At 40.0% G+C, this 139,501-nt stretch overlaps 3 protein-coding genes and 1 long non-coding RNA gene across 5 annotated transcripts; 3 read left to right on the forward strand and 1 right to left on the reverse strand.

Moving 5' to 3' along the window:
* The first annotated feature begins 269 nt into the window (after positions 1-269).
* HSD17B12 (hydroxysteroid 17-beta dehydrogenase 12) lies at positions 270-70,631 on the forward strand. The gene is made up of 12 exons (XM_087921390.1): positions 270-727; positions 27,636-27,682; positions 47,796-47,871; positions 56,437-56,547; positions 60,120-60,184; positions 62,514-62,558; positions 64,526-64,560; positions 66,215-66,296; positions 68,602-68,667; positions 69,321-69,470; positions 69,593-69,710; positions 69,946-70,631. The coding sequence occupies exons 1-11, from the start codon at positions 559-561 to the stop codon at positions 69,698-69,700; spliced, it is 954 nt and encodes a 317-aa protein (XP_087777516.1). The 5' UTR covers positions 270-558; the 3' UTR covers positions 69,701-69,710; positions 69,946-70,631.
* Positions 70,632-85,760: 15,129 nt separating this feature from the next.
* On the forward strand, positions 85,761-107,690 carry ALKBH3 (alkB homolog 3, alpha-ketoglutarate dependent dioxygenase). 2 transcript variants are annotated; one of them, XM_026707387.2, is made up of 10 exons: positions 85,761-85,886; positions 86,785-86,904; positions 88,786-88,901; positions 89,236-89,270; positions 89,733-89,780; positions 91,325-91,428; positions 92,274-92,362; positions 95,547-95,756; positions 104,249-104,347; positions 105,342-107,690. In XM_026707387.2, the coding sequence occupies exons 2-10, from the start codon at positions 86,826-86,828 to the stop codon at positions 105,432-105,434; spliced, it is 873 nt and encodes a 290-aa protein (XP_026563172.2). In that variant the 5' UTR covers positions 85,761-85,886; positions 86,785-86,825; the 3' UTR covers positions 105,435-107,690. The 2 variants fall into 2 exon arrangements, with proteins under 2 accessions (XP_026563172.2, XP_026563163.2); XM_026707378.2 differs by lacking the exon at positions 85,761-85,886 and adding an exon at positions 85,934-85,989.
* Positions 107,361-108,978, reverse strand: LOC148128170 (uncharacterized). Its single transcript, XR_015740945.1, has 2 exons — positions 108,262-108,978; positions 107,361-107,827 (listed from the first exon to the last, which is right to left on the reverse strand). It is a non-coding gene; the product is annotated as an uncharacterized LOC148128170 (long non-coding RNA).
* Positions 108,979-126,670: 17,692 nt separating this feature from the next.
* Positions 126,671-128,422, forward strand: C1H11orf96 (chromosome 1 C11orf96 homolog). The gene has a single exon (XM_026707399.2). The coding sequence runs from the start codon at positions 127,362-127,364 to the stop codon at positions 127,743-127,745; it is 384 nt and encodes a 127-aa protein (XP_026563184.1). The 5' UTR covers positions 126,671-127,361; the 3' UTR covers positions 127,746-128,422.
* The last annotated feature ends 11,079 nt before the right edge of the window (positions 128,423-139,501 follow it).

Below are 139,501 nucleotides of genomic sequence, written 5' to 3' on the forward strand. Positions count from 1 at the left end.
AAGTGAGCTGCCTATATAAATATATTGCATTTCTGGTTGCATATAGCTTGTTTTTCTGCTTGTTTGTGGGACCGAAAGAGGACAAATTTAAAAACTGCAAGAAAGAAAAGCCCGTCCCCTCGCTAGTCCCAATATTTAACTCCACACAACGAATTCTCTTTCGTAACTGCCAGTTCATCCCAATTATACTCTCTAATCGCAACGAGGCTCCACAAAAATGACATCACCCTCCGCCAATAGGAGCTAGAGAAAGCAAGCTCTGCCGGAAGACGCATTCGCTACATGGGCGCTCGAAGCGACTTATAGACCATTGTGCTCGTCTGTCCGAGAATTTATCTCAACTACGTTTTTTATTTTATTTTAAGACAGTACCGCGAGATCAAGAGCCATGTGTTCCACGATAGCTATCCAATCGTAATCCTACATTGCATTAATTAGCCAATAGCTGCTCTTTGGGGCGGAGCTGTTTTGTAGGCAGGTCCGACCCAAGCTTGGAAGGCTCAATATTGCCGGGCCATCATCACTGTAGTAGTTATCGGCGCAGCTTTGGGGAACGGCATGGAGGCCTTTTCTTACTTTTTATTCCCTGACGGTTTTTACTATTGGATCGGAGTGTTCGTAGTCGGCTACCTCGGTTACAGTGGGCTTTCTAGCTTGATTGGTGCCGTCCGAGTGTGGTTGCTGGACAACTCGGCGATACTGGAGCCGTACCTGAACACTTGGGCAGGTGAGTTCATTTATTCTTTCCTCGACGCTTCCCGACCGGTTTCTGGCATGGGCTGCTGTGGTGTGCCTTTTCATTATGCAAAGCTGCCCCGCAGATCATCTGGCGCCTTTTCATTTCTCTGATTTTTTTAAAATTCCTTTTTATTAATTGTCGTTTTTTGATCTCGAGCCCACTTTCTCTTTGCAATTACACCTAAGTTACACCTTTTCTAGCTCGGGGCCTTTGTCTGCTGCACTTGTGTAATACTTGGGAGTTCCCAATTTACAGCCAACACTTCTTGAGTTTGCCCTTTTGACGTAAATCGGGAATGGTGCACATTCAAGGACTTGGTTGTACATTAGGTCTTCCATGTGTTCCTTTCGATTGCTTACTTTTATACACGAGGAGAAAATAGGCTTTTTCTTTTTCCCTCTTCTTTTTTAGAGTAGTTTCTGCTTTTGGCACTAATATAAGTTATAGATGGGACTATCGATGTAGTGATAAAAACAATCTTACAATTCTTTATTTCAGTATTGATGGAAAGAAATCGAAATCCTGTAATCTTTTGAACAGCACATCAAAGGGCTATGAGGCTGATCACTTTTCCTTTAATTTCTTTGCTAGAAGGGCTACTTATTAAGCTTATATTTGCAGTATTTCTTACGTTTGCATATAAATTCAATAAATAAATAAATAAATTTCAATGGCAGTGTGGCATTCTAAGAGCAAAATCCTTCCTGTTTCTACAGGTCTTAAGTCTGGGAAGGTCAAAGCTCTCACACTTTAGTGTAACTGGCATGTATTCAAAATGATACATTTAATTTAAAAAATAGGTAATAGAAACAAAAAGAAATGCTGAATGTTCCATTATCATGGACCAGGTACAAACTGCATTGTTAACATTTGTACTTTCCCACAGTTGACTTTTTCTTTAAAGGAAATGGCCTTGGTTTCAGTTATTCATAGTTATGAATTAATGTGCAACTCATATTTACAAAATTAAAATTATTTAATTAAAAATTAAAATTTTTACATGACATACATTTTATCTTTAAAGAAATTTTGCTTTAAGCATATGTCATGTCATTTGCACAAGTCGAATTTGTTAAACTCTTGCAAAGTTTAATTTTTTTTTAACAGTGATAAGAATTGTGTATATTACAGGAAAACATGACTGTATTTTTAAGAGTCTGAAAGAATACTATTATGTTAATGACAAAAAAGGAGAAACATATTTAGTTGCTACTCTGTTATCTATCTACATCATTCAGCATACTCCTCCCCACTTTTTCCTTCTCCACTGGTTTTTACTCTATAATTCTGTGTTAATTCTTACTGAATATATCAGAAGTCTCGACCAGTTAAATCCAAAGTGGTAATCAGATCCAGAATTTACTTCCAAGGATTAGTCTAAATTACCTTCAGTAACACTCCCTTGCAATAGTTCCCTGATATATGATATTGAGAAGCATACTGCTTTTCAGCCATAATGATTAGATCTAAGTAGTTATTTTTGTAAGTCTTTTCCTACTCTCCCTTTTAAGCTTCTAATATGCATGTTAATTGCCCTTTTCTGTATTTTTCTAGCTTTGGTATATCTCTTTGTGGAGATAATTTACAAGAATTTTAGGCAGTATTTCAATTAAGGTTGTATATTAAACTTGCATTTCAGTTATATGATATTTTGTTTTACCTTCAGTTGATTTTATCAAATGATTTTTACCTATTTAACTTCTTTGTTTTGATATTTTTATTCAAAATGGTAGATTATATCTAGTTTTTGTGAGATGATTTTCTTGATATGTGCATTTTAAATTTAAATCTTTTATCTTCTGTGTTAATAATTTTTAAAGATCTTTGTAAGGTATCATGAAGTCCAGGGTGGCTTCAACAAAATGAGTATCATTTATTCCTTATCCTTCCTCTAACTAGATCAATATAACTATTAATTTTCTTCCTCTCACAAATTTTATAGTATTCACTTTTCTCTTTGTCCATCACTAACTTCTCTATATCTGAACCTTAGCATTCTTCTTTCAGTGTTCAGTTCTCTTTTTCCATTTCCTTTTGCACTTTGTCTTCTTCCTCTGTCATAGCAATACACACTCTGTAGGAACTACTTGCACCATTTTATATCAACTATCCATTATAATAGATCTGTGGAACATTATAAAGATACATTGTAGAAAACAAAACAGATAACTGAGTTTTCTCTATAGTGACCCATTATTTCCATTAATGTACAGTATCCTTTTTCCCCAGTGAAGCTTGTGTATGTCTGGGCCTCTTTGCTAAGTTCTGCTTAGAAGTTACGCAGTACAGAACCAAAGTGAATGAATGTAAACTTCCACAGAAGTTTATCACTTTGGTTATAGATTCAAGAGACACTTTGGCTTCCAGTTAAGGGAATTTGAAGTTGGCAGACTATGTAGTTTTTCAAAGAATACTAATTCTGCTTAGTGCCTTAAGTTGTGTATCTGCTAGCTGAGCATTACAGAGTGAAATCAATCACATATCTGAATTAATTTCTGCTGGCTGGTAAATTAAAATATACTCAGGCTGCTTTTTTTAGGCATCTCACAGCACTTTTGATACAAGTTCCCCAATGATGAAATTTCCCCCTTGGACAGCTCAGAGTATTTCTGTCCCTGTGTCTGAATGAGAAACAACAGGTTGCAGCTTAAATCCTGATAGGGTTTGGGTTTCTCAGATCCAGATTTCAGGGCATTGGAGCATTTCTGGTTTTGCTTTTGGTTAAGGTGATTATGCAAACCAGGGATTCTTTTGCACTCACAGCTCTTTCTTGAAGAATAGTGAGTAGTATAGTGGGTGGGTGGGGGCAGGGTGAGTTTGAATAATATTTGGTGACTGAGTTGTACTCGTTCCTAAATTGGATGCTCATTTCATGCCTTAACCATTTCCCAATTAGACTATTGCAACATGTTGCAAAATCTTCCAGAATCTAGCTGCAAAGACACAACTCATCACATCCATGTAACACCACTTTGCCATGAGTTGCACTGGCTTGCAGTAGGGTTCTGTATGCAATTCAAAGTACTGATTGTCACTTTTAAAACCTGCATGATAAAGGTTATTTGTTGGGCTATCTCCTAAGGATACCTGACTGCCACATAGGCTGTCATATAGAGGGCATGTTTCAGGCTTTCTCTTTTAAATCTTGACACCTTTTTAAATCTAGGAAGCATGTTCTTTTGGTGACTCCCCTGTTTTCTAGAGCAGAGGTCCCCAACCTTTTGGACCTCAGGGACCACCAAATTCATAATTTTAAGTCCTGTGGACCACCAATATGAATTTTTTTAAAAAAAGATACATTTATAAAATAACGATGAGAACTTCCATTTCATGTTAATGAAATGCACCTATTTAATATAACAAAATTATAAATGCTTATCTATAACAAAAATTGTAAACTTCTCCATAGCTTTGCCACGCATTGTAGTTAAGTTAGCCCCCTTCAAACTCAACTCTTGAGGAGTGCTCAGTAAAGTAGCACAGGAAACTTCTCCGTAGCGTTGCCATACATTGTAGCTAAATCAGCCCCCTTCAAACTCACCTCTCGAGGAATGCTCACTAAAGCAGCATGGGAAACTTCAGCCGGGCTCCTCAAGAGGTGAGAGTGACTCTGGCTACTTCTCTCCAGCATCTGGGAAGCAGTCGGAGTCAGTCTCGTCTCTTGAGGAGCCCAACCGAAGTTTCCCATGCCACTTTAGTGAACTCTCCTCAAGAGGCGAGCCAAGAGGCAGGCCCTAAAGGCAGCTGAGCCTCCCCCCAAGCAACTATTGGGCTGAGCATGGTGAGTCCAAGGTGGATTTCCCTCCCCTGCTATTGGTCTTCCAGTTCCAGCTTGCATGGCTCGCACTGCTCTACACAAGATAAGGTTTGTGCTTGGCCCAAGTGTGGGGGCCAGCAGGTGGGTGGAGTGATGTGTGCAGTGCAGCCTCTTGTTCATGCTCAGGCCAGATTAATTGTTTCCATGGGCCATAGTTGGCCCAGGGACTGTAGTTTGAAGATTCCCGATTTTTTAGTGCAATGTAAGAAATGTGAAAAAGGCAAAAAAAATTCTTGCGGACCATCAAAATTGGTCCACGGCCCAACGGTTGGGGACCTCTGTTCTAGAGCAGTCCCCCCAAATTTGGTTGCCTTTAGGAAAACTGTTAAGACCTAGCTTCTCTCAACCCCCTTCCCCCAGGTGTTTGAGGCCAGTTGATTAATCCCTTTTGTTCTGCACACTGCATCAAGAGTCCAGCAATGGGTTAGACTCTTCCTTATGATGTTGTTGAGCTGAGTCTGCCACACTATAAAAAGCCAGCTTCTGGTGCTATCCTCAGCTTTTTGACTCAGCTTCCTTGAAGTTGAGCTAGTGTTTCTGGAGTCTCAAAGCTAGTCTTAGCATCAGAGTTCTTGTGAAAGGCAGAAAAATCAGCAAAATCAACAGCGCAGCTCCAGGGACCTGGTAGAGCTGCACCTCCATGGAGAGCAGAGATTCGCTCTCCGGTTTTCATTGTGATGAAGCTTCAGCGTCAAAATCGTGAGTCCAGGCTGGGAGAGCTTGGGTGAGCCTCCCACGCAGTTTTGTGAAGCGTGAAGCTCTAAATCCTGAGGTGGGGACCATGTTCTCCTTTAACAGCGCACAGGCCCCGATTCTTATCTGTGGCTCACAGCTGTTGGTCAGGCCTCTGATACAGTGCCTGGCGGTGAGGCTCTTAGAAGACACAGGCCAGGGCCAGGCTGTATCTTTCGTCTGATTCTCTCAGCTGGTGGCTTGGGCTTCAAAGTCAGTGCCTGGCAGTGGTCCACAGAAGACACAGGCCAGACCCTGAGAGCCTTGCTGGGCTCCATAGACCGTCCCTGACAGGGATTTTCTATCGGCCCCCAGCATGTGGCAGTCAGCCATTTTAGGATCGGGCTATTACCTAGCACCAATTTCTTGGCTCTCTCAATATCGATCCAGATCCCTTAGGTCCACACCTAGGACAAAACAACTTGTGAGGACCTGTCAGCACCTCTTTTCCTAGAACTTTGGAAGATAAGTGGGGCCCAAGCTGGAACATTGAGCCTGGAGATAACCCAGGGCTCGGAATTCTCTAGAAGGATTCTAAAGAGTGTCCATTCTATCAACAAAGAGGCAGCAGCAAGAATTAGAGCCAAGGCCTTGGCTCCTAAGAAGACCTCAAAGTCAGAATTAAGAGCAGAAAGAAATGGCATGCTGCTTTAGAAAAACAATTTCCAAAAAAATCTAGAGCAGTTGAGAGGCCAGGCCCTTGCTCAGTCAGGGATTTGCAAGCCTGCCCAGAGCCCATCCTAGACCTGGAGGGGTAGATAGCAGTCCCACCAATTACTTGCAGGCCTGGTCTCCTGTGAGACTGGTTGAGGCCTCCTCCCCGTTAGATCTGCAATGGTTTGGGCCTAGTTTTAGACAAGCTGACTGGGGCCCAGATTCTTTGCATCCATGGGTTTTTTTGGCTCAGGGTGGACACAGGCATAGGGCGGAGACTACTTTATACACTGATTCTGGTCTTTGCCCAATTGCGCCCCCCGCCCCCCCCCGGGCAAGACAATAGGCCTGAAGGCCTCTAGGATATGGTCTCAATGAGTGTTAGGCAGGGCATTGCAGACAGATTCCAATTTCTCCACCCTGCTGGTGAGGGCCATGGTTGCTCCCAGCCTTCTGTCAGGTTTCCCTTTGCACAGCAGGGATATGCTAGACCATAGGAGCAGAGGTTCCCTGTTTTCTCATCCTGAAGGAGGAGATTATGGGGTCTGGAGGTTTTTATTTTACTCTGCGCATAGCAGATCCTCCATTTCTGAGGAAGAGGATGGGAAGCTCAGGAAATCCAAGCTTTTGGAGAGGAAGGTTTTAGGTCTGAACAACCCACCTTTGTGACAGAATTCAGGCCATCTTTGTTTAAGCCCCTCCTTTATAAGACTTCAGTTAGGCCCAACTGGGGCCTGATGAGGTAGCATCCGAGGCGCAGGTAGAGTCTTCTGTCCAAGGTGACTCTTATTCATCAAACCTATTGCCCAGACCAAGGTGCTCCCATCTCCGGAGCTACTTCTGGACTTACTAAAGGACCAACGTGCCTCTCCTGCATCAGGGCTACGCCCCTCATTCCAAGACAGAGGTTCTACAATGTGGGCCTTTCCTTGGCCAATGCCTTGTTAGCACCCCCAATTGATTCACCTGTGGTACCCAACGTTTTCCACCTGTGGAGCTCCAGTTGAACCAGAGGATGTCCTCAAACTGAGGACAGGAGATCTGAGCAGATTCTCAAATGCACCCACCAAGCTGCAGCCTGGGTGGTGTGGGCCTCCACTGCAGCCTCCATTTTTTACGAGGCTCTCATGGTGGCTCCACCAGTTACAAGTCCACTGGCTGAGCAACGATTACAGGTCGCACTAGGACTTAGATAAAATTATTGCGGCAGTGGAATTTACTGCCAATGCCACATAAATTCAGCTAGATTTGCCTTAAGAGCAATGACACCCTCAGTGGCAGCAAGATGCCTCCTCTGGCTGCACAATTGGCAGACAGCCTCCCATCGCAAGGGAAAGCTGGGATCTGCTCCATGTTCAGGAGACAACCGGTTTGGGGCGGCCCTGGAACCTTACCTGGGACAACCGGAAGATCCTATCCTCCTCAAACAAGCAGTCAGACTTCCTCTAGGTGCCATATTCAGGATCTCTACCATTTAGATCTGAAACCAGATTGTGCTTCCCCAGGATCCAGAGATCTTTCCCTCCTTGTCAGGAGTAGCAACCTGATCAAGCAGGTAGACAACAGCAGTTCTCTGGTAAGTGGCCCTTTTGCGGGGGGAAGGTTTGGTCCTACACTAAAGGTCTGCTTCCCCTCCCCTTCCATCGGAGGTTGCCTGGCCTCCTTTGCAACCAGACGGGAGTAATCAACATTGGACACCTGGGTGTTCAGGTCTGGGAGAGTGGGTCTCCAACTCAAGTTTCTCTCCCCTGCAAGGTTTTTGTTTCCTGTCCAATTTTTCGGGACAGATCCAGAACGGCCCTTATGGCAACAGCCATCCAACACCTGGTGGACATAAGAGCCATACAACTGGTTCCAGAGGATCAGCGGGGATGGGGGTCTTAGCCCTGCCCCTTTATGTTCCCAAGGGCCTAGGTGTGGGGTGGGGGTGGAGAGCAATTCTCGACCGCAAGTCTCGAACACTCCTACAGGTGTTTCAAGATGCCGTCTCTGCATTCTGTCCTGCAGTGCGGTTGGGAGGGCGATCCTCTCATCCATAGACCTCATGGAGGCATACCTCCACATCCCAATCTGGCCCCCTCTCCGTCAGTTCCTGCTCTTCCATTACAACGGCAGGCATTATCAGTACCAGACCCTCCCATTTGGTCCCTCGTCAGCTCCAGGGTTTTTACCAAGCTCTTGGCAGCTTGAGGAGCATCCCGTTCAGCTACCGGTGTGGATCCAGTGCTACCTGGACAACATTCTGATCCAATCAACGTCTGTCCAGACAGCCGACTGCGACCTGGAGCTCATGATGCAGCTCTTGCAGGCGTAGGGGTTCTCCATAGAACTGCCAGAAGTCATCCTCTATGACGATTTGTCTTCTAAACCTCGGGGCGATTATCTACTCTACTCGCTGAGAGGTTGTTCTTTCCCCGGAACGACAGGAGAGTCTCAACGAGTGGATAAACTGGGTTCAACAGCTTCACACTGTTTCTCTGTCTCCTGTCACAGCTGCTCAGGAATATTATCTCCAGCATCAACATAGTGCCGTAGGCATGCCTACATGCCCACACCCTTCAATGGTTCCTCCTATTTTAATGGGCAAGAACGAGTCGGCTGTCAGAGTTCAGATCCCTTCAGAGGTCCTTCGGTCCTTTCGGTGATGACAAGCCCATGCCATCACAAAGAGCCATCGCTTCATGGAGCCAGACAGAATAAGGGTCTCAACAGATGCCAGCCTTTACGGCGGGGGGGGGGATTGTTCAGGGTTGCTGGCCCCAGGCAGACAGGTTCCATCCTATAAATCTTCTAGAACTCAAGGCTATCATCTTGTCCTTGAGGTGCTCCCTGAGTTTTTTAATTTCTTAAATTCCCCAAGGTGTTCAGACAAGTGCTATTGTCTTTGTTGTTATCAATCCATCCTATTTCACTATTTAAGATAAAAGAAACCTTGAACAATTTAACTAGAAGCAGACCTGTAGACTTGTAGTGATTTTATAAAAGTGTGAAATACAAATGTGATGCATGTGTAATGTAAATTATGAAATGCATTTGCTGGTTATCCAGCAATTCCTCTAAATACCATAGTTTTTTAAAAAATAAAGAAACAAAAAGAATTTACCAATGTAATAAAAATAATACTATATGCTTAGTGGCAAACTATTTTGTCTTGAATGTAATTATGCCTGTAAACATGTATGCTTGATTTAGCAACCTAGTGCACAAGGGCATTTGCTCATGATATTCACATATGGCATCAATGACATTTCTCAATATTTTTTTTAATTGTGAAATTTGTGCTGAAATATAATATTTGGACAGATTTAAAAGTAAGTTTTTTTCAGTGTACCTCTACAAAAACATAATAGCATTCTGCATCTGAAAAGGTGTTAACCCTGTTACAGAAAAATGCTTTTAGAGTATATTGCTACCTCTGCTGGCTAATTTGTGAATGACTTTACAATTTCTATTTAACCAGAAGTAGTGTTCCTTGGAAACTGTTGCCTTCTGTGTAGATTTTCAACCAAACAGTAAAAAATTGGTATGTTTGTAACTTTTCTCTAATTAGGAATTGCTCTGAACAATTTTTTTAAAGTGTTAATTTGTAGCTTCCCACGTAGTCCCAGTTGCCAACTTGATTTAATATTTATTATTTTTGAAATAGTCCTTTTTTTGACAGATAATTACTCCATATGGAAGAAAATGCAAGACAGTTATTTGCTTTGCAGATAAGATCTCATGTTTGCATTGGTGATGTAGACATATGAGCAAAATTTTCCTGATTGAGACTTTTAAGATGCTTATCTTAAAGAAGAAATGTTTGTATAGAATAGAATAGAATAGAATAGAATAGAATAGAATAGAATAGAATAGAATAGAATAGCTTTATTGTCATTGCATACAATGAAATTTGAAAGCTACTCTAGCACAGTGTCCCAAACACCACATCACACACCACAGAGTATTTAAAAATTAAAATAATTAAAATAATAATTAAAAACCTAGTCTAAAACTTATCTAAAACATATAGTTAGATAGTTTAAAAATGCCACTATATACATAGGGCTAAATCATATATGCATTGTTTGATTCAAGACAATTATTGCCTTGTAAAAGAAACTGTTTCTCAGTCTGTTAGTCCTCATTTTAAGACACCTATAACGCCTTCCTGATGGTAACAGTTCAAAATATGAATGTCCAGGATGAGAGTGGTCTGTGGAGATTTTTAGTGCTCTAGAGAGGAGTTTGGTCTTCGCAATCTCTTCCAAAGAAGAAAGAGAACAACCAATGATTTTTTGTGCTGTGTTTTTAACTCTCTGGAGCATCTTCTTATTCACTACAGAGCATCCAGCATACCACATGGTTACACAGTATGCCAAAATGCTCTCAATGGTAGAACGTTAAAAAGTAACCAGCAACTTCTCATCCAGACCACTCTTTTTCAGCAGCCTCAGAAAGTGCAGGTGCTGTTGGGTCTTCTTTGCAATGGCCATAGTGTGGACTGACCAAGTAAGGTTGTCAGAAATATGAGATCCTAGAAATTTAAAACTATGAACTCTTTCCACACAATCTCCATTGATATATAGTGGGAGAGGCTCTGCTTTGCATCTTCTGAAGTCTATAATCAATTCTTTGGTCTTTTGTTTTTTGTTTAAAGTGCTTTCTGCTTTGCATTTTGGCTTAACACACTTGGGATATCAAGTTTAAATTGCACTTCAGTTATAGAACTTGCTTTTGACTGTTTTTCAGCTTAATCAGAAAAATTGTTGGTAAGATATGTGTTATTAATTTATTCTAGCAATGATTACAGACTCTTAACTGTCAAAGCAATCAGCAAGCCCCACAGATGTAGAATTCATTCTCCCATGAGCTGCTCAGAGCATCCAGTAGTGGGAGGTGCTTCAGTCTCTGCTTATCTAGGCTGGGCTTAATTTGCGGAATGCTCCTCCTCCACAGGACTCCTCCCCAGCGTTCCCCAGTTTTGGCTCAGCCTTGTGAGAGATAGGCAGTGCTTCTCGTTAGTCCTTGACCAAAACAGGAGAATTCTCTAAGATTTGCAGCTAGTCAATTGTTCTTTTCTTAATGATGCTGCCCTTGCCATCTGGCCATTGGGGATCGCATTACCAGGAAGCGCTCCTAAGCGTAGGGAGGCTTCGATTTCATTTCGCCCCCTCAACCGCTAGCCCTACCCTTGCCATTACAATCGCCGAGCCACTTTATCATTCAAACAGCACTTTCTCGTCAAACAAGATGGCGGCGCCCAGCAAACCAGCGGCCCGGTAGGAAATGTTCCATGGACCGGTACCGGTCCGCAGCCCGGTGGTTGGGGACCCCTGTTCTAAGGCATCAGAAAAGGATGCCAATAGGCACCACAAGGCTCTGGCAAAACAAATAGATAAGTGCACATGGGAGGCACACAGGACCTCTCAAGCCTTTTCACCATACAGTCCAGAGCCATCCTCTTTCCTCCCTCCTACTCCCCTAGATCTCTCCCCCTAGATCTCTCCCTCTCATCAAGGCGCAGCATGGCTCCCAAATCAACAGGCCCAGTCAGCGCAATCACCAACCATGCGAAGAATACCTGAAGCGACGTTCACACCAATGGCTGCCGGTCTTTGACAGGAACAATCTCTTCCAGAGGATGTGCCAGAGCGAATGAAGACCTGGATGGAGATGGCTATCCATCAGGGAATCGCAGCAGGCCTGCAACATGCGGTTCTGACCAGGGATCATCCCACACCTGCTGAGTATGATTCGCAATCAGTCAGGTACAGTGTCAAGGGGGTGTGCTCCTACAGGAGCCGCAGGAGGAGGAGGAGGAGGCGGAAGAGGTGGAACACATTGAACACATGGACCAGAGTGAATCAGAATCAATGCATGAGACTGACCCGGCCATGTCAGATATAGACCCCTTAGAAAGGGGGATGTCTGAGGATGAGAGCCTTGTTCTTGACCAACCTGTATTTACAGGCTTGTTCCAGCCACAACTTTTCAAATCTCTATTGTTCAAGGCCAAAAATACTGCACGACTGGACAAGCTGACCCCTTTTGCCACTCCAATTCCTTCAGATGAGGGACCAGATGATCTCATTTTCATCCAACCTGTAGTTGAGGCAGACATGATTCCAGTCCCTCATATGTTTGCAGACCTGGTACAAAAACAGTGGGCCTCTGCAGCAGTGTATCTGGCCCCCACTGGTTACGACAGGAAATTCTTTAATTTGGCCCCAGATTTCTTAAAATTGTTGAATACTCCTGAGGTAGATGAACCCATTGTGGGATTAGCATCCTCGTCCTCCATTCCCAGTGGAGGCATTAAAGCCAGAGGACAAACGGGCCGAGCTAGCCCTACACAGGGCCCATCCGTCTGATGCATGGGCCATCAGAGCAGCCACGGCCACCTCCTTCTTTACCCGTTCTTCTCTCAGATGGCTCCGCCTCTTATGGGAGCATGTCCCCAATTCCAACACTAGAGCATACCAAGACATTGCAAAGCTTATAGCAGCCGCTGAATTCTCAGCTGACGCAACCTTTCATGCAGTTAAGTTTTTAGCCAGAGCCATCACTTCACATGTCACAGCGCGATGTTTGCTCTGGTTAAAGAACTGGAAAGCGGATATTAAACATAAATGCAAGCTCGCTTCATCTTCTCTAGCAGGAGACAGACTGTTTGGCCCTTCCCTCGATCCGCTGCTCACTGAGACTCGAAATAAAAAGAAAATTTTACCCTCCCTTTTTCGGAGGTAACCCTCAGAAACCCTCAGTCCTTTCGGAGGGTATCCTTTCGGCCCTTTTATCAGGGACCGTTCTCAACCAGATACCAGAGATCCCCATCTTTCCGATCAGGGCAACAGCCAGAGAGGTCAGACTTTGGGGATAGGAACAGAAGGGGTGGCCAACCCAGAAATCCTTCCGAGTCGGAAATAGATTTTTCTGGTGTCCAAGATAACCCCATGGACCCGCCTCCCATTGGTGGCCGCCTTAAATTATTCACAGACCAATGGGACTCCTCAACGTCTGATTCCTGGGTCAGAGACACGATCAGATTCGGCTTCACACTGGAGTTTCAATCCGCTCCCCCAGACTTCTTTATGTCGTGTCTTCTTTCCAGAGATCCAGTTAAACGAGATCTTATGGAAACAGTATTCAGCATCTACTGGACATATGAGCCATCCAACCAGTAGTGACAGACCAACGAGGGTGAGGTTTCTATTCAGATCTTTTCGTTGTTCCTGAAAGTTCACGGGAGTGGAGAGCAATCTTGGATTTGAAATGCCTTAATCAATTTTTAGTATATCGCAAATTTAAAATGCACACCCTACAATCTATTTTACATGGTATACAAAAAGGTGATGTCCATACATCTATAGATCTGACAGAGGCGTACTTACATATTCCAATTCAGCCTTCCCACTATAAATTTTTAAGATTCTGTTATAATAATCTCCATTTTGAATATGTGGCTCTTCCCTTCAGACTAGCCTCTGCCCCCAGGACCTTCACAAAGGTTCTCGCAGCCCTCACTGCTCATCTCCGGGGTGTCCCCATACGACTGTAGTGTTACCTCGATATCTTAATTCTGTCATCTTTTCTTCATCAATCAGTCATAGATACTCAGACCACATTACACTCCCTACAACTACATGGGTTCTCAATCAATTGGGAAAAGAGTCATTTAACACCTTCGACTCGATTAATCCATCTGGGGGCAGTCATAGATACAGTGGAAGGCAAAGTTTTCCTGTCACCAGATAGACAAAACAGCATTCAGCAATTAGTTAAGGAGGTCAGGGTTCATAGGAGAGTGTCCCTAGCTGATTTATCAAAATTGTTAGGCAAAATGATCTCTTGTATATCTATTATTCCTTGGGCCTGGCTCCACACTAGATCCCTCCAGTGGTTCCTGCTCCCGTACTAGCAATCCGGCCGAAGCAACTCCAAATACAAGGTCAAAGTTCCATAACAGGTCCTCATATCTCTCCTCTGGTGGACCAGACCAGCCATATACAAAGGTTGTCTATTCAAAGAGCCCCACAGACTTACCATCACCACTGATGCCAGCATGATTGGATGGGGAGCTCGCTTTCAATCGCTCACAGCCCAAGGCTGCTGGTCCTCCATAGAACGATCGTGCAGCATAAACTGGCTGGAGCTTCGAGCAGTACATCTGGCTCTCCGCAACTTCCTTCCACAGGTACGCAACCAACACACATTAATATTGACTGACAACGTAACCACGAAAGCTCACATAAACGGGGGAACTCAGTCGAAACACCTCATGCGAGAAGCGGAGCGTTTGTGTTGTTGGGCAGAGAGCAACTTGATTTCCATCAGAGCAGAACACATTTCATGACTGTCGAATACACAGGCAGATTGGCTAAGCAGGGCCACGATCGATCCATTGGAGTGGCGCCTCCATCCGACCCTCTTTCAAGAGGTGGTCAGGACATTTGGGCAGCCAGTAGTAGATCTGTTCGCTTCCCCCCTCAACCCTCAGCTCCCAGATTTCTTTCTAGATCCCCTTCGCAAGGAGTGGAGAATTTCAATGCTCTCTGTTGCTGTTGGCCCCTGGGGCTTCTGTTTGCATTCCCGCCACTTCCACTGATCCCAAGGTCATCCAGAAGCTGCTCGACGAGAGGGTGGAACTGCTTCTGGTAGCTCCCTACTGGCCCAGATAGTTGTGGTTTGCAGACCTCCGCAGTCTATCTGTATCACCACCATGGAGAATTCTGCGAGACAGGGTCTTGTTAACCCAAGGACCCCTTCAACATCCGGACCCTCACTGGTTGCACCTGATCGTCTGGAGGTTGAGCAGAGTCATCTGAAGAGCGAAACGTTTTCCAACAGAGTTATTGCCACCATGCAAGCTGCCAGACACCCCTCAACAACTCGCATCTACAATGCCACGTGGTCCAGTTTCTACAAATGGTGTACCAAGTCTCAAATTGACCCCATTTCTCCATCTGTGGTGCAGATCCTAGAGTTCTTACAAGAGGGGCTTGACAAGGGATTATCACCTAATACGTTGAAAAGACAAGTGGTGGCCTTGGTGTCAGTCATCACTTATGAAGGTCTCCTGTCCCTTTCCCATCATCCACGCATACAGTGTTTCCTTCGAGGAGCCACAAGCTTACGCCCACCAACGGTTCACCGTTATCCCACTTGGGACCTTAACAAGGTCCTTCTTGCACTCACTAAGTGCCCTTTCAAGCCTTTGCAATCGTCAAGTCTGCAATTTCTGACGTATAAAGTAGTTTTTCTTGTAGCGATCACTTCTGCTCATCATATTTCAGAACTGGCAGCCTTGTCGATCAGACCAAATCTTTGCTCTTCCATTCCCAAAGTTAATTGAGCCTTTCATAGGGCACAAGAACTAATACTTCCTAATTTTTGTCCTAGGCCATCCCAAGGGCTGGAACGACAATGGCATCGGCTGGACATGAGGCGAGCGTTACGAATATATATTCACCGCACAGCCTCTTTTAGAAAAACAGAGGCTTTATTTGTGTCACTTGAGCCCAACAATCAGAGATGCAAGCTCTCATCCTCCACAATAGGCCGTTGGCTATGGGCAGCAATAGCGAAAACGTATCAGACTCAAGCATTTCAGCTGCCCAGGGGCATAACAGCTCATTCAACAAGGAGCGCCGCAACATCAGCAGCATGGGCCATGCAGGCACCAATCACTGACATCTGTCGTGCCGCAACCTGGACCTCTCCATTGCCTTTCATTAGGCATTATAAAATAGATGTGTTTGCATCAGCCAAGGCCTCTTTTGGCAGAAGAGTTCTGCAACGGGTCCACAGGGACCAGGAGGGGATCCCAAGACAGACGGAATCCCTCCTGTAGGATAGGTCAAGCTTTGGTATGTCCCACTACTGGATGCTCTGAGCAGCTCGTGGGAGAAAGGGCTTTGGTGCTTACCTGACATGCCCATTCTCCTTGAGCTGCGAAGAGCATCCAGCCCCTCCCTCTTCCGTCTGGTGGGATGCTGTTTCAGCCAATGAATTTTTACAGTATTAAGGGCAAGGGTGTTTGTTTCTCTCATCTTCGCAAAACTGGGGAACTCTGGGGAGGAGTCCCGTGGAGGAGGAGGAGCGTTCCGCAAATTAAGCCCAGCCTGGAAAAGCAGAAACTGAAGCACCTCCCACTACTGGATGCTCTGAGCAGCTCAAGGAGAATGGGCGTGTCAGGTAAGCACCAACACCTTTTTTGTGTCTGGACAGCTGAGTTTTAAGGAATGTCCCACGTAATCTCAAAATAACATACTGTTTACCTAAATATGTTTGTATTGTCATATGTGTCTAAGGTTTTTCATGATTTTTCTGTTTACTCCTTTTCTACGTTTGTACTTAGATTTCTTAATGAAACAAGATTTTATTGCATTCAGTTATGAATGCACAGAAACATAGCATAAGGACAGAAATTTTCACCTCATCCAAGCTCTACTAAATGGAGTTCTGTTAAATGTTTATTGCATGAAGAATTACTAAATGCATATACTCAATATGTCTGAGAGATGAGACTGTCATGTCTTGTACTGCCTTTCTGGTGATATGTTTAAGAAGCAAAAGCTGAAATAATTCTGTATAGTATTCGTTGTTTAATGACCTTTTGTTCGGTGACCATTCAAAGTTGTGGTGGCACTGAATGAACAGACTTATGACTGATTTCCCAAATTACAGCTATTGCAGCACCCTTGCTGTCATCTAATCAAAATTCAGGCCTACCTGCACCTAACTATACTTCAAGTCCTCCACCCATCTTTCTCCCCCTCATCTATGCCAATTGCTTCCCTGAACTCCATGGCCTCTGCCACTCCAGCTGATCTTTGCCATCGTTTTGCTCTTGCTGCTGGTCCTTCGCAAGGCAGCTGCTGGTGGCGTGGGTCTTTTTTCCACAGTTTGCACACAGGGGTTTCCTTGTTTCCAGGGGAAGTTGGCTTGGCATGGTCAGCTACTACATCGTAAAAGGACCAGGCTGAGCATTTGTTTGGGTAGCAGTGGGAGCAAGCAGGGAGCAAAGGTCAGCTTTGGGAGCAGAGTGCAAGGCAGCAGGGGCTTCAGATGCAGGGTGGTGAGGATGAGTGCAACTGGGAATGTGCTGGGGCAGCTGCAGCTTCTCCTGGGGTGGCTGCAGGTTTGTACCATGCTATTGGGCTGGGCTAAGGCTTCATACCCACATCATGTGGCTGGGCTGGGTCAGCTGAGGCTTCAGGTGACTGCAGCTTTGCACTGCAGGGTGGCTCAAGAGCTTTTTTGCTGTCCTAAAACTGCAGTATTCCAAGAAGCCCCTTGTGGCAAGCAGCCGTGGAGCTGTGCAGTTCTGAGACTGCTTGTTGCCTTGCCAGGTAGAGTGCAGGGGAGCCAAAAGGGCAGAGATGGGAGAGAGTAGCCAGTTGGGATGAGTTGAAGCGGACGGTAGTCCTTTTGAAGAATCATGGCTCAGGGCTGGGAGGGACAGAATATTTGGGTTGGGGTAGCTCCTTGGCTAACAGCTAGTGGGATTTACTTAATGACAGCAGTGGGGAATGCCGAGATTGCTGTCACTAAAAATAAGGCAATGCGATGTCCCACTTTTCGACCCGGCATTTAACGTCAGAAATTCTGCTGAGATTTTTATATCGCACTGTGTAGTGGTATATAAGTCTGCAGTGCTATTGCTATTTTGCATATTGGTTCTGAGATCACACCTACCAGTTCCTTGTGACCCCTGGGATGTAAAAACCATTTGGTCCTGGTGATTTGAACTCAGCTAGAATGCATAGGTGTCCTGTTGCCAATTTCTTGCCTATTTTGTCCTGCATTCCTATTCTTCCTCCCACACTGCTGCTTTTGGTTGGCTAGACTTATTTTTTTTCCTTTTGCATAAACACAAAGGCAAAGAAGGTATTATTAAGCAGTTCTGCTTCCATCCAGCTGCCTGTCACCTCCTCACCATCTTCACCCAGTAGTGGACTGATCATTTCCTTGACTTTTTCATGTTTCTTGCATATTGAAAGTCACTTTTTTTGGTTTTATTTTTATTTTATTTCTCTTGCAAAATATAAACTAAACACATGCCTAATGTATTGTATATTCTTTCAAATTCTGGCAAATAACAGTATATAACCACCTTTTTTCCCGTCACCTTCACTGTTGAAGTATGGGACAAGCGAAATGGCAAGAAATTACATTGGTATTCTGGTAGTGTAGCCAAGCCAGACAGGTCTGCAGCACACTAGTCTATTTTTAGACTGTTGCTTGCCATTTTTATCCAGTGAAAATACTCATCAGTGTCTAGGTGACAAGCTATCAGTTTCTATAAATGTGTCAGAGACCCTTCCCACCCACCCCCATCTTTCTAGTTTACTTTGAAATGCTCAGCTCAAGGCAGAGGGCAGGTTACTTTAGATTTCAGTTCATGCAGTAAACTCCCCAATTCATAGTTCTCTAACGTCATGCATTTCATTCATCGTTTTCTATTCACGGCTGCTTACGTCTCTCTCTTATTGTCTATTATGGTTGAATTGTTCTACTGCTCAAACACTGAAGGCATAGGAGGGGCAAATTAATCAATTCAGATGCCTCTGCTAGAATTCGGAATTCAATTTCTTTCCAAACATACATCAACATTTCCATGAAATACGCTGAAGTTTAATCTGTGTCAATAACTGTAACTAATGTGTTTTTCTCTCTCCCCCCCCTGCCCCCAAAAGCATATTTGAATGATAGGTACTGATAAAACATCAGTATTTGCAACTTATTAGGTTGAAAGTTTGCTCTATATGTGAGACTAGATTTACTATTTCTGCTTGGGATGATATTTCAAGGTAGCCCTGAGCCATGGTTTCTTACTGATCATAGTAGTGATAAATTAACTTGAATACAGCATCTAGTGAAATAATCCTCAGCTATTGCTTTGATGTTTCTGAATATAAAATATAAGCTATTATAATCAAATAATGGAATTAATGGAATTAATTAAAGCAGGGTTGTCAAACTGGATTTCGTCAGGGAGCAGATCAGCATTGTAGTTCTCTGCAGGCTGGTGGGGGGTGAGACGGGACAGATGCCTTCTGCAGCACTTTACCGAGGCCTCTGCGTGGTCCATTTTTGGCCACCAGAGTGCTGGAGAAGGATGGGGAGGCCAAAAACGGAATGCGGGGGCGGCGTACACAATCTGTTTTGGGCGGCAAGGCACCGCAGGCTGGTCCTTTCACATAAAATTAAGAGTAAACTGTTCTTAATGCAAAATTAATGTTTCCAATGAACAAAAATATTAATTTTGCAATTGTTCAAATAGTTTTAATCAAATACTATGGACATCTGCCTTCTTACATAAACATGTATAAAATGCCATTGTTTTCATATGGAGTTTTGTACATTTTGTTTTGGAATATTCAGTACTTTTAATTTACAAATCTTCACAATTTTACAGCATTCAGGTTACTGTTATGTAATACTTGCTGACATTCAGTATAGAGTCCATTTGGTTTATCTTTTTTGCATTCCACGTAAAACTAAAGTTTGATAAAAACTTTTTTTTTTTATACTATCCATTTCTGACTTGGGCTTGAGCCTAATTTGTCAAAATATGTGTTTTAAGAAGCAACAGCAACATTAACAGCCCTGGAATTTATTTCACTTTTTCATTTCTGCTTTTTTAGTACCATCTTCAGTTCTTCCAGTTTGAAGCAAGTGGTCCATATCTCGAAAAATACATTTTATATCTAATTAAAAAAAAGTAAAAATAATATGCATACTGAGAATATATAGGATATCTAGGATAAGTGTTGTATTTTCCCCCATTGCCTGTCTGAAGCCACTTAAACACTCATTTTTCTCCTTCCTTTTAAACACAATCCTCATATTTACTTCAAAAGAAGCCACAGTCCAAAGTGATTTGAGACACACATGACTGAACCTGAGCAGCGCAATCCTAAATTTACTAATTTCCACACAGCTCAGTGAAGCTCTCAGGGATGCCATTTTGATTATTAACTAGACTTCATGGCATGTGCCTGCAATATAGAAAGTAAACGCAAAGGGAAGGACTCATGATCCTGCAGAGTTAGAAATGGATGTCAAGAGTTTTGGATGTTAGGCAAGGACTTGATGTTATGGATGAGCTTATGATGAAGGAAGAAAACTGGCCACCTGCGTGGAGCAGCACTAGCAAACACTGGTGACTTAACAGCAAGTGAGGGAATCAGCAGTTCTGAGCTCTTTGGATAGCAGAAGGTGTCTGGAATAGGCTTGAGCAGTGGTGGGCAGTCTGGAAGTCTTAGTCTTTATCACTGGTCATAGTGGTTTGGGCTGGTGAAATCTTAAGGGACTTCAGAATACAGTTTGAAAATTTAGTGATTTCATGGTTTACTGTAACTGGTAACCTGAGAATGAAATGAAGACTTCAAAACAGGGATAGGGAACTTCTGACCAACTAGATGTGAATCTAAAATTCCCAGCATTTATAATTCAATAAATATCTGGGTGCTTGTTTCCCTTTTCTTCATACGCTGATTGCATTCATTCCATTTTTCCTATTGCACTGTGTTGCACTGGTTGTCTCTATTTCACTAAGTTCTATAAAGCCTAATATATATAAGTATGTGTTTTTAAAAGGTAATCCACTTTCTACCTCAGTTTGTTGATTTGTAGCATTAGCACTGAAATACCAATAGAAGGTGTTACACATCAAATGACTCTGCCATATATTTTCACATTAATACCGTGGGCACATGTTTGAGCTTAAACCATTTTTTTAAACAGTGGCCTAAGAACACCTTGACAAAGTGCCTGTTTTGCTACTTTTATTAAAAAAGAAATTGGTTTAGTTTTAAAAAAAAGTTACCATGAGCTGTAAAATGGTTTACTTGACAGTTAGCCAATAACAAGATAATAAGAGATTAGCTCAATTATAGCAAATAAGTGCAAGTGATGCAGATTATATACTCAAAACAGTGAGAAAGTTTTGGCAGCAATACTATCTGAGTCATTGTTATACAAGCCAACCAGTGATCTTACATACTCTGAACTCCCTGGTGATGGATCCATCGATTTTGCAATGCCAGTAGTTAGGGTTAAAATGATTAAGAAGCTACGTCTCTTAGGAGCTGGAAAAGCAAAATAAAAGATATATACACTGCTCAAAAAAATAAAGGGAACACTTAAACAACACAATGTAACTCCAAGTCAATCACACTTCTGTGAAATCAATCTGTCCACTTAGGTAGCAACACTGATTGACAATCAATTTCACATGCTGTTTGTGCAAATGGAATAGACAAGAGGTGGAAAGCATAGGCAGTTAGCAAGACATCCCCAATAAAGGAGTGGTTCTGCAGGTGGTGACCACAGACCACTTCTCAGTTCCTATGCTTTCTGGCTGATGGTTTGGTCACTTCTGAATGCTGGCAGTGCTTTCATTCTAGTGGTAGCATGAGACGGAATCTACAACCCACACAAGTGGCTCAGTGCAGCTCATCCAGGATGGCACATCAATGCAAGCTGTAGCAAGAAGGTTTGCTGTGTCTGTCAGCGTAGTGTCCAGAGCATGGAGGCACTACCAGGAGACAGGCCAGTACATCAGGAGACGTGGAGGAGGCCGTAGGAGGGCAACAACCCAGCATCAGGGCCGCTACCTCTGTCTTTGTACAAGGAGTGACAGGAGGAGCACTGCCAGAGCCCTGTAAAATGACCTCCAGTGGGCCACAAATGTGCATGTGGCTGCTCAAATGGTCAGAAACAGACTCCATGAGGATGGTATGAGGGCCCGACGTCCACAGGTGGAAGTTGTGCTTACAGCCCAACATCATGCAGGACGTTTGGCATTTGCCAGAGAACACCAAGATTGACAAATTTACCACTGGTGCCCTGCACTCTTCACAGATGAAAACAGGTTCACACAGAGCACATGTGACAGACGTGACAGGGTCTGGAGACACCGTGGAGAACATTCTGCTGCCTGCAGCATCCTTCAGCATGACTGGTTTGGCAGTGGGTCAGTAATGGTGTGGGGTGGCATTTCTTTAGGGGGCCGCACAGCCCTCCACGTGCTTGCCAGAGGTAGCCTGACTGCCATTACGTACCGAGATGAGATCCTCAGACTCCTTGTGAGACCATATGCTGGTGCAGTTGGCCCTGGGTTCCTCCCAATGCACGACAATGCTAGATCTTGTGTGGCTGGAGTGTGTCAGCAGTTCCTGCAAGATGAAGGCATTGATGTTATGGACTGGCCCTCCCGTTCCCCAGACCTGAATCCAATTGAGCACACTTGGGACATCATGTCTCGCTTCATCCACCAACGCCATGTTACACCACAGACTGTCCAGGAGTTAGGGGATGCTTTAGTCCAGGTGTGGGAGGAGATCCCTCAGGAGACCATCCACCACCTCATCAGGAGCATTCCCAGGCATTGTAGGGAGGTCATACAGGCACGTGGAGGCCACACACACACTACTGAGCCTCATTTTGACTTGTTTTAAGGACATTACATCAAAGTTGGATCAGCCTGTAGTGTTTTTTTCCACTTTAATTTTGAGTGTAACTCCAAATCCAGACCTCCATGGGTTGCTAAATTTGATTTCCATTGATAATTTTTGTGTGATTTTGTTGTCAGCACATTCAACTATGTAATGAACAAAGTATTTTATAAGAATATTTCATTCATTCAGATCTAGGATGTCTTATTTTTGTGTTCCCTTTATTTTTTGAGCAGTGTATTTTGTCTCCAGAAATAGATCTCCAGAGAAAGGAAGTGAAGTATTTTGTCCCTTGTATGCTACACTATGCCTATATTAAGGATAAGGTCACATGTTCATAAAGAAAACTTTGAAGAACAAGGATATTATCAGCATATATATTTATATATTTATAAATAACTTTGCTTCATAGATATTTATTTCCTCTCTTTCATAGAGATCATTTAGACCAAAAAAAAAAAAGAGTAGCTCCTTGACTATATATTGCCCCATCAGAAGCTCACAGAATGCACGCAGCTTGTTTATCATTTTTTTTGCTGCAAAAATGTAAGGAGTGTAAGTCACCTAAGAGCTGTTTGGGTTGGAAGAATATAAACCAGGATAGACATTTTAATACTGTGTCTTTAAGAGCATGCTAAAAACTGCAATTGGGTGTAGTTCTGTAAATGGCCATAAGATGGAACCAAAAACCTGGGTTTTTAGTTTCAGAAGTCTCAGTGAAGTGAGTGAGTCTCTGTTTCCTTCTACTGGAAAGATTTTTGCCGTTCCTCCATTTTTCCCTATTGACTGTTATTGGATTTGATGTAAGTCTGTTACTGAACTTTTTTGATACTGGACTTTTATATTGGAATTATCCCTGGACTGACTGCTTTAACTGTACTTGACTTGGACTGTGTGTGGACTTTGCTTAAACATTTATTGAAAGTAAAAACGTACATTAACTGTACAGTGTATCTGTGTGCTGTGTGTGTATTATTCAAACACTTCTCTCACTACGTCTCCCTGTATGCACTCATTCTCCTAACGGGGAATTACCTCAATAAAAAATGGTCATTGGCAATAAAGAGATGTACAATAGAAAATGAACTTAGTGTCAATTGTTCAGGTTCAAAGGGAAGAGCATTATACATGCATTTTGCTTTCTTGGAAATAGGATATTATAATACCAGAATATAGGTTATAGGATGAGCGAACAGATTTTTAATTGCAGTGGTCCTGTAATAGTAATTATGACCACAATTGAGCTCAAAATTTCCATTGCTCAACAAGATAATTGTTAAATTAGTTTTGCCCCATTTTACGACCTTGCCACAACTGTTAAGTGAATTACTGCAGTTGTTGAGTTAGTAATATGGTCAAGTGAATCTGACATTTTTGCTTGTTAGAAGGTTGCAAAAGGTGATCACATGACTCCAGAACACTGCACCTGTCATAAATATATGCCAGTTGTCAAGTGCTTGATTTTGGGTCATGTGACCATGGGGTGACAGTGCAACAACATGAAAAATGGTAGTAAGTTACCTTTTTCAGTGCTGTTGTAACTTTGAACAGTCATTAAATGAGTGGTTATAAGTCAAGGACTGCATGAATATTATTATAGCAAGGAAATGTGGTGTATTTAGTATTTTTTTCAAGTATCCTGCAGGCATATTTTCATATCAAATGAATGCAGCCATTGCATTATAATTATGAAATCAATACAAAAAAACAGTCCAAACTAAAGGATATATCTATTAAAACATTAAAATTGCACCATGCATATTTGGAAAAATGAAAAGATGTCCAGGCATGAAACGATAATCTCACATTACTGGAGAGAGATCTATAACTTGGATATTGTCATCAAGAAAGCCCTAACTTTAGTAGTGGAGGTAAGTTAAGTCATCCTTTCATGTGGACATTTGTCCTCATCCTATAAAATAAAAATTAAATAAGCAACTAATTTAATTTGGCCTGAAAACATATTGAAAAATACTACAAAGCAGAAGTAACAATTAGCAGTTCTGAAGCTCATGGCATGTATAGTTATGAACATGGAACAGGTCTATTTAAAATTGCTTTTAAAATTTCCAATTAAATTAACCAACTAATCTTCAGTCGTCCCCAACCCTCTAGTACAGGAGTGTCAAAACTGGTGGCCCATGGGCCAGATCATCATATGAAGACTACACCCACCCTAGCTCTGCAAAGGCAAAAAAAGTCACAATACATCACGATACGTCACATGACACCATTGAGTTTGTTGTCTGTGCTCTAGAAAGTCTGGAGATCTGGTGTTTTTAGTTTTGGTTCCAAGGTGTTTGAGAGTCTTAAGCTTATTTCATCCAAAACCTGCATCAGTATAGCTTCAAGTGGGAGTGAGAAGTCAGGGTTAGGGTTATGCTATGACAAATATTCCCTTATATAGGCATTATTTCAGTTGCACTTTCCTTAGTCTAGCTTCCTAAACTTTACATGCTTGTGTTCTTTTAATATAAAATCCATGATGTCATGATTCTTTTGCACAAATTTTATGATGTCGTGATATCTTTGCATAATTTATGTGTGGGAAGCATAATGAACAAAAAGATAAGGTGCAAAGTCTTGAAGGTTTTCTGTTATACACTGAATGAAAAAGACATTTAAAAATTCACATTTGTGTCATTTTTGTAACAGATTTTTTTTTCGCGGGAGGGGGGCTTCTCTGGATGTAGTGTATTGGTACTGACATTAGCTTGCAGGGTCTGCACAATTGCCTTCTTTGTTCTTACTAAAATATGAGTTAGCATATGTTAGACAGCATTAGCTTTCACTTCTAGGGATTTCAGTAGTTCTAAATTTGGCACTGCTAAGCTGATGCTCTGTTGCTTGAATCAATCGGGGCTGTTATTTTTAGCAAGAAAGAATTGAAATAGCAATTTGCTTTCCCTGTAATGGATCCCAAGAGGAATATTGATACAAGCTCTCTGTCATTGCATATATTTCCCCTCCCCAAAAACATCTAGACAAAAGACAGCTGTCAAAGCTTACTGCAGCATTAATATTTAATCAATCAAGTGTTCGTGAATTAAGTGTTCAAGGGGCAAAAAGGCATGAGCTGAACCAGTTTCAAGTAACTAAGCAGTTTGTATAATGCAGGTAGAGGGCAAACTTCCAAGTGTTCCTAATAATGTGCCTTTTGATTTTGATATATTATTAATAAAAATAAATTCAGTAGGCTAAAACCACACATAATATTTTAACCATCTCAAGTTAATTTTTCAAAATTCATTTATGACTGCAGAGAATTTTGGGGTCATATGCGTCAAGTGCCAGCATTAAGTTATGTAAAGGCATTTTCCTTCCTTTCAAGTGAAGGACTTCAGTTTAACTTGAATGCTGATTTGTGGAGGAAATATTGGGATATTTGTTGTTATTATTACTCTGGTTTGTCGCCCCGTCAACCAGATGTTTAGATTGGATTTGGCATTTTTTTTATCCACATATTGAATCCTTCCTAAGGCAGATGTTGTTTGATGGTATTAAAAACATTGCAGGCTGTAAGCTGTTCTGGGTAAAGCTGCCTTTACTAATGGTGATTTTGTCAATGCTGATGGTGTTCATGCTCCAGATGTTTTGGGATTGTACCCAAGGTGCCTATCACTGTTAGTACGATCTTTGTTTCTTCTGCTACAGTTGTTCTTTTTGCAGGTCTTTGTAGTTTGTGATTTTCTCCAGTTCTTTCTCTTCTACCTTATTTTCCGGACTATAGACCGCATCGGAATATAAGCCGCACCCACTAAATTTTAAAAGAAAAAATATTTTTACATATATTAGCTTCACCAGACTATAAGCCGCAGATATATATGTTGTGAAATGAAGATATTTACAAAGAAAGAGAAGAATGCTCTTCGCATGCGGCCAGACGTCTCCAATGTCTCACCATTGATTCATTAACACTAAGCTTACGTGCAGCAGCTTTATTTCCTTCCTGGATAGACAGATCAATTGCTTTCAACTTAAAAGCTGCATCATATGCTTTTCTTCGTGTACTTTCCATGATGAGGGTGTGAAAAATATTTTGCGTTCGTGCGTGTCGTGCTGCTTGCATCAAGCATGCCAAAAACTACTGGTAGCGTCTTCTTCTTTGCATTGACCTCTTGCATCTGTCATGTTTTTGCGCCCCCTGATGGCAGTTAGCGAAGAAAAATCTATAGATAAGCCGCATTGTTGTACAAGCCACACGGTTCAAAGCGTGGGACAAAAAGTAGTGGCTTATATGAAAATATGGTACTTCGTTGTCTCTAACTATTGCCACATCTGCTATCCATTCTTTATTGTCTTTCCTAGCAACAATTCTTAGGTCTAGGAGTTTATGAGTTGGGTGTTTGTGTGTTTGAATTTTAAAGTCCCAGACATATCTGGCCTTCATTGCCATTACTCTGTTTCATTGTTCAACAGTGATAGTCCTGTTTAAGGTTCCGAGGTTTTAAAACATATATTGGAGCCAAACTATCACCAAAGCTGGTTCTGTTTTGGTTTGTCTCATGGTCCAAGGCAAGTCAGATTGCTTTTTCTATTGTGAAATAATGGTGACTGGTAATTTGTGTTAAGGATATAAGGAACTTGTTATTTCATGTTACTTTGTAATGAAATCATTTGCATCTGGATATTGCTGATTAATTCACAGTAGTCTCAAATTCTAATTTTTAGGGACATGATAAAATAATGCAGATATTACAGGTAATATCTGAAGTTTATTTGCAACCATAATTGGAACCAAAACTGCCAATGCTAAGCAATGTGGTCATTAAGTTAATGACACCTGGTTTTACCATCATTTTGCTGTGATTGTTAAGTGAATTGCTGCAGTCATTGAACAAGCCATGCAGGCACTGAGCAACTTTGACTTGCCACATTGACTTTGCTTGTGAGAAGCCACCTGGGAAGGTTGCAAATGACAGTCACATGATACCAGGATGCTGTAATTATCATAAATAAATGCCAGTTTCCAAGTACCCAAATTTTGCGCACAGGGATGCTGCAATGGTCATAAGTGCAAGGACTGATCGTAAGTCACTCTTTTCAGTGCTGTCATAACTTCAGCACGGATGTTAAACAAATGGTTGTAAGTTGAGGACTTACAATCCTTCAGTTGGGGTGGAAATTAAAGAGTCTCTTTAAAGGGCCCTTTGTAATGAGAATGTTAATATCCAGTGGTTATGATATTCTGTACTTTGGAAATCTTAATTCACTCATAATTTTATTTTCTCTGCCCTTTATTTTATAGTTGTCACAGGAGCTACAGATGGAATTGGAAAGGCTTATGCAGAAGCGGTAAGTTTTAAACTTGTATACCTCAGCCCTACCCCAAATAGTGATTCTATGTATTCTTTTAGTAGTGATCTGTTTTGGAATTGTTTCCCTTTATGAAAGTAATTCAAGAATAAATGTTTTCTTCATATATGTTAAGGAAACACAAAATACATTTAAAAGTTAGAAGTAAATTCATTTTGGATTAGAATGGGAAAGATGAATTCCACTGTGCAAAAGAGAGGAGGCTGTGATTATGGTTATCCTCTGATAGTGTCATTAACGTTAGATTTTGCTGCTGGAAAATGTGTCCATTGTATTTTTCCCTAGAATGATTGGTTCTCCACTGAGCCGAAGGAGAATCCAGGTTGGGTTGGCTCATGGACCTCTTTGCAGTGGCTGAGGCAGTTGCAGGGCAGAATTCCACCTGAGGACCTTAGGGTGCATCACGATCTAAATAAGATAATAGCTGCAGCACAATTGACAGCAAATGCCATGCTCACTGCAGCCAAATTTTCATCCAGGACCATTGCCTTTTCTGTAATAGCACGTAGGCTTCTTTGGCTACGAAATTGGCAAATGAACTCCAGGAACAAATGGAAGCTGGCATCAGCCCCCTTTAAGGGGAAGAGGCTTTGGGGGGGGTCTCTGAATCCCTTTTTAATAGAGACCAGAGACAACAAGCGAAAGATCCTCCCTTCTCAGGGGAGGCCTTTTGATTACTGCCCTTTGCCCTATTCCAGGAGGCCTTCCTTTAGACGGGGAGGCTGGGGCGAGTGTTTCCCATCAAAATAGGCCCTTCTTCCAGAGTTGATCTTCTCAGGCCGATAGAGCAGCCTTTGCTGCCAGAGGCCGTCAGAGGGCAAGAGGTCCTTCTGGGGATCCTGTAAGCCATTTAGACACAACAAGTGATGCCAGAGACATCTATCCCATAGGGGACTGTCTGGGTCTCTTCTGGCAGAAGTGTGAAGAGACCATGATGCACGCTTGGATCCTGGCAACTATACCATCAGGGCTCTCTCTGGAATTTCTTTCCTCTCCCACAAGGGTCTTTATGTGCTCCAAGGCCCCGACAAAGAGGGCACTCAGGGAATTGGCGATCCAGCATTTGCTGGATATCCATGCCATGCAGCCAGTTCCAGTGAACCAGAGGGGATGGGGGTTTTATGCAATTTTGTTTGTCATCCCAAAGGCCTCGGGGTGGTGGTGGCAGCGGGTAATTCTCAACTTGAAAGGACTCAACAGGCATCTGATATACTGAAGATTCAAGATGCACTCCCTTCACTCAATCCTTGAGGGAATTTGGGAGGGAGACTTTTTGGCTTCGGTAGACCTGATGGAGGCTTACCTCCATGTGCCCATCCATCCAGACAATTGCCAGTTCCTGAGGTTTTGCTATTTTCAATACAAAGCTCTTCTGTTCAGCCTGGCATCAGCCCTGCGGACATTTACCAAGCTCCCGGCGGCTGTAGTGTCATACCTCAGGTGCATACCCATAAGGATCCAGGTTATCTGGACAATATCCTGATAGAATCCTCTTCCTGACCCTAGGTGGATTTGATAACAAGAATCAGGATACTTTGGGAGCACGGGTTCTCAATAAACCTGGACAAATGCCATCTGGTCCTGTCAACTTGTCTTGCATTTGGGGCAGTCATAGACATGCTGGCGGGACAGGTCTTCCTCTCCCAAGAGCGTCGGGACAGCATAAAAACTGCGAGAACTCATATCCTGTCTTCCAGAGAAGCACCCATCATCTTGCTGTCTCAACTTCTGGGCAAGATGATCTCCTGCATCGGCATTGCTCCCTGGGCCTGATTCCATGTTCGGACTCTGAAGTGATTCTGTTCCACTATCAGAGGTGGGCAGGGGCAACTCAGTGATGAGGGTCCGAGTGCCACTGGTGGTTCTCCACTCATTCCATTGGCAATCCTGGGCCATGGATCAGGGGTGCTTGTACAGGGAGCCACAGAGAATTTCCATCACCACCGATGCCAGTCTGTATGGTTGAGGGGCTTACCTAGGAACCCAGATTACCCAAGGGCAGTGGTCACAGGAGGAGCTCGCCTACAACATAAACTGGCTCTAAAGCTCAGGGTTGCCGCAACTGCATCCCAGTCTGTTCCAGGAGATGTCGGAATGGTTTGGCCGACCGGTTCTGGCCCTCTTTGCCTCTCCAGAGAACTTGCAACTCCCGAGGTTTTTTGCACAGTTTCCAGCACCGGGGGCGGAAGGGGTCAGCAGTCTCCAGTGCAGGTGGCCCTAGGGGCTATTGTATGTCTTGCTCCCCCCTTCCCTTGATCCCAGGGACAATCAGAAAGGTACTGGTGGAGAGGTTGGAGGTTTTATTGATAGCCCCTTACTGGCCTAGGCAACCTTGGTTCACCGATCTGGTAGGCCTGTCGGTCGTCAGGTCTTGGAGAATTCCCCCGGACAGAGTCTCCCTCAGCCAGGGTCTAATCGAACATCTGGAGCAGAATGGTTCCGGTTGACCATCTGGCGCTTGAGCGGGGGCTCCTGAAATGGGAGAAGTTTTCCAAAAAGATTATTCAGACAATCCAAGAGGCCAGACAATCTTCCATGACCAGAATATACGATGCCACGTGGAAGATTTTCTGCGGCTGGTATGCCAGCTACCAATTGGAGCCCACTTCGGTGTCAGTGGCAGATGTGTTGGAGTTTCTGCAAGATGGTTTGGACAGAGGTTTCTCCCCCAATACCTTAAAGAGACAGGTGGCCCCTTTGGCCTGGGTGCTTTCATTCGAGGACTCAAACACTCTTGCCCAACACCCAGGTTGAGAGCCTTCCTTCGGGGAGCCACGAATTTGAAGCCGCCATTGGTTCACTGTAACCCCACCTGGGACTTGCCGAAGGTCTTGCAGGCACTGACTTCTTCTCTATTTGAACCTTTGCATGAAGCCAGTCTGCATCTACTCACATGCAAGGTGTCATTCCTAGTGGCCATTACATCAGCCAGGCGTATTTCAGAATTGGCGGCTTTATCAGTTAGAAAGGACCTTTGTGTTTTTCATACGGACAGGGTGGTTCTGTGGTTGGACCCTACCTTGCTGCCTAAGGTGAACTCCTTATCCCATTGTTCACAGGAGTTGATTTTGCCTGACTTTTGCCCAGAGCCTAAACATGCTCTGGAGAGGAAATGGCACACCTTGGACATCAGGAGGGCCCTCCCCATTGAGTCCCTGTTTGTCTCTTTTCAGCCGTCAGCCTTGTGCCACCTTCAACCGTGGGTCGCTGGCTCAGAGATTGTATTGCTAAAGCCTATGAGTTACAGGCTCTTCCTGTGCCCAGGAGAATCACCGCACACTCTACCAGAAGTGTGGCGACTACTGCAGCCTGGGCAACGCAGGCATTGGTTCTAGACATTTGCCGAGCTGCAACGTGGTTGTCTGTGACCCCATTCATCAGACATTATTGGATTGACTTTTGCCTCTGTGAAGGCGGCCTTTGGCAGGCGAGTCTTGCTGGGTGTACATGTAGAGGCAGGGACCTCAGACCAGACCAATTCCCACCTGTAGAACAGCCAACAGCCAGCTTTGGTATGTCCCAGCCTGGATTTTCCCTTTGGCTCAGTGGAGAAGGGGCGTTGGTCCTACCTGATACGCCTCTTCTCAAGGAGTCAAAGGGAGAATCCAGTCCCATCCTGAAGTCTGTCTAGTCAGAGTCAGGAGAGGGATTTTCATTGAGAGGACTATCTTTCAAAGGATGATGGACAGCGGAATTCAGTTCGACTTCATTCAGAACTGGGGGCTGTTATTGGGGAGGGGTTATCCTCAATTTTTCGACTTGGTCTATAGAGCTATGAGGCTTGAGACAACTCAGCCTGGATTCTCCCTTTGAGTCTATCAGGTAGAACCAACACCCCTTATACTCATAATCAAGTTTATTATTTCATACTGTAGAAGTGAAAGTTTCTTTTAAAATTCCCTTCATGTATATTAGAGGTGAGTTACTGTAAGTTATTGTAATACACAGTTATTTATGCATTAATTTCAAGCTCAGACATTTCTAGAGCAATTGAAGCATTCTGATTTGAATATGAGAGAATTCATATTGAAAATATTTTACATGTCCCTATTGTATATGACGATATGTGTACATGTTGATATATCCACGTAATGTGTGAAAAGAAAACTCTTGGAATGCAAGCTATGTGTAAGTAGTCCCTTGATTGTAGAAATAGTCAGTACCAGTCATTCTTATGTATTCTATTTGTTTTGTATGTTACATTGTGTTCTGTGTGCATGTGCAAAAAAGCCAGCTGTCATTTTTGCATTCCTTGTATAAATTTAGGTTACATAAGTCAGGTGTTGTATGAACAGACTGGCAGTACAAAGAAATTTGTACTCATGAATATACATGTAAGATATTGGTGCTGTGTTCTGTATTGCCTTTGGCCCACCCCAAATGTCGACAGAATTGAAATATTTTCAATTAATTTATTAATATCTGGAATCTGCTTTGCATATAAATTTTAACAATGGTATTCTTGCTTATTGTATTCACACCTGATCAATATAATTTTTCTTGTAATTGATTGTGTGCCATTTTAGTACAAACTGTTAACAGTCACATAGATTTCTCCATGACAATCTCTTTTTAACTTGGTATCTTGATCTGGACCAGGCACGTGTGCACACATGCAGAAATTTGGCTGTAAGACTTCACTTTAAATGCAGTGGTGTGCGGCTGCTGGTTCGGACTTGCTCGCCTGTACCAGTAGTTACAACCACTGGCTGGGCCCACCTACCGGCACTGGCGTTATCCTGTCCTATATATCTGGCTCGCTCGCCCCATATCATTGATGTGCATTTTAGTCAAGTACTGTTATTACTATACCCTTACAAACCATAAAAGCAACACTTTCTTATTTATTTTTCATTTTTGAGTAGTAAACAATGTGATCTTCTGAATGAAATGTGCAATCTGGATCCATCATAATTCATTGATGCCTTAGATATCAATTTGTAGTTCTTTCATCTTTCACTGTATTGAACTTATATTCCTGCTTCTTATTTTCCATGTTCCTGATATAATTCTGTCTTTGCAACCATCGATTTTCTTTTCCTCTGTGGCAACATCAGCAACTAAATATCCCAAAGACTTAAATCTAGCTATGTCATAAACAATATTAGCACTCAAAGGATTTTCAGCATCTCTTCAGTAGCTTTTTGAATGCCATCTGACCTGTGAGGCTCATTATGTCCTCAGTCATTTGATATTTTCCATCCATGTGGTTTTCTTGGTAAAAATTCAGGAGTGGTTTATGATTGCCTTCTCCCGCGCAGTATAAAATGATGTCTTTGCCATTATCACTAAAGTGAGTGTGGAGACTGATGCTTTATATATAGCTGCTGTCCAGTATAAATGTCTGCTTGCTTTATCTGAGCAGCTGGGACGACCTCCACGCCTTAGGTGACCCTGTTGGGAATCTATACTCTTGGCGTACCCTCCTGATGTTCTCCACTCATCCTTCCCAGAACAGTCTCTCTCCCCCGCCAAATTTGGCAGTAAAGATATATTATAAGAGTGTTATAGGTCAGTTACCTTCTGAGTTACAATGGGACACCAGAGTTTTTACTTATAATCTTTTTTTTATGAATTTTATATTCCATAACATGACAGTTTTGAAATTAATTACCAGTGTATGTCTTAAAGAAAGTTTTGTGTTTATACCATATTAGCATAATATTGCTGCCAAGATGTGCTAATCAGACCACATTTAGACACTGATACTTGAATGGTAATTCAGTTTTAATAATACTAACTTATTTTATACCTGTAACTAAGCTTATTATAGAATAAAGAGAGTAAATTCTCATTGGGGAAGTGAAGTTTTCCATATTTGCAAGATAAAAATATCCAGTTATGCCAATTCCTATACTGCTTATATCTTCTTTTTCACCTGATAATGCATCAGTTCCAGTGGCCTTTAGACATTTCTGCCATACATTGATTTGAAAGGGAAAATTCCAACCAAAAGGAAAGCAAGAAATATGGCACTACCAAACTCCAGTTATTGGATTTTTCTTGGTGCCAAATGTTCAATTTGTTAGTGTTTTGGGGACAAACCCCCAAAAAACAGAATGTGCAGCAGCAGTCAAGCCAGGCAGCCAAATGAGAGAGGAAGGGCCCTAGGGTTTACACACATTGATGACAAACACTGTTTGTAGTTTAAATAGTTGTTTAATCCAATTCGAGTTTAAACATTGTCAATTAGTCCATATGTCATTCACAAATATATCCATTCAGTAACTTAGTCCATGTACTAGTCAGTTCTATATCCTTATCTGCTTGTAAAGATATCTTCTCCTCTGATACCTTTCCTTTTGAAGACAACGCTGAGTATTCACAGGATATCAGCACATCAATGAAGTAGTCCTTTCGTTCAGGTATTCAAACAGTTGTAGCAAATAGTAGCAAACAAACAGTAGCAAGCAGAAATCAAGCAGAGATCAAGCAGAGATCAAGCAGAGAGATTACGTTTCTCTTACTGCCTTTTATTGCCGTTTGTAACCGCACCCTTAATTAGTTAATTACAAGCAGTTTGGTGCTTAAAGCTACAAGTTACAAACACCCAAACCTTGGTTTATATATTTATTCACCCAAACTTAGTTGGTGTATCATTGTTATACCCAACATTCTCCCCTTTTGGGTGATATAAATATATAATACCCTTACAATCTAAAACCATACTTTACACAACTCTCTTGGTGCTTAATGGCACCTTGGGCTTTAGTAAAGTTATCAGCTATATTGTCCTCCGACATACAGTACTCCAGCTGTATCAGATTACTTTTTACAGATTGTCTAACGTTTAAGTACCTTAAATCTGTATGCTTGCTCCTAGTTTGTACTGCAATATTTGTGGCCATTTGAATTGCTGCCTGATTATCTTCATGTACAATTATAGGATAATTTACAGTTAATCCCATGTCACTCATCATCTGCTTATACATGATTAATTCAGTACATAATAACGACAAACAGGAGAATTCTGCTTCCATAGTGGACAAACTTATATGCTGTTGTCTTATTGACTTCCAACCTATTAAAGTTTTACCCAGCATTATGGCTGTTCCCGAAGTCGACTTTCTTGTGTCTCTTTCTGATGCAAAACTAGCATCTGCATAAGCACTTAGTATTAGATTACCTTTTGGTTCTAAATACAGTGCATGGTGTAATGTTCCTTTAAGATATCTCAAAATTCTCTTTAATGCTTTCCAATGACATTGTAGTGGATCATTATTATGTCGTGCCAGTTGGTTAACACCATAAGCTATATCTGGCCTTGACCAATTGCTAATGTATGATAAGCTACCAATCAAAGATTGATATATTACCTTATCAAACTTGGGACTTTGAGCATCCATTTTGCAAATATCCTGACTCATTGGAGTCTTTGCAGTCTTACAAAGTTCCATCTTATAATCTATTAGCAATTTAGATATCTTATCCTCCTGAGATATCTTAAAACCTTTCTGTGTTTTCAGTATATTCAAACCTAGATATTTCTTTATCTCCCTAATTGCTTGATTTTTATTTTCTTAGCTAATGATGCTATTATTTTATTGGCTTCATCATTAGTTTCTGTAATCAAAGCAATATCATCTGTAAATAATAGTAATAATGATATTTTCCCATTTGTCTCCCTTTTAAATAGACATGGATCGGCTAAACCAGCTTTAAACCCTATATTGTTTAGTTCCTTTACAATATACTGGTTCCATTCATAGCCTGATTGTTTAAGACCATAGAGGCTCTTTTTTAACAACCAATAATCATTATTATTTTCACCTTTAAATCCAATAGGTTTTTCATGTATACAGTATGTCTTAGTGGAGCGTGCAAGTAAGCAGTTTCTACATCTAGATGGTTGACTATATATTTCTTACTTGCTGCCCACACTAAAGCTGCCCTTAATGTTGCTGCTTTAAGGCTAGGTGCAAATACCTCGTCATAGTCATTGGCATTTTGTCTAAAGCCTTGGGCTACTAATCGTGCCTTATAGATTATATTACCATCTTTTTCAGTTTTTAACTTAAAAATCCATTTGCAGCCAATGGGTTTTATATCAACAGGTAATCTCGCATTTTCATATACTTTCATATCCTTTAAGGATTTCAATTCCCTATTCATTGCTGCATACCAACTTTCCTTATCTTTAGTAGGATACATTTTTATTTCATCTACAGTATATGGAACTTTATTAATCTGGCACACTGTGTTAGCCTGGTATCTATCAGGCGGTCTAGATATTCGTGTAGTTCTTCTGGGAATTACAGGGCTTGTATGAGGACTTTTTGAATTACTACCTGTTCATGTTCCTCAGCTTGCTCAGCTATTGGTACTATTTCTTCCTTTATGGGCTCTATCTCTGCCTGTATTTCTCTCTTTACTTTATTCTTAAAGTTACAGGGATAATTAATGGGATTTCTATAGGATTCAATAATTACTTCTTTATTGTTATCCTGTTCTAACTTATCCCATCCTACGTGCTCTAGAAATTGGGCATTGGCACTGCATAACACCTTAGATGTGCCTTTCTCCCAAAATCTATATGCCCTATGGTTTGCTTGGTAACCAACGAAGAATAATTGTTTAGCTCTGTGTTGCCCTTTACGCCTGAGTTGTGTAGGGATATGCACCCATGCTGGTGCACCAAATGTGTGCAGGTAACTCAGATCAGGCTTCCTGCCATGCCACATGGTGAATGGTATTTCACCAGTAGTTGTGTTAACAACGTTGTTCAATATGTTATTAGCACACATTGTGGCCTCCCCCACAAAGAATCAGGTAATCCAGAATCAGTTAACATTGTTCTAACCATTGCCTGTAGTGTTTGGCCTCTTCTCTCAATAAATGCGTTGTGTTGTGGTCTGTATGGTGCAGATTTCTTGTGCTCTATTCCAGCTACCTTTAATCTATTCTGGAATTTGCTGTTAACAAATTCCGTACCATTATCTGTCACTAGGGTTATCAATTGCCGTTTAGTCTTTCTTTCTGCAAATTTTAACCAGTCGAAGAAATGTTGATATGTTTCAGTTTTGCTTTTCATTAGGTAGCAAAACCCATATCTAGAATAATGGTCCATAATGCTCAGTATATATCGAGCACCCCCATACTGGGTTTCTTTGGACCTATAATGTCTGCAAATACTACTTCTAAAGGTTCTTTAGTTTTGAAACCATTTAGCCTATTTGCAGGCAATATTTTACTCTTATCTTCACAGCAGACATTACAACGCAAATATTTATCACACGGTTTTAACCTTATTCCATCAGATAACTCTACTGTACGTTTTAGCATTTTAAAATTTACATGCCCCAAACGCCTATGCAATAAATGGATACATTCATTATGAGGCTTTATATTGTTAAATACAGTCTGTGCCTCCCCTTTCTTACTATCATGTAATACATACAATGTTCCATTTAAAGCTGCAGTTACCTTTTTGTTATCTTTTTCAATTATGCAATTATTATCCTTAAATGTAATTACATAACCTAGTTTGTCTAATACCCTTACAGAAAGCAAGTTCACCTTTAACTGTGGTACATACAACATTTTTATATCCTGGTTTAAGCATGGACAGTATGCAATACCTTCTCCCTTGGCCTTGAGGTTCCAGCCATTAGCAAGTGATATATGTTGAGAGCTTGTAGACATTTTTATAAATTTTGTCTTATCTCTCATGATGCAGTGGGATGCACCACTGTCCACCACCCACAAATCATTCTTCACATCACAGTTGCTAAACATGGCTAGTTCAAAAGATTTCTTTGGCTTTTTTACATTCTGGCTTTTTTCTTTTCTGCAGAATCTTGCCAAATGTCCTCTGCCTCCACAATTAAAACACCTTTTAATTGTGTATGCCGTCGAAGATAAATTCTCTTCTTCCGGGTGCTTTAATTTACTTAGTTGGTTTCTTTCAAGCTTTGAAGATAATTTCTCTTCTTTATTAGGTTTATCTTCTCTCAGCTGGTCACGTTCACACCTTCTTCTGGCTTCTTCTAATAGCCTGCCGGTAATCTCGGTTAATGATAAACTATCTTTTGGCAATACTTCTAAAGCAGTCACATAATCATCATAACTTTGATCTAATGAAGACAGTATGATGTATACTTGTTGCAACTCATTAAATATAAGCTCTTTTTCTTGTAATTCCTGAAAAATGCTCTTCATACAATTTAAATGAGTTAAACATGTCTCCATTCTTCTGAAGATGTGTTCGAAATAGTTTGCGTGTAAGATATATATGAGCTCCTACACTGTCCCGAACATATATCTTCCTGAGGTTCTCCCAGCAGTTCGCAGCGTTTTCCTCTCCACGGATATGGATAAGTTGCTGGTCAGAGAGAGACAGTCCTATGATGCATAAAGCCTGCTCATTCTTTCGTTTATAGTCTTGTATCTTTTTGTCATCCTCCTCAACATCAGGATCTAAGTTAGTCACATCTGGTGGGTTTGTTATTATGTCCCACAAACCTTCTCTTCGTAGAAGTAAACTACATTTCATTGACCATGAAACATAGTTTGTTCCATCTAGTCTGGATATCATGGACAGATTAGGCAAATTTACTTGTGCCATTGTTCTTCAGGTAAACAACTATTTAAAAAATCAATGAAAAACAGTTTGTTTTTACAGTAATGTGCAACTCACACCAACTCTCACTGCTATATCATGGTTAGTTAGACTGTGCTCACTGGGCCCATAACCAATGTTAGTGTTTTGGGGACAAACCCCCAAAAAACAGAATGTGCAGCAGCAGTCAAGCCAGGCAGCCAAATGAGAGAGGAAGGGCCCTAGGGTTTACACACACTGATGACAAACACTGTTTGTAGTTTAAATAGTTGTTTAATCCAATTCGAGTTTAAACATTGTCAATTAGTCCATATGTCATTCACAAATATATCCATTCAGTAACTTAGTCCATGTACTAGTCAGTTCTATATCCTTATCTGCTTGTAAAGATATCTTCTCCTCTGATACCTTTCCTTTTGAAGACAACGCTGAGTATTCACAGGATATCAGCACATCAATGAAGTAGTCCTTTCGTTCAGGTATTCAAACAGTTGTAGCAAATAGTAGCAAACAAACAGTAGCAAGCAGAAATCAAGCAGAGATCAAGCAGAGATCAAGCAGAGAGATTACGTTTCTCTTACTGCCTTTTATTGCCGTTTGTAACCGCACCCTTAATTAGTTAATTACAAGCAGTTTGGTGCTTAAAGCTACAAGTTACAAACACCCAAACCTTGGTTTATATATTTATTCACCCAAACTTAGTTGGTGTATCATTGTTATACCCAACACAATTTATCTTCTCAATTAAGCTAATTGTTTGGAGAAGGTAAGGGTCTGAAATCAGAATATTCCATACCATGGGTGGCCCATAGCTTCTCTATTGCCCTTTATAAAAAAGTAATTGCTGTATCTATCATGATTCCAACAGCTATCCTATCCTGGCAAACAACTGAATCAAGACTTGATTTACCACTTTGCGTTAATCCAGATTAACCTCCATCCATTTATCAATTTAATCTAAAAGGTTGCCTAAGTCCAAATGACTTAGTATTAATATTCTACAGGGTGTGTAGAATATTAAAATCAATAGAACCAAAAAAATGGGTAGGGAGAGACAGTGTGTGTTGTGGAAGAAAATGTTCTGCTAACATACAATTGTGAAAAGTGCTTCCCACCCACCCTCAATGCAAGACCTGAGGAAAGTTGGGCTTTCGTTTTTTTTAAAAAAAATAGGGTAATGGCATAGTCCACAATTCATATTGCTTTCTCAAGAGTGATTGAAGTTGACAGGCCCCTGGATGTCTACTGCCACTCTATGGACTGGCAAGCTGCAAAGCAGAGGTGGTATTCAGCAGGTTCTGACTAGTTCTCCCATGAGCTGTTCAGAGCATCTAGTAGTGGGAGGTGCTTCAGTGTCTGCATGTCTACTCTGGGCTTAATTTCTGGAACGCTCCTCCTCCTCCATGGGACTCCTCCCCAGCCTTCCCCAGTTTTGGCTCAGCCAGATAGACAGTGCTTGTGATTCTTCCTTGGCCAAAACAGGAAAATTCGTTTTTACTAGCAGGTTTGAAAATTTACCAGTTTGTCTTTAGGACTTTTTAGCCTACTAATCGCATTACGATCTCTTGATGTTGGCTCTTTAACATCAGGCAGTTGGAGATCACTTGCATTATAGGGAAGCGCTGATTCGTGCCCCGAAGCAGAGGGAGGCTTTGGCGTTGCTCCACGCCTCCTACCCGCAACCACTCTACCCCTACCATTCCGATAGATAGCCGCAGAGTTTATTACATCTGAACAGCGGTGTGAGCTTTTTTGCTCACAACAGAGTCGTATCGCTTTCCTTCCCACCCTCTGGTGGAAGATTTAAACGTTTAGTTCCTTCCACCCTTCCCTGCCATTTAGCCTTATAGGAGAAGCCCTCGGAGGCTACTCCTCCACACGGCGGGAGTTTGCTCTGGGGAGCACGCCAAAAGGTTAACAGCCGGAGACCTTTTTTTTTTTTTTTTACAAAGACCTCGTGGCCACGCTGGCTGTATTTCATTTCGTGCTGTGTGAGGTACTTTCTTTCCCAAGCAGAGGTTTCTCTTTAGGTACACTTGGGATCATAAAACCCTCGTCTTGTTTTTACTACATTCAAGGCTATTTGTACATTTAAATTGTTGGCTTAACCTTCACAGCCCAATCAACCCAGCGGCACAACAGCGAGCACCTAGGCCTGTGTCCTCCTGTGCAGGGAAGTTGTTGAAGGCCTCTACCTTCATCAACTTGGGCCTTTAGGTGTTCTCAATTTGGCTGTTTGGATTTTTCAATAATTTTAGCCTTGTGGTATTTATTTGATATCCATATCCATATATAATAATAATAATAATAATAATAATAATAATAATAATAATAATAATAATAATAATAATAATAATAATAATAATAATACAATAATCTATTCAGTATAATATCAATAAAATTCATTTTTATTTATCTATTCATTTAATATCAATAAAATATTATTACTGAGATACGACTCATTATAGCTAGGTATTAGAGAGAAAAGGGGAATAAAACATCAGGGCAACTGGTCTGTTCTTAGATCAGGCCCCTGGGCGTGCCAACCGCCTTCACAGTATTGCATTGAATAACGAGCATACTGTAATTCCTTCAATCAAAATGGCAGGCGGTAGTAGCTCTCAGACCTCAACCTTGAAGGTCAAAGCCAAATCTCAGCACAAACCTAAGCAGACTAAAGGGAATTCTAAAGCTTCAGAAAAGGATGCCAACAGGCACCATAAAGCATGAGAAAAACAGATAAGTGCACATGGGGGGTGCACAGGGCCTCACAGGACTTTCCACCCCCCAGTCCAGGTCCGTCTACCTCTTCCCCCCCTCTTCCCCCCCTAGATCTCTCCCTCTCAGCCAGGGGCAGCTTGGCTCCCCAGAGCCAACACGCCCAGTTACCTGGAACACTGACTACGCGAAGGGCTCCTGAAGCTACATTCGCTCCAACGGCTGCTGGTCTTCAACAGGATGACATTCTTCCAGAGGAAGTTCCAGAGAGGATGAAGGCCTGGATGGAGCTGGCAATCCGCCAGGGAATCGCAGCAGGTCTTCAACACGCAGTTCTGACCAGGGAACATCCTGTAACCACTGATTATGATTCCCAATTGCTGAGATCATTGACCAGGTCGGAGCCACACTATACCCAGGTACATTTACAAGGGGAATCGCCCCCCAAGGGCTGAAGGAGGAGGAAGAGGAGGAGGAGGAGGAGGAAGAAGAAGTGGATCAAATTGATCAAATGGAGCAGATTGAATCAGGATCAATACATGACAGTGAGCCCCTGTCGGAAGCGGACCCCTTAGAAAGGGGGATGTCTGAGGATGAGGGCCTGTATTTATAGGCTTATTCTGCCCACAGCTTTTCAGATCTCTCTTGTTTAAGGGAAAAAACATTGCGCGCCTGAACAAGTCGACCCCTTCTACCACTCCAACTCCTTCAGGAGAGGGACCAGAAGATCTAATTTTCAACCAACCAGTAGTTGAGGCAGATGTGATCCCAGTTCCTCACATGTTTTCAGACCTAGTACAGAAACAGTGGGCATCTGCAGCAGCGTACCTGGCCCCCACTGGATATGACAGGAAATATTTCAATTTGGCCTCTGATTTCTCAAAATTTTGAATACTCCCGAGGTAGACGAACCTATAGTGGGATTAGCGTCTTCCTCCATTCCCAGTGAAGCGCTGGAGGTATTAAAGCCGGAAGAAAAACGGGCCGAGCTAGCCCTACGGGCCCATCAGTCTGATGCGTGGGCCATAGAGCAGCCACGGCCACCTCCTTCTTTACCCATTCTTCTCTCAGATGGCTCCGCCTCTTATGGGAGCATGTCCCTAATTCCAACATTAGAGTGCACCAAGATATTGCTAAACTTTAGCAGCCGCTGAATTCTCATCTGATGCAACTTATCATGAGGTCAAGTTTTCAGCCAGGGCCCTTACTTCACATGTCACAGCGCGACGATGCTTACTATGGTTAAAACATTGGCAAGAGGACATTAAGCACAAATGCAAGCTGGCTTCATCTCCTACTGTGGGAGACAGACTGTTTGGCCCTTCCCTTGACCTGCTACTAATTGAAACCTGAAACAAAAAGAAAATTGTATCTTCCCTTTTTCGGAAGTCAGATTCTAGAAACCCTCAGTCCTTTCAGAGGGGATCCTTTTGGCCCTTTTATCAGGGACCATTCTCACCCAGATACCAGAGACCCCCATCATTCAGACCAGGGCAGCAGCCAGACAGGTCCGACTTCAGGGAGAGGAGCAGAAGGGGTGGCCAATCCAAGAGGTCCTTTCGAGGAGCAGAAAACAGGTCTTTCCGGAGTCCAAGATAACTCCCTAGACCCGACTCCCATTGTCGGACGCCTTAAATTATTTGCGGACCAATGAGACTCCTCAACGTCTGATTCCTGGGTCAGAGACACGATCAGATTTGGCCTTGTGCTGGAGTTTCAGTCTACTCCCCCAGATGTTTTCATGTCATGCCCTCTCTCCAGAGATCCGGTTAAACGTAATCTTACGGAAACAGCTATCCAACATCTACTGGATATACAAGCCATCCAACCAGAAGCAACCAACCAACGAGGGTGGGGTTTCTATTCACAGCTTTTTGTTGTTACCAAAAGTTTGGGGGGGTGGAGAGCAATATTAGATCTGAAATGTCTCAACCGTTTCTTAGTATATCTCAAGTTTAAAATGCACACCCTGCAGTCTATGTTACTTGGCATCAGAAAAGGTGACGTCCTTACGTCTATAGATCTGACGGAGGTGTATTTACATATTGCTTTTCGGCCTTCCCACTATAAATTTTTGAGATTCTGTTATAATAACCACCATTTTGAATATGTGGCCCTTCCTTTCGGACTAGCTTCTGGCCCCAGGACCTTCACAAAGGTTCTTGCAGCTCTAGCTGCTCATCTCTATGATATCCTTGTACGACTCCAGTGTTACCTTGATGACATCTTAATTTTGTCATCTTCCAATCATCAAGCAGTCAGAAATACTCAGAACACATTACAATCCCTACAACAACATGGGTTCTCAATAAATTGGAAAAAAAATCATTTAACACCATCGACTCAATCCATCTGAAGGCAGTCATAGATACAGTGGAAGGCAAAGTTTTCCTGTCACCAGATAGACAAAACAGCATTCAGCAATTAGTTCAGGAGATCAGGGGTCTTAAGAAGGTGTCCCTAGCTGAACTATCAAAATTGTTAGGCAAGATGATCTCATGTATATCTATCATCCCTTGGGCCCGGCTCCGTACTAGATCCCTCCAGTGGTTCCTGCTCCCGTACCAGCGCTCTGGCCGAAGCAACTCCAAATACAAGGTCAAGGTACCATCACAGGTCCTCATATCTCTCCTCTGATGGACCAGACCAGTCATCAACAGAGGTTGCCTCTTCAAAGAGCCACACAGACTTACCATCACCACCGATGCCAGCCTGTTTGGATGGGGAGCTCACTTTCAATCGCTCACAGCCCAAGGCCACTGGTCCACCATAGAACAGTCATGCAGCATAAACTGGCTGGAGCTTCAAGCAGTACACCTAGCTTTCCGCAGCTTCCTTCCACAGGTACGCAACCAACATGTACTAATATTGACCAACAACGTAACAGCCAAAGCTCACATAAACAAACAGGGGCACACAGTCGAAACACCTCATTCAGGAAGTGGAGCGCTTGTGTCGTTGGGCGGAGAGCAACTGACTTGCCATCAGAGCAGAACACATTTGGGGCCTGTCGAATACACTGGCAGACTGGCTAAGCAGGGCCACGATCGATCATTTAGAATGGCACCTCCATCCGACCCTGTTTCAAGAGGTGGTCAGGAGACTCGGGCAGCCGGTGGCAGACTTGTTCGCTTCCCCCCTCAACTCTCAGCTCCCCAGATTCATTTCCATGAATCAGAGTGGAGAACTTCAACGCACTCCGCTGCCGTTGGCCCCAGGGTCTTCTGTACGCATTCCCACCACTTCCTCTGATCCCCAAGGTCATCCAGAAGCTGCTGAACGAGAGGGCGGAGCTTCTGCTAATAGCTCCTTACTGGCCCAGATGGCCGTGGTTTGCAGACCTCCACAGTCTATCCTTATCAACACCATGGAGAATTCTTCCGGACAGGGTTTTGCTAACCCAGGGACCCTTTCAACATCCAGACCCTCAATGGTTGCACCTGACCTCTGGAGGTTGAGTGGAGATGTCTGAAGAGCTAAAAGTTTTCCAACAGTTATCACCACCATCCAAGCTGCCAGATGCCCCTCAACAACCCGCATTTACAATGCCACGTGGTCCAGTTTCTGCAAATGGTGTACTAAGTCTCAAACTGATCCCATCTATCCATCAGTGGCTCAAATCCTACAGCTTCTACAAGAGGGGCTTGACAAGGGATTATCACCTAATACGTTGAAAAGGCAGGTGGCAGCCTTGGCATCGGTTGTCACTTGTGAGGGTCTACTGTCTCTTTCTCATCACCCACGCATATGGAGTTTCCTTCGAGGAGCCATAAATTTACACCCGCCAACAGTTCACCGTTATCCCACTTGGGACCTTAACAAGGTCCTCATTGCACTCACTAAGTACCCTTTCAAACTTTTGAAAACGTCAAGTCTCCAATTTCTGACGTATAAAGTAGTTTTCCTTGTAGCGATCACTTCCGCTCATCGTATTTCGGAACTGGCAGCTTTGTCGATCAGAAAAGACCTTTGTGTCTTCCATTCTGACCGAGTGGTCCTTTGTCCTGATCCTACGTTCATACCCAAAATTAATTTGGCTTTTCACAGGGCACAAGAGCTGATACTTCCAAACTTTTGTCCCAGGCCATCTCAAAGGTTGGAACTACAATGGCATCGGATTGATGTGAGGCGAGCATTGCAAATATATATTAACCGCACAGCGACTTTCAGAAAAACGGAAGCTTTATTTGTATCGTTTCAGCCAAACATTCAGGGATGCAAGGTCTCATCTTCCACAATAGGCCATTGGCTACGGGCTGCAATAGCGAAAACGTATCAGATTCAGTCACTACAGATCCCCAGGGGCATAACAGCTCATTCAACAAGGCGTGCCGCAACATTGGCAGCATGGGCCACACAGGCACCAATAATTGAAATTTGTCGAGCCGCAACCTGGGTCTCTCCATTGTCCTTCATTAGGCATTATAAAATAGATGTGTTTGCATCCGCTGAGGCCTCCTTTGGCAGAAGAGTTCTGCAATGGGTCCACAGGGACCATGGGGGGATTCAAAGCCAGATGGAGTCCCTCCCATAGGACAGGCCAAGCTTTGGTATGTCCCACTACTGGATGCTCTGAACAGCTCATGGGAGAAGGGCGTTGGTACTTACCTGACACGCACGTTCTCTTTGAGCTGTGAAGAGCATCCAGCCCCACGTTTTTTTCCATCTGGTGGGGTCCCATTTCGGCCAACGAATCATCAGCGTTGAGGGCGAGGGTGTTTATTCTCTTGTCTTCTCCAAAATTGGGAAACGCTGGGGATGAGTCCTGTGGAGGAGGAGGAGCGTTCCAGAAATTAAGCCCAGCCTAGACGTGCAGAGACTGAAGCACCTCCCACTACTGGATGCTCTTCACAGCTCAAAGAGAACGGGCGTATCAGGTAAGTACCAACGCCCTTTCTGGAGAGCCGGTAGTGGAAATTTTGAGTAGTTCGAAGAACCAGCAAATACCACCTCTGACTGGAGATTTCACAGTATCCTTCCCCTGCCACGCCCACCAAGCCATGCCTACAGAACCAGTAGTAGAAAAATTTGAATCCCACCACTGCTGCAAAGTTGCTTTTACTTCATCCTTGCTGTTTTCCATTCTCTGATAAACATTAGAGGGTTTCATTCATTTTATCACATCCCAGAAATATCAAATCCAATTAAAAAATGTTTATTCTCTGTCTGCCCACTCCATGTGTCTATTTGAGTGTGGTTATGAAACTTAAGCATAGCTAACTCTCTCTAGGGTTTGCGCCCTTCCAATATCCTTATAGACATATTTGTGACATAACAGTTTTCTTTTAATGGATCTGAACTTTGCTGAGGCATTGAAAGTTATGTTTAGATTTTGTATCAAGCCTGAATAAAAGGTTAAGATGAAACTCCATTTTCTAGATTGTATGTAGAAGAACCCTAGCTTTGTTTTAGTTGTACTCAGTGTAAAAAGAAATTAAAAATATTGGTGTTTTCTACTGAAACTTTTACCTAGTTGTATAAAAAAAAATAGCAATTTTCCAAAACAGAAATTCCTGTTTCATTTACCTAAACATCTTTCAGTTTTTTTAAATAGGAAAATTCATTTCAATAAAGTGTTGTTTCTGGTTTCTCTCCCGTTTATCTTTGGTTTGCTCATTTAAAAAAAAAACTTTTTATTCATTTTTTTTCTTAACATAAAATGCAAATGGGGAAAAATGAAGGGGGTTACAGTGAAGGGAAGGCAAAGAAGTCAAAAAGCAGTGGCTTCCAATTTTTTTGATGCAGTAAATTGTACCACAAGATAATAACCTCAGCTTTTTACTTATATAAAGACAGTAAATACTAGTTAATCTGTAATAACATCATATCTAATCATCAAAACAACAAATCAAAATTTATCTCCCAAAAGTCCAGAAGTGGTTTCCAAGTGGAAACAGAACTAGCTACATTGGTTTCCCTAATTAATGTGGTTAACTTGGAGATCTTTGCCAATTCCGTCATTTTTTCAATTCATTCTTCCATTATGGAACCTAATGGTTTTTTTTCCCATTTTTGAGCGTATAAAATTCTTGCTGCAATCAGCGTATATAATAAAGTTCCAATCCCCCCCATTCTTTATCCAATAATCTTAAAAGAAAAAGTTCTGGTTTCCATTGTATATACTTACTGGTTTCCAATCCATTGTATATATGTAACTATGTATATTGTATATACATAGTTGTACATACACTTACATTCAGATATTTGGGTGGGATGCGTGAGCCTGTTGGTTGGCCAAGTGAATATGTATTCAAAAAAATCTAGAGATTTCATTTACAAGTGTAAAACTTCATTAGATCAAAATCGATCAGTAATCATTCATCTTAGCTAAATTAGGTGTGTTCACTTGGACACTACAGGTAGTTTTCAAGTTACGATTGTAATTGAACTCTGCAATTACAGTCATAAGTCATAATGGACGAGCAGGTCACCACATAACTGGACCTTGGTTTATAATCTTTTTTGTGACACACATTAAGCATCATAGCAGCCATGAAGCAAAGCCATTGCTTGCTGTGCGGTATTTTTTGTCATAAATGCGAGCCAGTTACCAATTGCCTAAAATATGATCATAAGCTCCTTTTTGTGTTGTCATAATTTTAAATGGTTGCTTAGCAATCAATTATAAATCAAAAGACTATCTGTATATAAATGCCTTTTTTTCTATTTGAGACACTTATTTGGAATTAAGTGGGTTCAAGTTTCCTTCTGGCAGAATCTTTGGATTCAAACCCACAATTGCAATTCTTAATAATGATTCTGAGCTTGTACAGAATTGGAATTAATCTGTTTACATTTTTTTTTAAATTTTCTCAGTTAGCAAAAAAAGGAATGAAAGTGGTTCTTATCAGCAGATCTCAAGAAAAACTGGATAAGACTGCCAGTGAAATAGGTGAGTATAATTCTTGTTTTTCTTGATCAATTAAAAAAAAATCTTCTGAATTGAATTTGACTCCTAGTGATTTCAAGAGGATGTTCATATAGTTTTTCTAAAAACAGATGTATTTTGCTATTGCTTTATTCCAACATTCCTTTGTTTTAGACACTGTGGAATTTTCTGGGTCTTCTTTCCCAGTACTAATCATGCATGACCATATTTAGTTTTTATGAAATCAATTCTTCATCACCAGAACGTGGAGCTGTCAAGAAAGAGCTCCTCCACTTCTTTTGGCTAGAAGGCAGGAGTTAGTCATTTACCAGTCACTGGCAGGAAGGGTGGGGCAAGAGAGCAAAGATACAGTCTAGGTTAGGTAAGTCTTTTGCTGTAGCTTCCTTCCTGCTGGTCACATCACAGAAGTTCCCCCTCCGCTCCTGATGGTGATGACTAAGTTACAGGACCAGAGACAGAAATATATTGTACTCCAGCAGACTGTGCAGTGGCTCAGGCAGCCATTAAATTTGTTTTAGATTTCTTATGTTCTGCCTTTATTATCTTTTATAGATAACTCAAGGTGACAAACATACCTAATACAGGTAGTTCTTGACTTAACAATAATTGACCTTGGAATTATGGTTGACAGTCAAGGCATCACATGGCTAGATTAAATTCTTTACATTTTGTGTGGCAGTTGTTAAGCGAATTCATTTCCCTTAATGGGCACTTTTTGCCAACAACCAGAAGTGAATGCCAGGAATCTGCAAAAAAGTTGCAAATCATGGTCATGTGACCATAGGACACCGCAAACAGCTCTAAAGTTCTGCAAAGTACTCAGAATGTGATCACATGAACCTGGGTGGCCATCCTAACTTTGAAAATGAGTAGTAAGTACCTCTAAGGAGATTTGTCATAATTTCTAATGGTCGTTAAGTTGTCCAGCTATAAGTTTAGGACTACCTGTAGCATGTTCCATTTTTATTTACAATTTTTAATTACCACATGCATTTTACAATTTAAGAAGAATCAGAGGTCCAGGTAATCCTCAACTTACGACCACAATTGAGCCCAAAAATTATGTTGTTAATGAGAAATTTGTTAAGTGAGTTTTGCCCCATTTTATGACTTTTCTTGACACATTTGTTAAGTGAATCACTGCAGTTGTTAAATTAGTAACACAATTGTTAAGTGGATTCCCCATTGACTTTGATTGTCAGAGGGTTGCAAAACGTGATCGCATGACTCTGGGACACTGCGTCTGTCATAAATGTGACTCAGTTGTCAAGCATCCGAATGAAAATCATGTGCCTATGGGATGCTACAGTGGTCATAAGTGTGAAAAACGGTCATAACTCAATTTTTTCAGTGATGATGTAACTTTGAACAGTCACTAAAGGAACTGTTGTAAGTGGAGGACTACCTGTATTTGAATTGAAATGCTTGACTAAATTCTGTTTCTTTACAGTGATATTTCGGTGCTGTCTTACATTCTGTATGGAGGAAGAAAAGCATAGTGTAAATAAAATGATATTTGGTTACATTCTTCACAGGTAGCCCGACATAAAGCTTTTTATAGTTATCCAGTTTGGATGCCACTTCATTCTTCTCATGGCAATATTAGTTAAAACTATAGGAGTTAAAGTCCAACAAAACCTATATTTGGAAATATAGGTTTGCACAAGTGTATGGATAAGAAGCAAGATCACTTTCCTGACAAAGGCAGAATCAGCCTTAAATGACTTCAAAAAACTCAATAATGAGACCCTTTTAGACATGATTATCTGGGCTTCCATAGAAGAACTGGAAGAACTGCAAAATGGTGCATTTAACAGCTGAAAGAACAATACAACACTATTTGTACTTGATTCAGAGTAGTTGGCTTTCCTATGCACAGTATTTCTGAATTATCAGAGTGTTTTTATGTCAAAACTTTTTCTAGATGCAACTTCAAAAATCAGCTACTACAAAAAGAAATTTTGAATACATTGCTAAAACCACCATATGCATCCAAGGTTCAAAACAAAGCTTAGAGTGTATGCAGTACAATTCACGCGGGGACTTCTGGGCAGGTGTCTGCCTTTCAACAAGGCTAAAAATAGCACTTATTATCATAAGCGTGAGGAACACACTCAGACATGAGCAGCATCATGACAACCTTGTGGAAGAAGTTTAAGATGAATATAATCTTCCTCATGCTAAATCATTCCAATTTATGAACGGTTCTTTAGTAAGATTAATGTTTCCTGCAGCTCTTTTGCAGTAGTTGAAAAGATAGGGGATTTATCCCCTCTCCCTCCTTACATTGATAAATCATTGATTATAAAAACAGCTGTTTTCCAGGCAGAATGCTCCCTTTCTAGCAGATCATCTTGGGTGTCATTGAACATTTTTGATGTCATTCTAGTAGCAGAACAAAACTCCCCAGCCCTCTCATTACCATCAGTGATTTGAAAGAGTAGATGTCAGCTGCAAGCAACCAGAACCACTCATAAATAGCTTAAGTGAGAACATCTATTGTCTTTTACTTCTGTTACAAGAATTTCCCCAGATTGGTAGTCTTCCCCTGTGAAGGACCAGATAAAGCTTCATAGATCTTGGGGGAGATCAAACTTATGCTGCTTGGAGCTGCGCAGCAATTCCAGGCTGGATCCCTGCTTGATTCCTGCTTTGAGCCTAGCTGGCAGTTTGCCAACAGTAGAACAATACTGGACAAACCACAGTCTAGTGGTAGAAATTAAACATATTTAATATTAATAATTAAGCCTAGTTCCGTACTTTTCAACTGCATTATATCCTGGGCAGTATGTTTTCTATGTATTTTTAAACAATTCCTAGAATCCAATTTCTGCTTACATAAGAAAAATGTGCTGATAGTACAAAAGGCCGGGAGGGAAATGTTAATTAAGCTTGATGTTTCCAGAAGAAAAGACAGCTACTTCACATGGAAGAGCTCAGTTTTTTTAAAAAAAAACAATGTGATCTGTTTTTCCAGTACAGTAAAGTCTAAGGCGATGCCTCCCAAACTTTTTCCTTTTTTACCTAAACTCCTTACCAGAAAGTTCTTTTTCTCCAGCATTCCTATGGGAGAATCCACACATATGAGTTGAATCTGCCTTTCTGCCCAGAGACTGAGTTATCAATCTTTGCCACGCATCTTCCTGTCGGATCAGGAAGTCCCCTAGCCCCAGTCATGACTCAGTCTTGGCCTATAGAGATATGGCAAAGGTTGGGTCCAACAATTTCAGCAGAAAGCATTTTAAAGTGTAGATGTTCCTAAAGGTTTGCAAAGCTTAAAAAAAGATCGTAAACAGGAAGCAATCAGAACTTCTGCCTGTTCTGTTTCACTACTCCCCTGAACTACCAATTAAGGCCTAACAGTCCAGGCAAACAGGGAATTCAAATTTCTTAACAATCGGTTCTTGGGCATGGCCTAATTTGTGGGTGTGGCTTGGTCATGTGACTGGCTGGGCATGGCTTGTGTATAAATATTATAAATATTTATGTAAATATTGATTTTTTTATAAAAAAAGAGCAACTTTTACCCGAAAGCAGGCAAAGCAGGCAGGCAGATTGAGTTGCTCACAGAATCTCAGATTCAGAGATCTGTCTTTCTGCCATCAGCTATCTGAGTCTGTCACGTAAAATTTGCTTGCAAGCAAACTCACAAAATTAACTCATAACACACCATGTATGCAAATATTGAATTTTTTTTAATAAAAAAGACCAACATTTACCTAAAATCAGGCAAAGCAGGAAGGCAGATTGAGTTGCTCACAGAATCACAGATTCACTTAGAGATCTGTATTTCTGCCATTGTCTATCTGAGTCTGCAACTGAATAATAGAACCTTCAGTCCTAAGGGAGATTCGATTCTGCTTAAAAGCAGAGCCAAAGATCCAAAGATTAGCTAGAAATCAAGAAATTCAATGATTTCCTGCTTTCTAGCTAATCTAAATCTCCCGGCACAGCAGAACAGCTGATGGTCGGGGGAAAAAAAGGAAAAATAGCAACTTAGCAGGCAAGTTTGCCAGATAAGGAGTGAGTGGACAGGGAGGGTTCCTGCGGGCCATGTGAGCGGCACAGCCTGGATTAATTGCTTTGGGGGTTGCAATACAAGATTGAATTATAAAACTACCTTCAAACTACAGAAATAAATTATTATGTAATGCTTTCTGTTTTCATTTTATTAGATGTGATCCAAATTGTCTGCTCATACGTTGTGATTTTTTAAATCAGATTTAAATGTTAAATTGTTAATTGTTGGTCATGATTGTAAATATTGTTTTATTGGCTGTAGGCCATCTAGGGGTGGTTTTAGATTGGCAGTTATATAAATGTTGGAAGGCAGGCTTCTCCAGTCAGACTGCTTCCTGGGTATTATAGCGATATTTAACAACAAAGATGTAGACAGAAGGGATAGAAAATTGTCCCTTCTATTTATACTTTTTACATATAATTTTGCTAGGATTCTTTTTAATTATTAAAAATCTACCTACAAAGCTTGCTGTGAATGAATAGGTAGTAAGGCAGTATATCAATATTTTGCTGGTATTAATAGAACATTTAGAAATACATAGGTACATATATACAGCATGTAAAATACCTGATTAAAATGGTGGTAGTTTGGCCATTTAATTGCAGATAACATAAGAAATACAAAATTAATTTAGAGTTCTTAACTAAGAATAGTCACTCATAGTCATGTATTACTGCTGCTCTCCTCAGAGTTTGCTCTGTGAAGAGAAGAATAATCAAACTCTCATCATTACTGCCTCTTCAACTTTGTTATTTAATAGCTTGCTAACCTGGCATTGAGCAGATTATATCTGCAGGACTGTCTTCTGCCTGAGGGTAATATTGCCACCTAGCAGGACTTGGGAAGTGAAATTTTTCTATAGCCATCCCAACTGTGGGGAACCCCTTTTTTGAAATCCAGCAGGCCCCTGCCTTGTAGCCTTCCAGAACACCATAAGAACTGGCTCTTGCCACAAGTGCTATTTTTAGGGTATGATTCAGGCTCAGGGATGGTTTTGCTGACTGTGTTAGAAAAGGTTTTGGTTCTATTGGCTTTTTTTTTTCTATTGGCTTTTCTTGTTATAAGTCACATAGAGGTGTTTTTTTTTTAAGATCGGTGGCCATGTTAGTCAAATACATATATAAATCATCATCCGTCAACCAGTGTAAATGATTGTCTGAAGAGTGAGCTAAAAATGTTAGTTACATCAATTGGAAAGTTTTAATTGTATTTGCACAATATTATAGCATGACTTTTGGATAAGAGCCTTGCACATCCCTGATGACAATAAATTGGTGAGATATTTGTCTTGCCATAGGGCTACTAAACTAAGGAATCATCATCTTCCTAGCATTATTCCTACACAGGTGCAAGGTCTGTTTTTCAAATCGATGAACACCATCTTGCACGATCAAACACAGCATCTGGGTCCAACTGGGCAATGTTCATGTCTGCATTTACTGTGTCTTGCCACCTTTGCTTCAGCCGTCCCCCACATGCACTTTGCCATCTGTGTTAAAATGGAAGGCGATGCATGCAATGATATGGGGTGCTGCTCATAGGACATGGCCATACTGCTGATAATAGGGCTATTAATAGGGCTACATAATAGACCTTCTAAACTAGGGGAATACTATTGTTAAATGCCTTAATACAGCTTGTTTATTTATTGATAAAAATACAAGACTCACTTGGTTTCCTAGATTAGATTTTGAAATTTAAAAACATGTCTGTACTCTGAACTGGGTTTAACTTCTCTTTTTAATTTTTTGTTTTTAAGTTCTTTATTTCTTGTAATCCACGTTATAGGGCAAATTTAGCAGAAAGGCTAGAAACAAGCTAGTATTAATATAAGTAATATATGAAACATTTAGTCTTCATTTACATTCCATAAATACCACATAAGTGCATTCTGCTGATAGCCTTTAACACACTGAATCATAGTTAGACACCAAATTGTATCTCTGTAATTAAAACCATCTCCTGTATTCCATTTATTTAAAAGAAAAATGTGAAGTAGCATTTAGATCTATATATCTTGATTGTGGTCTTGTTAGATTGGTAAATACTGTATTTAAGAAGGGCAGAGTTTAGTCTTGCCCTTCCCTTCTGTCATTGCAAATGTTTACAGATTTCCACATTTTCCCAATTAATCATCTTGTATCTTGGGACCAAACCATATGTACACACTTATTTTGCTTTTCCATCTGGAGAATGATCTAATCTAATCATGGAGAATTATCAATTGTTTTCAGTTATTTTTTCCTCCATCCCCAACCCCTATAAATAGCCCTTACAGCAAGATACAAATGTTCACTTTGTATTTCATCTTTTGGAAACAAGTGCATTATTTTCAAATCCCCAGGGACATGCTGCTATGCAAAATAGTGACGTAAATAGTTCCTACTGCAGTAGCAATCTTGTGATCACATCAGGAAAAAAATACAACAGGTTGAAAATCTCTAGAGTGAGGTGGAGTGCTGCTATTTTTAGCTACATCTGCTCTGCTTTGAAATCGTGTGGTCAGAGTTTTAGCAGAGAAATCTTATCAATGAGCATTATTTCTAGATCGCATCTCTTTATAAAAGCTCGTAGGTTTTTTATTGCTAGTAAAAATAATCCAAGATTTTAAGGGATATTGACAAAGATGAACCACCATACTTTATTAATCCATGTTATCAGTAGTATATTAATAGAATAACACACATAATAGAATCCAGAGCAATGCTGGTGAATGCCTAGAAAGGAGATTCATTGAATCTTCTTGGTGAAGGTTGCAGTGCTTGGATTAGGAGATAGCTAAAACATAAATCACTTGATAACGTATGCTCTGCCCACAAAAGTATTACAAGAGCTTGTTAATTTACTAGAATAGCAGGAGCAAATAACATAGTGCACTTGAAGAATCTTAATATCCAAATTCAGCTAGAGTATGAAATAGTTGATTAACCTATATAATAGAGGGTGGGGGGAGAGGAGGACTCTTAGCAGCCTTTCTCTTAGCAGCCTTTTCTCTGGGATGATCTGCCCCCAACTTGATCTTCCATTGCCACTATCTTTGAGCCAGCCATATGTTTTCCTAGTGCTTGTACCTAGGCATGACATTCAACTTTATAATGGAACAAACTACAAAAGTCAAGTAAGTTAACCACAGCTGTCCAGGTTTCTTATCTCCAGTTATTAAAATATATAAGGCCAAAGTTGCCTCCGTTCTCTTATATGGAGCAAAGATTTGGGGCTTAAAATATATATGACCACTAGAATAAGCACAGCATCTAAGAATTATTTTGGTGTGGATAAAAGGAATTCAGTTGCTGCAGTCAGAGCTAAATGGGGGAATTTATACAATTTGTTCTTTGTCTAATCAGGGCATAAAATTACTGGTGCAAAATTAATACTATAGAAAGTGATAGATTTCCAAAATTGTGTTTGTTGGAACAGACAAAATTTTAATTCAAGATCTCTTGGATTGTACAACTGACAAATTACATTAGGAACTATAGTCTCCCTATCTCTTGTATAATTGGAAAACTAGCTAAAAAGATCGTTGCACAAAGAATCTTGGCTATAAAGACATAGCCATTTTCAATAAGATTGGCACATTGAAATGGATGAGACACTACAAACATACCTTCCAAATTACCTCATTATTTAAACTCAAATGCATAAACATCTTTGGACAGTATTTATTCAAGGAAGATTTGTACAACTGGACACATCCCTATTGGATCCTTATATTAAAAAGAACATATTTCATATGTGGTCAGCATTCAAAAATTGCATATCATATGGCATATCATTTATTTGAACAAAACAGTTCAGTTGAGATCTACATATCTGATTTGGAATAAATTGTAGGGGTGTTACAGAGATATAATTTGCACTCTTTATTCTTTTTCTATTCAATTTGCTTCTTTTACTCTTGTTATCTATGGTCTTATTAATTAATTCTTGTTATCTATGGTCTTATTAATCTGTGTTTTATATTCTATATTTTTATATTTCCTAATGGCTAGTCCATAATAATATTGCTACTGCTATTTTGTGTGGTGTAGAGTGTTATTGCTGTTGCTTTCGGGTAAAAAATATTAGGAAACAACTTTCAACTGTCAAATGATTATTTTGGTCCCAGGTTTTTATTATATGTTCCCAGCTTTATTGCTATTAAGTAAGGAATAAAACTATGAAATATATTTTTCCATTCATAGTTATTTATCCTGGAAAATATCTGATCCAATAGGTAAGGTAGGTTGCTTAAAACTAGTTAGTGATGAATGGCTAGACAAGAATAATTGTAAATGACTATTAAATAAGTAACCTATTAGACCTTCAAGAGAAGAGGCTTGGTGTACTGCAGAATAAAAACTTTTTTTTAAAAAATCTTTTCTTTATTGCAAAATAAGAAACTTTAAATTTCTTGAAACCCTTTAAATTAAAATGAGCAAACACAATCTGATAAAAGGTTCATTGCAATGTTATATTTCAAAACCTTGGCTGTTTTACCTTTCACCTTATTGTATAATAGTAATGAGACACAGCACTCAATGTCTATGTGTTCTTTATTTCAGAGGACAAATTCAAAGTGGAAACAAAAACAATTGCTGCTGACTTTGAAAACCGAGAAACTATTTACAACAAAATAAAAGCAGGCTTGGAAGGCCTTGACATTGGTATCTTAGGTTTGTATCTTACATTCAGTTTCTTTGGGGTTTTTTGAAGAGGGTGGGAGGAAACCATAACCTTGCAAAGGCTGATAAAATTCATTTTTAAATTGTATTCTCTGTGGAACAAAGCTTGATATCTTGAACACACAAAAAAATAGAGCATTCCTTTTAAAGATAATGATGTTATCCGTTCAGTCATGTCTGACTCTCGGCGATTCTCTGCACCACGTCTCCATATTTTCTGATTTTGCACTGCTTCTTTGACTTGTTCTATGCTCTGGTGTTAGCTTTGATGGTGTCCAACCACCGTGTTCTTTGCTTCTCTTTATCGCTAACTCTTCCAAGCATACTTGCTTTCTCCAGGGAATTCCCCTGCATGATATGCCCGAAGTTTAATGTAATGTCAGTTACCCTGTATTTTTCTTACTTTACAGGTAGTTCTTGACTTACAATCACAATTGGTTGTAAGCCATTGTGGTTATGAAGTGGGTCACCATGTGACATGAAATAACTTTATGATGGCATCTTGTCTCTTCCAGGTGCAAATGTTAAATGGAGCTTGAGGGCCTTGGGGGTTGAGGGAGTTCCTAGGAGGCCTGGCACAGACTTTGTAAAAATTATGGGGGACGGGGGGACTGTAGTATGAGGCCAGGGAAAGAAGCCAGAAGAAGTCCATCTTGGCCCAGCAGTACAGCAAAAAGGGACCACACCCATGAAGCCTCCATAGTGGTGCACAGAAGCAGCTGACCTGTGGGATATGCCAAATGCCTGAGAGACTCCATTTTTTCCCAATCAATAATAATAGCTCTTATGAGGACATTCAAATAATATCTGTCCCATTCATCTTGTCATATTCTAGTTTTACCATAGAATTTTTCAAACTATGTACCATGGAACCCTAGGCTTTCATGAGAATTTGATGTGGTTCCATGTGAGACAAGAGACAAAAAAAAGAAAATGCAACCAATTTTCTATCACTAGATCTTTGTCTTTTGACCAGAAACTTTGGGATATTTATTTATTATTTTTATTAAGAATTTTGATTATAATCGTGAAAAATAATACAAAGTAAACTTAAAGGAAAGAGGATAGAGTTAAAATGTGCAAGGGAAAAGAAAAAAATATAACAAAAAAGAGGAAATAAATGTATAAAGAAGCGAGTTCCAAGCTTCATCACAAAAGTATAAACTAATTTAGTAAGTCTTCATCTTCTTTAAAGGTACAAACATTTATCTCTTCATCCCCATCTTTTATCTGTAAGCAAATCCATAAAACATCACATTATTATTTATCCAACAAGTTCCATGGAGTGGAAAAAAAATCGTACAGTGTTTCATTTTCCCAGTCTACCATCTACTCACATCACATGTCCAAAAGATGTACACTTTTGCTTGCTGGCCACCTGCTCAAGGGTGCAGCCTTTATTAATCTATGACTAGTTAATTTCTTCTTCCTGAGGTTCATGGTACTTTTAGCAATTGTCTCTAAGTCCATAATTTATGGGCCTCTGTCTTTCTTTTTATCAGTGACCAGTTTTCTCATCCATATAGCTACCACGAACTATTTTTGTCATTTCAATACCCTCATTCTTCATGGTATTGTTGAATTTTGTCATTGCCTTCTAGAGGAGTAATCTCTTTACTGCTTCAGCATACTGTTTATCTGTATTCTTGAGCCCAAGAAAACATAACTAAGTGATACCAAGGGGGGGTTCTTTTTTGTGAAAAAGGATTCATTTAAAGTAAGTGGTAATTCCAATAACCAAAGATACTTCATAAAAATGTAAATTGAAATTATGTTTTATTTAATTGGTGATGACTAGAATATCACAGATTTGAAGTATGTGTATGTGGGGGGAATGAAGTGGGTGAAAAAAATTCAAAACACTTAAATATTTAATTAATCTGTAAAAAATTGACCTTTTAGAAACATGGAAACAAAACAGAAAACATCTTTAAAGCAAGATTTGTGGCCAAAAGAAAATGTTTAATGTAACAAAATTGTTCTTAAGGATACTATTTTGCATTATTCTTCTATTTCTGTCTTTTTTGTTTTCCTCACTCTACTCAAATATTTTTTATTGAGAGATTTCAAAGATTATGTACATGTGTGGGTTTATACTGCCATCTAATGTTCTATAGTCTGATTCAGTCTCAGTTGAAGAGTATCATTTATTCTTAGACATCGTGAATACTCTTAATAAGGATATAAATTATATTGATATATAACTCATACTAGCAATTTGGCATAGTAGAGCAAATAAGCACAGTAGTTTTACAGTATCTGTTGTGAAATAATTCAACTGATTAGAGAGAGAATTTTAAGAAAATCTTAACTCCTGATGACCACCTGGAGAAATTCATGTAGATTTTTTGGCAGGATTTTCTGAAGAATGCTGCCATTGCTTTATTCCTAGAACAGAGAGAATGAGTGCCCAAAGTTACCCAGCTGGCTTCAGGCCTAAGGCAGGACTGCACTGAATTCTTTTTTACAGAGTCTACTTATCACAGAATTATTTGTTAATTAGACATTTATCCAAAGTTCTATTTATCCATAGAACTGAGTTTTATTGACAAAAATGGCAGTACTTATATGTTTAAGATTCATAATTTTATGAATTACCTGAAAAATACAAATTCAGTTGTATAGTGCTGTGTAATTATGTTGAATGTTCAACTACATATTAACTAACATGTCTGCTAGAATGTTGATATTTTCATTGTTTTTAAAGTTCAATCTCTTGGACTGCTGTATGTCACTTAAACTATAGTAAGTAGATTGTATTGACATATAAAGTTCTTCATCGTAAGAACTGCTGTATCCTTACATTGTTTAGCTGGTGACATTTTCTTAGCTATATGTACCAATCATAAATACATAAGTTAGAATTTGCATTATTTTAAAATTATGCTTTTCATTGACATGGTCCAAACTTAACTTAGTCCAGTGAATATGCATAATGGAACAGAAAACTTGCTATAGCTAAACTGAAAAGCTGTATTTTAATCTGTTATTTAATTTATAATATAAATTATAGTCGGATCCAAATTGGTAGGCCAGGATTAAACTGTGAATTTAGATTGTAATTGATGAGTTGAAATTTAAACAGATTAAAACAGATATAGTGAAATAATGATAAATTAAGTCCTGTTGATTTCAGCAGCAAAATTCACACATCAAACAAAATGATTGAGCTATATGGCTTAGCTTAACATATGAATCATTTTGTTATAGCGTAGTGCTATGTGCGATTCAGGCCATTATAACTTGTTAAATTAACCATAGTAGACAATCCTGGGAATCTGTTGTAAGTATAGCTAAGTCTGGATCCAACCAAATTAGCTTTTCTGGTGCTTTATGATTTTAATAGAAAGGACACTATTGACAGTCTTTTTGTGTTTATTCTTGTTCTGTGCCTTGATTAATAACATGTTAAGAAACTTTAATACATGCATAATCTCAGTCATTGATGCCTAGAGGAAGTAGGGATGTCTGTGACATGCCACTTAACTATTTTCTAAACACAGTGCTAAAAACTTAATTTTAGAATATTCAAGGTGTATATTTTAAAATTATGTATGTTTCAGTAAACAACGTGGGCGCTTCATATGATTATCCTGAATATTTCCTTGAGATTCCAGATTTAGACAGAGTAAGTATTCTTTTCCTCCCACACCTGTCTTTTAAATTTAATATTTAATACTAAATTCAAATATTTGTAAGTGCGACACTGGTTTTATTTGATTTGTTAATAGGATCATAATTGCAAAAGTATAAATAAGAACTTATGAGCACCTCCCCTCCCCATATTTAGAAACAGTCCTATGAACAATTCATTAAATTCAAATTAAAATGTATAATGATTAATCCTAATCCAAGGAATCAGGATATTTCACATCTTCACATCTTCACACCTTCAATTCATTCATTAAAATCCCTAACAGTAAGTGCATCAGCCTTGTTTGAATTAATGTTGCATTTATATCTTTGTCTCTCAGTTTTGTAGAAATCTTTATTTTGGTTTTGTTTGACATGCAAGAAAAATAATAATTGAGGCTACTATACTGGACATAAAAAGCAAGAATTACTTTGTGTTTAACATATCCTGATTGTCTGAGCTGCACTTTAACTTGGTAAACTACATAAAATATGTATTATAAACAAGCTTAAGCAATACCACATAAAACATTAAAATGAGGTACTTAAATTAATTACAATATACTTTATATTAACTACATAGCACTGGCACTTACACTTATATACTGCTTCACAGTGCTTTACAGCCCTCTCTAAGCTTATAGATTTATAGAAACAGCATATTGCCGCCAACAGTCTAGGTCCTTATTTTAGCAACCTCGGAAAGGTGGAAGGCTGAGTCCTTCAGAATCAAGCTCCTGGAGTGAGCAGTGAGTTAACCTGCAGTACTGCATTCTAACCACTGCACCACCACAGCTATGTGGAAATCTGTGATGATAAAAATTCCACCCCAGCTCACAAAACAACACCTAAAGAAAATACTGATTTATTGCTTACTTATGTTCAGTTGATTTATATCACATTTCACACAAGGATTCAAGATGAGAAAGTAGATTATTATGTAGGAATTCTTTAAGCTGCATTGAAAAGCAAGATGGAAAAAATCAATAGATAGTTGTATTTGCTCTTTGATGGTAGAAATACATAACTTGGACCCAAAAAAATATAGAGATATTTGCTGTTTCAAATTGTGAAACTGCTTTTCTTTCGGTCTTTACCGTACCTACCTTTTATATCTTCTTTTGCTCTACTGATTCCTCAACTACCTTCTCTGGAGTTTTGGTTTAAAAAGATTCTGTCCCTCAGTACACTCAGAACTTGCATTTGCAACCTTTCTCCCATCAAGACTCATTCTTGACTCCTCAATGAATGAGTGAATGTATTCATTTAAAACATTTTATAGAGGCCCATCTTGACTGAAACTCTGAACAGCTTACAACCCAGAAATAAAACAATATCTATCTGCAATAAAATAAAAACATTGAAAACAAATAGTACTAGATTTTCAGTTCAAAACGGGCACATTTGACATATGAATGTAATTTGGGGAAATGGCAAGGGGAAAGAGTATCATTTGAACCACATTTTCATTCCCAATGTTGAGTGGATAAGCCTGAACCCAGTGCATTCTAATGCTGCATTTCAATGAAGTCCAGTCTTAAATCTCCTTTCTGGCACTTTATGATGTTTTAGAAAAGAAGAGAAGCATCAATAATTTATATCTATGTCATGTGTATGCTTATAATTTATACACATGTATTTGTTATCAAAACACAACCAATCTGCAATTAGATTCAATCCTGTTGCAGTATCTTGCAGAATGAAAGATCGTGAGGTGGGAAAGTTTTAATTTTACCATTTGCTCCACATGGCTGTGCTCCATTTTTTTCATAATAACTCATCCTAAGTGGCTATCTGATAATTTTTTATTTTTTTCACTTCAGTCTGTCATCTGGTCTGAACATTAGTTTAATTCAGAGATTCTGGAGCCATAATTTGTAGTTTTCAAAACACTATATTTAGCAAAGTTAAAGAAGTGAATTAATACCTTATATTTTCATATCAGTCTCAACAATCATGTTCTCTGCACTTAAAGAAGGGATATAAAAGCCCTCTGACTGTAGTTATCATTGTAGAGATTATATCCATTAAATTTTCAAGACAATTTGACCTAAAATGATAATTTTAAGGCAGGTTTGAGACAATACATTGATAAAGCCTGATTGGATAAATTCTGTCAAGAAAAGTGCATTAAATTTCTGATTGTCCAATATTGTAACTTTGGATTCTGGATCCAAAAATCAAATCAGATCAATAAATGACAAAATCCCAATTGGGCTCCAAAGTTTGTTCAGATAATTTCTACATAGCATATGCTCTAGTCATACTGCAAACTTTTAAATCAAGAGTTCATAATATGCTGTTATGCTTTCCCTTCATTACAGCAAATTGACAGGATCATAAATGTTAATGCCCTATCTATGTGCAAGGTAAGTGCCATTTTTGGGAAGTTGTGCTAATGCAGGAGAATTGACTATTTTGCATATAGAGTAATAAAAGTATTTGTCTAAAACAATTTCTGTGCAATTTCATCTCTGTAAAGCAGGTGCAATTATACAGGCTTCTTTGTTGAGTTTCTCCATAAATCCATTTTGTCTGGCAGCCTCTAGAAGTGTTTCTACATATGTTTACTAGTATAACATTTTCCTGGAGAAGAAAAAGTAAAAGGTACTCAAAGTTATTCATATCTAAGCCTGTCAAGCCATTTTTGGTATTATTATTTTTTTAGAAAAATATTTTCTTACACTAAAACAGGGGTGTCAAACTCAGTTTCATTGAGGGCTGCATCAGGGCTGTGGTTGACGCTGGGGGGGGTCATGCCCAACTGGGTTGGCATGGCCAGCTTGACACCACTTCCCAAACTGCTGGCATATTTCCTCTTTTCATTGGGTAGACTGGGCCAAAGCCACACTGGCCCAATGTTTCCTCTTTGCATTCAGTAGACCGGGCTGTAATGACACAGACTGGCCCCTTATGTTTTCCAGGGTGGCTTCATGGGCCAGATCTGTCCACATTGCGGGCCATCTCTGGCAGCCTTGTGTTTGACACCCCTGCTCTAGAATAGAGGTATATAGAAAGTATCAATATCAGAAATATAGATAGTCCTCAACTTATGATCACAATTGAGCCAACAACCAATATGATTTTTTAAAATGGTTAACAATGAAATGTCACAGAAAATTTTGCATTGTTATCTTTTCTGGTGTTCTTTGTCAAACTCTGTATTAGGGGAACAGGTGGCAAAAGAAGCCCAATATTAGGGCAGATGCTGTGGCCATAAAACTTTCAATTTGAATTAGATTCAAAATGAAAATTGTAGATTGGGTCATGTTCTCATAATGGTGGTTGTACTGTAAAAAACAGTAGCTTATATGTTTTGGTAAAATACATTCTTTTTTAATGGTAACTGCTATAGTACAGTTGATATATTAAAAGATAAATTACATTTCTCATAACTTTGGCCGGAGAACCATTTCTTCTGATATTAAGATATTTATTTCAAAAATAAGAAAACTAAATTCTTTTAGAATTATTTTTTAATATTAAAAGCTTGCTTTTCTAAATTATTTACTTACTTATCTAGGAACATTTATATGGTTGCCAACTTACTCAGTGATTACAAAATAATGGAAATTTTTATCTTTAAAAATCATAAAGCAAAAGCTTTTGATTTCTTTGTGTGATCAAACAGCTTGGAAAATATTGTTCATTTCTTTGCCTTCTTTTTCTCTTAAGATGGAATTGATTATGAGAAGTGCCTCATACAACCTCCCACTTAATCATGGTGGCTGAGACGTATGGAATTGTAATCCATGATCAGTTGACTTTTGCTTCATATTTTTATAAGTCAGGAGTGTCAAACTTGCAGCCTGCGGGCTGGATGCATCACACACTGGCCATCTCCACCCCCATTTTAGCGAAGGGAAAGTTGCAATACATCACATGACAAAAACATGATGCTGAGATTTTGACACCCCTGTTATAAGTGGTCTAGACTGCCATTGCTGATACCTCTCATACAATTGCATTGTTTAACCACTTTTGCTTTCCTTGCAAAATATTAATTAAATTTGATCTCTTGCACTGTCTAGCATCGGCACTAGATATTTGAGAAAATTCACCTGTGTAACATACAGAAGTTCTGAAACCATTCTGTAATCATGAAAAATCAGACAGACTGATTAAATTGTTCATAAGTGCAGCTTATCTGAGTTGCTCAACATGTTTTATCAGAGAACCAAACTTCATAAGTAATATAAAAATACACTGCCTTACAAATGATGGCCTTCAAATTCTATAATTTTTTGAGGTGAAGAGAGGTCAGCTGTTTTGTGAGAGGGCTTTCCTCAGTCTGTTTTCTGCATATTACTCAATCGTTTTCTTATTTTTCTTTCAGATGACACAATTGGTGCTTCCTCACATGGTAGAAAAGTGAGTCACATCAACACATCCAGACAGCCATTATTATTTATAGGGGAAAATCCTTTCTTTGAAAAATTCATTACTATGACTAAATCAGTCAGGCCTCCATGTTTTATTGGCAGTGTAATGCTGTGTGAGTCATGGGATTGGGTGCATGAATCATCAGACTGTGAAAGCCTATCTTTATTTGATTCCCTTTTTTGTTTTATTTTCACTGTTTGGTGAATTCTTTTTAAAATGGAATTAAAAAGCCTGTATGACTCATCAGTGAGAACTCAATAACAAGCTACTCTGTGTGGGTGGCTATGTTTCTGGGATGTTCCTGGGAATAACCTTAAAGCCATTCCTGAGTATCACTGGAAGAAAAAAAAAAAGAGAACAAGCTTTACTTATATGGCAGGCACAGAAAATTGGTGCACAAAGCAAAAGACTCAGGAATAATAGGGGGCTAAGAGTTGACAACCTTTCAGTATTAGTTTAGATTGTACTTTTGGAATTTTTCCATTTGTGCCGTTGTTACATGAGGTAGATAATTTTTCTGAAAATTAAAAATTATTGCTTGCTTAGTTCCTTCCAGTTATATTCCCCCACAATGGATACAGAAAACCATTCTATCACAAGTATCTCTTTCCTTCATCCAGCTTGATATATTTCTTTTTGAACCACGGTATTTGGTTCTGCATTAAAGTGTCTTCTGCTGCCTGCAGATTCTTTCCTCCTTGCCTAAGTAGTTCCATTTTTCTATCTGGGCTCATTTGTAAAGTCTCTTCGTGGTTGAAGAAAGCCAAAATACTTAGAAATTTTGGCTATTAAAAACATGTTTCCTTCTTGACTGTTTAAAGGATTTTTTGATTGAGCAAGCTCTTTGGTTTCACATCTTACTGAAATTAAAGTTGGTACTGAAGTCTTCTTTTTTGTGTAGTCTCTTGGATTTGATAAGTGAGACAAAGAATATGTCTTCCCCATATTAGTGTCACAGTTTTGGAATTCTTCTGAGTTGAACTTTGTCACATTCTCGGGACTAAGCTTCCCATTTAGTTTTTCATATTTACTATTTCATTGATAGCTTTGCATAATGTGTAATCCATTCACCTGTACAAGAATCATTGTCAGAATCTTCCAGTAGCTCAGATTTGGGTGAAAGGCATTCTCTATTCTGCTTGTTGCAAGCTGGTTGGGAAGAATTCAAATGACAATTATATGACCATGTGACACTGTGATGGTTGTACATTAAATGCTTGCTAGTGGTGAAGTGCCTGAATTATAAACTTGTGACCACAGGATATTGCGAGTCATAATTGCAAGGATTGGTCACAATCATGGGGTTTTTTCCTGAACTGTTATAATTTTTAACAGTCATTAAACAAGGCAGTAAGTGAGGAGCATTGTATGTGTATGAGAAACCACCAAGAAATCTTAGGTTTGTACCCTAGGCTGGGAATTTATTTTTTAAAGTAAATTTTTTAAAAAGAACAGCCAGGAAGAAGTAGTAATACATTGTCGCCCTGAAAACTACATGGCTATTCTAGGCAGTCACTAGGAGTCAAGTGCAAGGGTTTTTTTTTAATGCAAATACTTATGGGTGTTATAGTTAACATTTATATATTTTAGGCTTCTGTTTTGTTTCAACAAATTTATAATTTATATTCTGTCTGTCTTTCAGGTCCAAGGGAATCATAATTAATATCACTTCTATGAGTGCATGTGCAGCAATTCCATTTGTAACTCTTTATTCAGCAAGCAAGGTACATATATGGGAAAAACATAGTGTGTGTAATTTGTTTTCATTTTTCAACTGAACTGCTTATTGGCAAATGCAATATTTGCAATAGTCTTTTTAAAGAGGATAATGTTTTCCTTATTTCATGAAAGTGAATACAGAGACCTTGTAATTAGTCTCTTTAATTCAGATTTTAAAATGAAATGTACCTATAACTTTATTGGTATGGGACAGTCTTCTATTAAAAATATAGTTGCCTCCTTCAGCTTTGTGCAAGGAATCTGAATTTAGTTTGGTTCAAATGTCACTGTTTTAAGGAAGTATTTTCACGTGAGCACAATTCTTAAAACCTTCCAATTGTTTTTATGAATATATACATTTTGATTCACATTAAGTACATAGTTTTTACTATTTGTAGCCAATTATGGTTCCCAAAGCCTAGTTTCTTTCAAATAATCATAGCAAAGGTTAATAATAAATTACACTTCAGGCAATACCCTAAACTGCAGTTTTTCTCAAACCAACATCCCTGCTCTTCTGGCAGCAACATTAGAGGAATGAGGAGGGAACATCTGAGTATAGTATACTAATTATATAAACATTCTTAGTCATGAAATCTCATTGGCTAACGCTGGCTCAGTCATATTGTGTCTGTCAAAACTACTATTTCCCAGGATTATTGCAAGATAAATATTGGAGGAGGGAATGCTTTGTTTTTTAACTGATATTATATTTAACTGTGTGTGTGTGTGTGTGTGTGTATGTATGTATGTATGTATGTGTGTGTGTGTAAACTGCTTAAAAATATAAATCAAAGTATAAAATGATTAAGTAGCATTAAATAATAAATGTAACTAACAAATGTGAAAAAAACACAAAAATACTTCACTAAGCTTACAAAATATAAATGAAATATATTTTATATATTTAATTTCTGGCTTTGCGGATTGGGGGGCAGGGGCGAAGAGGGGATGGTTCCACACGAGCAGCGGGCATGCACACCTGCATGCACAATTAGAGCATGTATGCATACGCTCACCCATTGCTCACACAAGTGGAGATGTGCGTACTCGCCTACCATTTCCGCAGCCTGATTCCAGATGGCTCAAGGCCTGGTAGTGGGCCAGGGGTTGGAGACTTGCTCTATAATAAAAAGATAGCCAACCAACCCTTGTTAAAAGCTGAGGTGACAAGAACACTTGAAAAAAGTTTCTAAGAGACATATTTAATATTTTGCATAAACCTGTGGTTTTATGCAAAATTGGTCTTGATTGGTACCAACCATGCTAGCTGCTCTAGACTTTGAGGAGTGCTATATAGATGTAAGAACTGAGGGAAAAAAAGGAAACTAGTAGAAAGTTCAAACATACAAAGTGAAGCAAAGTCACTGCTAAAATGTGAGTGTCACACCCAAAAAACTCCTATGTGACTGGACGGTTGAACATTCAAAGCAGTTCCTCATAATCTAGAGTAATGTAGCATAAATACAATCTTGAGTTTTATGACTTTTTTGGAATATATCTTCCTGTTCTGTTTAAGGTATATGAACAATATACTATAGTTTATGAATGTGTTTAGCTGATCATACAATACAAATTACACAACTTATATTACCACTTTAATAATTTAATACCACTTTATAATACCTTGGTAAGGCCACACTTGAAATACTGCATCTAATTTTGGTCACCATAATGTAAAAACGATGTTGAGACTCTAGAAAAAGTGCAGAGAACAGAAGTAAAATTTATTAGGGGGCTGGAGGCCAAAACATAAAGAGCAGTTGCTGGAATTGGGTATGTCTAGTTTAATGAAAAGAAGGACTAGGGGAAACATGATAGCAGTGTTCCAATATCTCAGGGGTTTTCACAAAGAAGATGCAGTCAAGGTATTCTCCAAAGCACCTGATGGCAGGACAAGAAGCAATGAGTGTAAACTAATCAAGGAGAGAAGCAACTTAGAACTAAGGAGAAATTTCTGGACAGTTAATGCAACCAGAGGAACAACTTTCCTCCAGAAGTTGTGAATGCTCCAACACTGGAAGTTTTTAAGAAGAGATAGGACAACTATTTGTCTGAAATGGTATAGGGTTTCCTGCCTAAGCAGCGGGTTGGACTTGAAGACCTCCAAGGTCCCTTCCAACCCTGCTATTCTATTCTATTGCAAATATTACATTTCCTTACAGTGTACAAAATTCCTAGCCTGGAATGCTATTTTCCACACTACATGGTTTACAATTAATGGCAAGGTATATAAAAGTTACAGTGTATGATTTATTTGCAGTTTCATATTGTGTATTCCTACCATTATATTTCTTTACATATATTTAGTGTTTTGGAGACTTCTTTTCTCAAGCCCTCAGCTTGGAATACAAAGAAAAAGGTATCCTCGTGCAGGTTAGTGTGATTGATCTGTTTTGATACTGTATGTTTAATTAATCTGATAATATGGAATGCTAGAGATTAAAATACACTCAAATTATTCCTTCTCTGAAATACAATTGTGGATACCATTGCCAAAAATAAAGTAGTAGGCAATTCCTTGAATCAAAATATTTTCATTATAGTGCTGACTTAGCTTTATTCTGCTAATTATCTGGCTGAAACAGAGCTTTTAGTTAATTTGGAGTTTTTATTTACTTGCTTTTACTGCAAGAGTTCTGTGACCATTTTTTAGTGTTAGCATTATACCCTCACATGTTATGTAGCATATTGGGTTTTGGATGAGTACCTCAGAATCTTTCCACATGAAGTTTAGAGTGTTTAAGTCTTCCATGAACATTCTTTGCCATGTATTTTAAGGGCATCTTCTTGGTTGTTCGACAAAAGGAGAGTCCTGATCATTGCCATCTTGAGGATTCAACCATTCTCCACTTTCTTTTTTTTAATTAAGAATTTTTATTTTTAAACAAACATACACACTATAGCAGTTTCTATGTTTAAATTGTTTTGTAGCACATGTCTGTTGTAGATATTAAATAAGACTTTAAGACAATATATAGGTACAAACCGATAGATATAAATTTAATAAAATGTTCTTTCCTTTTCAGACTGTTCAACCATATTTTGTCATGACAAAAATGTCTAAACTTCGTAGAGCAAACATATATAGACCCACTCCTGAACAATTTGTAAAATATTCCCTCAATACACTTGGTCAGGAAACAGTAACTTGTGGATATCCATCTCATGCTTTTGTGGTATGTATATTTAAAGATTAGAATTTTCAAGTGTGTCTATAACTTGTTTTCATTTATCAATCCATTAATACTTTGGTCTTTAATAACTTAGTAACACATCTTCTTCTGCTTCTGTTTCTTAGAAATGGTTTGCAGCAAATTTCATGCCTGCTTGGTATATCAAAAAAAGCATCAGAGATACTTCCTTAAAATCAAGAGCTTACTATTTAAAGAAACTAAAGGAAAACTAAGCTACATTATATACTACACTGGAACCATTCAATTAAGATGTTTTGTGTTATATAATTATTAAACAATATTTTCAATTAATAGTTTTACTGAAGTGCATTAGTAGTGTTTCAGATATGTTCATTTTCATTTCAATTGAAATATAACAATTTGGAATTTGTAACCACTACCAATAATAATGTCATATTACTTCTGTATTTTAAACTAAAAATCTCTTGCTATTTCCTCAATTTTGACATTTCAAGAAATATCCTTTATTGAAATTGAGATTGTAAAAATTACAAGATTGGCAAACTGTAGGATCTATCTCGTTAACATGATTGTGAATGTTCATTATCTGATAGCTTCAGGCATCACAATTCTTTATTTCTTACAAAGCTTAAGAATTACAGCTAAATATAACGCTGGCACTAACTTCATATGTTCACAATGTTTGTTTTTTATTAATCACAGTACTGTAAGTAAAATTGTACTTTGTGTGAACTGTCATATAAAATGTTGAAAAATATTTGCAACAGGAGACAGATTTTAATTACCTGGATCTTCTCTTAATATAAATGTTGGTTGGGACCAGGAAGTGCTTGTAAGATTTCATCTCTATAATGAGGTGGGGCAGCTCTTTGAGTGATATGAGATGTATTATAGAAGGCTACAACACAAAGGATAATGAGAGAAAGAAGATAAGCATCTCTGGACAGCCTGTCTTCTTGCATAGTAATTCTTGCCTCCAGAAGTAAAAGAAGTCATTCCAAATATTGAGAATACATTTAACAAGGATTTCTTATTCCTTCATTGTAACTTATTGAAATGAAAAATTGCCTTCTTAAGACTTGTCATTTTATCTATCTTTACATTAAAATTAAGATTTGGATTTTTATTTCCTTAAATCTTATTATTTGTACCTTTGGAACAAATAAAATGAAAATGCTTCAATATGTTATAGGCTTCCTTTTCTGAGTTTGGCAAGTATATTCAGTGGAGATTCATGGTAGCTCAACCTTTGCCTGACTGGAGAAAGGAAAAAGTGCACACTACCATTCCATTTGCTTTGCTTTATTGGGGGCAGTGGTCTTTATCGGTAGGCATACAAATAAATAACCATTTCTGCAAATTAATTTCAGCGTGTTTTACAGATGCTAGAGACCTTATAACTAAATTCTATTGTCCTTTGAAGAATAACTTAAGACTGACATAAAAGTAAAAAAGAGATGCACCTGGTGGGACCTAGAAGAAGGGCCTTCCCTGTGGTGCCTCCATCTCTTTGGAACGTCATTCCCCCAGAGATTAACAATGGGGGCAATCCATTGTTAATACTATTCCAAAAGGCACTGAAGACCTGGTTTTGTCAGCAGGCCTGGGGAACCCAGAGAGGGTTGGAACCCATCAGATGGCTAGTGTGACCCGCTGTTGTCAGTGGGGGGAGTTGGTTTTTGTTTTGTTTTTCCCAAATTTTGTTCTATTGTACTTTACTAATTTGTTTGATTCTTTTTGTTAGTTCTTATTGTTTTTGTTTTTATTCTTTATTTTAAATATGATTTTACACTGTAAGCTGCCTTGAGTCGCCATGGGCAAATAGGAGGCAATATAAATCAAATAAATATGTGTTTAAACGTTATTGTACCTAGAAAATAAAGAAAAACTGATGCAATGATGCATAGGAATCAGAAACTGGTTTTGTCCAAAATGGCTGTATTTTTTACTGGAAAATTATTGAAGGACACATTATGGCAACTTACAGAGTATGTGGAAGTATGCAAAATATCTGCTGGTATGCCTATATAATAATATATATTTAGAATGAAATCTGTAACATTTTCTGATTAAAATAAAATTCTTTGAAGGATTTTGTTATTAGATTACACACACACACACACACACACACAGCAGTGGTGGTATTCAGCCGGTTTGCACCAGTTTGGGAGAACCAGTAGCAACAATTTGGCCTCGGTCGCCAAACCGGTAGTGGCCAAGCCCCTGACCCGGTCACCGCTTGCTCACCTCTTCCGGCTGCTCAATGCTCACCCCTTCTGGCTGCTCAATGCTTACCCTGCCCACCCCCACCTATATATATATTGCCTTCGCCATGTGGCTCAACTAATTGCCTCACCAGCTGCCTTGCTGGATGCCTGGCAAGCATCACCAGAGATAAGCAATTCATGCTGCCCGCTCACCCTTCACTTTGGTTTGGGGGCTGGGGCCTTGGCTGGGTCGGGGAACGTGAAATTTCCCGGCTCTGGCCTTGCCCCGGAGCCTCCGTCCACTCGCCACCCGCTCTCCCTTAAGCGCAACATGTCACCCAGTTTCCCCTCCTTCGGGGGTCCTGGCCCTTAGTTTTGCTTCCTCCCCTACAACTGTCTCTTTTGTTGTCTGTGGCTGTGACTTTACCTTCCTCCCACAGCTGGCTACCAGGGAAGGCAAGCCAAGGCTGAGAGCCGCTGGGCTCTCTGCCAGCCTGCATCATGCCCCCCTTGTCGCGAAATGCCTGAAACGGCTGCCTCTTTTTTTCTGTGTGAGAAGCCTCCCAGCTGATGCCTCTTTGTCAGCCAGAACCGAGCCGGCTGGCTGGAGGCTTTTTGCACTGAAAATAAAGAGGCAGCGGCTGCAAGCTTTTTGCACTGAAAACTACCAGCATCCACTTTTCGAACGCGCCAAAAAAGAGCTTCGGTCCCACTGCCATTGCTGTCCAGTTCTTCACACCGACCATGCATGCATACACCATTGCCTGCTGCATGGGAGGGACTTGCCTGGGCAAGTACCTCTGCTTTGGCACAGCAGGCAATGGGTTGCACCCCGGCGCAAAGAACATGGTGAGTCCCAGCTGCTTCTGCTTTGCCAACTGAAACTGAGCTGGTCGCACACACACCATCTCTCAGAAAGTCCTGGGACTTCACATGTGCACATGTAAGGCTGGGACCTTCTGCAAGGAGACAGCACATGGGTAAATCCCTCCGCTGCCGTGAGATGCATTGCACACACTCTGTGTATGCTCAAGAAAGGAGAAGACTTGGGTGAACTTTTCGGCCTCCCTTTGCTCCGCTGCTGCTCAGAAGGCAGCCGCCCCAGCCTGTCCCTTTAAGGTATTTCGATGCAGGGGGGGGACCAAAAAGGGACAGGCAGGGCGCAGGAGCTGCCTTTTGACTCCTATGTCTTGTCCCCCCCACCCGCCACCACTAAGAAGCCTCTAGCCACCACCTCTGCTAGCAGGAGAATTCTCCAGCTGCTGCTTCCGGCTCGGGGTAAGAGGTGCTCCAAGAGGGAGGGTGGGTAGAATGTCCCAGGGTTGCTTGCTGTCTTCGTTCTTCTGCCGCCTGCTGCTCTGGAGCTCACCGGATCAGTTTGTTCCAGACCAGGTGTGTTTGTGTCACAAGAGAGAGTGGTGTATGTGTGTGTGTGTGAGAAAGAGAGAGAGAGAGATGGAAGGAAGAAAAGGAAAGAAAAAAAGAAAGAAAAAGGAAGGGAGAGAAATAGGAAGGGAGCGAGTGGTGTGTTAGACAAGAAAAGAAAGGGAAGGAGCGAAAGAAAAAAAATAGGAAGAAAGAAAAGAGCAAGAAAGGAAGGGAGAGAAAGAAAAAGAATAGAAAGAAAAAAATAGAGAACTCTGCAATTTTTAATTGTTCCATTATTTATCATATATTAATATTTTACGCTACCCCTACACCTAGAATGATTTTACTGCCTTTCTTTTGCTCGGGTATTTTTTAGGGTTTACAATATTTGATCTCTATAGTCCAAAGCATAAATACATTTCTTTAACAGAGTTGAAAGGGACTTTGGAGGTCTTCTAGTCCAACCCCCTGCTCAAGCAGGAAAGCTGAGGATGCCAAACTCTGAGTAGAGCTCCTGGGAAAGGTGTCAGAATAACAAAATAAGACTTAGAAGGGACCTTGAGGGGAACCTAATACCAGGCATGTCCAAAGTCTGGACCAGGCGCCAGTTGCAGCCCATTTTCACATTTTGAGCAGTCTGCAGCCTCTTCTCTCCGGCTCAGCCTGTCACTCATCCCTGCCGGCCGCCGTTTTTCCCTTCACTGCACAGCTGTCCCCTGCTACCTCCTGCTCCACAGCCATCCTGCTCTGCAGAGCATCTCAGCCACCTAGGTCTGCAGAACATGCAGCAGCTCATCCAGTCCATCCAGCTGCTCTTCACCAGCTGCCTGAGCACCACCTTCAAGGCTGGTGGTTATATTTTACCAGGAGATGGCAGTAGACCTGAGTCAGCACTCTCGCCGTCTGACCTTTGTGACACAAGGCTTGTGTGCCTATTTCTAAAATGGCGACGGTAACTAAAAAAAGAAAAGTTGACAGTGAGGGCTGCCGCTTCCAGGACAAGTGGAAATTGGAGTATTTTTTTCACTGAAATACAACAATACTGTGTCTGCCTAATTTGCCAAGAGACTGGCTGTTTTCAAGGAATTCAATATCAAGAGGCACTACCAAACGAAACATGCTAACTACAACAAGCTAACTGGGAATGAACGTGGTGGAAAATTGAAGGAACTAGAAGCTGCTTTAACGGCACAGCAGCGCTTTTTCACAAGAGCCCATGAGTCAAATGAAAATGCCACAAAGGCAAGCTACAAGATGGCAACGTTGATTGCCAAGCACTGCAAACCTTTTACTGAGGGTGAATTTATTAAAGACTGTGATGAAAATAGTGGAGAAAATTTGTCTTGAGAAGAAGCAAGAGTTTGCCAATGTTTGCCTGGCTGATAATATTATGGTACGGAGAACTGAAGACGTTTCATCTGATATTAAGAGACAGAGGCAAAAGGAGTGGGCTTTGACTTTTTCATTAGCCTGCAACGAAAGCACAGATGCATCTGACACCACTCAGTTATTGATTTTTTTGAGAGGAATGGACAATGACATGAACGTGAGTGAAGAGCTACTTGACCTCCAGAACCTTAAGGACCAAACAAGAGGAATAGATTTATTTGTTTCTGTTTGTTCCACCATAGATGACATGAAACTACAAGCGAAGTGGATTATCAAACCTGGTCTGTAATAAAGTCAGCAAAGAAGGAGGCAAAGCTATAAAACTCCACTGTATTGTTCACCAATAAGTTCTCTTTGTCAAACATCTGAAATACCATGTTATGAAACCGATGATGAAGGCTATTAATTATATTTGCACCAAAGCCCTGTGCCACCGCCAGTTTCAAAAATTTCTACTCGACATCCAGGCTGAATATGGAGGTGTTGTGTATCACAATGAGGTAAGATGGCTTAGTTGGGGGTCTGCACTGCAGTGCTTCTACTCTTAGGGAGGAAATTGGACAATTCTTGGCAAAAAAGGGACAACTGATACCGGTGCTATCTGATCCTGTTTGCCTGGCTGATTTTGGATTTTTAGTTGACATAACACAACATCTGAACGTGCTGAGCATGAGCCTTCAGGGGCAAAATAAGTAAAATAAACTAAGCCAACTGTATTCACATATCAAAGCCTTGATACTGCTTTGCTACTTTTCCAAAGACACCTGACACAAATGCAGCCCAATACCACACATTTCCCATCGCTGTAGGAAATAATGACCAGTTTTCCACAGAACAATATGAGTGCGCAAATGCAGACATCTCATCTCTGGCTGAGAAGTTTCAACAGCACTTTCGGGACTTTGCAGCTATTGAAAAGGAAATCACACTTTTTTCTTCTCCTTTCTCTGGACCCTGATGATGCTCCAGACCACCTGCAGCTGGAGCTCTTTGAGCTACAGTGTGACATTGAGTGTCACAGTCAGTACCAACAGCTCCCTCTTGTCAACTTTTACCACCAGCTGGATAAAGACAGGTTCCAAGAGATTCGAACATTTATTTATTTATTTGATTGATTGATTGATTGATTGATTGATTGATTTATATTGCCACCCATGGCGACTCAAGGCGGCTTACACAGTGTAAAATCATATTTAAAACAAAAAATAAAAATAAAAACAATAAGAACTAACAGAATCAAACAAATTAGTAAAGTACAATAGAACAAAATTTGGGAAAAACAAAAACAAAAACCAACTCCCCACCCCCACCCTGACGACAGTGGGTCACACTAGCCATCTGATGGGTTCCATCCCTCTCTGGGTTCCCCAGGCCTGCTGGCAAAACCAGGTCTTCAGTGCCTTTTGGAATAGTATTAACGAGGGGGCCATTCTAATCTCTGGGGGAATGATGTTCCAGAGAGATGGAGCCACCACAGAGAAGGCCCTTCTTCTAGTTTCCACCAGGTGTATCTCCCTCAGGGGTGAGACCCACAGCATTCCCTGACTCCTAGCTCTAATGGGTTGGGTAGATGTCACTGGCAAGAGATGTTTCCTCAGATAACCTGGACCCAAGCCATGAAGGGCTTTAAAGGTGACAACCAGCACCTTGAATTGTACCCAGAAGCAAATTGGCGGCCAATGCAGCTCCTGCAGGAGAGGTGATACATGTGCACACCGGGTTCTGCATAAAACCATGCGGGCTGCTGTATTTTGCACCAACTGGAGCTTCTGGATGCTCTTCAAGGGCAGCCCCATGTAGAGTGCATTGCAATAATCAAGACAGGAAGTGACCAGGGCATGAGTAGGGACTCATGTAGGGACTGCTGATCCAGGAAAGGGCGTAACTGGTGCACAACCCGAAGTTGCTCAAAGGCCCTCCTGGCCACAACCGCCACCTCTTCGAACAGGAGTCGTGAGTCCAAGAGAACCCCCAGATTACGCACAGGGTCTATTTGGGGTAGTGCCACCCCATCCAAGACTAAAGGTGGTAATTCTCCCTGAACCAATGAACCCCAGACCCGGAGCCACTTGGTCTTGCATGGATTTAGTTTCAACCCTTTGCTCCTCATCCAGCCCCTAACAGCCTCCAGCCATTGCAAGAGGGAGGACACGTAACACTTAACTCACCATGGGCTGAAACATACAGCTGAGTATCATCAGCATATTGGTGATACCTCAGTCCATGGTGACAGATTATTTCACTCAGTGGCTTCATATAAATATTGAACAGGAGCGGAGAGAGTACTGAGCCCTGCAGAACCTTGTAAAACAGTAGACGAAGGTTGGATCTCTCCCCTCCTATCAACACTGACTGAGAGCGGCCGCAGAGGAAGGAAGTGAACCAAGACAGCAAAAGACCCCCCACTCCCATCCCCTGAAGCCATCCCAGGAGAATCCCATGGTCAATGGTATCAAAAGCTGCCGAGAGGGCAAGGATGAATGCACTACCCCCATCTCGCTCCCACCAAAGATCATCCAAAAGTGCAACCAATGCTGTTTCTGTCCCAAATCCAGGCCTGGATCCTGACTGGTAGGGATCGAGATAATCATTTTCATCCAGAAACCTCTGGAGCTGCTGCGCGACCACCTTCTCAACAACCTTCCCCAAAAAGGGAAGATTGGAGACAGGTCAGAAATTATCCATCCGGGTGGAGTCCAGCAATAGCTTCTTAAGAAGAAGGTGGACCACAGCCTCCTTAAAGTGCTGTGGCACTGTCCCCTCCTGTAGAGAAGCATTAATCACTGCCAGAGTCCACCCACCTGTCACTCCTGGGAAGTTTTCACCAGCCAGGAAGGACATGGGTCTAAAATACAGGTGCTCATGCACATACTCCCTAGGATCTTGTCCATTTCCTCGGGAGTAACAGGGTCAAACCGTTCCCAGATAACAGGGCAAGAACTTGCCACAGGAGCTTCCACTGGATCAGCAACCACACTGGCATCTAACTGGGAACAAAGTTGAGCGATTTTGTCTTCCAGAAAATCCACAAATTCCTCAGTGCGCCCCTTCAAGTGGACCTCAATCTCCTCCTTCCCTAAGAGGAGACGGCTCACTTTAAAGAGGGTTGCTGGGCGATTATCTGCAGATGCAATTAGTGTGGAGAAGTATTTACACTTTGCCTCACGAATCACCACAAGATAGGCCTTAGTAGCAGTTCTTACCCGTGTTCGATTGAGTTCATCTCCTGTCTTCCGCCAGCGGCGCTCTAGATGTCTCCTCATGCGTTTCATCCCTCTCAGTTCCTCTGTATACCATAGGGCACAGAGAGGTCTACAGGTGAGGAGAGGTCGCAAGGATGCAATCCTATCCAGAGGCTCAGTCACCTTCCTTCCTATTCCAAATAGTGACTAAGAGCTCAGCTGGACTGCATAATAGATCTGTAGTTATAACTCCCAGCTCCTTCTGGAACCTATCTGGGTCCATTAGTCGATGGGGATGGACCAATCTAATAGGTCCTGCCTCCCTGCAGAGGGATGCAGCTTTTGAGAAACTCGTTGCCACCAGACTGATCTGACCATGACAAGGGGACCAAGGAGAGGTCTACCAATTCCAGGTCACATAGACACTGCTCTGACAAGAACACCAAATCGGGAGTGTGACCACTATTACTAGTCGGGCTCTGGATAATCTGGGACAGGCCCATGGAAGTCATGGTTTCTATAAAATCTCGGGGTACCTCTGACCCTGACTCCAGAGAAGGCATGTTGAAATCCCTCAGAACTATAAGCCTGGGGAATTCCACTGCCAGTCCTAGGAGCCTAGGTAGGGAAACTGCCATGCAGCAGGGAGGCTGGTATAGCAACAGCAATCCCACCTGTTCCCTTGAGCCCAATTTAAGAAAAAGGGTCTCACAGCTGCGGACTTGTTGAACAGTGCCTCTGGAGGCTACTAGAGATTCTCTGATAACAACAGCCTCATCTCCTCCCCAGCCCTGTGGTCTAGACTGGTGCTATGCTTAATAACCTACTGGGCACATTTCTGCAAGAGGAACACCTCCCACTGGGCTCAGCCAAGTTTCAGTATATTGGAGCACCATCTACAAACACATGCAGCTGCTGTCGCCATCTTAAAAAAAAATATTGCTAAGAAAATGCTGAGCTTGTCTGGTTCGACATATTTGTGCGACAAGACATTCTCCGTTATGAACATTAACAAGAACCACGCGAGGACGAGACTAAGTGACTTTTACCTGCGTGACATCTTGCGCATCAAAACCACTGTTTTTGAGACAGACCTGGCCTATATAATGCAGTTGAGATCTCAGTATCACCGTTCACATTAGTGGTTATTTGTTTAGTCTTTCATAAAATAGTTCATTTGCATTTAATGTTAATGGTTCATAGAATATCAGACTGAATGGTCGGCACCCACACATTTTCACCTCACCAAATTTGGCCCTCCTTGCAAAAAGTTTGGACACCCCTGCCCTATACTATTTCAGATAAATGCCTGTTCAGTCTTTTCTTAAAAACTTCCAGTGATTGAACACCCAGAACTTATGGAGACAAGCAGATCCACTGGTTAATTATTGTCACTGTCAGCAAGTTTCTCCTCAGTTCTAGGTTGCTTCTCTCTTTGTTCAGTTTCCATCCATTGCTTCTTATTTGCATTCTGCTTCTTTGGAAAATACATTGTCCCCCTTTCTTTGTGGCAGCCCCTTAAAAGCCTGTTGTCTATCACACTCTTGGGCAAAGCATGTGAGCCATTTCCTCCTTTCAGTCATCCATGAAAGTACATCTATCTTTTTTAGTATGACAAAAAAAGTGAACAACATTATTACAGAACTATAGATACATTGAGGCTGGGTGTGACAAGGAATGGCTGGGAGTGAAGGTGCCAGCAAGGCACCCATTGACATGAGTGACATTGAGTTGACCCAGAAACATGACCACCAAGCCATGCCCACCAAATAAGCCACACCCACAGAACCGGTAGTAAAAAAAATTGAATCCCACTACTGAGACACACACACACTCACACACACACAAATTGACAGACAGTGGTTGCAAAAGATATCTAAAGGGTGCAGATGGAATGGAAAAAATAAAACTGGGATTTTTTTTGAGGTTTTCTTTGGAATTGAAGGTAAAATTTATTTTAATTGACAAATACAATGGTTAACATGAAAAACATTGGACTGTATTTAGAATTATATCAAAATTATAAAGTAACATCTAAAAGATGCTGTACAGAAGCTTATTTTAAATAGGCAAATTATCAATTTATCCATGAAAATTATATAACAAGGAAGAGAAGAGAAAGTGCTGATTGTAATAGTACTTTGAATTCACAAAATGAGATTAGATATATGATTTGTGTTGCAAGAATTTCTATCTTGCCACTTGTGACTTGGTCACCTGCCTTCTGCCAGAATGGATTGACTGCTGAGATCTTTGGCTCTTTATTACCAACATCTTGGCTTTGTAGCCTGACTGGATTTTTTCTTCTTCTTGATCTTGGTTTGCAGTAGATTATTTTTGGCTGTGGATTTGGTAATGAATGTCTTTCAAAATAATAAAATGTTATTTAGATGAGAATAGTCATGAAATCTCAGAAGAGAAACTAATTTAGTATAAAATTGATGGCTTGGTGACTTTGGGCAAGTTATTCTCTCTCAGTCCAACTCATCTCACAGGGTTGTTGGTGGGGAGGAAATAGATGGAGGAAGCTGCTTTGAATTATTTGTAAAATTAATAAGGATGAATAAAAATGGACAAATAACAGGATGCAGGGAATAAAAAATAATTGTTCTCCTATTTCATCTCTGGTTTCTGTATTTCTCCTGGTACTTTTATAGTTACACTGCAATTCTTTTTCTGTGTAAATGTCAGTTAAAATAACAGGGCATCTATCCTAGAAAAATCCACAGCCTGGCTTGCATCTCTAGCAGCATCAAACATAATCTGAGGGAAAAAAAGAACTGTCAGATTTATTTATGCATCTCATACAAGTAGCCCTTGACTTCCAACTGTAATTGATGCCAGAATTATGTTTGTAAGTCCTTGTGATCATTGCAGGAACCAGCAAAAAACAATGTGTGTTGCAGTCATGTGATCACAGAATGCTGCAAACAGCCATAAACATGAGCCAGTTGCTAAGTGCCCTAAATGTGATCACATGACTGTGGGATGCATAGGGCTATTGTAACTCTGAAAACAGGTGACAGTACCTCTGGGATATCAATTGTAACCATAGTCAAGGACTGCCTGTATGAGAGATTCTATTGCTATACCTCCCATCCTATCAAAGCATTCCCATTAGAACTGATGGATATGATCTGTTGTGATTGGAAGGATCGGTCCTGTTGGGAGTTTTGACTCTGATGACTGTTAGATCGTGGATTGACGTCAGAACCAGGAAACGTTAATCTGAAGGGCAAGCCAGTTAATTAGCACGTTGCCTTAATGGGTATAAAAGGACACAGCTGAGCTGGTGCCTTTCGCCAGGAACAAAATGACTATTTTGAATGAGGACGTTACTGCAAAGAGCTCTCTGTTTGTTTGATTTTCGAAGGGGAGTCCTAACAGTTTCTGTCAGCAGTTATCTTGTTACTTCCTTCAGTTTGATTTGATTGTGAAATGGCTGCTTTCTGTTTGTTCGTTTGAATTTCCAAGAGGAGACATAACATTATTGTTCCTGGCCCAAACAAACCATCTTTCAAGCAAGATGGATTTAAATCAACTGCAGCGTTTGGTAGAGCAGCAACAACAAAAAATTAATCAGCTACTGCAAAGCAATGTGACGCTTCAGAATCAGGTAACCCAATTGCTGAATTATGTTTCCAGCTTACCAAGCCCTGCTGCTGTTCCCCCTGCCCCTCCTGAGAGGAAAAGCCCAGTATCCATGCCGGAGAAATTTTCAGGACAAATGGACATGTTTCCGGCATTTCTGGGGCAGTGTCAATTATTTATGTCCTTGAGGCCTGAAAACTTTCCAAATGATCGGGCTAAGACAGGATTTATTCTTAGCCTTTTATCTGGGCAGGCTGCTAATTGGGCTACTCCCTTGTTAGTTCAAGATAGCCCGTTGTTGAATGATTTCCAGGGTTTTCTTCAACAAATGAGAGTGATGTTTGAGAACCCAATTAAGATACAAACTGTGGACAGACGGTTATGGGACATTAATCAGGGGAAACGTTCCCTGCAGGAATACATTGCAGAATTTCGTTTGCTGTGTTTGGACTCTAACTGGAACGAACCAGCTCATATGGCTGCATTCCATGAAGGCTTGTCTGATGCCATCAAAGATGAGCTGGTCCATGCAGAGAGGGCTTTAACTTTGGATGCATTGATAGTTCAGTGCTTACGAATTGAAGCTCGTTTACAGCAACGTGGACGCAAACGGCTCGGTATGGAACCATCTTCGTTTTCTCGTGCACAACCCACGCCACCGAGAGTTTTCCAACCCATGGTTAATGTTGAGGAGCCGATGGAGTTAGGTGCACTCCGCCCTCGCTTAACAGTGCGAGAACGTTCGAGAAGGTTCCAGGAAGGCTTGTGCCTTTATTGCGGGTGTCTGGGACATTTTGTTAATTCCTCCAAACGGAGAGGGACCCGCAGACCCGTACCTGAAACCACTCTTGGCTCATCAGGAAAACAGGGTAGACCTGACCTCAAGGAAACCCTAGGTCGGACACATTTCACATCCCCACCTCAAATTGCTGAAGTAAATCCTGGACCTCCTCGGCATTTACTTTTGGACACTCGAATTTTTCTACAGTCACAGAAGGAGGGAATTCCCGCTGTTGCGTTGGTGGACGCAGGGGCTACAACCAGCTTTATGGACCGAGCTTTTGCTACGCACTATGGGATCCCGTTGGTTGCTGTACATCCACCCATTAAGGTGGAAACCGTGGATGGGCGTGAGCTGAAGTCTGGGCCCATTCGTTTCGCCACCCAGCCAGTGCGTATGATCATTGGGGATCATGAGGAGGCGATAAGTTTTTATATCACCTCGAACCTTCATCTCCCTTTGGTGCTCGGAATGTCCTGGTTGCATTTGCACAATCCGTTGGTGACTTGGTCGCAGAACGGTATTTCTTTTCCAAGTCTCCAATGTGTAGACCACCTGAGACAACTGGAACGAGCGACGCCTCCATTGGCTGTGGGAGACAGAGTGGGGTTGTCAATGAAACATCGTCAAGTTAATCATCAGACTCGGGGGAAGGGCCCTGCGGTGGGGGATAGTGTTGTGATTGGAAGGATCAGTCCTGTTGGGAGTTTTGACTCTGATGACTGTTAGATCGTGGATTGACGTCAGAACCAGGAAACGTTAATCTGAAGGGCAAGCCAGTTAATTAGCACGTTGCCTTAATGGGTATAAAAGGACACAGCTGAGCTGGTGCCTTTCGCCAGGAACAAAATGACTATTTTGAATGAGGACGTTACTGCAAAGAGCTCTCTGTTTGTTTGATTTTCGAAGGGGAGTCCTAACAGTTTCTGTCAGCACTTATCTTGTTACTTCCTTCAGTTTGATTTGATTGTGAAATGGCTGCTTTCTGTTTGTTCGTTTGAATTTCCAAGAGGAGACATAACATGATCTGTACTTCTAAATTTCTATAATGGAATAGGATTCTCTTTTGCTGCAGTCATGCTGACTGCGGATTTTGGTTTCTGATGTTTAACACACCACATAAAAGAAAAATGAACTTTGTAGTGAAGGGTGGATAAACTGGGATCTCCAGCCATCAAACTCCTGAGTCCTTTTTTTTTTCTTTGTAGCCCTTAGAATTCCCTCTGCCTGTAATTGGATCCATTAGATCATGGGTGTCAAACTCACAAGAGCACATCGCCATCACATGGTGTATCATGTTTTCCCCCTTCGCAGAGCTTGGGTGGGTGGGGCCTATACATGATGCATCTGGCCCACGGCCTGCCAATTTGACATCCTTGCTTAGATGGCTCTTTTTCACCATTGTAAAACAGGATATACAATTGTTATTTACCATTTGCCTATTCACTAACATGTATTTGCAATCACAAAATGAATACTGAGTCACCTGAGAATACTCGGGAGGTGGGTAGCATAAATATTTAATTACTAAAATAAATATAGCACTTTTTGATCACTTGCTGACATACAGTGTGTTGAAAATGTTATCAGGCACATTCTCAATCTATTTCGGCATTTGCTAACTCAATATTTGTGGTGGCTTTATAGAACATAACTACCACAAATATTAAAAATCCTCTATATAAAAACAACTTTACCAAATAAACAAAAACAATCCCAACTTTATGTCACACGAAAAGCCCTAAAATGCTGGCCTAGCTGGTATAAGAATAATTACAGCGCATCAGTACAAAAAGGATTGTGAGAATGCCATTGACTGCAATTATAGGAACCAGAAAACAATGACACATGCTGTCAACCAGTGTGCATCTTAACACACAAGGTATACACTTTCTATTATTTCCCTCCCACAATTCACTGAAGGGCTGCTTCAATAAGAAATTGTATAAATACTAGTGCTTAGAGATAAAGCAGAGTATAACATATGGCTGGCTTCATTTGGTTTTGGTTTAGTGCAGGTATTCTGAAGCTGTTGGTTTCACCCTCCTAAGAGGGAACTTATTTAAAAAACAAGTCAGACTTGCTCATGCAAAATAGGAACATTTATCAACACTTGTTCAGGATTTGTTCTCCATTTTACGTTGTTGATAGTTGTAAAGTCGTGTCTGAGCCATCACAACCCCATGGACAATGTTCCTCCAGGCCTTCCTGTCCTCTACCATCCTCTGGAATCCATTTAAGCTCATGCCTACTGCTTCAGTGACTCCATCCAGCCACTTCATTCTCTGTCGTCCCTTTCTTCTTTTGCCCTCAATCTTTCCCAGTATTCGGCTCTTCTCCAGTGAGTCCTTCCTTCCTATTAGGTGGCCAGAGTATTTGAGTTTCATCTTCAGGATCTGGCCTTCTAAAGAGCCGTCAGGGTTGATTTCCTCTAAGACTGAGTGGTTTTGACTGCCTTGCAGTCTAAGGGACTCACAGGAGTCTTCTCCAGCACCATAGTTCAAAGGCCTCAGAAGCCAATTGTAGGTTTGTCCAAGGAAGTCGAAGTATTCTAACACTAGCACAGACAAAGTTGAGTTATCTTAATTCCAGCTCCTGGCTTTACCTGCAGTGGGCAGTTACAATACTAGGTATTTGACACAAATGATTTAGTTTACAATAACATCACAAACACAAGAGACTCTTCCTTTTCCTTATCCTGGCAAATGCCAACTTCCAATATTTCTGTGGGCTCTTTATGTGGAGCAGGGTGGGGAGTGGTGGCAGAGGGGATTTCCTTCATTGCAGGTGTATGCTTTTTCAGCTTTGCAATAAACCATTAAAGCCCACGGTATGGTCAGGTATTGTGCAATTCTGATACATCACAGGTATTGTGTTGCTTTCTTTGGGGGGGAACTGCATGGTGTCCAGTGAAGCTAGAACCAGAGGTCAAGAGATTTGCCCATATACTTTTTAAATAGTCTACAAGGGTCGATCCTAGCTATATTGGTAAACAGATTTCATTTCCAATCTAATGGCTTGGCAAAATGTATTAGATTGCATCAACCCTGCTTAGGACAATTTAAGTCTAACTCCTTTAGTGAGTTTGAAATGAAGGCAGATTCAGATTTGGCAAAAGGATGTGTCTTCATACAACAGTCTGCAACAAAGAGTTCTTAGATAAACCCTATTTCTGCCTTTAGTGTCAGGGCTGGTTGTTAGGTTTGGGTTGATCACTAGCAGACTGCAAAACATTAGGCTTTTTTCTTTGCTTGCTTCTGAGTGTGCATCAAAATATTTTTTTAAAAAAAGTGAACACAAGCGTAGAAAACGATTTAAGTCACAATCTGGCTAAAGCCTTTCCGTTTATTTTAGTTTCCCTCTCCAGTAAGCATCACAGCCTTGCTTTTAAGTAAACAAGTCAGATCAAGCCATAAATCAGGAGTTCCAGGCACACTTAATCTTTAAGAGATAACTGTAAAAGCTAATTCTCATTTTAAAGCCTAAAATGCGAAACTGCTAACACCATTGATGAAAACTTGGAGGGTAAAGCTATGCAGCCTGTCATTAAGCATCTCGTCTCAGAATGCCAGTTGCTAAGAAACAGCAGCCGGCCGAGAGTCTCCCGCTCAGATCCTGCCGTAAACATCCTAGTCATGCTAGTCAGAAGGAAACCGGGGTGGGGACCCGGGAAAGTTTTCCAACGAGCATCGCGAGGCTGCTCTTCGGAGAACCGATTCCAAGAATTTTACCAAGACAACGATTGCAGCCCCGCCTCCCGCTCCTTACGCTTCGATCCGCGGATAGGAGCGGAGACGTAACGGTAGGTGGGGCGAAGGACGTCTTACCGCCCAATGATACCGGCGCGAGGAAGTCGCTTATTCTGCTCAAAAAAATGCCGTAGAGAAAAGGGCGGGTCCTTCGGAAAGTGCGCGCGCAGGTGGGCTTGGAGGGCTTTTTTTAATTATTATTTCCCTTCCCCCCCCCGCTCTTTGGTGGAGGTCGCCTACGGCGGAGGGTGTAGTTGTTGGTGGCGCGCTTGTGTGAGTAGCTCTGTTGTCTGCAAGCGCTTGTTTTTCTTTTTTAAAAAAGTGGGAAGGTGGACTGAAGGAAAGAGGCATTAAAAGTGTTAAAAGCCTTGCGGTACTGTAGCCGGGGGAATTTTAGAGCTCGTGCTTTGGGTCTGGGGGTGGGGGTGGGAAGAGAGTGGGGAGGAGGAAGACAGAACGATATAACTTAAATCTAAGCCTGATTTATTGTTCACTCTCCCCGCTCCCGTTTTTTCCACATAAGTGACCTCAGGATTTATTAAATCCGAGGACCCATAATCCTTGGCTGGTGTTGCACCAAGCAAGGAGTTGGTTCTGCACTCATGGACTATAGTGTGCAGCAGTTCAATCTGCAGTGTTAATATCCGTGTTACTTCCAATGTAAACACGAGGTTGCTTTCTTACAAGATGTCCTTGGGCCTGCTTTGCCCAGGATAGTTGATGGCCCTGTCAGGCAAACACCGAGCCATTTCTTGAAATTCCTGGTTAAGAAAAACTGAAAATAATAACAATAACAACAATAATAATGGCTTTTGATCTTAACAGGACCTATTCCTATAAAACAATGCAAGGTTGTTGAACTTGGGTGCTGCTGCATTTTGGATGGAAGGCAGTTTATTACCTATCGTTAGCGATGATGCAATGTTAAGAGATTTTGTTTCCTAGTAATGTATAAATACTCTTTATTTTCTGTTCATGCATTATACCCTGTTACCCGCTTCTTCAAAAGCAGTAGGAACTAAGATCTAAGCTGTTTAGCAGTGTGTTAATATATATATTTTGATTTAGGAATGTTAAACACCTTACAACAAGACTGGTAAAGAAGAGTAATGGAAAATAAAAGGCAGAAAGCCAGAGTCCAGGGTGGCTGGGCCAACCAGGGTAATAGCAGAATGACTTCATGTTCAGGTAAATGCTGTCTTGTTCTAATGTATATAAATAAACTAAATTAAACGTATTGACTAGCAGGAAGACTACTGCCAATTCATAGAGATCTTCTCCCTGCCCATAAGTACTACAGAAGGGGGTTCTTCTATGCTGCCCCTTCGGTCTATGAACTAGTTTACTAGATTGATTTCTATCGGCTGCTACTCTGACAGTTATTTTATTTTCAAGTTAGCTATCTTTTGACTACTGACCCACTATTGGGCTCAGATATTTAGATCAAACATTTTTTGGCTTGTTGGGCCATTAAAGTCTTTTTGACCATGTGTACTAGCGGCACAAGGCATTTTGCTTTAATGAAAAACATCAAAAATTTAGAGCAGAGGTCCCCAAACTTGGCGACTTTAAGACTTTAAGATCAGAGCTGGGCTGGAGAATTCTGGGAGTTGAAGTCCACAAGTCTTAAAGTTGCCAAGTTTGGAGACCTCTGATTTAGAGGCTAGTGGAAACATTTGGAATCTTCATGGCCTTCTCAGAAAATGGTCACTTGTGACAAAACCTCCAAAGTAGATTGATATGTATCTCCCTTATCCTGCTCTTTACCACCTTGTTTTATTGTGCTTCTATATAAAGGGGTATAGGTATACTTCCTGATCACTTCCCTCTCCCAAACCTGTAAAACAGAGAGGTAATTAGAAATGCCTGAGGATGGTGGTTGGTTTGAAACATGCTAGCTTTTCATTTCTGGAAATAAAATATTATTTAAAACAATTACATCTCTACAGCTGAAGGGAGACTGTCAAAACAAGGCCTTTAATTGCCTCCCTAAGATCTTTAGAATGGAGACTCTAGAAACAGTTTCCTAACTTCAGTGATTATTGATCTGGGTTCTTAGAAACCTTTGACCTAATTTTGACTGTGATAAATAGGAGACTTTTCAAATGTTTGTTCACTAAATATGACACATTAATATGTATATTTCCCCATGGCTCAGATAATTGAACAATTAAGTAAAGGTCACTTCAGTCTAATTGTATGCATGGTCCCTCAGAAATAAATCCTATTTAATGTTTGAAGCTTACTGCTAGTTAAAATATAGGATTATGGTATAAGTTTTTAAGATGTTATTTAAAAACCCCATAGAGCTTGCTATAATAGATTTTATTAGAACTATAAAAATGTGGTTTCAACACAAAGGTATAGATTTCATTAATAGCATGAAGGAAATGAAACCATGAGAAGTGATTCATATGCTTATTTTAGCCTGTCTCAAAGCCTCCATGCATATCTTCATAAGAAGAACATGAAAAAATAATAAACCTGATTTCAGATTGTATTATTTTTAATATCAGATTTTCAAAAGTACTTCACACATGGGGGCTCTACGTGGAAGAAATAATTGCTCTCAAAACTTTGAGCCCTCACAAAAATCACAGTTCCTGAAGTAGAGATAGTAAAAGGTAAAGGATTCCCTGTGGATTTTACTCCACTAGTTGTTGCCGACTATAGGGGGCAGCTTCGAGGGCATTGAGCTAGTGCTGTCCAAAGATATTTTCATGGGTCATGAGGCCAACATGATATCATGAAGCACTGTTACCTACCTATTGAAGTGATAACCTATTTGCTCAAATTTGCATGCTTTTGAACTGCTAGGTTGGCAGGAGCCAGAGCAAGGATAGGAACTCATTCCATCACATGGTGCTCAGGTCTCAAACCTGGATTGCCGGCTCTTCAGCTGAGAAGCCCAGCATCACCATACCACCGTTTGAAGTAAAAATACCAAAGGATAAAATGTTACTTTTGTGTGTGTGAATGTACTCTTAATTTGAAAGTAAGATTACTAAATAACATTGAAAATATGAAAATTCTTGTTATCTAGTTTGATACTGTTCCTTCTTGTGTCAGCCTCTAGAAATTCTAATGCTAGAAATCCAGCATTTGCCAATTCAGCACCATCCACATTTCAAGGAGAGGCAGAATTTTCATCTAAAAGAAAGTTTGTTTTTAAAGCACCTGAAGAGGTAAAAATGTTGTATTATATTGTTATTGCTTTGTGTGTGTGTGTGTGTGTGTGTATATATATATATAATTGCCTGAGCTGATTTTAAAAGCACATTTTAATCGTTTCTTGTGTGCATTTTCTTTAAAGAAATAGTCTCCCAACTCAGATGCATTAGCATCATAGAACAGCATAACCAAACAATTATTATTGGACTCTTCAGCAATATTTGTCACTTTGGTTGCAAAATATATAATATTTAATTATTTTTACACTCCCCCCCCCCAAAGTAAACTATTTATTTATTTATAAATAAATAAATAAATTAAAAATATATGGTGTTTTTTAATCCTTAGGTTGTATGCAAAGTCCCAGAACCCAGAGTAATAGAGTGAGTATTTTCAGTTTTAGTTCGTTTTAATACCGGTATCTCTTGATCATTTGACTTGGTTGCTCTTACACTAAGCGATGTAGTCATTAAGCAAATTTGGCTTCCCCAATGACTTTGCTTGCTGGAAGCTCCTTGGGAAGATTACAGAGGGTGATCACATGTTCCCAAGATGCTGCAATTGTAAATACATTCCAGTGGCCAAACACCTAAATGCAATCACATGACTATGAGGACAGTGCATCAGTCATAAGTACAAGGACAGGTCATAAGTCACTTTTTTCAGTGCTGTCACAAGTTTGAACTGTCACTAAATGAATAATCACAAGTCAAGGATTACCTGTAATATGTTTTTACTCCTACTCCCTTCAATTTGGTTAATTTTCTTTCTCTAACCCTAATTAATAGTTTGAACCTTTTATGTCTACCCAACCATGATGTATTTTTTCCCCTCCTCTACTGCAGAAAACAGGGTCTATATGAGATCAGCACATTGCCCTCAGGAATATCAAAGTAAGTATCTAACACTTTTTGTGTGTGTGTTCTTGCAGAATAGTTCTGTTAGGGTTATATTTCAATTATTTGAATTATTATTAAGTCATAGCAAAGATGTTACAAAGGACAACAGACATGGAGGACCATGGTATTGTACAGAAATATATTAATAAAATGTATTAATAAATAACTTTCACCTAAGTTAAACACATCCTTTTACCTTTAATCAAAGATACTTGTTCTAGTAACACTGTCCATATTGGCTTTCTTTTCTGACAGATACCTTATAAGTCTACAATGTAGTTGAAGTTTAGCTGTTTTTTAAAACAGTGTTTTACGAAATCTTCAGGTGAAAAGAATCATTGGGTCAAGACCATTCCTATAAGTTACCATCCAACAATGTTATATATTTATTTGCTAGATTTAAAATTCTGAGGGTTTTTTTTTTTACCCCTAAGCAGAAGGCAACGTACTTGGGAATCTCCCTTTATTGTACAATAAGAATAGGCTGACAAATATTTTGAGTATTTCTCCTGCCCTGTTGAGTAAATCTTGTATCTGGCTTATTTAATCTTTTTTTTTTCTGCTGGATCCAAAGAATGCTACAAGAGGAAGAAATATCTGCTTGCAAGGCTTGGGAACTTACCCATAGACTTTTTGTTAGCAGAACATTGAACTTCATTCCTTTCCAAATCTTACTTTCTCCATGATGCATAAAAAATATTTGCACTAACAAAAGAACATGATTGAACTTAATTTTTTATTTCTAATGAAGAATAACTTACAGAGAGCTCCTACCACTTACAGAAGAGGATTTGTGTTCAGAAAAAGTAATCTCTCTCTTCTGTTTATTGTCATGTTATTTATACAAGAGCCAAAGTGATTCAAAATGTGTTACATGAAATTCCAGATCTGTTTCATTTATCTTTAACTTTATTTATTAATTGGTGCTATAACTAGATTCAAATTACACAAATCAGATTCAAATTACACAAATGCACATTTTGACTTGTATATCCTCACTGACCTCTTATCTGCTTCAAAGAATCTATAGCTTCCAAATGTCTCTCCTGAATGACCTGGAACCCTATAACATTATGCTTGCATTGGCCTATCATTGACTCAATGCCATTGCCTCATAATGAGCAATAGTATTGAAGGTTATTGAGAAGTCTAGAAGAATTAACAATATTTTCCCAATCACCTTTTCAGCATAAATCATCTACTTACTCTACTTCTCCTTTCTTCTACTTCTCTATTCTTATTTCCCAAATGGATGCCATGAGACTATTTTCTGTCCTCCAGGCAAGATACAAGAAAAAAAATGTGTGCTTAAAAAAAATCTCCAACAATACAACAAACATAAGCAAGTGGGGAGTGAAAGAGCTGGATAGCTTCTAAGCAACTCACAATATTGTGGTGGTGGTGGTGTACTCTTTTCTTAGCAATCCACTTGTTTTCTTTGCTTGATGGAAATAAATAACACAGAACCTGCCTGGAATGTCTTAGTTTGAAATAAATCAGAAAATATCAACATGTAATGTGACTTTTCTTTATTCTAGGATTCATTTGATTCCTGGCTTCATTTCCTTGAGTGAAGCAGATTGGATGTTTGATCAGCTGTTCCACGAAATTCCATGGAGGCAAAGAACACACGTTAGACACGGTAGCTTTGCTATCAGTCTCCTTTAACTGTTTTTTGCAAGGCCCAGCAGTAAATCTTGAAGTATTCACTCTAGTAGAATCCACTGCAGACAGCAAAATACCTGGCCCTCTGCCACCAGTTCTAATCTCCACTTAGCACACAGATTTAGAGCTAACCTGCTTTGTTTGGTTTGAGGAGATAGCCAAAACAAACCATTACTTGTTTTTTTTCCTTCTCTAAAGGTTCAGAAAGGTTCTGTGCACCTACTAGTGATTTTTCTTTGTTTATACTGGTTGATTGTTTTGCTGGTGACTGTTTTTTTCTGAGAAGGCCGACAAGCTGAAGATTCAGTGTTGTCTTTTCAGCTCTGAACTGGTCTGTCTATTCCTGAATTTCAACAGGCAGTATGAAGTTAGGACTACACCTTCTGTGGTAGTACAGATTCTTACAACAGCGTGTTTTCAGTTGGTCAGACAACAAACTGTGTTCCTTTTTCTGTTCTTTTTTTTAATCTATTGGATTTGCATATAAGTACCATGACATTCAAACCATAAGCTGTTTGAGTTTAGTTCATTTGAGGGCATTTGTGTTATTTCTCAAATTTCCTTCTAGATATTTGTATTTCAAACAGAACGACTTCATTGATGTACAAATAGCCTAGAATAATTTTTTCTTGGTTGTATTATTTATGAATTGCAAGTTAAAAATCTCATTTGCTCAGATTTTTTATTTAGAGAAAGCAAAAAAAAAATGCTAAAAGAGTTATCATTAAGTCATTCATTCCCCAAATGTCAGCAAACTTTATAAGCATATATTATTGGTTTCCATAGTAGCCCTAATTATTGAATCCAATTTTCTTCCTATAGATCGATCTTACGATGAACCCAGACTCACAGCATGGTATGGAAAACTACCCTACACCTATTCCAGACTTGAAATGCAGGCAAACCCTGATGTACGTATGGATCTTGAGTTTTTTAAAGTTGAAAAATAAAATTACAAAGCCGTAATAACAATGGTGATCTGACTTTGAGGCATTCCTCTTTCACTGTGATTTCTTTTCAGGCAAGGAGAAAAAAATAAAACTCAACTGGATACAGGGGGTGGGAATCAGAGCAGCAAAGCCACTTCTTGACACAACAGTGGAGAATTGTGAATGGGGTAAATCCTCTGAGACAGGATAAGGCAGATTGTCTTTTTAGTGGAAAATCCTTCAATCACAGCTGAATTATCTTTACAGTATTATCTTTGAAACAGAAACCAAGCTGTTCCTTAAAATTTTTCGTGATCTCATAAGAGATTATGTGATCCTTTCATGGTAGATCAGACTAGGAATCCAGTATTGTGTATGTGATACTACTTTTATTGATAAACTATAGTAACAGAATCTTGCAAGTGTGAATGTGCCTCCCTCCTCCCTCCCTTTATCGTTGTGGCTACTAAGGTCGATCTTGTCTGAGTTTACTCAGGTTAATTTCTGCCCTAGATTTAAGGCCTCTTTTTCTGACCATTGTCATAGCAAGTCTTCCTCTTGACTCTCAAGGCCATTTTTTTTCCTCTCTCCTGAATAGAAGTTTGTTAAAAAGTAAGTACCTGATGTTTTCGCAAAACAATATTTAATACACAGTATTCTTACTGTGCCTTGCTGAGGAAGTTAGGGAATGCATTTATTGAGCAGAGAATTAGATACTCAGCTTGGTTTGTTCCATCTGCTATGCTGTTTTCACAGTTAAAGCATTTTGAACATGCATTCTTCTTGCTCAGTTACTGGAGAATTGAGTATGAAAATGGAATATTTTTTTAAAGATCTTCATTTAATGTCTGCATACTTTGGTAGTGGTTTGTACTCACAGAGTATCTCTTATGATTTGTTTTGAGTCTCATTTTCAGTTTTCAACCTGTTGTCCTCTTGTTCCTTTGCTTAATTAGGATTTCTTCCCAACCTTTGACTTACAGATATAGCCCATGAGTTTTCTGTAGGACATAAGCCTAATTAATATATACTTTAAAATATTGTGTGATCTTACCTGAATTTCTGTTCAGGGATGGAAAATTCTTTCCAGAAGAAAAAAAGAATCTTGCATTTATCAAACACTGGAGGGCAGTATAGGAAAAGAACAGAGTAAATGTCACTCACTCTTCATGCCACATAATGAAATCATACAATATTTTTCCTTACTTCAGTTAAAATTGAGAGAGGAACTTAACGCTTGTTTTTCCTATCAAATAGCAGTGCTAATTCTGACTTTAATTATGATTTATGTCCTAGTTTGCTAAGGGAAACACCCCTCCCCCCAAATATAGATATTAAACCATTGAGGAAATTCTAGAAATGTTCTTTGTAACTTGAACTATAATTCCCATTAAGAATTATATAGGCAGCTTGCCAATTGAGCAACTTTGTAACTGGTTTAATTTTTGCAATTCAAATATGCATCTGCAACAAGATGAATATATAACACATTAGAAGTAATCCTCTCTTAATAACTGTCTTGTACAGCAACCGTTCACAGTTATGACAATAATGAAAAAATTGTGACCTATCCTTACATATGCAAACGTCATAGGTAAATACAGCTAGTCCTTGACTTACAACCATTCATTTAGTGGCCATTTGAAGTTAACAACGGCACTAAAAAAACCTGACTTATGACCATTTTTCACACTTATGACCATTGCAGCATCCCTATGGTCACTTGATCATAATTTTGATACTCGGCAATTAGCTTGTATTTATGATGGTTGCCATGTCCCAGGATCGTGTGATCACCTTTTGTGATCTTCTGACAAGCAAAGTCAATGAGGAAGCCAGATTCACCTGACAACCATGTTAGTAATGAGCAGTGATTCACTAAATAAACCTGGCAATGGAAATTTTGGGCTCAGTTGTCATAAATTGAGGAGCACCTGTGAAGCAAAGAAAGTAAAATCATAAGAACAGTCTCGGTTTCATTCAGTGACCATTTGTGTTAATGACTTGAGTTGCCAGTTCCAGTTGTCCCTAAAGGAGGACTATCCTTAAATAGTTGAGGCATAAAATAGAAAATGCTGTGACCAAGCACCAATTAATTACGATATTCCAAAACATGCAAGCTTTGATGAGCCTCAAAGAACATTGCTAGTCATGAAGCTTTTACATTATTTAATCAGATATTAATGAACTTTCTGGCACTTAAGCCCCAAAAGATTTCACAAGCTGTCTGTTTGTAGAATATAAGAAACTAGGGGTCTAGTACATCAGATGCAAAAATGTGTATTTATATGTATGTAAAGATACAGTTGTATAATGTAAAGGTTTATTTATTAAGAAATGCTGCTTCAGTCACGTGACTCTAAATAGCTTACAGAAATACAGTTCATGTTACAATGACACATTGTCAAAGTTGTCAATAAATATAGTCCACTTAAAACCCAACAGAGTTCTTGTAAGTCAAGACATCTTGTGCCACCAAAAGAACAGGATTCATCAGGTACATCTCCCTTTCTCACCTGAATCTCCAAATGTACAGTGGGAAAGGGATGCTACCAAGACCTTCCTGAATGTTAGAAGTGAGGGTACAGTTCTTATATGAGTACAGGAGTATTCCCGCAGAGACTGCTTGCCTCTGAGTCCTCTCTCAGCCACCTTACAAATGGTGGGGATTTCTCTCTACCAGGACATCTTGGGAAGACAAAATCTGAGATTGCCTGGCTCCAGTCCATATAGGATTTGAAATGTGTTGGTCACAGCACCTTGAGCTGCACCCAGAATCATTCCTGACAGTTACATGCATATGTCCATTTTCTTGTCAGTAATACAGACATGATTTACTGTTATCTTCTTCTTGGTTGCTGGTTGTTGTTTTTTAACTTCCTACTCTAGTTTATAAGAAATATTGACAAACTGCCCACTTTCTTAAGAGTGTAACCACTTAACTGCTATATGCTCCTACATATATAAGATGAGAGATTGTTATTTATGCTTAAATTGTGAACACAAGTTTAGGTTCTAGGTACAATATTTTTCCTTATGTTCCAAATTACTAATATTAAAATTGGAAACAGACTTTTTGGTAGCAATATAGCTCCCTTATTTACTGGGCGCTGACTTTGCTTCTACTTGCGATGTTTACCTCCTTTTTTTTTCCCTCTGATTTCAGTGGCACCCACTACTGGCCATGTTGAAGGATCTTGTAGAAGATTTCACTAAGAATACTTTCAACTCCCTACTGTGTAACCTTTACCAAAATGAAAAGAACAGTGTTGACTGGCATAGTGATGATGAGCCTGCGCTAGGGAAAAACCCCGTAATTGCATCACTTAGCTTTGGTGCTACCCGGATGTTTGAGATGAGGAAGAAGCCTCTGCCTGTGAGTTTATAAAGCTGGAATGTAATAAAGTTGAAACACATATTTTAAATATTTTAAATGCATAATACAATATAGCTCTTTCTGATGCACATATATAAAAATGGCTGGGTAGCACATAAACCCAGTCCATTACTAACCAATTCATACCTCTAAATAGCATTTGATGAGCTATTTGGTAATAGGGGTAGGATGTTTTGGTAGTAGGTCAGTGTTTAAAGTAAATGATTGTATAGGTTCTTCTAATTTATTCAAAGCAAGTGGAAAAAAACTTGCTCAGAATCTGATAATCATAAAGGAGATTGTTCTTGAATGGAAAAAAATCATAGAATCAGAATTGAGATTCCCTTGAAAGTAAAGTTCTATCAGTAATCTGTTTACTTTCAGATACATAAATGTAAGGTTATAAAAACCAATCTGAGCATGTGGATCACTCTTCCCATGTTTGGTATCAGAATTTTTATGTGGGGCCATCTACCTTCACAAGAAACTGAGTGAATTTTACTCTCAGGGTTCCACTGGGTAGGAATTCTAGTCAGAGATGGGCTGCACTTTCGTTGACAATGGGTTTGCTGGCCCAGCCATATATTTAAAACAATAAAAATTAATTTTAATTAAAAATCAGATGAGTTTATAGAAGATCTGGCTTCTGCAAAATATTTCCTTTATCAGGCCAGTTTGATGTACAGGAAGAGAACTTAAATTTTTCCCAAATTTTTAATTTTAAATATATGTTCTGAATAACAAAACATGTATGCTATGAAATAGGTTAAACTCTTTATTGAGATGCTCATTAACTTAATATTAAATATTGTTTTGGCATTCAGTGCTGCATTTGTTCCCTAGTAAATGTAAACAACATTTATTATAGCAAAAGAAACAACATATTTCCGGCCAGGCTTAAAGGATATTATCAGTGATAACCCAAATGACATATTGGCACAATACAAAATAATACTCCACGTTGGTGTTTTTGACTACTGACTCAACATGTGGCAGTTTTGTTGTAACAAAACTTTTAGAGCTTGTTAAAAAAACACTCCAAAAAGTTTTTTAATTATCACTTAGTATGCAGTTGACCATTATTTGCTCTCCAAAAGCAAAATACTGTTTGCATTTTGTTTCAGTACAAGCTTCCTTCATTTCCATAGTCCTTTCTGATACTGCATTCTTGTTTAGCAACTACCAATTAATCTTGCAGCTAAACCACTTGTCTGTCTTCTTAAGGCGACTTCTTGTGTGTACTGAACTAATTAATGCATATCTAGAACATACTAAAATGTTTTACTGGAAAAACTTTTGTTTGCATTTTTCTTTTCACAAAGGGGAAAATGATATCCAACCTCTGGTAAGACTTAATCTACTGCGGATTCAATATAATATTTTACTTGAGTGAGTTTTTTCTCTTACTAATTGAATCATTAGTCTTGCCATAGTATATTTGTTTTTAGTAAATAAGGAAAACAGATGATCTTATTGCTTCTTAAGGACTATATTCATAAGGCAGAAATTTGGCAAAGTATGTATCAACCAGTTCTAATTAAGATAATTTTTAAAATAATGATTTAAATATTTATTTTTTAAAAAAATGCTTTTGCAAAATTGGAACTGTAACATTTGATTTAATATAAAATATATCCCCTCTCAAGGACAACTAAGTCACCTGGTCTTAACCACTGTTTTATTGCATTTAAGGCAAAGAAACTGATGTCGGGGGGAGAGTTCAAATTGATTTATCAGACTTCCAAGTTAACTTGGTCCATTTCACATTGCAGAATTTCAGTTCAATTCTCATTTGCTCTAATCATATACTGTACCTGATTGGAAAATCCAGAAACTGTATGTTCCAATTTTAAAATGGAAGACCTCAATCTTTTGTTTTAAATCCGTTCAGATAAGTAAATAGAGAAATACAACAAATGTTTAATAAGATTTAAACAAATGGAATAATGATTTGAAACTGATTGGCTTCCCCTGGTGTTAAAGACCATTTTTTAATTTCTTTTTCTTCTGAACGAAAAGTTTAGGTACAAACTTTATCTATTGTCATTCTTTGCTCCCTGGATAACTGACAATTTTTTAAAGCCAGCTCCAAGGTTCATTTTCCATAGAAAATAGAATAGTTTGGTAGTGAAGATGATGATTAGAGATGAAAACAGTTTTTTCCACATTGAATTAAAACAACCCATTACAAAAACCTTTTAATACATTAGTTGATCAATAATTTGAAATAATGTGAGATGCACAATGTATGAGGCATGAGGAGTCTTTTCACTTCCATAAAAAGACTCCCTTTTCCTCTACCTTGTCTTGAAATATCTTCCAATATTTAATCTATTTAATCACTATCAATATACATTCCTGAGTAATTTATAAAAGAATAAAATATGATAAGCTGCAATATTCATTTTTAATGATTTAAATTATAATTAACAAGATACACCTTGAAAGTTCTTTTCTAGTAGAAGAAAAAAGAAAAAAATATTTATTGGTCCAGTGAGGATTTAACTTTAGAATTTGTTTTCAGAGGTGGTATTCTACTCTGATGGCAAAAGTGTCAGGTGAGCTTATCTGAGGAAGCCAAGAGATTCACCACTATTGTTTCAATATTTGAGGGGCTCCATAAGGAAGAGGAGGGGATCAGCCCAGTTTAGTATCAGTGCCTGGGATGATTGTAGAATAGATAAAAAAGAAGTGGAGGCTTGTAAGCATCTTAAAAATGGTAGGGTAATAATTAAAAGTCAACGTGGATTTGCCAAGAACAAATCTTGCCAACTAATATTATTGCATATTTTGATCAGATAAATTTCCTTAATACGTATTATCCATATTATGTCTTCTTTTCAGGAAAGCATCTGAAAAAATCCCTATGGTGATCATCAGATTTGCAGATGACAGGGATTTGCATGAGGTGGCTAGAAAATTAAAAGCAGTTTTATAGTAAAACTTTGACTATTGACAAGGATACAAAAGATAATGGACCCTTTTTACTCAATATGCTCAGTACCTCTTTTTTTGAACATTGAATTCTGATTTCTTGCAAAAAGGATACGTGCATAAATGTAATATACATAGAGTTGGAAACACATGACATGTAATGTGACTAATTTTTCAGGATGCAATTTGGCTTTTCATTTCAGAAAGAATAAATATCTTAGATTTCATTCATTCATTCATTCATTGGATTTCTGTAGCCACCCATTTCAACCAGTGACTTTGGGTGGCTTATAGTTCTAAAACTATAAAAACAGTTGAGACAATAAAAGCATTTAAAAAATAAAAACATCCAAAAATAAATACATATCGCAGCTGAGATAAATGGTAAATGTTCTGATCTGCAAAATTTACCTCTGCTGGGTTTTTTTGCTACACAGCCCTGAATTTGCTCGAAGAATTAGTTCACTGCAGTTAACTTCTCAGCTTATACTGCAATGTAAATTGAAAGCTTTGAAGCCAAACTGTAATAGTAGGCAGGCAGCAGCTCTGCCGCTAAGATTGTAACCAAGGAAACAGGTAGCAGGAGGAGGAGTTAAGGTGTGTATATTAGATAATAATGGCTATCCATGATTAGCCTCTAGATAATTTTGTTTTTTTCCAGTAAGATATTGAACAAAGTCTGATCCTCTCCACTGAAGAATACTAAGTGTATTAATTATTTGCTAAAAGAAAACAGAAAAAAAGGCCTTTTGTTTTATTGATAAGAAGGTAATAATGGTTTATGCATATGAGTTCTTACTCAGAAGTTCTTCTATGTCTATTGGGTGAATATTAAGTGTGCATAGCCCAAACCAAGACAACAGATTCTCCATAAATTAGATAGAATACTTTATTTGGTCAACTTTGATTAGGCACACAAGGAATTTGTCTCTAGTGCAGAAGCTCTCAGTGTACTTGCAAAACAACAGAGTAGTAGTAATCTTAATAATGATGACACTAATAAGAGGAAGTAGTGGAGAAGATGAGAAGGATACAGCCATACCACATGATGAATATACTCAGACATAGAACAGTACTGTGGGAATTAGGTGCTCAGCAGAGTAATGGCTCAAGGGGAAAATTTCCTCTGTATCTAGTTGTTTTGGCATGGAATGGCCTGTAGTGACTTTCTGAGGGGAGGAGGTGAAACAGTTTGTATCCAGGATATGAGGGGTCTGTAGATATTTTCTCAGCCCTCCTGACCAGTGCAATATATAGGTCCTCTATGGAAAGAAAGTTGTTTTTCCTGCAGTCCTATGTATTGGAGTCTGTACCTGTCCTGTTTGGTTGCTGTACCAAATTGGAAGTGACACACCCATGAATCTCCCATTCTGCTTCTCTAAGTGAGGATGATGGCAGGTGTGGTCCAGTATCTGGGAGGCTGCAGGTTCCCTTATCCCTTGCTGTAAATGAGGCATAGAATGTCTACATATCTAACAGGAGATTATGTAACGATTGGGGTATTCATCTTGGTCATAATGTCTGAAAAAAATATCTGTAAAAAACCAATATGAGGCTGATTTTAAAAGCAAAACACTGAAATAAATAGGATGTTGGTTTGATTTGTAAGGCTGCAGGAGACATGAATTCATAAATTAGTGGGTCCTTGTGGAAGTAAAAACAGCTTCAAATATCATTATGATAACTACCAGAGCAGAGAGATTCTTTGTATCTTACTACAGAAGTAGTAAGTCTGTTAACTTTAAAAGAAAGGAACATATAGGTGCAGAGATTCATAGATGGATAATAGTTAAGGTGATAGCTCTTGACAGTGATCTGTTTTCTGCAAAGGATTTCAGATATGTTGAATGTCAGTGTTGTGCTAAATATTAATAAAAGTCAGAACCTTGCATTGATTATACCACAAATTTGAAGAGTTTCGTGGCATGCTAGCAGCGCCCCAGATTTTCAATGGGAATACATTCCTGTTGGATCAGTTTGGTTCCTGTGTTGGCAAATGTGCTATCTCAAATTACCGCTACTTCATCTCCCTCCCACGCTTTGACTGATGCATGACAAAATATTCATCCATAACTATCTTAGTTGTTCAGGCCAATTATCCTGCCAAGTCAATCCTACACAGAAGCTTGATAGCCACCTCCAGGGCCATATCTTGCATTATGCATCATTGTTGGCTTCTATGTCAGTCAGAAGCACAAATAATAGTGTCTGTTGACCTGAAATTTTGCAGCCTTATTTTCTTTCCCACTTCGGTATTTCTCCAAAGTGATATCTCCCGTGATTTATAGTTTCTGCTACTTGATTATTATTCTTGAACTAGTGACAATGGAATTGTAAACCAGATTTATTGTGGTATCTTGAACATCAATAATTTCTGTAATAAAGCTGCTAGCATTTCCTCTCTCAAGTCTGATACACTGTGTGGATGGACCTCGGAGTATTTTTTTTTAACCAATTGCCTAATATCTTATCAATATTTCAGCCTAGGAAAACATTTTCTGGATGTTTTCTTCATAGTAGAAATACTGCTTGCAGAAATTCATCATTCCTTTTACTTGTTTCTGGTTCTACCAATTACATTGTGTAGTTCTATTTTTTCCTACTAAACTGAATTACTTTTGTAATATAAAGGACTGTGCATGTAATGGAACTATGTGGGACACAAAATGGCAGTATCTTGACCTCTGGTTTATATAATACAATATAAACCTTATCTGGAGGTACTCCAAGAGTTGCTAGAGATCTCATTGTTTAGAATTAGACATCTGACTCCAGGTTGTTTTCTTATTTAATAAGCATGGTGTGCTCAGCTTAGGCCAATTGCTATGTCATTACCTAATGCTTACAGGAGTATTACTAGAATTAGTGGAAACAGAAGAACTGTTTATAATGCTTGAGCTCCTTAGAGGAAAGATGGGATATAAATATCAGAGAAGGGCAGCTAAGATCACCAAGAGGATGGGAAATTCAACAGGAACTATAGAGACACACTGAGGGGTGATGCCCTTTGGGTTTCCTCTCCATCTTTTTGGGAAGCCAGCAGCTGCCGGAACTCATGCCCACTCTCACTTTACACACCAACAGAACTTGCTGTTGTTCTGCCTGTTCAAGTCGCATGTGATGTTCAGCATGGACTGGTGAAAGAGTTCATGGCAACCAGGAATCTATCCCAGATTTTTAGAGGCTAGCTCATAGTGGGGATCATACGTTAGACTTGGATTTTTATCTTGGTGTAGTTGTGGTGTGATGTGAAGGTGGAGGATATTATTAGCCGTCCTTCATTATGGTTAGATCACTTTCTGGTTCCTCTTCAGCTTACTGGCTCTTTCCACATCCCTGCTAAGAGCTTGGACCTATCAGATCCAGCTGACCCATAATAATAAACTTTGATAGATTTCACAGAGAACTTAGGGGTATGATAGGCAATCCAATTAAGACTTTAGTTGCCCTTGAGATTGCATCAACTTCTTTTTCCTTAGTCCTGAAAAGCTTCCTTTTTTTCTGAGGAGTTCCTGGAGGTGAAATGACAAGAGAGACAGACTTAGTATGCTATTGGGGATAGAAGAAGAATGAATCTAACTAAACAAATAAAGAGTCTGAATTAGACATTGCATTGTAGTATACATGACTATTAGCCAGCAGCCCTGTTTCTCTGCTGGGATGAATCATAAAGCTATCTGCATTATCCTGGACCTCTCTTGAATAAAACCTAAGAATTAGGCCCATGATAACAAACCTATGGCACACGTGCCGGAAGTGGCACACAAAGCCACTTCTGCCTGCACACAAGAGGTCACCCGGAAGAGCCTCGTTGCACATGCGCACTTGCCCCCGCCAGCCAGCTGATTGTTGGGTATCTGCTGTGCATGCACAGGGGGAGATGCACGCATATGCGCAGAAGTGTGCAGGGGGTTACATGAGCATGGGCAGAGGCATGCAGTGCCGGGGGGGTCGCGCACTCATGCACAGGGGGGCAGGGGAGTTAGGGACAACATGGAAAAGGTTCGCCATCATGGAATTAGGGCTCTGACTGGGCCACTTTGTATAATTTGACAGAAGAACTAATTTGTCTTGTTCCCTGGAAAGCATTTGACCCTGTGTCCCGTGAGAAAGGACAAGATCCATTACCTGCTTTTTAGATCCATGCCCCTCATATCTCCTGTTGAGTGATAATATATGGTTGGGTCCATATGGTGATGAATGGATCTTTTAATGTGGGTGTGATTCTGCCTGCTTTGAAGGAGGTGGCAATGTGCCTTCTCCTCAAGAAGCCATTAGTTGATCCAGCAATTCTGAATATTTTTCTCAGTCTCCAATCTTCCCTTCTTTGTTATTGAGAAGGTACTTGAGTTGAAGCTTCAGAGGGCTCTGAAGGAAGTAGGTTATCTAGGCCCATTTCAGTTGGGTTGTGGGCCAGGACATAGTACAGAGATGTCATAACTTGTTAAATATGGTACCAGTATCTTTCCAAATGCACTGTGTGGATTAAGAATGGGAGGAAAAATGTTGTGTGGTTCTCCTCTTCCTCTCATGGCCAGTTTGTTCTTGCCTCTCCTGTTTAACATCTGTATTAAGCCTGTGATTGTGATTGAAGTCATTTGCAGAAGCAGAATTTGCTGTCATTATTATCTGGATGATACTCTACTGTATCTCAGTCCCAAGTGACCAAGTTGTTGAGGTCTTCTTTCAGGGATTGTTTGGAGATGGGATTGTGAGGGTATGCTTAAGCTCTTCCCTGCCAAATCTGAATGTTCCCAGGGCTTCCACTACAGTAGATTTTATTTATTTGTATCCTGTCTTTATTATTTTTACAAATAACTCAAGGTGATAAATATATCCAACACAACTTGCTCTTCCTATTTCTCCACAGCAACAACCTTGTGAGGTGAGTTGGGCTCTCAGCTGCCTTCATGGGTGGGACTAGAACTCACGGGATTGCTGCTTTCTAGTTAAGTGCCTTAACCATTAGATCAAACTGGCTGACATTTTTTCCCCAGGCAGACGTAATGTGCAATTTGGGGATCCTCTGGATTTGCAGCTTCTGATGAAAGGTGTGGCAGCTGTGGCCAGCAGGGCTTTTACCCAAATTCGTGTGATGTATCATTTATTCTCCTTCATGGACTGTGAAAGAATCTTCTCCCAATGAGGCACATTGTAGTCTACTTGCATGTAGACTGCTGCTTTACAGGATGCTGCCTTTCATGCATCACCGCATTGTGGACTAGCTGCAATTTCTGACTTATTTTATGTTTATAAAATTGAAAAATGTATCATTGTTTTATCTGATTAAACTTTAATAAAAGAGTAGCGATGGTCCACGCCTAACCCTAAGGATATTATTAGATTTAGTAACCAGGGATTGCACAAATTCATTAATTCTTTTAGGAAGTCATGAGAGCACTTAGCTTAAGGACATTTTATTTCCCTATATTCATTGTATTCAAGTAGAAGCTAAGACATCTACTTAGGCAGAGGTTGAATAAAATAGCCTAAATAGCTGCTTCCACTTCTAGAATTTTATGACTGTAGATTAACTATACTTAATCAATCTTTTTTAGGAGGATAACAATGATTATACTTATGTGCAAAGAGTTCACATACCATTGGACCATGGTACTTTGCTAATGATGGAAGGAGCTACTCAAGAAGACTGGCAGGTGAGGAGCCTACAGAAAAATTATACAAATGCTGTTTTTTTCCATACAGATCTATATTTAGATAGTCCTCGACTTATGACCGCAATTGGGACCAGAATTTCCCTTGCTGAGCAAGATAGTTGTTAAGTGAATAACATCTGATTTTATTACCTTTCTGTCATTGTTAATAAGTGAATCATTATGTGAATCTGGCTTTCCCCATTGACTTAATGGAAATGGGTGGGAAATGGTGACCCCGGGATGCTGCAACTGTTGTAGATACCAGTTGCCACATATCCAGATTCTGATTGTGTGAACTATGGAGATGCTGCAATGGTTGTAAGCATGATGACTAGTCATAGGTCACTTTTTTTTAGTGCCGTTGTAATTCAGACAATCATTTAATGAATGGTTTGTAAGTCAATGAGCATCTGTGATAGGAACCTGAGACTAATGCAACACTGAAACACATTCAGGTGTGGAGAAATGAAAAATTGTTTGCTATGATGGGTCCCCAGGCCTCAGCCCACTACTGGGCTGTGGCCTATTCGGAACCAGGCCACGCCAGAGGCAGGCTGCCACACGTGGCACACATTCAGCTCCACTCCAGAGCTCCACTCGAGTGGAGCTGTGCACATATATGCCGGCCCGCTGCTCACACAGCCCAGTTCCCCTTTCCCTCCCCCAGCCGGGGCATCAAGCTGCAAAGTTTGGGGACCACTATGCTATGAGATTGGGCTGCTTGTCTTTCATAGGTCACAAAAAAAAACTACACGTTTTTTCCCCCTGAACAACCAGAAGCCATAAGATTACCACCTGTGAAATAGTGCAGTAAGCAAATAATGTTGTATTATTAACCAGAAAAAAAAATCAAAACAAAAGAACAAAAGGAAGATGGGATTTGGCCTCTTTATTTTTTGGAAGAAAACCAAGCATAGCAGTTCTAAGGAAATTCATTTTAAATACAATTTGATACCTTTCATACAATTTGATATCTGTTCTGGATCTTTTTCAGCACCGTGTTCCCAAGGAGTATCACTCCAGGGAACCACGTATAAATTTGACATTCAGGACAATATATCCAGAACCAGAGGCAATGCATACATGACTGAAAGTAATGAGAACTGTGCTTTGGCTGCTGAGCTCTAGAGTTTAATGCTGACTTGGATGTGATGACCCAGCCAGATTCACCATTTGACTGTCGATCATCTCAGGAGAGAAGAAAGACTGCTTGCAAAGAGAACATACAACTTTTGCATCTTTCCATTGAGCAATGTATTATTTTCTTAGGCTGCTTGCTAATATGTGATCCTGACGATAAAATTATTTGTTTATTGTTTAAAACCAATTGAAATGTTGTATGAATTCAGAGCGCAAATGTTATCTTTAATGGAGAACAGAAATGATTTTTCTTGAGGAGGACTTGAGAATGGACTTCAGAAACCTTTCCAATTTCAGAACTTATAACTGTAGTTGCCATGTCCATGACTATTTCCTGCAATGCTGGAGCAATTTTGAGAAAAGGGGAGCAGGGGGAAAGAAATATCTAATATAATTAGCTGTGCTCCTATGGATGATTTTGGTAGGATCTTCTACCTATACCAGTAAGAGGATTGTAACTGCAGGTAGGACGAAGCTGTTTTAAATAACTCAGTGCTATTCAGTCCAGCATTCTGTTGTGTTAGATCAGGGGTGTCAAACTCACGTCATTGTGGCATTGTCACGTGGCATATCACAACTTTTTCCCCCTTCGTTAAACCAGGCATGGCGTGGCCAAGATGTGACGCATCCGGGCCACAAATTTGACAGCCCTGTGTTAGATGAACTTCACTAATATTTCAAAATATATATCTAGGAACCTTGGCCTCATTTTTCAAGAGTCAGGAGCATGTCCCTTCTCAATGTCCCTTATCTCATTCATAAGATAAGACAGGGAAGGAATAACTACATTCCTAGTTATGATTGCTCAGGATCTTCAGCTGAAAGGCACTCCACTAGGATGTATGTAGCAAGATCTCTGGATATATTTACATCGGCATATTTTTCAAAAACAGCAAATACAGATAGTCCTTCACTTACAACCACAATTGGGGCCAGAATTAACAGTTGCTAAACATTATGGTTGTTAACCAAGTCATGAGTGGAACCAATTTTACAATCATTTTTACTGAAATCAAGTGAATCACATGGTTAAGTGACTTACACAGCTGCTAAGTAAATCCATGTCATAAATATGAGCCATTTGCCAAGGATCAAATTAAGAACCTGTGATTACGGTGGTGATGCAGTGGTTGCAACTCCAAGGATGAATTGTAAGTCACTTTTTTTTTGACACTGCTATAACTTTCCTCCACTGTTAAATGAGCAGTCTTAAATCCAGGACTACTTTTATCAAGATTAATTTTGCCTGTTTTACTGTGAAAGCAAGTAGTGAAAGCCACAAAATGATGGTCGTAATGAAAAGGTATTTTAATTCTCACTTTACAACCTTTGCAGAAAAGTTGAAGTAAGATCATAAGCTCATCATTTCTCTTAGCAACCATTTTGTTTAATAATGAAGCTGCTGGTGCTAGTTGTAGTAACTAAATGAGGACCCCCTGTATTCTTCTAGTGGTAGAGTTGGCAGAAATGTATGATGACATAATTGGTCTCCCAGTTGTTATAATCTGTCCCAATAAGGGGGCTTTGAGTGGTGCTGCCCTTATACATTTACTATGGGCCAATTTGAGGGCAGTAATTGGTGCATTTTTCTGTTTTTTTTTCCTTCCCATGCAGTGTCATTTGCTGAAAAGAAACTTCACCAGCCACACTTTGCAGTGTGGTAGGTTAGACTTGCTTGAGTATGGTGTAGGATGGAGGCTTTAGGTACCACTCCACATGCTGGAAAGGCAGAATGCTGGTGAGGAAGTGCACTCACTAGGGATATTTCTGAATGCAAGTTTATTTGTTTTCTGGAAGATTTGTAAACCTTTTGTGTCCCAAAGTAATCCAGCCAGGTCAGTTAATTAGAGAGACATGGGGCTGCCCTCCTGCCTTCCAACTTGTTAAGCTGTTTTGTTAGTCTTTTGAACCACGTGATCACTTCAGCACTGCTGCTATAATTCAGCTAGAAGAATAAACTTGTAGATTTCTGCTTTAGCAGTAGCTGTAAAGCACGAGTGCTCAAATTATTTAAGTAAATTAGATAGATTTTACTTCATGTATTATTGATATACTTATATAAAGAATCTAGCAACTTTCTCAAATGGGTTTTGAATATTAGGTGCTACCACTTATGGGTCCAAACTAATTTGAACATTTCATCAGCCAATCTGTAATGACCTTAAAAAGGCTTGTGTATAATAAAGTAAGAGATCTAGCAGTATGTGTTTCTATACTTTTGCACATGCATTTAAAAATGAAAGGAAAAAGTAGTCCTCATGGAAATAAGTTTCCCTTACAGTGCCACATATTTTGTAAGTTTGAGCTTCTTCCAAAAGCTTGCCTAAGATAATTGATAATCTGTTGTTTTGTGAATGACTGAACAACTACAAAATACTGAAGGAGGATGACTATCAGGATCTGCACACCAGTGATTTTTACTTATATTTTCTAACTGAAAACATGAGAGAAACTAGCTTGTCAATACCTACAGCATCTGCCTTCAATATCACTTTTATGTATAGGAGCCTGTGGGCTTCCATAGGCCCTACTAAGTAAACATGGTAAGGAGTTGTACATTTTCACAAGGCAACTGGACATTCTTGTTTTTCTTTGAACACATTTTGCTTCTCATCCAAAAAGTATCTTCAGCTCTGACTGGATATCCTGCATCCAAGAAGGCTCCGCACCCATTTGCACTACTCAGGTGTTCCTGAAGACACAGATAAACTTTCAAGTGGCCTCAACAACTCTAAAACATGGGTGTCAAACTCACTGTGTCACATTGCTGTCACGTGATGTTTTGCAACGATTTCCCCTTTGTGGAGCTGGGGTGGGCGTGGCCACATCCGGCCCACAGGCTGCCAATTTGACACCCCTGCTCTAAAAGAATGCAAATGACCAGCTGTCTGCAAGGAATATAGATCCTCCCATTCCCCACCATTCAGTCAAAAGCTCAAGAAGTTTCTTGGATGAGAAGTGAAACATCTTCAAAGAAAAACAAGAAAATCCAATTGCCTCCTGAAAAAGCGCCTTTGGGATAACCATGACCTGGATGACTGAGAATCTCCATAGACGTGATAAGGAGTTGCACCTGAGTGCTTGATCTGGAAGTCGGCTCCATAGCCCCAAACAAGTTGAACTAACTGATGGGATAGAAAAGGGAGAAGAATATAGGTGGGTAGCAGACAGCAGCTGAGTTTACCTTTTGATAAATGGGTGTTTTTGTGATTAGCTGTGCCACCATGCCAACCGCTTAATGAAAAGGGAAACTTCACAGGATGGTTTTCAAATTCCACCCCTTTCCCAATTATTAGCTACCAGTAGGTTAATGTTTCACACTTGAATTAGGTAGATATAAGTGGCAATGCTTTTAGAGGGGCTGCTGCATTGCTGTAAATTGTTCTCTTCCTCCTTCTCCCTTACTTGGCGCTTGTTCATTACCTGTTTTAATTGTGAATGTGTGATTCAGCCTTTTCTGCACATTAAAAAATTGAGTAACTGGACAATAAGCATGAATCCCCCTCTTTTTTTTCTGTCCTAATATCTTTAACTGGATCAAAAACAATTGTGCTCAGTAATACCTATGGCCTTACATGAAGCTGGACATGAAGCTGTGCAATGAATAGATAGTTCTGTTTTGTCATCATTGAAAAATCTAACTTGTATAACCCCAGGGCAAATGGCAGTTTACAGCTGTGTCCATAGCAAACTTTGATTGAAAGTGAACATTATGCAACTGAACATTATGCTCTTTCTGCTGAATTATTTTGTGCCTTTCAAAAATTCTGACTGCTATAATAGAAGAGGCAGCAGGCAAACTATGAGCAAATCTTATAAAATGTATTAATCTTGCTAAATTTAGTTAAACCATGATTATTTAGTAAGCTATGACTAGTTCACATGGCAGATTAAACCATAAACTATATCCAAATTGCAACACCTAATCTTGTTCATCTTGCCATTATTTTTTGAACAAGACATGATATCTTTAGATATGCTAAGAAAAAAACACTATGTTATGGCTTAATATATGCATAAACCTGATATCAATAAATAACCTTATTGGAAGACAGTAGTTTTCCCTAGAAACTGAAAGCAAAAGTTCATGTTCTGGAGATTCTATCAAACTATTTTGGATCGGTTACAGTTTAGCAGAGCTGAAACTTGGGGCTTCTTAGGGTGCTCTGGTTTGGATAAAATAACATCAAGGCAGAGCATAGTGATACATTGCCTCTGATTTCCATCCTCATTTAACACTGATCTCCCTTCCCTGAGCAGCTTCTGACATTATAGGAGGAGGCAGTTGTTAGTCTATCATGGCAAAATGGCAAAAATTGGCTCCTGCATATACACATCACATCATAGGCCCCAACAAATATACACAAATTAGAGGCACCTTCACATATTGTTTCTCCAACTGATATATGTCATCATCTACCAGCTATCTCCTCTGGATTCTATATAGGGACAAAAAAAATAGTGGAGAAAAGTTTGACAAAAAAACTCAAAAGAAGGCTAACATAACTTGAAAGCATATAATGTTCCACAGCAAACCTCAAAGTAACCATTTTGGAAGAGTGGGACTTTAGCAGCGCTTTCAAACAAATTGTTGAACTTGCATACATCAAAAGGTTGTGGGTGATTTCAGAAGGTCTGAACAAATACAAGGAGTTTCTGACACTTTACAATTGTTGATTTATTGTAATGCTTTGCACATAACCTGCATAGGCAACCTACCTTCTCTCCTTCCACTTTTTCCCTCCTGACTTTAAATCCTGCATCAGTCTAACCACTTCATGCTTCCCATGAAATGAGCTTCAGTTTATAAAACCTTATACCTTTTAATAATATTTGTTGGTCAAAAAAGATCCACCCAGATTTCTAATTCTGAGTAGCTCCTGTTTATAAAATATTTTACCAGCTTAGTCCCCATCTCACTACCTCCCCTCAGCTACACCCATTTCACTCCCATGTTGATTAGGGCTGATGGCATGTCTCATCAACTGACCTGGCTCTCCAATCTTCTCAGCCTCTTCTCCTTATACAGAAATACAAAAGGATGAAAGAAACAATGTAATCTACAAGATCAACTGTAGCCAATTACAACTAATTCTACATCATATCAATTAAAAACCAGGATCTACAAACACCAGCTGGTACTTAAACACCACAATTCCAAATCCTTAATCTTTACCCATACCAACACTGAACAGCACCAGTTCGATTGGAGCAACACAAAAATCATTAGCCACACCATCAACCACAACACTTGTGAATTCATTGAAGGCTGGCAGTTTAATCAAGACACATTGATCATAACTCTAAGCTGAACCAGCCTATGAACCCCTCAGAATCCAAATCAATCCCATGGCCAACCAGAGACAGCACCGACCTTCAATTAACCCCCCCCCCCCAGTAATTCACTTCCCAATGACCCTGACCTTATGTAATCTCCTTATCACAAGACCATCATAAGACTCACTGACAACTCACAGCTGACCCATCACAAGATCCTCACTTGACACATCTACACCTGAAGTCCTCATAAACAAAACAACAACACTGACACTCCCAAAACTCTACTGAAGATGTTACCTAGCCTGGTATTTGGAAACCAATCCACAAGCTCAAGAGAACAAACCTTCACCCTCATCATCTTATTGCAATATATCTTTCTTTACTGGTGTTAGCAATAAGGAAGATTTCCAGCGGAGACAATTAATTAGCCTACTGCTGTTCTTCTCAACACCTTTGCTTCACTTTCTACCTTTGCCTTTCTGTCATTCACACACTTTCCCCTCAACCACTTCTGTCTGAATTTGCTAACATGCATGACCCCAGACAGCTGAAATGTATCCATTTCAGGTTGTATAGGAACTATCCAAAACCAGCTGTTCTGAGCATGAAATGGTTCATGCATTGAACATTGCATATCTATACTGCTCCACCTTCTGGAACCTTCTAATTACTATTTCCTTCAGACCTAAAACAAAAATAGTTTGTTGGGTCAACAGTATTTTTGTCCATCTATAAAGAGACATGTTTCATACCTCTTCCTCATTATTTGGTAGAGTTTCTGTGTATCAAAATGAAAGCAAATGCCACCAGGAAGAAGGAAGCTTTTTAAAAAAAAATGAACAGAAAAGAGCCAATCCACTGTTATTTCTTCATCTTCTCGTTCTTTTGCTTAAGCACTTCTTTTATAATCTGTCTTCCCTTGAAATTATTCATGCATTTTTATCGAACTGACAAGTTGTCCCCATTCTATCCATTACATTAGGATTGCTTGAATGATCAGTGACTAAGTTACCCAATACCTTTACAGTGCTGCAGATAGTTGATGACAGAAAAATGCTTAAGGACCCAGGGAACCAACAGAAATGAACCTTGGGTGGCCTGGGACAACATTTTTTTTCCCATCAAGTGGCAATATAAAGCAAGTCTTGATGGATGTCTGTGAAGCCTAAAATATCTTAGCATCCAGTGGTGGCACCTTTTTCTTAACTAAACACAGTTTTCCAAATTGCCTTTTCTGGGCAGATAATGTTTCCATTTGAAAGTACAAGAAATCCTACTAATGAATTTGTAGGCAAGTGTGTGCTGTGTGTTCAAATTTTAAATATTTTGTTTCTACAGCAACCCTCTTTTATTTATTTGAATTAGGAATCACCGGCCCTTCTAAGACCAAATATTTTCTGTAAATGTTAATGTGTTCCAGGTTTCTTTATCAGAGAAGTTTTGATAAGTATATTCCTGGTTCGACAAAGATTTTGTTCCTCAGAACTGACTGTTCTTCTGGGAAGTACAAAATATATTACTCTTTCTTTTCAGATCCTTTTACAGTACAGGAATCCCCAATTTGAATTAAAGCAATAACATAAGAAAGGAGGTGTTCAACTTTTGAATGTTTTTTTTTTGGAGCGGGGAAGCCTCTTTAAAGGAAGTGTATCATATATAGGCTGAAAAAATACAAATGAGCCCAAACTGATAGCAAAGATAGTTGCCATTCAGCAGTCTAGATATAATAGGTCTACTTCAAGCTGCAGTTTGTCTCCTGGTACAAAAATGTATAGATGATATATATTTTTCTTTAGCAGCACCCCTGGATTAACTCATTCTTTGTTGTTCTGTTTATTTTCATGAGTGGAAATTGTTTTCTATATTATACATGAGAGAAACACTGAGAAGTTAAATCATAATATGTTTTGATCCTTTCAAGATTAGGCAATCTGGGGGCCTCCATGTTTTGCACATTAGCATTGGTCAGTGACAAGGGATGATCATAGCTTTCTCTTAATGTCACTGTTTCAGCCCCAAACCATGATTTAAAAGCCCAAACCATGATTTAGGTTCAGTTTGGACTGATGTTTTTTTCAGAATCTTTTCGATATTGTATTTGGAGGGATAAGGACAAGCACTGTGCCCACCATTGAGATTGCCAGTACTATATAATCGGAATGAAGCAGAGGTGGTATTCAGCAGGTTCTGACCAGTTCTGGAGAACAGACAGCAGAAATTTTGAGTAGTTCGGAGAACCGGCAAATACCACCTCTGACTGGAGATTTTATAGTACCCTTCTCCTGCCATGCCCACTAAGCCACGCCCACAGAACCAGTAGTAAAAAAAAATTGAATCCCACCACTGGAATGAAATGCTTGCCCACCTACAGAGGGGGAGGAAGAGGCAGCCCTGGTGAATACAGAGGCACTTGTCAGATACACACACACATACACACACACACACACATATATCTTACATTTTCGCTGGTATTTATATGTATGGTATTCAGCTTTGTTCGGGTATTTTCCTACATCATTATAGTTGTGCTTTTAAAGTTGTAGCAACATTTCAGCAGAATCTCATCTGCCATCATCAGGCTTCTGTATAGTGTTTGTCTGTGAGTCAGACTTTCACAGCTGTTTCAGTTTTAAATTTGGTGCCAGCCTACTGCTGTGCCAGAATGGTTTTTTCTTCATCCTGATTGGTTGGGAGTCTTGGTCTGTGTTTATCGGTCTTGGAGCTTGCTGTGTTCTGCTTGATTGGTGTTTCTAATATCTTCTGTCTGTTTTGTGGGGGGGAGGGTTGTCTTGGTTGGCTGGCAACATTGTGTTTCCTGTATTGGAGGCTTTTAGTGTGGCTTGGGTCAGAGTAAACAGATGGCTATCATTTATTAGGAAGCTAGGTTTCATCTGGGTGCCTGGTTGGGGTGTGTTTGAGCTGGAGGTATCAGGGGGGATCTGTTTGTGCCCAGGTGTTTGCCTGGCTTGTGGTGTGGAGATTTTTTTGTTTGTGAGTGCAGGCTTCCAAATAATTGACAGTCTGATGGAATGATCTCTTCTATTCATGCTTTCTGGTCTTTTTTCAATCTCTATGGCTTCTCTGATAATTCTGTGGCTGGTATTTTCTGTAGTGGCTAGGGTTTTGATGCCATTGAAGTCGATGCTATGACTTGTTGCTTTCACATGTTGGACTAGTAAGGAAGTGTGTTCCAGCTTTTTTACTGCATTTTTGTGTTCATCCAGGCGGGTACTTATTATTCTATTGGTCTGTCCAATGTATGTGACAGGGGACTTCATATATGGCTTGGTTTTCCAGGTCAGTTTTATCTTTGGGGTTTCTAAGGATGGCTGCTATTTTTCTGTCTGTTTTGAAGGCAGTCTTGATGTGATGTCTGTGTAGTATCTTACTCATTTTGTCTGTAGTACCTCTTATGTAGGGCAGGGTAGCTGTTCCATAGGTCTGTTCATCTTCTAGGTCTCCATTATGTCTCAGTGTGTTTTTGTGGATCAGGCCTGTGATTTTGCTTATATGGAAGCCGTTAGCTGTCAGTACTTTAGTCAGGGTGCATAGTTCAGTCTTTATGTGTGTCTTGTCTGCCAGGCATTTGGTTCTGGCGATTAGTGTTTTGGCCACGGAGTTTATCTGTGCTGGGTGATGGTGGGATTGGGCGTTGAGGTAGTGGTTGGTGTGTGTTTTCTTCTGGTATATGGTGTGTCCTAGTGTGCCATCTGTTTTTTTGTAGATTAGTACATCTAGGAATGGTAGTTGTTTGTTTGTTTGTTTCCATTTCCATGGTGAATTTGATGGGGGTATGTGCTGTTTAGGTATGTTAGGAAATTGTTTAGGTTTTCTTTTCCATGAGGCCAAATCACAAATGTGTTATCGATGTATCTTAACCATAGTTTGGGTTTGTGGGTGGCATTAGCTAGGGCTCTGGTTTCGAATTCTTCCATGAACAGGTTTGCAATGACAGGTGACAGTGGTGATACCATAGGGGATCCTTCAATTTGCTTGTACCTTTGTCCTTTGTGTATGAAATATGTGTTGGTTAAGCAGTGTTCTGCTAGTTCCATGAGGTGTTTGGGGGGTTGGTATTTATTTTTGATGATTTCAAGAGTTTCTTTTATCGGGACTTGAGTGAATAGTGACACCACGTCGAAACTTACAAGCAGATCTTCTTGTTCCACATGTAGATCTTTGATCATTTCCAAGAGGTGGTATGAGTTTTGTACATGTGAAGCTGCTGCTTCAGCATGGGGCTGTAGTTGCTTTGCTAAGTGTTTAGCTAGGTTTTTTAGTGGTGCTCCTCTGGAGCTGACTATGGGTCTGAGAGGTATGCCTTCTTTGGTATTTTTGGGAGGCCGTATAGTTTGGGGCATCTGGAAGATTTTTCTCTTGGAACGATTGCCTGTTAGATCTCTTTGCTCATGTGGCTGGTTATAATTTTCTTCTTGGTTATTTTTTCCAGATATGTGGTTGGGTCTGTGTTTATGGGTTTATATGTGGAGTCTTGGAGTAGGTCTGTCAATGTTGTTTCATAGTCTTTTCTATCCATTACTACTGTGGCATTCCCTTTGTCTGTTGGGAGTATGATTATGCTGCTGTCATTCCTTAGGGCTTGCAGGGCTTTACATACATACATACATACATACATACATACAATCTGCCTGAATTAAGGAAGAACTGTGTTTACCCCCAAATTAACAAGAACTGGTCTCCTCTGCCTGGATCGTAGCCTCTTTTTTGGAACAAGGCCTGACAAGCCTGCAGAACAGTTTAAAAAAATGGTTCAGTGCAGGGGCAATCTGCCTGTGATGACCCGGAGTGTCCCATAAATGTAACAAAAACCAAAATGTAAATAAATGTTCTTTAATGCCCTCAACTTGGCTTCACTGTTCAATTGTTCACAGTTGGAGATTAAACTCTTTCCAAAATAACATTCCAAACAAAAGAAATACAGTCCAACTCAAGAGCAGACAACGAAGCAATAAAAAAAACCAAAAACAAACAGCACTGAAGAAAGTTCCATGACAGACCAGGATAATTAATTACAAACTTCAAGAAGATAAGCAGGTATAGTTCATTGGAAGAAGCCAACCAAGATAAACCTCATTCAGGAATAAAACACTCTTTGTTTCCAGTGTTTGCTAGCACGCTGGTCCATCCTCTTATTCAGTTGTCACAGCTGCAGCCCATGAAGAGGATTAAGGCCCTCTCCTCCCATGTAGACCACAGCTCTCCCTTATCCTCTCCTCCCTGCGTGCCCTAGGATGGATAGGGGATGGGCCTGGGTCCTCCTCTGACTGCTCAGCCGGCCTCTGCCCTTCCCCAGCCGCCTCCACAACCTCCGGAGCCACACTTCCACTCTCTATCAGCTGTTCCTCTTCTTCCCCAGAGTCAGTCTCTGACAGAGGCATGACACTGCCCCTCTGCTAGGATAGTTTATGTTTTGCAAGAGCAAGCAAAGCATCCTGCTTTTTGATGACATCTTGATTAATATGGGTTTTTCCCTTCTCACTCTTGTGTGCTGCTTAAAAAGAGCCTCAATCTTTCTGTATTTTTCTGCAGGCAGTACCAGGCTATGCTGAGTCCTGCCAATCAGGTGGGAATCAATAGCCCTTTGGTTGGTTACAAGCATCGCTGGAAGAGCAAGGGTTTGGTTTTGTTTTGTTGCAATGTGGCCTTTATGTTTGCTTTTGTCTCTCCTGCTTCTGATATCAGCTTTGCCTTGAAGCTTTCTAGAGGGCAATGCCAGGCTTAGTTGAAGTACTTGGTGCATTTTAAAGGTAAATATTTCAGGAATTCTTCATACTGGTCAACCTCTAAACATTTTATCCTTTGTCTTTCTTCCTTGTTTTCATGATTTTCTAAATATTTATAAAAGCTAAAGTTTATTACAACTGGACTGAGATTATACTACCATCATTGAAAAACAGGATTGAAAAACTTAGTAGATTTTATTTCTATTAAAACAGATAAAAAGCAAGGAAATCTTGGGAAGTGAAATGTTATTCTATAGAATAGCTACCCTTACAGTAACCATCACTGGTAGTAACACTGCTGGGATGATGCAGCACAACTGGAATAGGAAGGACCAGGGAGGTCTTCTAAACTCAGACAAATGATTGCTCAACCTTTTTTTTTTTTTAAACGGAGTACCCAAACCTGGGTGCTGAAAGGTAAGCTGTTCCGCTATTTAATAGTTCTCACAATCAGGAAGTTCTTCCTTATTTTCAAGTTGGTTTGATGCACTGCCCATTCTGGTGCAAGGCCTGTGATTTTCCTAATAACCATTGACTCACTTGTGAAAGTGGATTTTTCTGGAACTCTTCAACGTGGATTGTAAAATGAATGATGATTAAAGCTAAAATACAGTTTGCCTATCTTTGTGTCTATTTTCACATTTTTAATTGGGGGATTCTGATAACTTCCAGTCAGAATTCCACAAAATTCACAGAGATCTTTTATTGTTCACTTAAGAACAATAACTGTGTGGCTATCCAATTGTTTTGAAGTAGTTTCCAAAGTATAAAGCTACTTGGATTCATACATCTTTGGGAGTTTGGTTTGACTCTGACAAAGGCTGATTCTGAAAATTATAGAGATAGAATAATATGTGAGTGGAGCAACTATTAAAAATAATCCTGATAAAAGTACAAAGTGCTGTGTTTCATCTATGGCTGCAAAGAGGATGGAAACAAGTGGATTACAGCTTGTCAAAAGCTCTTTCACGAAGCCACGCAGTTTTAATTCCATGTTTTAAAATGTATGCATACAAATACCATTCTCAAATACTCCAGTTTTATACATTTGGTAGAAAACCATTTGTACTCTACTTGCTGAATTAATGAGAGTGTAGCTTGGCATTGATGGTTTGGAAGACAAGCTGTTATTCAGTCTGACATCTGTCAGCAAAATTAACTGAACTACCTCAGCCACTTGCTGCATCAGAATCCATATTGGGACGTCTCATTTTTGTTGTTCAGAATTGGCTATCTCTGCTTTGTCTCTGCATTAAGCTGTACTAAACTGAAATGTCTATATCCTCTGATTCCCTTTTCATACTTTTGCACTTCCTTTCTTTTTACTTTAGTGGCGTGTTTTTTTTAAAGAGCGTAGGCTTTTAAAATTTTTGATTAAACAGAGAATTAAATCTGGTGGATTTTTTTTGACCAGTAAAATAAAGTTTTCTTCTATTCCCTCCCTCCAGGAAAACTGAAAAATTATGTGGGATAAATTTGCAGATAAAGAAGGGAGAGAGCAATAAGAGAAAAGCTTCATCGCACACAGGCAGGAGAATTTATTAGTAATGGAACCATATGGTTGGAAAACAGCCATTGCTCTGACTTTGATATATATTACCAGTCTATAATTCTGGATGATGCTGAAATTCAGTTGAGGTCTGAATTAAGCTAAAATTAAAGGAATGAGATAGTGCCCATATTAAGTCCTAATATACTTGAGATGCAAAAATGTTTTCCTTGTGTGCATTCCACAATCATATATATAGTACACGAAATTGCAATAGGCATGTTTTTAAAATGAGACAGCCCTAATATTAGTAGTTGTGAACAATTTCCAAATTAGAAGATAAGCTTTAGACTCAAACCAAAATCACTTAGATAAGCTAATAATGTCTACAGAAATGAGATAATCATGACCATTACAACTTTGAATTAGAGTATGTGCTGCACACTTTACCACATCCAGATTCATTTATTTGTTCCTAGTTAACTTTGATAAAGGATCTATGGTATGTTTACAAAGTACTTAAAAATAAAACCTAATAAATGATTATTGGGAGCAATGCACATTAATTACAGTATAATGAAATAAGCCTTCAATATTTTTAATTTTATAAATATCTGTATTGTAGCAAATCATCAGATAAAGGCTTTTATTTTTTGAAAAACCTCTGATGAATCTAGTAATTTCAGATTTTCGTTCAGAGAATCTGGGTGCACCCTTCACTTTCCAGGAAATGATGGTATTATACTGGTGAAATAATGGTACAGGATTGAGAAAAAGATGAATATTTACTCTGTTAAGGGTAATTTTGAACACAGAAAATTCCTCTTTGAAAACATCTGGCACACATGTCTCCTAGCAGTAGGAGAGAACAGCTCTACAGATGGCTTCAAATCCTTTTTCTCTAGGGCTTCTCCAGTTAAAGACACTGACCTTATCAACTAGAAAGCTGATCATCCAGGTTCAAGACCCAAGTGCAGCGTGACAGGGCAAGCTTCATCCTTGCTCCAGCTTTAGCAGCTTGAAAGCATGCAAATGCAAGTAGATAAATGGGTATCAATTTGGCAGGAAGGTAACAGCATTATGTGTGCCTCTGTGTATTGTTATGCTGACCACATGACCACAGTAATGTCCTTTCAACAATCCTGGCTCCCTCTGCTAAGAAATGTAGATTAGCACCACCTCCTATTGCCAAATATGACTGGACAGGGGGAAACTTCTGCCTTTTTGTTTTAAAAATCTTTTTCTCCATTCAAGGTAAGCAACTTTACTCCTCGATGTTTGGTGCTGCTTTCATAAATTACTATCAACTGTTCCACTAACACTAAAAAAAATTAAGGCAAATCAAAAAGGCTTAGAGGTTCATCTTATGCAATTTTATTCAAAATTAAGTCCCTGAGCTAAATGGGGCTTGCAGCCTTTGGACTTGTAGCTTTTGAACCAAATAGAACCATGCCAAAATTGCAGCAGAATGTATAATTCTCATCTAGTCAGCTGGTGATAGTGATAAATAGTGAAAATAATACATACTGTAATTCAGAATGCCAATCAGTCACAATATTGTTATTGCTTTTCCTTTATCTAGTGTTGGTTTAAATAACATGTAGTGGTTCAAGTGTTACCAGATATAGTCAGAATGCCTTATGTATATGCTATATTGAATTTGCTGTATGCAAGGAATATACTTAGAGAACTGCATGGCATGGAGTATCAGTCATCTATATGTCAGTGTCACATTTCAGATACCAGGAGATTAAAGCAATGACTTAAGCCACTGGAACAAATATAGACATTAGGGCATTTTGCAAGCCAAAACCCAAGTTAGAAAATTACATCAGTGAATATTTTCACTTAAATTTTTAGGCTTGCTTGAGCAAAAACTACTCTCCCCACCTGTTATCCATCTTATATTCTTTTTTCAGTCTGGCTAAGAAAGAATTTCTGCATGGATCATATTAACAAAAAAAGCTGCTATACAGCCTCAACAGCAGTCTCAGCTACATGGAACATGCTCAGCAGAAAATTATCCCAAACCATTTATGTTCACAATGGTATGGTGTAAACACTCTTTCCAGATGGAGAGAAAATAGTTGTTCTGCTGCAGAACTCTGTTCATAAAACAAGGGAGAGAGACGATGGAAAAGAATGAGCATGAATGAGTATTTAATTTTAGGTTAGAGATCAAATATACTTTGTTTTGAGTCTTTGAGTCTTTCCCGATAGGTAGTTGCTGAGGCAGGTCAAACATCTGTTTATGTAAAAGGGTTTTTTTCTCTGTGTCAGCAGCCTATTTCAAATGTTGAAATTCTAAGTAGAATTAAATAGCAAAATAAAATAGAAAAAAAATTCAGAAAATTATGCAAATACGGTATATTGCCTTAAAATAAAATATATAACATATATAAATTATGATTTGCTCATTAATGATTTCACGAGTAGAATAAGGACCTTTTGGCTTATTAATCTAATCAAATTCACATGTTTAGAAGATAGCTACTAATTTTGATTGCAAACAAGCTATGTTCTTTTTCTTTAAAGAGATGTCTGAGTTCCAGATGAGAGCAGTTTTTTCCAGTGCACCTGAATGGCTGAAAAGGGGTGGTGGTGGTGGTGCAATATAGAATGGATTTTGGGGGGGGAAATATAGTTAATTGCATTACAGGATTATTTTTATGTCTTTGTAATGACTTTGCATGGATAACATTTTTTTTGTCTTATTGTATTTTGAAGCTATAAGAGGTAATGTGCTCTGGTCTCTCTCTTTTTCAGTGGATTTCAAAGTTGTAAACTCTAGAAGAGATCTAACACATTTAGCATGGGAAATCATCCAAAAGCTCAGAATATATTTTTCATAAAAGCAAAAAGTCATATTTAATGTATTTTGCACTGTCCTGCATGTTGTGGCCCTTTGCTCTTCTTTCACTAACAAAAGTTGTGTAGTTTCTGACCATTTCTGATCAGCTATTTATCTGCTGATAAATAATGCAGTCAGTCTGACTAATTTCTTGTGAGAATGATCATCTGCCTCAAACACATTTGTATCATAGGATGAGCACTAGAGAATATTAATCTTGATTAAAAGAAGTAGAAAACCACTCTTTTGATAGAAGACTTGATCTGTATCTGATCTGTACTTGATCTGTCAACACCTGGAATGCACTACCTGACTCTGTTGTTACATCCTCTAACCCAGTGTTCCCAAACTTTTTCAGTACACCGCCCTCTTGGTGCTGCAAACTCATCCTCAGTGCCCCCAACCCAGGGGTGGGATTCAAATTTCTTAACAACCAGTTCTGTGGGTGTGGCCTAATTTGTGGGCATGGCTTGCTAGCTGGGTGTGGCTTGGTGGTCATGTGTCCAGGTGGGTGTGGTTTGGTGGTCATGTGACTGAGTGGGCATGGCCATGTGACTGGCAAACCAAATACAAGTGGTCCTCTCTTAATGGCCAGTTGTTTAGCAAGTGTTCTAATTTATGATTGACCTCCCCAGAGCTACTTGACCTGTTTTTGGAGTTTTGACAGCCAAGCACACACACACACACACCCTTCTAAACCTGCTGGAATAGGTGGTTGGACTAGATATCTCATTCACTTTCTCCTCCCTCCCTTTCTTTCTTTCTCTTTTTCTTTCTTTCTCTTTCTGTCCCTTCCTTCCATCCCCCTTTCTCTGTTTATCCCTTTTCTTCCTTTCTCTCCCTTTTTTCTTTCCCTTTTCTTTCCTAACTTTCTTGTCTCTTCCTTTCTCTCTTTCTCTCTCTTTCCCTCTTTCCCTCTCTTTCTCTCTCTCTATTCCTTCCCTTCCTCCATTGCTCTCTCCTCCTAAGCTAGGAGACCCATCTGAAACACATACACACACACTCTTCCAACAAGGTAGTCATCTGGCAGCGTCACTTGTGAAGAGTCTCCCAGAGTCCCAAGGACCAGGTGCGATTGTCCGTCATACCCGGTGCCGTATAATCAATAGATATTAATAGCTTAGTTTCCAAAGTGTAAGTCAAGTCTCTTAAGTATTCTGAGTTTTCAGATGACATTTGGTCTTTAATCGGAGATAACAGTGAGCCAATTTACCTGTTCACATAAAACAATAGCAGCTTGAAAGAATATTGCAATATATATATAATACCGATTTAAGTGGCTTGGATCTGCTTCTTCTTAAATCCATAAGCATTTACCTATTTTGTTCTTCCTTGTTTGCTCCCTGCCTACATAGCTGAACAAAGCTTGACTCATTTGTTAAAAGTTATATACTGTATGCACATTATATATGCAATAACCATTGAGGGGACATTGATGGATTTTTTTTTGTTAGTTTAATGGATCTTGGAATCCTGATTTATTTTGGGCTTAAAATAGAAGTAAAGATTATGTTAATGCTTTATTGGAGTACCTGTTTATTGAGATCAGCAACATTCTTCCAGGTTTTCTATTTCATGTACTTGACGGAAATGTTTTGTTTTGCACCTGCAGCTCAAACCTTTCATTCCCAAGAAATATTTTTAAATGTTTCCTCAATTACTTAGGTAAGGTGGCGAGGGCTTTGTAAAAAACCATGAGGCCCTCAAGTCTCAAGTATTGGTTTATATCTCAACTTTGATTTTCACTTGCAGCAGTTTTCAGTAGAAATAACTCCACAGATGGTACTTATGGCTGAGCTGAAGGGCAACCGGTTGTGTTTGAAGCATGATGATGATGATGATGATGATGATGATGATGATGATGTATTGAGCTCAGTGTTAGTAAAGGTTCCAACATATAATAATATACTATTTACACCATGGCTCTAAAAAAAATCCTTCTATAGTAGTCTTAAAATACTGATAAAGTTTCACTTAATTGGTAGTAAGATTTACCATTGCCAAATTAGTATTATTCTTTACTTTCCTTTTTTTTCTCTTTCAAACACAATTCTATATACTCCTCACAAAGACCTAGGAAGGGAGCCAGATGATGCATTAACCTCAGTCCCAGGTTAATGCAAAAGCTTTGGTTTCTGGGAAAGGGTGGATCAGGCAAATGTTTTGAAGATTCTGGACAAGACACCAAGATGCTGCTTCCATTGTTTTATAGTGTAACACATTTAAGTAACAAAATACTTAGATTTTAGTTGATTAGCCAAAACTTTACTACTGTCCTACTGGTGTCCTAAAATAACACTTTATTGTTTCTTTTTACATGTAGAAACTCCATGAATTATGAATAAATCTGTTAGTGAATTGTCTTTACCATAAACACTTTGAAGGTAACTAGAATCCTGGTTCTAATTCACAATGCACTTCAGACATTCCATGCCAAACATATAATAGTGCTTCTTACCCTGTTCCCCATGGGATACTTAATATTCCCTGTTTATGCACAAGAAAGTTATAGAAAAGTAGCTTTAGTATGCTTCCCATAAACCTTCCCTGCTGTTCTCAATCATAAAATATGATGAAAAAATAACTACCCCCCCCCTCAAATTAGAACTTTGTGATGTTTTATCTGATTCCCATTAAACAGTTTTCTAACCTGAAGACTGGAAATTCAGCTCCTATAATCCATGATCCAGTGACCAAAGGCAATGCTAAGAAAGTAACAAAGAGAAATATCATGATGAATAGTGAAGGCCAGAGGGTGGTATTCAGCAGGTTCTGACCAGTTCTGGAGAACCAGTAGCAGAAATTTTGAGTAGTTCGGAGAACCGGCAAATACCACCCCTGACTGGATATTTTACACTATCCTTCCGTTGCCACATCCACCAAGCCATGCCCACAGAACCATAGTTAAAAAAAAAAAATCCCACCACTGGTGAAGGCATATGGAAAATTGTGACTTGGAATGTAACCAAGTGGTAAAAAATTATGTCTTAACAAATGAATGTAAAGAGAGAAAAAAATGAAATACCAGAACAACTTATTTCAGATTTGTTAAATCTGAATGAATATGGTTAGATCTTGTGGAGCTGAGGAATGCATGGCTGGAATTGAAGCTGCTGGCTTAATTAGGAATGAAAGGACTAAAACGTGTCAAAAAGTTGGAATAAGAGATTATAGTGAGTTGCATGAAAGTTGTTCTTCAAAGGTTGGTCAGGGGTACAGGTTACATTCCAGTGGTAAAACAGAAAAAAACAGAAGTGGGTTTTGGGAGAAATTGTATAATTTTCCCCAACTTGAATAATGGATTGAAGCTCAACTCTGATAATCCTTGTTTTAAAAAAGGTATATTTGTTTCCAATACACGATTTAAATATAAACCTGTTCATATGCAATAAAATAATGAATTGAAAGAAATGTATAAATAAAAAAATAATTGATATCATTGTTTATTATAAGACACAGATAATTAATAAAGGAAGCAAGAAGGATGAGAGGTTCTGAATGTGAAACAGACCAATGTTTGGGATTAGATCTTGGAGAGGAAATTGAGATATGGATGAAATAACAACTAAGTCACCAGTATGATGCAATGGTTGGGTCATATAAAGCAACAGTGTCAAATTCAATTTCATTGAAGGCCACATCAGGGTTGTGTCTGACCTTGGGGGGGGAGGCATGGCCAGAAGGGGCATGGCCAGCATGACATCGCTCATGTTGGTGCCTATGGTGGCCCAAGCACTCTGCCAGCAAAAAGGGGGTCCCGGACCCCACTTTTGGCCAGGACGGCCTCCTGCAGCCCTCTGCCAGTGAAAACACAGCTCGGGGGGCATGCACAGCCTCCCTAACGTCCATTTTCACTGGCAGAGGGATGCAGGAGGCCGTTGCAGCCAAAAATGGGTGCTGGGACAGCTGCGAGTGGCCCATCCAAGCTCCCTTTTTTGCTGGCAGAGGCCAAGACAGTCCTTCGCTGTTTCTAAGGCGGCCCCGCAGCCCAGATCTAAGAACTCCGCAGGCTAGATTCAGCCCACGGGCCTTGACTTTGACACTCCTGATATAGAGATAATTGATGAGAAGCAAGTAGCAAAATAAATATGGGAAGAAAGAACCAATGGGACCAAAAGAAAGAAGGAGAATATTTTGGTTGGATGAAACTGAGGAATTCTTCAAAAAGAGACTAGTGAGAAGTTTAAAGAATAAAAACCCTCATTGAAAGAGGTGTGTGTGTGTTGTTGATCATAGCAATAGCACTTAGACTTATATACTGCTTCATAGTTCTTTACAGCCCCCTCTAAGCAGTTTACAGAGTCAGCATATTGTCCCCAACAATCTGGGTCCTCATTTTACCAACCTCAGAATGATGGAAGGCTGACCCAGTCAGGATCGAACCCCTGACAATGAGCAGAGACAGCTTGCAATACTGCATTCTAACCACCGCACTAAGGATGGAAAGTTATGGTGGTATAGCGTATTATAAATCTAGTTGCATTTTCTTCTCTTTACCTCATGACTTAATTTGACTTTTTAATTTTTATTTTTACTCATTTTCTGTCCTTTGCACGTTTTTGAAACTGAGTCATATGGTGTATATATATATGTACCAGGTATGTACTTAGTGCCTTCCAGCACCACTGATTCATTCCTAAACAGAAAACTACAACATGTGAAAGTTGCTGTCTCCAGTGCCAAATCTCATCCTGTCTGAATTACCTGTTCCAGTTAATCTGATTTCCCTCCAAGTTCATGGATGACAAAGGCTGGGATTTTAGGATCATCATCAGAGTATCAGTTGTCTGCCATTGCTGGGTCACTATATTAGTAACGAAAACAAGCTTTATTTCATCGGTATGGTGGGATGAAGTTATAATTCACTAATGAGGAATGTAGAATGTATTTTAAAGCCCTTGAGGTTCCCTATGGATGGTGATGGGCTAAGGTGGTAAATATTTGTACAAATACAGTTAAGGAAAATGTATACCTGTCTCACTCCTGGCTTTATTAACTAACTACTCCTGGGCTGAGAACAAGATGAAAACAACACCATGAGATGTGGCCTAAAATGTTGCCAGCAGGTTATGTTTATATGGTCTTTAGATGCAAATATGACAGCATTGCCTGAGGTCCTGAGATTTGTGGAGAAAACAGGAAACAACATGCACAACATGTGCACTTCTGAAACTGGCTTATTATAGTCAAGATATGGCTAATTGTGTTTATTTTTACTTGAGTGCTTTTTAATCACTTGAAATGTTTTTAACCAATTTATCTAGCTTTTCGACTTGAGGCATCTATACAACGTACTGTATGGGTGCTCTTTTTCTTGCACTACTGTAACAAATTACCTGAATTCCTTCTCGCAAACTTACTATTCTCCTGCATAATATTATGAAGCAACCATAGCCACCAAAACAGACTCGCGGGGCTGCATGGGACCTCTTGAGATCTTGTAGATGCCACCAAAACAAAATCGGAGGCAGGCGTGACACGGGAGTGAGCCCAAAGAAACCGACTCCACCTTTCTATCTTTCGACAAGGCTTAAGCTTCGCTTTCGTCAGCGACCCGGGAAGCAACAATGTCGTGTTTATCTCTCCAAAACGTCGTAGGCTTAAATACACGGCCTCTCTTCTCGATTGCAAACGGGGTAACAAGAACACTGGAAAGGAACATCAGAAAGTTGGGGTCGGGAAAGAATATATACGTCCCCGCCACAGGTCCAGGTTTAAACAACGACACGTCCAGTCGTGAGGGGCTGCCAGGTGCAAAAGCAAATCGCCGCCCCCGGGGCTTCGTCAAAGTTGTTTAAACCGGTGTTTGAAGGTGGGGATCCCGGCGCGCAGCTTCCGGGTTGATGCGCCCGCCTAGCCCTAGATTTCGGCACTGGGGTCTCCGAAGCTGCGTTTCTGGCTGCGGGTTAGGACACACACATACAGCCCCCCCCGCCTCTCTCTACCGCCTGCGAAACGTGTGCGTGAGTGTCAGTGTGTGTCGTCGGAGATGCAGAAGCGCTTCCTGTGACTCCGCAGTGGGTGACCGCGGGGGTTGTCCCCGTTACTTTGTTATTGTTGCTTTTTTTTATTAAGAGAGAAAGAGAGAGAGCCGTGGAGACCTCAGGCGGAAGGAAAGCAGCCTCATCGCCTTTAAATGGAATTGCGTGTCATCTGGGCATGCTCCTGAGTGGGCCGGCGAGGGGTATAAAAAAGGCTGGGACGCAGCGCGGAGCTCTCAAGCAAAGAGCCGACGCGAGTCGGTAGGAGCGGTCCGGAGCTTCGATCGCGCCGTGCCCCTTTTCGGCGGGGTCCTCGGCGTTAAAATAAGTAAAATACATAAAAAGAGTCGGCGGAGTCCTCGGCGGCTTTCCCGCGCAATTTCTGTTCCTTCCCGGGGAGTCTACTTCAAGCGTCACGGAGCGGAGCCAGAGTCCCCTCAGGGGAAGCAGCCACAACCGGCCGGTGCCGAACGCGAGCGGGAGTGTCGCGCCTCGACCCTGCGCGGAAGCGGGGATCGAAGGCAGCAGGATGGCAGCAGCCGCCGCCGCCGCCAAGCCCGCCGAGTTAATGGGCATCTGCTCGAGTTACCAGGCGGTGATGCCGCACTTCTTGTGCATCGCCGAGGAATTCCCTCAACCGATCCGGCCCGCCAAGCTGGCCAAAGGCAAGTTGCGCAGACCCCGCCAGTCCCGCTTCAAGACGCAGCCGGTGACCTTCGACGAGATCCAAGAGGTGGAGGAGGAAGGGGTCTCCCCCATGGAGGAGGAGAAAGCCAAAAAGTCTTTCCTGCAGTCCCTCGAGTGCCTCCGCCGCAGCACCCAGAACCTCAGCTTGCAGAAGGAGAAGAAGCTGAGCAGCTGCAGCCGCCTGAGGAACAGCCTGGACTCCTCGGACTCGGACTCGGCTCTCTGAAGACGGGAGCTGCGCCTCGACTGGGCTCGGGCGCGCCTCACCCACCACCGCAGGAGAGATCCTGGACTGTGCACCCGCCCCACCGCACCCCCGGCTCTCTGCTTCATACTGAAGTTGGCGCGGAGGAACTCTGTGGAAGGGGGCGAGGAAAAAAAAGGGACAGTTTCTGAAAAGACTTGATAAACCTTCATTTCGGCTTTCCCCTCCTCGCACAAAAATAGCCTTCCGACGCTCCGGTTTATATTGTATGATAAATCTAAATCCTCGCAAGGACTTGATAGGACGGAATCCCATTCCCTCCTCCAATTATTTTCTTTTCTTTTTTTCCTTTATCAACACTAAGATCCACTGCGAATGTGGTAAATTCGAAGAGCAGTCTGCAAATCTGCGCAGTCTTGAGAGAGAAATATTTGGGTTAAAAGTGCTTGTATGTTTCTAGCCTGGCTGTTTGAGGTTTTTTTTTTTCCTTTGCAATATGAAGAAAATATTTAAAAAATTGCACATCTTTTTCTAAACGTTGAAGGGGAAGATGGAAGTTTTATGAATGCAATCAGCTGCTGGACTTTATATTTATTTTTGCATTTAAACTCTAGACTGCATTAATTTAATATGTTTCTACCTGAATGCCTGTAATTATTTCCACAAAAGAGAAATAAAGCTGATATATTTGCACAATGCGCTTAGACTGGTGATGTGGATAGTGCTGCTTGGGGTTTTCAATCATGGTATTGCATGGAAACAGTGATCTGGAGTGGGGCCAGAGTACTGTAGAGTTTTATCATAAACAATTGCTATAAACATGAAAAAGTATGTTAAGAACAGAAATATTTGTGTTAACAATTTGTTGACTACCTATTCCATCAATTCCAAATTTTTGTGTTTCTAAATCAACCATTGTTATATATGGAAGGCTTTGGATATTTTAATTGCTTTTTTTCAAAATAGTCTCTTAAGGCTTGGTATATCCCACCACCACACACTTCTGGCAGTCAAATAGTTTGTCAAGTTTCAGAGTAGATACAGTGATGTTGTTTATTATGCAAGGCACATAAGAATTTGGATGAGAAATCAGCAATATTTTATAGGAAGGGCATTGCATTTGGATCTCTTTTTTCCCTTTCCCTCTATATACTTTTCACCTTTTAATTTTAAATTGCAGTATTTTATAACATCTTCAAAACTGAAGAAATACTGTTGCTAGTTTCTAGTAAGCATCAGAATATTAATAAACATTTTGCTTATATATTATTTCCTCTACCACATAAATATCCTTTGCCATAATGTATGGTATATCTACGATGTTATTCTACTTTATTCTGCCAGATTTGATAATCTAATTGCAAGAGGTAGTACATTTTGAAAAATTTCTGGAAAGGCCTTGGCCAATCTGGATCCTTACTGAATTAATTGAAATATCTGGGCAGATTTTTCTGGAAACAAATGTAAATTAAAAATAAGACTTGCTGAAGTCTATAGAATCAGCAAAACGAAATGCACTAAGATTTGAACACTAAATGCAGTAAATGTGGGTTGTCTCTCTCTATATGAGCTAGGAAAGAACTATTTTCATGATCAATATTAAAAACCTTCAATATCCTAAATGGAACAATCTTATGTTATTACGTTATTGACTTTTTATATTCTTTAGCAGTTACCCAGTTAACAGATTTTCTCCATAATTTGTATTGTAAGAAATCATTAGAGATTATTGTATTGGTTTGGAGATTCAGAGATGACTCTTTTAGCTACAATTTTATATACAGTAATGTAACTGCAGCTGGCTAATGACCATTTATTTATATTCACAAAAAAAGAATATGTTTGAAATGCTTCCACCTTAGTTCTTCATGAAATTTGGCTTTGCAGGGTTACTCTGAAAATATAAATGCATCGATGAAGAGGAATTATCTCAATTTGTTATCATCATAATCCTTAGCTTTCCAGTGTGCTCTGTATGCTGGCATTGACTTTTTGCTACTAATATACTGTAGATTATTCTTGCCTTATAAATACCATTGTGAACTGATTAGAAAAGTCTGCACAGTGTCAGGGAGTTGTTAAAAAGCAACAGACAGAAAGCAACAGTATATGAATAAGATTTACTGAATATATGCTTCAATTTTGGGAATTTGGTCAGGAAATATAGATAATTTCAGCTCTTGGGATGATGCAATTTATTCCAATAAATTGTTCCATTTTATTTAAATAAAACATTTCCCAATAGAAGGGCTACATTGTTCTGCTAATAAAAAAAGCTGCTAAGCTGGCTTACATTTCTTAGGAATATGTATCCTTCCAGTCTTCATATAAAAAATAGCATGGATATAGCACTATAAAACAATTCTAACAAAATGTAAATATCCAGAGTGCAGAGAGCATGGCCACTGGTGAAATATATTGCAAATGATAGTTCTACATCTGGAGGATTATATATTTTCTAGTGCTTGATTTAAGTGTCAATAATACATATGAGGGTTTTTCATTACAACTGAGACTTAATCCAAAACAGGGAATTTAACTGATTTGTACAGACATGAAAGTCCCAGAAAACTCCATTTCACAATATTGCTAGAAATTATTGATTCTTAAATGTGAAATAATACTAAAACTGTAACTCGTAAATGTCAATCTACAACCAAGGTGTTCAGTAATAGGTAGGCAATTGTATCCAGTTGCCTTTATTTTCTGTTTTCCAAAGAGTTCACTTGAGTGCTCAAAAGGAGCCATTCCTTAGTGTAATTGTTTAAATACAATCTACATTGTATTGTTACTGAGTTAGGTTATACTATTCACAGATAATTCTACTGATGTTTCAGTAATAAGATGCCAGTACTAGAAGCCAAATTTGTGTTACCAAGCAGCTGAGATCTAATTTGGCAGAAATGTCAAACATAAAAAGTAGCAGAAAACTTTGGACCATTTGGGAAAGTCCTCAATAGCAGATCACAAGATAACTAGATCATTGTTCAGGCATGATCTAAATGGAGTGGATTACAATGAAAGTTCTGCTACAGCCTCCCCCACCTCCACCCAATTCCATTTAAGTGATATTAGTTTCCTTGCAATGTTTGTGCATGCTCATTTCTGTCAGAAGAAAAGAATCTACATGCAGTGTACATGGCCATATGCCATTGGTATGTATCTTTCAGTCTTCTAAATAATTCGGGGATTCAGAGCCCTCACATGGAGAGTAAGTTGATATAGATCAGAGGACTTATTGGTAAGCATCCAAGTCAAATTCTGGATTTTTTTTTTAAAGTATAGCGAAGGACAGAAGAAGCCCGAAACTAATGTATAGTTTTGGCACAATGGCCTGCAACAGGGTTCTAGATAATAGAAATCTTACATATGAAGAGGACAGCTATCGGCTAGGAAGGATGTGATTTGCTTTATTATGTTGAAAGAAATATCTTTCTAAGGTCCAAGTGGGAAAAAAGACACTAGAAACATGGAGGCTGTTTGGAAAGATGGTTTATTGATGGACACAATCACATGCTTTGGAGCTCCTGGGTGAAAAGGAAATGCTGAGAGTCCTTCGGTTTCATGATCTCTGTTGGGATTTGAATTTGAGCTTGTATTCTGATTGGTTGTCAGACTCCCATGGAGCCATGCAGGGGCAACTCTGTAGGCTGTCCTGAGTCCCAGGCTTGGTTGAGCCTTGCTGGATGATGATGTAATGAAAGGGCTTTGGGTGATTCCTATTATGGGTCTGTCTGAAGAAGGTAGTTCTTTGTTATGTAAAATAGACTGGCCCAGGCCTTAATGGCCCCTTTAACAAAGGAGGGGTGGGGGTTGAGTTTCTGCCTCTCAGAGTGTCTACTTCTCTTTTAGGGGAAATATTCTGCCTTTTTAGTATATCCTAAAATATTTCATTTTTCTAGGAGAGGAGTGAGTTATAACTTCCAAAAATTAAAAGTGTCTTTATTAAAAGAACCCAATCATCATGTAATTTATGAGTGTAGCCAATATGAAAATAGGTTAAAATATGATTTGACTTTAGTAGAGGAATTTAATGGAATATTCCATACAAAGTTAATGGAAGAAATTTAACCTGCACTTAGGTCAAAAATGCTACATTCTCAGCCAATCCACTGTCACAACTTTTGTGCAGTTTTTTTTAGTAATTAGGCAAAATTATACAAATATCATTTGAAATTATCCCCTTGATGTTGTGGTTTTGCTACCAATATACGTTTAATTTAAAAAAAAAATTAATTAGTCTATTATACCAACATTTGCTAACTTCCTGTCCAGAATTTAAGGAGTTTTAATTGTCAACTTCTTTTCTCCCAGGGGAAAATTGGGAATAATAAATATTTGAAAATAAATTAAAGCATCTCTTGAATGCCTCAAAGGGGTAGAATTTCCATAACCTTGACCTCAAATGTAAAATCTTTGATCTTCAAAAAAAAACAAACCTGCAATGTATACTTAAGATCAGCCTCAGTGCTATAGAAAGTTAGCACCCACTCTTCCTAGGAAAATGCTTTAGGGTATACTAAAAAGGCAGAATATTTCTCCTAAAAAGAGAAGCAGAAACTCACCTCAGAAGCAGAAGGTCACCCCCACTTTTGTTAATGGGCAGGCCATTAAGGCCTGGGACAGAGTATTCTACATAACAAAACCCTGTACTCATCTCACCACATGGCCTGGGAAGATTGCATCAGCCAGCACTTAGGTGAAGCCATGTGGTCCAGACAAAGTCTACAAAGTTAGCTAAGACCCCCACCCCTGGGAGTCTGACAGCCAATGGGATACATTTCTTGCACAGGAACAGGAAAAACTAAGGTGGGGCCCAACAGAGGGTATAAAACCAGTGGTGGGATTCAAATAATTTAACAACCAGTTCTCTGCCTTAATGATTTCTTCCAACAACCAGTTCACCAAACTGCTCAGAAAGTTAACAATCCGTTCTCCCAAAGTGGTGCAAACTGGCTGAATCCCACCACTGCATAAAACCAAGGGATTCTCAGCATCTCTTCCCTTTTTGCCCAGCAGCACCAAGGCATGTGGTCCTGCCCACCATTAAACCTTCTTTCCTAGCAATTTCCATGAATCTAGTGTCTTTTTCCCCACTTGGAACTGAACCCAGAAGGATAGTTCTTCCAATAGTACCAAAATCTTGTAAATGAATTCTCACAAAGGGGAATTCAGGGAATAGTACTTGTGGCATTCAGAAAAGACTGAGCTGAAGTCTTCACTCCGATCCGCGTTTCCAGTGGGAACTTAGACCGTTCCTATTGGCTGATGCCGTTTGACAGCCGGCTATAAAAGGAAGCTGTCAAACAGCATCAGCTGTTGTCTGCGGGCTGGCTATCTTGTTAGTGCAGCAGCCGCGGCAACCCTTTATTGCTACAATAAAGTAAAAGCTGAAGTTCACTCTGTGTTGCCTCAGGTTATTCCGCTGCTCTACAACACTGGCGACGAGGGCGGGATACATATAAGAGGCAACCAGGCAAAGAATTGCTGAGCTAAGTCACTACAAAAAGCCAAAGTCACTACCGAGCTGAATGTCACTTTAAGAGCTACTGTCACTATTCATGAGCGCGAATTTCAACTTTCCTCGAAAGATCTGGCACCGCTGAGTCAAGATGACTTCGAACCTTGCATTCCCGCCTTTCAGACCAACAGCGGAAACATGGGAGTCCTACAGAAACCAATGTGACTGTTTCCTAGATGCCATAGACCTTGCTGACATTTCCGACCATAGGAAAAAGTCCTACTTTTTAAGTTTTTGCGGAGCCACAGTGTTTGACACTGCTATGGCATTATTGGCTCCACGTTCAGTTAAGACTGTTCCATGGGAAGAATTGCAGGAAATTCTTTCCAACCACTATTCCCCTAAGCCATCCCGAATTGCCAGGTGTCATGCTTTTAGGAGACGGATTCAGGCTGAGGGAGAGACTATTAATGGGTACATGGCTGCCCTACGAACAGCTGCCTTGCATTGTGGGTTTAGAGACTATCTGGAAGACATGTTATTAGACCAAATAATTTGTGGAGTCAGGGATTTAAGGCTACAAAGGCGTCAAAGGCTAAAGGGGATTTAACCCTTAAATTAGCAATTGAAGAGTCTCAAGCTGCTGAACTATCAGCACTTTCAGCAGCAGAAATTCAGGGAAATCTAATTAGCCAGGGTAGCTCAGCCATCCATTACAATGAAACCTCCTCAGAAGAAGGCTATGAAGAGGCTAATGATGTAAATTGCCTCAGGCAGCAAAAAACCAGTCAAGGGGAAAACAGGCCAAACCCCAATCTACCTCCACGGCATCAGCCCATTTGTCTAAGCTGTGGGGGAAACCACCTCAGGGCATCCTGCAAGTTCAGGAATGCCATTTGTCTAAAATGCCAAAGGAAGGGTCATTTAGCCAGGATCTGTCAAGCAGGAAAGACTTTTGCCCAAAAGCCTCAGACAACCCAAGATTTCCAAAAACAAGTTGAAGACTGTTTTACCTGCTATCAAGCCAAGCTGACTAACAAAGGCTCTAATAAAATTAGTGTTTTTGTTTCTATAGAAGGGAAACCTTGCAGGATGGAGGTTGACACAGGCTCAGCACTGTCCATCATCTCATGGAACACCTTGAAACAACTACTTCCCAGAATGGCTAAGAAGAAGCTTCACGGCTGCCAGTTAACCCTATGTGACTACCAAGGCAGAACCATCCCAGTCATCGGAAAAGGCAAGTTTTTTGTACAATTTCAAAATTTTAAAGGTCACTTGCCTTTAGTGGTAGTGGATGGTGCCCTCCCTAGCCTGTTGGGGTTAGACTGGTTCCCTGCCCTTGACCTCCATATAAGCGGAATCCACTCTATTACAAATGCTGAAGTGGACACCTTGTTTAATGACTAGGCTGATGTGTTCAGCGAGGGGCTGGGCTGTTATTCAGGAACCCCAATATCTTTCAACTTGGACCCTCAGGCAGTACCAATCCATTTAAAGCCTCGAAGGGTACCTTTTGCAATCTGCCCCAAATTAGACATGGAGCTTGACAAATCAATCAAACAAGGTGTATTAGAGCCTGTGGACTTCGCAAAATGGGAAACCCCAATAGTGACACCCCTGAAGAAAGACGGTAGCATAAGAATCTGCACGGATTACAAGACGTCATTGAATAAATATTTACAAATCAGCGCTTATCCAGTCCCTGTTATCCAGCACCTACTACATTCTTTTGAGCCAGGAACCATTTTCGCTAAATTAAACATGTCACAGGCCTATCAACAGTTCCCTGTTGATGACACAGCCACTGAACTACAAGCTATTATAACGCACAGGGGCGCTTTCAAATGTAGGTGCCTCCAAATTGGCGTAAGTGTAGCCCCAGGAATTTTCCAATCCTTAATGGAAAGACTTCTTCAAGGATTACCGGGTGTAATTCCATATTTTGATGACATTTTAATATTTGCCCCTGACAAGCCTCAGTTACTGCAAAGAGTCAGAGGAGTCCTCGATTGTTTCAGACAGCATGGTCTTAAGTTAAAGAAAGACAAGTGCACTATTGCCACCCCACAGGTAAAATTTTTGGGATACAGAATTGACACCTCTGGTATTCACCCAATCGAATCCAAAGTAAGGGCTATTCATGAGGCACCCACGCCAACTAACAAAACTGAGCTCCAGGCCTTTTTAGGACTACTTAATTTTTACACTTCATTTTTGCCTCATAAAGCTTCCGTTGCAGAGCCTCTGCACAGACTCTTGGACAAGCAATCCCCTGGCACTGGGGACCTAGGGAAGCCCATGCCTTCCATGCTGTCAAATCATTACTTACATCCAATGCTTCTCCTTTTCGCATAGGTGCTGTTTTAAGTCATAGACTGCCTAACGGTTCTGAGGCACCCATTGCCTTTTTCTCTAGAACCTTTTCCCAGCTGAGCGCAACTACAGCCAAATTGACAAGGAGGCTTTGGCTGCAGTTGCTTCTGTCAAAAAATTCCATGAGTTTCTTTATGGACACTATTTCGAGTTGATCACGGATCACAAGCCTCTGTTAGGCCTTCTGTCTGGCGAAAGACAAACTCCTCAGATTTTGTCTCCAAGAATGACCAGGTGGACCTTATTTCTGGCTGCCTATACACTGGTTCATCGACCTGGCAAGAGTCTATGCCACGCTGATGCTCTTAGTCGCTGCCCCCTGTCTGTTCCCGTGGAGGATCCTGCACCAACTAATGCTGTTTTCCAGATCAACGATCTCAAACTCCCCATCACTGCCCTCGATATTGCTGCCCACTCTTCCAGGGACAAGGTAAACACCCAAGTTCTTGACTGGGTGGGAAGAAGGTGGCCGGCAATTCCTTATGCCCCCGAATTCGTGCCTTTCAAAATTTGCCAGCAAGAACTATCTTCTTTGCAAGGCTGCTTACTTTGGGGAACGAGGGTAGTTATCCCTTCCAAGTTGCAAGACTCAGTTTTAAAGGTCCTGCATGAGGGCCATCCCGGCATTGTCAGGATGAAGGCCCTGGCTATGTATGGTGGCCAGGCATGGATGCTCAGATTACAAGTTGGGGGAATGCTTGTCAGCCATGCCAAGCTACCAGACCTGCTCCACCCACATCCACTCCAGGCAGGTGGGAAGATTCTGTGGCCCCTTGGTCCTGGGTGCATATTGATCTGGCTGGCCCCGTTCATGGGCGTACATTCCTGGTGATGGTTTATTCTTTTTCTAAATAGGTAGAACTGACCTTGATGACCACCACAACTTCAGAAGCTGTCACTAAGGCTCTATCAAGGATATTCGCTACCCATGGCCTCCCTGACACCATTGTGTCTGATAACGGCCCCCAGTTTATTTCCTGTGAGTTTGAGGTCTTCCTAGCCAAGCACGCACTTACAGCTCCTTTTCATCCTGCCTGTAATGGCCTGGCTGAAAGGGCAGTCAGAGCAGTTAAGGAGGCCCTGGCAAGGTTTGGGCCTATAGATTGGCACTCTAGGCTCGCTAAGTATCTCCTGACCCAGCACACAACTCCCTGTGCCACCACTAATAGGTCTCTGGCTGAACTTCTCATGGGTAGACGTCTGAGGACCACCCTAGACAGACTCCATCCTCATTATGCCCCAGTCACATCCCTAGGGTCAAAAGCCAGGCAAGGGAGAATGACCAGGTCTATGCCCGGAACTATGTGGGACACCCTTTGTGGATGCCTGGGCAAATTGTGGCAGTAACTGGTCCTAAGTCTTACAGCGTCCAACTGCAAGACGGGCGCATCTGCTGCCACCATATTGATCAGCTTAGAAGGCGTTGGAGTGCGTCTGCAGATGGCCCTCAAGATGTTCCTGCAACAGAGAAACCGCTGGCGCCCAAAGAAACTTCCCTCGGATCCGACAGGAACGCAAGCCTACCTGAACAGCCATCTGTCCCTCGCCCAGAAATGCCTGAAGCCGAGACGCCAGCTTCATCAGCACCAGAAGTTGCCCACCAAGCAGAAAAGTTCCTTCCAGCAGCAGCTTTGTCAGGACTTAGAAGATCTGGCCACCTGCGCAAGCGCCTGAGTTATCTGAAGGACTGTGCATGCTCCGTTCTAGGGGAAAGGAATGTGGCGTTCGGAAAAGTCTGAGCTGAAGTCTTCACTCCGGTCTGTGTTTCCAGTGGGAAAATGGACCGTTCCTATTGGCTGATGCTGTTTGACAGCCGGCTATAAAAGGGAGCTGTCAAACGGCATCAGCTGTTGTCTGCCGGCTGGCTACCTTGTTAGCGCGGCAGCCTCAGCAACCCTTTATTGCTACAATAAAGTAAAAGCTGAAGTTCGCTCCGTGTTGCCTCAGGTTATTCCGCCGCTCCACAACAGTACTAATAATATATAATTACAATAATTATATTGGCATGATATAATCATTATAATGATATGTTTAAGAATTATAATTAGATTATATATTATATAGTATATAATATAAAAAAATAAAAAGAATAGATAAGAAATTAATTTGTGATACTGATCATGACTAGAGTTCTTGGAGTGATATCTAAAGGACAACCTCAATATCTGGGAGTCTTAAATTTTTCAGACCTGAATAGTTCTGGGTTCATAGTAGATGATATGATGAATGAATCGATCCAATGAGTAGCTGTAAAAAAAGGAGGCAATAGTGAGAATCATTAGGAAGAGAAGACAAAATAACTGTCAATATTAGAATGTTACAATGGCAACAAGCCATGTTGATGTCAGCATCTATGGGAAGAAGTTGCTAAGAAACCCAAATTTGGAAATCCTTGTATTGCAATTTCTGCTTGATCTTTTCTTGGACAGCTGGTTTTTAATTTTGAGAGCACAAAAGGCCTGATCAAGATGTCGTTTCTTATTTGCTTACAAATTGCCATTTTCACAGTTGAAAATGATTATAGTATTTTAAATGATCATTTAACCATTGCTATGGCAATATGAAGCTGGTCTTCATTAGTAATATATAATCACAGTGATAATTGGATAAACTATATATTTTATAGCTGATGGCAACTCCTAATTTGCCTGGATAAGCTGCCCCAGCTCCTGCCCACCTAGCAGTTTGAAAGCATGCAAATCAGTGGTGAGATTCAACTTTTTTTACTACCGGTTCTGTGGCCATGGCTTGGTGGGTGCGGCAGGGGAAGGATACTGTAAAATCTTCAGTCAGATGTGGTATTTGCCGGTTCTCTGAACTACTCAAAATTTCCGTACCGGTTCTCCAGAACTGGTCACAACCTGCTGAATACCAAATCTGATGCAAATGTGAGTAGATTAATAGGTACCACTTTGGTGGGAAGATAACAATGTTCTGTGCATGTCTGTGATATCTCCTGTGGATGATGGCTCATCCACGTCTTCCTCAGAGGCCTTGAAGAAGAATGAGAGCATTCCTGGCATTTCCGGTATTGCTGACCCTGAACTGCCGGCAGAGCATGCCTCAGCTGGGGAGAGCTTGCAGGCCAGTGAGGGTAGAGAGGTGGAGATCTGTCAGATCGATGGGAAAAAGGCACCATCCCTCTTAATGGGCTGCACCAGGAGGGGCTATTTAGCATGGCAGGCAGAGGGAGGCATTGCTGGAAGCAGCATGTGTTGGTCATAGCCAGAAGGTTGTTTATGTTTCTGGAACTCTGCAACTCGTGCATTTAATTCAGTTGCAGAGCGTATTAGTGTAGTTTTGGTAATTTTAAATTTCTAAGCACTTACATCTCAGAGGACCTCTCATGGACTATGAATGCTAATATGCTTGTGAAGAAGGCACAGAAGAGGCTGTACTTCCGGAGAATGCTCAGGAAGATAAATTTATCTCAGCATCTACTTCTGCAGTAAGTACCGCAGCACCATTGAGAGTGTCCTGGCATACAGCATTCTTGCATGGTATGGGAGCAGCTCTGTAACGGACAAAAAAACTCTACCAAAAATCATTAAAACTGCCCAGAACATCATCGGGCTCTAGCTACCAGCCCTGGACAACATCTTTGCATCTTGCTGTTTGAGGAAATCGCAAAACATTCTCAGAGACTCTTCCCATCCTGCTCCCAATTTTTGTGAACTGTTGCCTTCTGGCAGAAGATACAAAACAATTAAAACTTGGACCACATGTTTTCTGAACAGTTTTTATCCCAGAGCTATAACTGCACTTAACAATGAATTTAAGGACCATCATCAGTGAGCTGTTGGACAGTATTACTTGGTCTGTTGTGTGGATGCTTGTGTGTTTTTGGGGGGTGGGGAACCTTGGCAGGTAGGATGTGTTCGTCATGTGTGTGTGCATGTTGGGTCTGGCCTCTTGGTGTTATGTGAATTTCGTTGTATGT

The sequence above is a fragment of the Pseudonaja textilis genome, chromosome 1 (assembly GCF_049901715.1).
Source record: "Pseudonaja textilis isolate UNSWEBS1 chromosome 1, rPseTex1.2, whole genome shotgun sequence".
NCBI classification, from domain to species: Eukaryota; Metazoa; Chordata; class Lepidosauria; order Squamata; family Elapidae; genus Pseudonaja; species Pseudonaja textilis.

Coding starts and splice junctions, on each gene's coding strand:
- HSD17B12 (XM_087921390.1), top strand. CDS start 559: ATGGAGGCCTTTTCTTACTTTTTATTCCCTGACGGTTTTTACTATTGG. Junction 47,872..56,436: donor TAAGACTGCCAGTGAAATAG/GTGAGTATAATT, acceptor TCTTTATTTCAG/AGGACAAATTCAAAGTGGAA. Junction 68,668..69,320: donor AAAAAGGTATCCTCGTGCAG/GTTAGTGTGATT, acceptor TTTCCTTTTCAG/ACTGTTCAACCATATTTTGT.
- ALKBH3 (XM_026707387.2), top strand. CDS start 86,826: ATGGAAAATAAAAGGCAGAAAGCCAGAGTCCAGGGTGGCTGGGCCAAC. Junction 88,902..89,235: donor TTTTTAAAGCACCTGAAGAG/GTAAAAATGTTG, acceptor TTTAATCCTTAG/GTTGTATGCAAAGTCCCAGA. Junction 89,271..89,732: donor CCAGAACCCAGAGTAATAGA/GTGAGTATTTTC, acceptor CCTCTACTGCAG/AAAACAGGGTCTATATGAGA.
- C1H11orf96 (XM_026707399.2), top strand. CDS start 127,362: ATGGCAGCAGCCGCCGCCGCCGCCAAGCCCGCCGAGTTAATGGGCATC.